This window comes from Brienomyrus brachyistius, chromosome 15 (assembly GCF_023856365.1).
Source record: "Brienomyrus brachyistius isolate T26 chromosome 15, BBRACH_0.4, whole genome shotgun sequence".
NCBI lineage: Eukaryota > Metazoa > Chordata > Actinopteri > Osteoglossiformes > Mormyridae > Brienomyrus > Brienomyrus brachyistius.
The window spans coordinates 14923635-15065330 of record NC_064547.1 but is presented as its reverse complement, the minus strand read 5'-3'; the positions used below and the strand labels follow the sequence as shown (position 1 = coordinate 15065330).

The 141696-nt window shown below is 41.7% G+C and overlaps 8 protein-coding genes and 1 long non-coding RNA gene across 40 annotated transcripts in view; 4 read left to right on the top strand and 5 right to left on the bottom strand.

The window, feature by feature from the left end:
* The window catches only part of LOC125709211 (uncharacterized), a 17035-nt gene extending 3940 nt beyond the window's left edge, over positions 1-13095 (bottom strand). The window contains exons 1-2 of one of the 3 annotated variants that reach the window (XR_007382652.1): positions 12910-13095; positions 10807-10996 (exon numbers count right to left, since the gene is read on the bottom strand). This is a non-coding gene — a long non-coding RNA (uncharacterized LOC125709211). Of the gene's footprint in view, positions 1-5753; positions 5944-6170; positions 6357-10806; positions 10997-12909 lie in introns of those variants that run through there. The other 2 variants (XR_007382650.1, XR_007382651.1) reach the window with 2 other exon arrangements.
* The window catches only part of LOC125709210 (E-selectin-like), a 23360-nt gene extending 4974 nt beyond the window's left edge, over positions 1-18386 (top strand). For 2 of the 17 annotated variants that reach the window (XM_048977436.1, XM_048977433.1), the window contains 19 exons: positions 3214-3603; positions 4275-4382; positions 5795-5980; positions 6287-6472; positions 7480-7665; positions 7972-8157; positions 9164-9349; positions 9656-9841; positions 10848-11033; positions 11340-11525; positions 12534-12719; positions 13026-13211; positions 14220-14405; positions 14712-14897; positions 15655-15840; positions 15966-16151; positions 16888-17010; positions 17361-17376; positions 17512-18386. In XM_048977436.1, coding sequence (XP_048833393.1) covers positions 3214-3603; positions 4275-4382; positions 5795-5980; positions 6287-6472; positions 7480-7665; positions 7972-8157; positions 9164-9349; positions 9656-9841; positions 10848-11033; positions 11340-11525; positions 12534-12719; positions 13026-13211; positions 14220-14405; positions 14712-14897; positions 15655-15840; positions 15966-16151; positions 16888-17010; positions 17361-17376; positions 17512-17563 — 3293 coding nt within the window. In that variant the 3' untranslated portion in view covers positions 17564-18386. Of the gene's footprint in view, positions 1-804; positions 1066-2596; positions 2667-3213; positions 3604-4274; positions 4383-5794; positions 5981-6286; positions 6473-7479; positions 7666-7971; positions 8158-9163; positions 9350-9655; positions 9842-10847; positions 11034-11339; positions 11526-12533; positions 12720-13025; positions 13212-14219; positions 14406-14711; positions 14898-15654; positions 15841-15965; positions 16152-16887; positions 17011-17360; positions 17377-17511 lie in introns of those variants that run through there. The other 15 variants (XM_048977437.1, XM_048977434.1, XM_048977448.1 and 12 more) reach the window with 15 other exon arrangements.
* Positions 18387-20433: 2047 nt separating this feature from the next.
* Positions 20434-33140, bottom strand: lmx1a (LIM homeobox transcription factor 1, alpha). The gene is made up of 9 exons (XM_048976843.1): positions 33048-33140; positions 32515-32566; positions 31736-31916; positions 26878-27092; positions 26461-26627; positions 25730-25807; positions 24672-24753; positions 22234-22398; positions 20434-21364 (listed from the first exon to the last, which is right to left on the bottom strand). The coding sequence occupies exons 1-9, from the start codon at positions 33138-33140 to the stop codon at positions 21234-21236; spliced, it is 1164 nt and encodes a 387-aa protein (XP_048832800.1). The 3' UTR covers positions 20434-21233.
* Positions 33141-35183: 2043 nt separating this feature from the next.
* rxrgb (retinoid X receptor, gamma b) lies at positions 35184-55746 on the bottom strand. 3 transcript variants are annotated; one of them, XM_048977467.1, is made up of 10 exons: positions 55592-55746; positions 42232-42476; positions 40328-40463; positions 39957-40136; positions 39042-39202; positions 38528-38657; positions 37848-37980; positions 36859-36950; positions 36417-36522; positions 35184-36031 (listed from the first exon to the last, which is right to left on the bottom strand). In XM_048977467.1, the coding sequence occupies exons 1-10, from the start codon at positions 55620-55622 to the stop codon at positions 35884-35886; spliced, it is 1362 nt and encodes a 453-aa protein (XP_048833424.1). In that variant the 5' UTR covers positions 55623-55746; the 3' UTR covers positions 35184-35883. The 3 variants fall into 3 exon arrangements, with proteins under 3 accessions (XP_048833424.1, XP_048833426.1, XP_048833425.1); XM_048977469.1 differs by having other exon boundaries at positions 38528-38627; XM_048977468.1 differs by having other exon boundaries at positions 39042-39199.
* A 6068-nt stretch (positions 55747-61814) lies between these two features.
* Positions 61815-97317, top strand: atf6 (activating transcription factor 6). Of its 2 annotated transcripts, none has more exons than XM_048976592.1 (16): positions 61815-62043; positions 62782-62855; positions 63278-63368; positions 64422-64519; positions 65029-65149; positions 65389-65586; positions 67988-68199; positions 74718-74894; positions 75159-75250; positions 76414-76539; positions 79060-79158; positions 79960-80065; positions 84297-84361; positions 84884-84995; positions 88773-88851; positions 96271-97317. In XM_048976592.1, the coding sequence occupies exons 1-16, from the start codon at positions 61938-61940 to the stop codon at positions 96477-96479; spliced, it is 1965 nt and encodes a 654-aa protein (XP_048832549.1). In that variant the 5' UTR covers positions 61815-61937; the 3' UTR covers positions 96480-97317. The 2 variants fall into 2 exon arrangements, with proteins under 2 accessions (XP_048832549.1, XP_048832548.1); XM_048976591.1 differs by having other exon boundaries at positions 67988-68214.
* An 849-nt stretch (positions 97318-98166) lies between these two features.
* olfml2ba (olfactomedin-like 2Ba) lies at positions 98167-104339 on the bottom strand. Its single transcript, XM_048976589.1, has 8 exons — positions 103867-104339; positions 103268-103531; positions 103026-103133; positions 102411-102566; positions 101591-101801; positions 100625-101200; positions 99805-99981; positions 98167-99685 (listed from the first exon to the last, which is right to left on the bottom strand). The coding sequence occupies exons 1-8, from the start codon at positions 104047-104049 to the stop codon at positions 99084-99086; spliced, it is 2277 nt and encodes a 758-aa protein (XP_048832546.1). The 5' UTR covers positions 104050-104339; the 3' UTR covers positions 98167-99083.
* Positions 104340-105737: 1398 nt separating this feature from the next.
* Positions 105738-112508, top strand: LOC125708794 (torsin-1A-interacting protein 2-like). 8 transcript variants are annotated; one of them, XM_048976601.1, is made up of 11 exons: positions 105738-106018; positions 106488-106708; positions 107228-107329; positions 107418-107489; positions 107812-107901; positions 108208-108294; positions 108395-108577; positions 109843-109929; positions 110030-110206; positions 111115-111210; positions 111345-112508. In XM_048976601.1, the coding sequence occupies exons 3-11, from the start codon at positions 107323-107325 to the stop codon at positions 112091-112093; spliced, it is 1548 nt and encodes a 515-aa protein (XP_048832558.1). In that variant the 5' UTR covers positions 105738-106018; positions 106488-106708; positions 107228-107322; the 3' UTR covers positions 112094-112508. The 8 variants fall into 8 exon arrangements, with proteins under 8 accessions (XP_048832558.1, XP_048832565.1, XP_048832564.1 ...); XM_048976603.1 differs by lacking the exon at positions 105738-106018 and having other exon boundaries at positions 106431-106708; positions 107812-107883; XM_048976602.1 differs by lacking the exons at positions 105738-106018; positions 106488-106708 and adding an exon at positions 106771-106789.
* Positions 112509-115127: 2619 nt separating this feature from the next.
* On the top strand, positions 115128-121819 carry LOC125708793 (torsin-1A-interacting protein 2-like). 3 transcript variants are annotated; one of them, XM_048976599.1, is made up of 8 exons: positions 115128-115480; positions 115640-115771; positions 116062-116169; positions 116329-116487; positions 118090-118209; positions 118322-118450; positions 118572-118682; positions 118831-121819. In XM_048976599.1, exons 1-8 carry the CDS (start codon positions 115432-115434, stop codon positions 119604-119606), a joined length of 1584 nt encoding a protein of 527 aa, XP_048832556.1. In that variant the 5' UTR covers positions 115128-115431; the 3' UTR covers positions 119607-121819. The 3 variants fall into 3 exon arrangements, with proteins under 3 accessions (XP_048832556.1, XP_048832557.1, XP_048832555.1); XM_048976600.1 differs by having other exon boundaries at positions 115637-115771; positions 118575-118682; XM_048976598.1 differs by having other exon boundaries at positions 115637-115771.
* Positions 121820-128268: 6449 nt separating this feature from the next.
* On the bottom strand, positions 128269-139659 carry LOC125708791 (putative ferric-chelate reductase 1). 2 transcript variants are annotated; one of them, XM_048976597.1, is made up of 16 exons: positions 139523-139659; positions 137861-138047; positions 137384-137517; positions 137027-137124; positions 136604-136712; positions 135648-135842; positions 134302-134400; positions 133802-133940; positions 133588-133695; positions 133361-133476; positions 132074-132160; positions 131659-131750; positions 130912-130970; positions 129783-129932; positions 129652-129674; positions 128269-129482 (listed from the first exon to the last, which is right to left on the bottom strand). In XM_048976597.1, the coding sequence occupies exons 2-16, from the start codon at positions 138045-138047 to the stop codon at positions 129393-129395; spliced, it is 1686 nt and encodes a 561-aa protein (XP_048832554.1). In that variant the 5' UTR covers positions 139523-139659; the 3' UTR covers positions 128269-129392. The 2 variants fall into 2 exon arrangements, with proteins under 2 accessions (XP_048832554.1, XP_048832553.1); XM_048976596.1 differs by having other exon boundaries at positions 137861-138083; positions 139523-139653.
* Positions 139660-141696: the final 2037 nt, after the last annotated feature.

Sequence of the window (141696 nt, the reverse complement as noted above, 5' to 3'; positions counted from 1 at the left end):
ACTGCACCTGAAGACACTGCAGGCCGAACACACGAGTTATTGTCCTGTTAATACTATTCAATCTGTATTATCTCTTTCAGTTGGCCTGCCTCCTGCCCTGCTAAAGACTGTATCCGTAGGACTCTAACTGTGTTGTATGAATATGTACAATTTCAGCCCGCTTCACAATAAGATTGTTATTTGCTGTGGTTGATATATATGCTTTATGGTGTAGATATGTTAATAATTATGTATTCTTCATATACCTATGAAATACGTTCATTTCTTATTCTTTCTTATTCAGAAAAAAAAATAATCAGTGTTCTCTGATTGGTTTGTTGTTGCCCTAGCCATTCATTGCCGTTTTGACCTTTCACAGTTTAGAATGTTGAGAAAGATTGTGGTTTTAAGGGCGTAGGGTGTCAAAATTCACAGCAGGTGTTACCACAGGAAGACCCGCTTACCATAGATGTAATTGTACGGTAAGATAACACACGTCTTCTCTGCCTTTGCAGAGCAACATTTGTTTTCTACAGATTATATTTTATAGTTTTGCTTGATTGCTCTGACACACATCATGAAACATAACATTCTGAAGACTATAAGAGCATCTGTCAAAAAGTTTCTGCATATAGCACAGAGCACTGCAATTTAGCTGCAAACGCCTGCAACTTACCCAAAACAATTAACTCGTGTCTCAAAATCAAATAATTCCGCCAATGAACCAAAACTTGAAATCAATTTTTCTATTTTTTCAATTCAATGGAAGAATAATCCTTATACAAACATTTTGTACTGTAAACCTACTTAATAAATATTTACAAGTAATGTATATAAAAAGTTTGCATCAATGGGAAATGGAAACAATTTTTTAGCCTGACTATAATAAAGCAGAATGTTCCGGCGAGTTGCAGTCAACCTGAAAGCAGTTGATCTGTAGGCATTTTCCACATTGCAAAACGTCACTTTGTCTCGAACTATTAAAGGAAGTTCATGCCAAGTGTAATACACTGATACGGCCCAAGAGCTTTGAATAGTCCATGTTACAAGGGACAAAACAAAATCGGCATCATTGATCACAAAAAGGTAAGGTGTTACCCCTTTCAAATAACATGATAGAACAATTGATTTAGCTTCTTTTTCATTATAAACATATTTGTTTCTTTATTTATTTATTCATATTTGTTAACATCTGATGATAAGAAGATGTCATTATTACACATTTTCCCAGTTGCATTGTAGCATTTCCCAAATGACATGATTAAAATGACGCTGATTGTACTATTTCATTGGTGGAAGTATTTGCTTTTGAGACATGAGTGACGTGCTGTTTTTCTCAGTCGCTTTGGTACATTTCTTGAATCATCCTTAAGATTTGCAAAAGTGCATTTCTTGAAACAATTTGTACAGACAGGACCACATAATGGATCACTTGCAAAAGGCTGTAACTTTTTCAAAATCGCTGGCAGACAGGAGGCATTCGGCCCTATTGACTGCCCCTCAAATGGAAAAAAATTTATGATTTTGGTTGCCCCTTTACGCAATAATTTATTAAGATGTGCAAGAGAATTTAATAATATTTCATAATGTGCGCCATTCAAGCAATGTTGAATGCAAGATGGGGAGAGAGCGAGCACTGGAGGGGAGCGGGGGGGCAAGCTGTCCTCTTTGTTAGCTGGGACAGGGCTTAGGTGAGCCTGAAGAAGATAAGATGAGATGCAATATCTTACAGTTTTTCTCAGCCACTTTCATGCATTTCTCAGATCAGAACTGAAATTCTCAAAACTACTTTCCCAGCCTCTATATCATCGAGTCACTTGTGCACATCATAAAATCAATGTCTCGTTTTTTAGTTTAAGTTGTGAATGCTTTGGCTCATTCATGCAAATGATTATGTACAATTGTTTGCTGCTTCCAACATTATCAATGGCTTACGTCATGTTGATCAGAATATATTATTTGAGTTCTCTGTTGAATAGTCTCACCCCTCAAAACATGTAGGCGTTAGTTCATTGCATAAGTCATTACATGCAAAATGGTAGGAACTGGTTGCTATAATCTGTCAAGTATATTCTCTATACAGCTCTATTACAGGCATGTCCTAAACTGATAAATTTCTCTCAGTTGAATCTTCACTTTTACCAATAGAAAGGAAAGTTTGAAGTGTTAGATCGACCAATGATCAACCAGTTCTCTAAAATAGCTCAGAGGTGCATCTCACGAGCTTTCATTTGGCAGCCTTTGCAGCTAAAGTACAATGTTGTGCAATATGCATTAACTGTTCCATATGCATGAACTGACTGTTCTTATAGTCTTGAGAATGTCATGAAATATGCCAAAGCAATCGAGAAAACCTGTAGCTGCTTTCGGTAAATTACAGACTTTTGCAGCTATTCCATAGTGTTGTGTTATATGCATCAATTCTTTTGAGAAATGCTCTTAGAGAATGTTTCATGAAATATGCCAAAGCAATCAAGGAAAACTGTAATCCTTATGCACAGTGCTTTTCATAAAATAAAATAAAATAAATTCTGCATACTCTTAGCACATAGCGGAGGTGTAATTCAGCTCACAGCACATGCTTATGTGTTTCTATCTCCATTTTCACGTTTGTCAGATGCTTGGTTTAAGAGAAAACCTTCGCCTGTTTGGATTGTTCATTGTTATCTTGGTTGCCCTCGACTACGGTAAGCTGCCAGACGATGCAATAAAACTGCATCTTTGTAATATTCATATTATGGTCATATTCTGACATTCATCTATGAACATTTTAGTTAAGAATGCTTTTTGGAGCTTTTGATGTGTTTAGGATGCTCATTTGTCTTGTCAGAGATCTTTATGGAGGAGTATTTCATTTCCCATTGAAAGCATCTGCTCACCATCTCAGTGGGTAACTGTTTGCTCGCACCTTGAGGGTGGAGATTCGAATCCCACTCTGGCTCTTTGTATGTGGAGTTTCTTCTCCCTGTATTGTGTCACCGTGTCACCTTGGGCTCCACACTAGCGCTGTGAGTCGGTAGGGGAGTAAAACTTGCAGAGATGAGGTATAATGTTCCTTGAGTACATACCTATAAAGTGCTGGGTCCTCTGAATCAGCCAAGGTAGTCATGTACCTCCACCGCCCCTGCGATCGGCTTCATGTGAGCCTGTGCTGAACAGGCTGCCGGCAGATGGATGGGTGAAAGTTCATTGACCAAACAAATTCTCTAATAACCTCTGTGTGGTGTGATGCAGATCTGGTGGCTAAAACCAAGGTGGAGGCTTGGACCTATCACTACAGCACCAGCCCCAGTAGGGACTGGAATTCAGCCAGGCAGTTCTGCCGACAGCATTACACAGACATGGTGGCCATCCAGAACCAGAAGGAAATCACATACCTTAACGAGATCCTTCCCCGGAACCCGAAATACTACTGGATCGGCATCCGGAAAGTGGGTGATGTCTGGACGTGGATCGGGACCAATAAGACTGTGACTAAGGAGAGTGAGAACTGGGCAGCTGGAGAGCCCAACAATGGAGGGAGCCAGGAGGACTGTGTGGAAATATACATCAAAAGACCAGCAGAAACTGCCAAGTGGAATGATGAGAAGTGCACTAAGGATAAAGGAACCATTTGTTACAACGGTAACCCATTCCAGACAGATTCATCAACAGCCAAACACATTACATTTATTATAACTAAATACAACAAGCTATTACTTATACCGGTGTTTCTCAAGCTGGTCCGCAGGGACCCCCAGCTCCCAGACTATCAAAGACACCAAATACCTGCTACAGGTGTGTTAGTCACGGGGAGGGAGGGAAAATGTGGACTGTCTGTGGGTCCCCAAGGACTGGATTGAGAAACACTGACTTTTACTGTTTGGTTGGTGGCACTATAACTTACATTGTCATGGAAGCATGATTAGGTCATAGATATGACAGTGGTGCAGTGGGTAGCACTGCTGCCTAACACATGCAGGGGATAGGAAGTTAACATCGCCCCCCACTTTCCGTGGGTGGAGTTCATTCTCTCCATACAGGCCTGGAATGGCCATCTACCATTCCAGGCACTTTCCCAGGGGGCCATGGGGTGGGGGAGGGGCATAATTTACCATGGGGGACCCTGAAATCACCCTGTGCTGGATACAGGTTGGGGTGGGAAATTCAGTAGATATAATTTATGCAGCCATTGATTTTAGTTTATTCTGACAGCATCGGTAAAGACTGACCAAGCAATGTGAGCATGAATATCCATGACCAAAGAGTGTCCTTCGGTGAGAATGAATCCGTGATCGTGTCCCCATTCCATTAAGCCTCCTGCAGCCCACATGCCTGTAGCAGCTACGGAGAGTGTGTGGAGACCATCGGAAACTATACCTGCTCGTGCCACCCAGGCTTCCAGGGGCCTCGCTGTGAGGAAGGTCAGGAGCTGCCGACTTCTCTCCCGAAGTGTGTATGTAGTGCCGAGTTTCAAGCAAAAGAAGCTCGAATGGGAATGGGGGAGGGTGATTGGCTGGGTGAGGCTGTGTGTGGGGGAGGGTGATTGGCTGGGTGAGGCTGTGTGTGGGGGAGGATGATTGGCTGGGTGAGGCTGTGTGTGGGGGAGGATGATTGGCTGGGTGAGGCTGTGTGTGGGGGAGGGTGATTGGCTGGGTGAGGCTGTGTGTGGGGGAGGGTGATTGGCTGGGTGAGGCTGTGTGTGGGGGAGGATGATTGGCTGGCTGAGGGTGTGTGTCTGTGGGGGGGGGAATTGGTGATCCACTTGGTAAATTTTCATGACTGTGTGTTTGTTGAAAAGCACTTCAAACCTCAAAAGGGCCCTTTCAATCATTTGGGCAAAAGGTCCAGTCATGTACTCCCCTACCTCCACACCAGAGAGGATATCCAAGTCAGTATTTAAATCATTAAAGTTTGAGGTCATATTAATGTGATAAACTCTGAAGACTAAATTAAGGCCAATAGTCAGAGGCAGTTGATAATAAATCTTAGATATTCATATTTTATATTAATTTATGTTGCTGTAGCATAGTTGTGAAGTGTCCCGATGTTCTCAGAATCACCCAGGAAGGCAAGTGTGAATCAGGAACTGTCTGTACTCCACCTTAAACCGACGCACCCACTGTGCTTCCTGTGAAACTGACTTAGCTTCTACCCATTTGTTGCTAAATCTCGGCATCTGTAATGACATTGAAGGATTGCAGTATCATCAAGTGATGCAATCGCCTGTCCGCAGAAGGGACGTGTAAGCGAGGACCACCATCCTATTTAATTGAGCTGGTTAAACAGTTGACAGTCAGCTGGGTTACTATTTTATGTAGTATCTAATCGTAACACTTTTACTTATGGAAGTGGTGAAATGTACTTTCTTGACTAATATTTATCCTTGATGACTGTGAGCTGTAATTTCATCACATTGACACTGTGGCAGTGGTGAGGTGTAAAGTCCTGACTCCGCCCAGTCACGGCTCCATGCACTGCAATCATCCCCTGCAGGAGTTCAGCTATAGCGCCACCTGCTGGCTGGGCTGTGAAGAAGGCTTCATCCTGAAGGGGGCAAACTCAACTTTTATTGACAATTTATCAAAGTTTCTCATTTTTATACTATTTGATTATTCAATGGTGATGAATCAATATATTGAACATTATATCATCCAGCCCTATTAGACAGTATGTTCTGATACAGCTTGACAGCAGAGAAACAGAATAGTTTGCATGAAATGCAGTGATTTTAACGCCAACAGAGTTTATATCGGTTTGATGCTGGTGGAGGATCACTGGTGTAGAAAATGCACCTGGTTGAGCATCTCGTCCTGACAGCACGTCTTTGTTCCAGCCCAGCGCTGTAGGATGCTAACAGCTCCCCCCCATGGGAACCTGAGCTGCTCCCACCCCCATGGAAATTTCAGCTTCAACTCCAGCTGTGATGTTCGCTGTGAGGAAGGGTACTTCCTGAACGGGACAGTGTCCACACGGTGCGCCTCCCTGGGGACGTGGACAGAGACCACTGGAATGTGTCAGGGTAAATCAGCCTATTACTGCTACCGACACAGATGGCCATAATGCATTGGGCTTTATGGATTGTACCATATACACATACATTTATTATGTAACATATTGACATGAAAACCAATGAATTTATACAATGCAGAAGGTCAGAGTATCTCTTCCTACTAGGCAGACTAGGAACATAAGTGAATTTTAGGAAATACCTCCCTCTGGTGGCAAAACTTCTCATATTTGGTTTGAAGCCTCCTGTCCCATGTTCTCTGTCCTTTTTATCTTCTATGACTGTGAGCTGTAATTTCATTACTTCTCACTGTGGCAGTGGTGAGGTGTAAAGTCCTGACTCCGCCCCGTCACGGCTCCATGCACTGCAATCATCCCCTGGAGGAGTTCAGCTATAGCTCCACCTGCTGGCTGGGCTGTGAAGAAGGCTTCATCCTGAAGGGGGCAAACTCAACTCAATGCACCTCGCGGGGGGTGTGGAGCAGCACCTCCGCAGTTTGTGAGGGTAATTACACAGACTTTGACAGTAGGGCTGGGTGATATGGCATAATAGTTTATTTCGGTAATTTTTTTCTTATGAGTTAAAATAGACAATTACTATGATATAATTTGTTATCTTGTTAAATCATGGCTCCAACATTGCTTAAAATTTCAGAATAATTGCCCTAAAACAGACTGAGGACATTAAAAAAGGCAAAAAATTGAATGGACTGCAGACAAATTTTTAAATAATACGGGACACAAATTGTCCCATGTTTCTTAAGGCGGAAAGTCGAAACCCTAATTGCTGGTCTTTCTGACTGTAAGCACTGGCATTCTGCATGTTCTACTGGATAGTAAAACTTCAAATGGTGAAATATGTTTGCAGCATTTACACTATTAGTTGGCACAACTGCCAGCCACGTTAATGTAAATACCAGTCAGTTGCGTGTCGGACATCAAACGGCAAATATTACAGACACACCACCAACGTTTTTACCTCGTTCACCCACGAAATGTCCTTTTCTAGAAGATGCTGTGAATTGTCACTTTCTTCACTGACATTTGAAGTTTGCGCTAAGAGAGCGCTCACCTCTTCCATGATATTACCAGTACAGTAACATGTGACATGCTCTGCTGACTCAGTTAAGCTCACTGCGTGTTCGTTGGGCGTCGGATGTCTGTTTTTAATAGATTACCATATGATTTGTATGCACAGCCTTTATTTCCATTATGTGATAAGCTGATGTCTCCTATCAAGCAATGCAGCTTATTGACAGTTTATCAAAGTTTCTCATTTTTTTATCATTTGAGTTTTCTATGCCGATAAGTCAATATATCGTTATATCATCCAGCCCTATTAGACAGTATGTTCTGATACAGCTTGACAGCAGAGAAACAGAATAGTTTGCATGAAATGCAGTGATTTTAACGCCAACTGAGTTTATATTGGTTTGATGCTGGTGGAGGGTCACTGGTGTAGAAAATGCACCTGGTTGAGCATCTCGTCCTGACAGCACGTCTTTGTTCCAGCCCAGCGCTGTAGGATGCTAACAGCTCCCCCCCATGGGAACCTGAGCTGCTCCCACCCCCATGGAAATTTCAGCTTCAACTCCAGCTGTGATGTTCGCTGTGAGGAAGGGTACTTCCTGAACGGGACAGTGTCCACACGGTGCGCCTCCCTGGGGACGTGGACAGAGACCACTGGAATGTGTCAGGGTAAATCAGCCTATTACTGCTACCGACACAGATGGCCATAATGCATTGGGCTTTATGGATTGTACCATATACACATACATTTATTATGTAACATATTGACATGAAAACCAATGAATTCATACAATGCAGAAGGTCAGAGTACCTCTTCCTACTAGGCAGACTAGGAACATAAGTGAATTTTAGAAAATACCTCCCACTGGTGGAAAAACTTCTCATATTTGGTTTGAAGCCTCCTGTCCCATGTTCTCTCTCCTTGTTATCTTCTATGACTGTGAGCTGTAATTTCATTACTTCTCACTGTGGCAGTGGTGAGATGTAAAGTCCTGACTCCGCCCCGTCACGGCTCCATGCACTGCAATCATCCCCTGGAGGAGTTCAGCTATAGCTCCACCTGCCGACTGGGCTGTGAAGAAGGCTTCATCCTGAAGGGGGCAAACTCAACTCAATGCACCTCGCGGGGGGTGTGGAGCAGCACCTCCGCAGTTTGTGAGGGTAATTACACAGACTTTGACAGTAGGGTTGGGTGATATGGCATAATAGTTTATTTCGGTAATTTTTTTCTTATCAGTTAAAATAGACAATTACCATGATATAATTTGTTATCTTGTTCACTCATGGCTCCAACATTGCTTAAAATTTCGGAATAATTGCCCTAAAACAGACTGAGGACATTAAAAAAGGCAAAAAATTGAATGGACTGCAGACAAATTTTTAAATAATACGGGACACAAATTGTCCCATGTTTCTTAAGGCGGAAAGTCGAAACCCTAATTGCTGGTCTTTCTGACTGTAAGCACTGGCATTCTGCATGTTCTACTGCATAGCAAAGCTCCAAATGGTGAAATATGTTTGCAGCATTTACACTATTAGTTGCCACAATTGCCAGCCACGTTAATGGTAAATACCAGTCAGTTGCGTGTCGGACATCAAACAGCAAATATTAGACACACCACCAACGTTTTTACCTCGTTCACCCACGAAATGTCCTTTTCTAGAAGATGCTGTGAATTGTCACTTTCTTCACTGACATTTGAAGTTTGCGCTAAGAGAGCGCTCACCTCTTCCATGATATTACCAGTACAGTAACATGTGACATGCTCTGCTGACTCAGTTAAGCTCACTGCGTGTTCGTTGGGCGTCGGATGTCTGTTTTTAATAGATTACCATATGATTTGTATGCACAGCCTTTATTTCCATTATGTGATAAGCTGATGTCTCCTATCAAGCAATGCAGCTTATTGACAGTTTATCAAAGTTTCTCATTTTTTTATCATTTGAGTTTTCTATGCCAATAAGTCAATATATCGTTATATCATCCAGCCCTATTAGACAGTATGTTCTGATACAGCTTGACAGCAGAGAAACAGAATAGTTTGCATGAAATGCAGTGATTTTAACGCCAACTGAGTTTATATTGGTTTGATGCTGGTGGAGGGTCACTGGTGTAGAAAATGCACCTGGTTGAGCATCTCGTCCTGACAGCACGTCTTTGTTCCAGCCCAGCGCTGTAGGATGCTAACAGCTCCCCCCCATGGGAACCTGAGCTGCTCCCACCCCCATGGAAATTTCAGCTTCAACTCCAGCTGTGATGTTCGCTGTGAGGAAGGGTACTTCCTGAACGGGACAGCGTCCACATGGTGCGCCTCCCTGGGGATGTGGACAGAGACCACTGGAATGTGTCAGGGTAAATCAGCCTATTACTGCTACCGACACAGATGGCCATAATGCATTGGGCTTTATGGATTGTACCATATACACATACATTTATTATGTAACATATTGACATGAAAACCAATGAATTTATACAATGCAGAAGGTCAGAGTACCTCTTCCTACTAGGCAGACTAGGAACATAAGTGAATTTTAGAAAATACCTCCCATTGGTGGAAAAACTTCTCATATTTGGTTTGAAGCCTCCTGTCCCATGTTCTCTGTCCTTTTTATCTTCTATGACTGTGAGCTGTAATTTCATTACTTCTCACTGTGGCAGTGGTGAGGTGTAAAGTCCTGACTCCGCCCCGTCACGGCTCCATGCACTGCAATCATCCCCTGGAGGAGTTCAGCTATAGCTCCACCTGCTGGCTGGGCTGTGAAGAAGGCTTCATCCTGAAGGGGGCAAACTCAACTCAATGCACCTCGCGGGGGGTGTGGAGCAGCACCTCCGCAGTTTGTGAGGGTAATTACACAGACTTTGACAGTAGGGTTGGGTGATATGGCATAATAGTTTATTTCGGTAATTTTTTTCTTATCAGTTAAAATAGACAATTACCATGATATAATTTGTTATCTTGTTCACTCATGGCTCCAACATTGCTTAAAATTTCGGAATAATTGCCCTAAAACAGACTGAGGACATTAAAAAAGGCAAAAAATTGAATGGACTGCAGACAAATTTTTAAATAATACGGGACACAAATTGTCCCATGTTTCTTAAGGCGGAAAGTCGAAACCCTAATTGCTGGTCTTTCTGACTGTAAGCACTGGCATTCTGCATGTTCTACTGCATAGCAAAGCTCCAAATGGTGAAATATGTTTGCAGCATTTACACTATTAGTTGCCACAATTGCCAGCCACGTTAATGGTAAATACCAGTCAGTTGCGTGTCGGACATCAAACAGCAAATATTAGACACACCACCAACGTTTTTACCTCGTTTACCCACAAAATGTCCTTTCCTAGAAGATGCTGTGAATTGTCACTTTCTTCACTGACATTTGAAGTTTGCGCTAAGAGAGCGCTCACCTCTTCCATGATATTACCAGTACAGTAACATGTCACATGCTCTGCTGACTCAGTCAACCTCACTGTGCGTTCGTTGGGCGTCGGATGTCTGTTCTTAATAGATTACCATATGATTTGTATGCACAGCCTTTATTTCCATTATGTGATAAGCTGATGTCTCCTATCAAGCAATGCACCTTATTGACAGTTTATCAAAGTGTCTCATTTTTTTATCATTTGAGTTTTCTATGCCGATAAGTCAATATATCGTTATATCATCCAGCCCTATTAGACAGTATGTTCTGATACAGCTTGACAGCAGAGAAACAGAATAGTTTGCATGAAATGCAGTGATTTTAACGCCAACAGAGTTTATATCGGTTTGATGCTGGTGGAGGATCACTGGTGAAGAAAATGCACCTGGTTGAGCATCTCGTCCTGACAGCACGTCTTTGTTCCAGCCCAGCGCTGTAGGATGCTAACAGCTCCCCCCCATGGGAACCTGAGCTGCTCCCACCCCCATGGAAATTTCAGCTTCAACTCCAGCTGTGATGTTCGCTGTGAGGAAGGGTACTTCCTGAACGGGACAGTGTCCACACGGTGCGCCTCCCTGGGGACGTGGACAGAGACCACTGGAATGTGTCAGGGTAAATCAGCCTATTACTGCTACCGACACAGATGGCCATAATGCATTGGGCTTTATGGATTGTACCATATACACATACATTTATTATGTAACATATTGACATGAAAACCAATGAATTTATACAATGCAGAAGGTCAGAGTACCTCTTCCTACTAGGCAGACTAGGAACATAAGTGAATTTTAGGAAATACCTCCCTCTGGTGGTAAAACGTCTCATACTTGGTTTGAAGCCTCCTGTCCCATGTTCTCTGTCCTTTTTATCTTCTATGACTGTGAGCTGTAATTTCATTACTTCTCACTGTGGCAGTGGTGAGATGTAAAGTCCTGACTCCGCCCCGTCACGGCTCCATGCACTGCAATCATCCCCTGAAGGAGTTCAGCTATAGCTCCACCTGCTGGCTGGGCTGTGAAGAAGGCTTCATCCTGAAGGGGGCAAACTCAACTCAATGCACCTCGCAGGGGGTGTGGAGCAGCACCTCCGCAGTTTGTGAGGGTAATTACACAGACTTTGACAGTAGGGCTGGGTGATATGGCATAATAGTTTATTTCGGTAAATTTTTTCTTATCAGTTAAAACAGACAATTACCATGATATAATTTGTTATCTTGTTACCTCATGGCTCCAACATTGCTTAAAATTTCAGAATAATTGCCCTAAAACAGACTGAGGACATTGAAAAAGGCAAAAAATTGAATGGACTGCAGGCAAATTTTTAAATAATACGGGACACAAATTGTCCCATGTTTCTTAAGGCGGAAAGTCGAAACCCTAATTGCTGGTCTTTCTGACTGTAAGCACTGGCATTCTGCATGTTCTACTGGATAGCAAAGCTTCAAATGGTGAAATATGTTTGCAGCATTTACACTATTAGTTGGCACAATTGCCAGCCACGTTAATGGTAAATACCAGTCAGTTGCGTGTCGGACATCAAACGGCAAATACTACAGACACACCACCAACGTTTTTACCTCGTTTACCCACGAAATGTCCTTTTCTAGAAGATGCTGTGAATTGTCACTTTCTTCACTGACATTTGAAGTTTGCGCTAAGAGAGCGCTCACCTCTTCCATGATATTACCAGTACAGTTACATGTGACATGCTCTGCTGATTCAGTCAACCTCACTGCGCGTTCGTTGGGCGTTGGATGTCTGTTCTTAATAGATTACCATATGATTTGTTTGCACAGCCTTTATTTCCATTATGTGATAAGCTGATGTCTCCTATCAAGCAATGCAGCTTATTGACAGTTTATCAAAATTTCTCATTTTTTTATCATTTGAGTTTTCTATGCCGATAAGTCAATATATCGTTATATCATCCAGCCCTATTAGACAGTATGTTCTGATACAGCTTGACAGCAGAGAAACAGAATAGTTTGCATGAAATGCAGTGATTTTAACGCCAACAGAGTTCATATCGGTTTGATGCTGGTGGAGGGTCACTGGTGTAGAAAATGCACCTGGTTGAGCATCTCGTCCTGACAGCACGTCTTTGTTCCAGCCCAGCGCTGTAGGATGCTAACAGCTCCCCCCCATGGGAACCTGAGCTGCTCCCACCCCCATGGAAATTTCAGCTTCAACTCCAGCTGTGATGTTCGCTGTGAGGAAGGGTACTTCCTGAACGGGACAGTGTCCACACGGTGCGCCTCCCTGGGGACGTGGAAAGAGACCACTGGAATGTGTCAGGGTAAATCAGCCTATTACTGCTACCGACACAGATGGCCATAATGCATTGGGCTTTATGGATTGTACCATATACACATACATTTATTATGTAACATATTGACATGAAAACCAATGAATTTATACAATGCAGAAGGTCAGAGTATCTCTTCCTACTAGGCAGACTAGGAACATAAGTGAATTTTAGGAAATACCTCCCTCTGGTGGCAAAACTTCTCATATTTGGTTTGAAGCCTCCTGTCCCATGTTCTCTGTCCTTTTTATCTTCTATGACTGTGAGCTGTAATTTCATTACTTCTCACTGTGGCAGTGGTGAGGTGTAAAGTCCTGACTCCGCCCCGTCACGGCTCCATGCACTGCAATCATCCCCTGGAGGAGTTCAGCTATAGCTCCACCTGCTGGCTGGGCTGTGAAGAAGGCTTCATCCTGAAGGGGGCAAACTCAACTCAATGCACCTCGCGGGGGGTGTGGAGCAGCACCTCCGCAGTTTGTGAGGGTAATTACACAGACTTTGACAGTAGGGCTGGGTGGTATGGCATAATAGTTTATTTCGGTAAATTTTTTCTTATCAGTTAAAACAGACAATTACCATGATATAATTTGTTATCTTGTTACCTCATGGCTCCAACATTGCTTAAAATTTCAGAATAATTGCCCTAAAACAGACTGAGGACATTGAAAAAGGCAAAAAATTGAATGGACTGCAGGCAAATTTTTAAATAATACGGGACACAAATTGTCCCATGTTTCTTAAGGCGGAAAGTCGAAACCCTAATTGCTGGTCTTTCTGACTGTAAGCACTGGCATTCTGCATGTTCTACTGGATAGCAAAGCTTCAAATGGTGAAATATGTTTGCAGCATTTACACTATTAGTTGGCACAATTGCCAGCCACGTTAATGGTAAATACCAGTCAGTTGCGTGTCGGACATCAAACGGCAAATACTACAGACACACCACCAACGTTTTTACCTTGTTTACCCACGAAATGTCCTTTTCTAGAAGATGCTGTCAGCTTTCACTTTCTTCACTGACATTTGAAGTTTGCGCTAAGAGAGCGCTCACCTCTTCCATGATATTACCAGTACAGTAACATGTGACATGCTCTGCTGATTCAGTCAACCTCACTCCGCGTTCGTTGGGTGTTGGATGTCTGTTTTTAATAGATTACCATATGATTTGTATGCACAGCCTATATTTCCATTATGTGATAAGCTGATGTCTCCTATCAAGCAATGCACCTTATTGACAGTTTATCAAAGTTTCTCATTTTTTTATCATTTGAATTTTCTATGGCGATAAGTCAATATATCGTTATATCATCCAGCCCTATTAGACAGTATGTTCTGATACAGCTTGACAGCGGAGAAACAGAATAGTTTGCATGAAATGCAGTGATTTTAACGCCAACAGAGTTCATATCGGTTTGATGCTGGTGGAGGGTCACTGGTGTAGAAAATGCACCTGGTTGAGCATCTCGTCCTGACAGCACGTCTTTGTTCCAGCCCAGCGCTGTAGGATGCTAACAGTTCCCCCCCATGGGAACCTGAGCTGCTCCCACCCCCATGGAAATTTCAGCTTCAACTCCAGCTGTGATGTTCGCTGTGAGGAAGGGTACTTCCTGAACGGGACAGCGTCCACATGGTGCGCCTCCCTGGGGACGTGGACAGAGACCACAGGAATGTGTCAGGGTACATCAGCCTATTACTGCTACCGACACAGATGGCCATAATACATTGGGCTTTATGGATTGTACCATATACACATACATTTATTATGTAACATATTGACATGAAAACCAATAAATTTATACAATGCAGAAGGTCAGAGTACCTCTTCCTACTAGGCAGACTAGGAACATAAGTGAATTTTAGGAAATACCTCCCTCTGGTGGTAAAACTTCTCATATTTGGTTTGAAGCCTCCTGTCCCATGTTCTCTGTCCTTTTTATCTTCTATGACTGTGAGCTGTAATTTCATTACTTCTCACTGTGGCAGTGGTGAGGTGTAAAGTCCTGACTCCGCCCCGTCACGGCTCCATGCACTGCAATCATCCCCTGGAGGAGTTCAGCTATAGCTCCACCTGCTGGCTGGGCTGTGAAGAAGGTTTCATCCTGAAGGGGGCAAACTCAACTCAATGCACCTCGCGGGGGGTGTGGAGCAGCACCTCCGCAGTTTGTGAGGGTAATTACACAGACTTTGACAGTAGGGCTGGGTAGTATGGCATAATAGTTTATTTCGGTAAATTTTTTCTTATCAGTTAAAATAGACAATTACCATGATATAATTTGTTATCTTGTTAACTCATGGCTCCAACATTGCTTAAAATTTCAGAATAATTGCCCTAAAACAGACTGAGGACATTAAAAAAGGCAAAAAATTGAATGGACTGCAGACAAATTTTTAAATAATACGGGACACAAATTGTCCCATGTTTCTTAAGGCGGAAAGTCGAAACCCTAATTGCTGGTCTTTCTGACTGTAAGCACTGGCATTCTGCATGTTCTACGGGATAGCAAAGCTTCAAGTGCTGAAAATTGTTTGCATTATTTCCAATTCTAGTTGGCACAATTTTCAGCAATGTTACCAGTACGTGCACATCACCAGTCGGTTGTGTGTCGGACTTCAAATATGAAAAAGTACCAGTGCACCACCAACGTTTTTTACCTCGTTTACCCACGAAATGTCCTTTTCTAGAAGATGCTGTGATTTGTCACTTTCTTCACTGACATTTGAAGTTTGCGCTAAGAGAGCGCTCACCTCTTCCATGATATTACCAGTACAGTAACATGTGACATGCTCTGCTGACTCAGTTAACCTCACTGCGCGTTCGTTGGGTGTTGGATGTCTGTTCTTAATAGATTACCATATCGTTCACAGGAATAGCACTTATTTCCATTATGTGATAAGCTGATGTATCAAGTGAGACCTGTGCTCTCAGCTCGACAGTGTCGCCCCCTGGAGGTTCCATCCCATGGTCACATGACGTGCACCCACCCTCATTCCCACTTCAGCTTTGGCTCCAGGTGCGAGCTGGGCTGTGAGGAGGGCTTCCTGCTCAGAGGACCTCACCTTCTGCAGTGCACCACATCTGGGCTTTGGAGTAACGTGACGCCCTCCTGTCAAGGTGATGCAGAGCATGATCTCCCTTAGCCTAGCTCTGTTTTATTAATACATCACTTAATAAATATAGGTTCCATTTTAATATGTCATTCATAGGCACCTAAAGCTGTTTTGATTGCCCCTCGTTAGCTGTGCAGTGTAGCCCTCAAGAAGTGTCACCACCGCTCTCCATGAACTGCTCTCATCCACTGGGCATCTCCAGCTTCCAGTCTCAGTGTCACTTCCACTGTGGGGAAGGCTTCATGCTGAATGGGACTGAGTACATGTCCTGCACCTCCCAGGGCCTCTGGACGAATCCTTCACCTTCATGCAGAGGTGACTGTTCCACCCATAGAGGTTCATTGATATCTGGAGCAGCTTGTGGACAGTGGCTGACCGTCAGGCTCAAATGAAGCCTGTTTTGAGAACATTGAGCGAGTGGGGGCTGGGGGGCCAGCTTGGGGAAGAGTAACCAGAGGTAAACCTAGGGGTGCCAGTTGGGGTTAATGCTAACCTTTCCAGTAGTACCTTACCTACCTACACTTGTGGCCAAAATTTGGTTGTTTATGAACACTGCCGCCAATATTTGTGTGGTAATTTTTAGAGCGTAATGCCCAAACTGCTGGGTGTTTCCACAATTTTGGACACTAATTTAGGGCTTGAACCAGGGAGTAGAGTGAAATCCCAAGACTTTCATTAATACAGGTGCTGCTTGGCTTATGAAGGGGTTATATTCCCCTCGTAAGGTGAAAATATCATTTGTCTGATATGATTATATGATAAATCGTATGGATAGGAACACATACGATATGTTGTTAAACACCATATGAGGTATTTACGCTTGTGATTGCTACAGAGACTGGAAGCCGCCATTGGCTGGCATCAGTATAATGTATCGTCTCCAAGCTCATCACAACTTTGAACTGGACTAGCAGTCAAGAAAGACAATCAGATGGACACTGTCATACCAAATTTTTCCTTTTCTTCCTACATCAGGGTTTTGTTCTTTAACACGTGAATGATGCTTACGGCACTAAAGGCTTTAACTGCGTCTGTGATCTTTATGTTTCAGTCAGAGAGATGTCGATGGGGGCTCGCATGCTAATGTATATGGGGCTGGGGTCTGCCACATCGATTGGCCTGCTTCTCATGGGTGCTCTGCTATTCTACACAGCTACACACCTTAAAGAAAAAGGTATGAAGAAATCAACACATACATAAACATTATACATATGTACTAGGAATGTACTGTAGTGGGGGAGGGGAGGGGGTGGCAGCAGGAACCTGAGCACCTGCCCCTTTTGCCTGGACAAATGAAAGTGCCCTCCACCAAATATACCAAACCCCCCCCTGCTTCCACCAGGATTTCACAAAACATACCCTAAACCACACACCCCCCAAGCACCTGCCCCTATAATAAAAGTCTATGCACAGATATGAGGTATGTACAGTAAGCACGATACTTAGACAAGTGGCGTGTATTTCTACGCTGTGCTATACTACATTGACGATAAACCATTACAATACTTCTCTCTCTTTCCGCAGGTGGCACAAAAGAATTGTAAGTCCATTTTTAATACGATAAAAATGCACTCTGAATAACAACCACTGGAATTATTAGTCAAAATACGCCTGAAATTACGCAGAAATTATTTTTATGTTCTGTTCTCATTTCTACCTAACGTTTTTCTTTCAGGGTTGAATCTCTTTGGTTAGATCAAGAAAACCCTGCTTTCGAGAACTCTTAGAAAAATCAGATCAAATTCCATGCTGTTCATCAAAATTTTGTATTCATTTGATTTAAACTGCTATTCTGACTCTCTCCACTCATTCATTACACACATTAATTATTTTTTTTGGTTATATAATACAGGTTAAGTCTTCTGTTCAATATACACGTTAACTTTTCTGTTAGGTGTTCAATATACACGTTAACTTTTAGGTTAGGGGTATAATACCGCATACGCAGGTCAATTACATTCATACAGTTTTCAATCTTGTTTATGTTAATAAGTAAATCGAGCACTTATGCTTTGCATCGTGTATCCAGAGACATTGTGCTTCATGATATAGTAATAGACGAGTGAACAGGAGTCAAGTCCGGGCCTCCCCAGCGGCAACCCACTGGCAGCCAGTCGGTCGCGGCTGCTGCTCCGGGAGAGCGAGTCCTCACCATACTGTCCCCAAGCATGAGTCCTGCTCCCTACCTGCGCCGGACCTCAAGGCGGCCCACGTCTTGGCAGCTGCCTCCGCCGTCTCCGGCCGCCAGGGGCCGGGTCAAGTGGTGACAGATGAGTGCGATGGAAAACCTGAGGGAGCGGGTGGCAAATGCCAGCCGTCTCGACGGGTCGCCCGTCACCTGTCACCTTCGCTAAGCTCCGCTGCTTCGCGGGCTGCCAAGAGGGGCGAGGCGCGCGGCGGACGGCGTTTCCAGGGGTGACGTCAGGGGGGAGGAATCAGCGGAATCCGGTGTAAAAACCTGCATCTTGCGTCTTTTTTAAATCGAAAATGTATTCCATAAATTTGCTCTTTTGTCATATGTTTATTAAAACAAGAAAATTCTTGCTGTAATTTAATTAAAAATTGAATTAAAGAACAACAATGTTTTACAGAGGTAGGACATACAAAAACGGACTTAGAAGCAGAATGTCGATCATATGTGAAAAACACTAATTTTGGGACGTATAATATACTAAAAACAACGCCGCTCGGTTTATGGTATGACGTTAGTAGCCTACCTTAAATTCTAAGTGCATAAACAGAAAGTGGACGCGCTGACATCCTGAAAGTATAAACGATTAAAAAAACGCAGAAATGAGGTACGACTGCAGCAGAATACATATTCATTGATCTAGCCTTGCTCACAACCATGAAACGTTCTTAAGTATTTAGCTACTAATGTTTAATTATGAAAATATCCTGTTGGGACGTTTTTAGAAAATGAGCTCATCTGTTTCTGCTCTGAAGCAGCATGATGCCAATTATAACAGTTAAAAGACAGAGGGTTTGTGGCCCAAGGTTGGCACAGAAAGCGCAATAAATTACCGATCAACAGACGGGGTGCTCTTTGGTTATTTTCAGAATAATAATGATGTTATTGCTGCCCGCTGTGCCGGCGCACTATTGGTTTATTGCGATCCAGACTCTTTCCCTGTTTCCGCGCTTTTTCCCTCGATGAAATCTCTAACGCCGGTCAGCTTTCCGGGCCAGGCAGCGTAAAACAGCGGCGAAATCAGCGGCTAAAACAGCGGCTGAAGGGCGGCAGCCGAAAGCACTTGAACGCGTGCCAGCCAGGGCCCGGCAGCCGCCCCTGCGTGTGTGATGGACGGAAACTCCGGGGAGAAAGATGTCCGTCTTCTACATTGACCTTGGATTATTTTTGTGTTGCATACATGCACATATGTACTAGTTTGACATTCGATTAATGGCACTAGCATTTCAGTGAATTTGTTAAATCCATTGTGCATTTGAGTGTTTCGGGTTCATCCGACCGCTCTGCGGCGACCTGGGCTTGCAACGCCCGCAGATGGCAGACGATCAGATTGCTCCTGACCGATGAATCGCGGACTTTACTTTTAAAGGTCCGATTGCATGCTGAGAAACGCGAGATGAAACGAAAAGTTCACAGCCAGGGCAGAGAGCGCCCGGTGGCTTATTGCAGACCTTCATATCTGCGTGTCATACCGGGCAGTTACTCTGCCATAGCTTCTAGTCCTGGTTTCTGAATCCCGGTATCACGAGTGCATTCCAGCGGAGAGATGCAGAGCCGAACCTGGGTGGTCTATGCAAAGGTAAAAAAAAAATGCAGGTATGTCCTTTGATAGCAAGCCGCAGAGTTTTACCTGTCATGATCACAGGAGGGATGTGATCATGAACCATCTCTTTTGACATCAAAGAAATGGTCAACTTTGACCCTTGAACCAAGGATGCCTCCCTGACTGCAGAAACTACTTTGATGATAGGAATTATGTTATATTATCCTAATTATACTTAAATATAATGTGAGTGTATTTGTGCTGAGATGGGCTGGCATCCCCAGTTTTGTGTTCTGTGACCCCCCCCCCCCCCCCCCATGACTCACACAAGCAGTTAGAAGGTAGATGAATGATGGATGGACATAATGCTTCAGTGTGTTTGTCCTGCGATTGTCTGGCCATTTCACTGGGGGTGCAGGCCACTGCTAGCCCTCTACTGGGTAAGCAGGTATCCAAGATGGGTGGAAAATTATGATGGTAACACATCTCTTGAGCCAGATTTCCATTAGATATATTTTATTGAAACGTGAGCTGAACATATGTAACAAATGTTTCGACATTCTACTAGTGATCATAAAAAAAAGGAATATTTTCAAAGACTCTGGAAGGCGGTAGTGTGAGTCTGTAAGAGTCGCCTGCTCTGGGCCAACGTGGGGGAGTCGCACGGGGAGCAAAATGCTCAGATTGGGCTCCTGACCTCGGTCCGAACCCGTGCTGGTATGTCCATTTCTGCACTCCGTCACGTGTGGCTAACCTGCACATTACCAGCTTGGTGTTGGATTACCTGCAGCGAGAGCCCCGCCTCCCCCCTACCCCCCCTCCTGGGCCGGCCGCTGCCACTCCAACTGTGACCAGCACCACGCTCTCCCTGCTCTCAGGTGACACTGTGGGATGCTACCTGACTCTCTACATGCCGGGGGAGGGGATTCCCGGCCGCAGGCAAAAGGGCACGCGGTCCAGCTCCCCAGCTCGAGGTTGACGCTCGAGATCGCGGCCCCCGATTCCACCAGCCTGCAGCATGCTGGGGGTTCGGGGGTAGGATTGGTTGATTTCCCAAAGTAAACATATTTTCAACCACAAGCCATTTTTACGACTCCTGACGTTCAAATATTCTGATGGCATCTGGAAAAAAATGAAAACAGCTACATTTATCTGGTCCGTTGCTGGACACCCGTCCTGAACCCGGTCGACAACCAGTAACCCCCATCCCTCCTTACCCATATTTACAAGTTTTACTGGTCCACGGTCATCAAAAGGCTGGGAGGCATTACCCTAAACTACCGGTACTACCTGTGATTTAATGTTCCAACTGCTACACATCTGCCTATAGCTAATGTCGTACAATGTTTGTAAATACAGAGGAGTTATTTACAGCATATGCCGGGTTTCCCTCCAGCGCTGAGTGAAACATTTCTAAATCGCATACTGCAGGCTTCGCAAAAAACGTCTGTCGTGGAAACAGTGCAAGATCCTTTCAGTCTGATTTCATGGGTTTTCACGTGGGTTGACCCGCCACGGTGGTCACCGTCCACAAGCCCCTGATGGGTCTTTTCTGGTCCGTACAACAGAGGAAAATGTTTTTCAGCCTGATAACTTCGAAGCTTGGCCCGAGGGAGGTGCACTCTGTTCCCCCATGGGGCACTGGCCATCTGCCCCGGGGCACTCAGGAGGCAAAGTAGGAGTCCTGCATGGAGCAGAGGCGGTCGATGGGGTTGAGAAGGGAGGGGTCGTGGGGGGACAGGCAGTCGCCAAGGTGGCAGAGGGAGTCAGCATCCAAGCAGTGGTATTCACTTCCTGCGGAGGGGGGAATTTGGTGAGGTTACTGAGCGTCCAATCAGAGGCCATAATACATTAAGCTGAGTGTAACTAGTACAATAAGACACTGTCAACTGTACAGAAACACCCTGCGTGATGTAGAGGGTTCTTAAAGAAAATGTCACCTACAAGCAGTGACAGGAAGTCATTAAAATAAGTGTCTGGGATGCAGGCTTAGCCTCCTTAGACTCCAGGTTACCAAAGAGAACCGTCTCCTGACGTGTTAAGTCAGATTTGTAGGTAAGTCAGATAAATAATAATACAGTAATTTTATGCAATAGGCTTTACTGCAGTCTGTTTGTATGTACGAGTTGTTCATAAGTTGGATGTCCTTTACCCGGGGCTGCCTGTACTCTAAATTAAAACCTATACTGAAACTCTCAAAAATAAAATCACCTTGTGGTAAATATTATAACTGGTTTGGGTTATAATAAAAATATTAGGTCTACTTTTTTAACTATTATAAATAAAATAGTTACTAATAATTTGATAATATGTAAGTAAATAAAAAGATTCCCTCATAATGAAATCCACCCTTTGATTTAGAAGCTGTTTTATAAATATGATAATATGATACGTTTTGAATGAATATTTCTATATATTAATACATTATCAAATGATTAATAAGAGTTCATGAATAGTTAAGGAGCAGACCTAAACTGAAGTGTTACCAAACACAGGCATAAAATGTTATATTTATTTATCAGAATTTAATACCTGCATTTTTATATTTATATGAAAAATGTAAAAAGTTACACGTTAAGCATGCATAAAAATAATAATTAAGACTGGTGATGAGAGATAAACGGAGTGAACGTGACGTAAGACGCGGTGACCGGGCTGATTACCGAAGGGGTGCATGTGGTCCCCTGGCATCTGGGGGGGGGTGAGGCCTTGTCGAAAGGGATCTGCCTTGTAGGCCTGCTGCTCCAGAGCAATGATCTGCTGCTGCTGCAGGCTGGAGTACGAGGTCAGGCTGTCCATGCTGGGGTTCAGGCTTCCACAGGGGGGCGCTAGAGAAGACGGCGCGACACACATGTCAGCCGGAATGCGGTTGCTATGCTGAAATGGGAATGATATTCAAAAAGGCCTGGGGGGGGGGGTTGGGTGTCCATCAACCCACAGAAGGACCATAACCATCTAAACAATATAAGACAAAACCCTGCCCTCTGACCCTAAATGTATAAAATTAAAAAACTGAGTAGCAAGAGGAATAGTGGATATTTTCTTTTTATTCATAAAATAGGCTGTTTGTAGGTCACGTAGTTGCAGCTGGAGACCAGTGCAGTGCCGGTTGTGTAGTCAGGCTAGCAGTCCACCTGTGTGACATGGCGATATTATTGGTAATTGACAATGACATTGACTAACCGGGGATTATCGCCTTTGTCAGGGAAGTAGGGTTCAGTTACACACAATGCATTCATGGTGGCATCTCCCCTACCCCGTTTGCACTCATGCAGCCCCCTACCAGAACAATGCCACCTCCATGTTTTACTGTCAGTGCGGTCCAGTCACTGTCGTAATCCTGGCCACATCCAAACACGCTGGACCCCGTCTGATCCAAATAAATTTATTATGGTTTCATCTGGTTGCATTAGACACAACCCATGTGAAAATTGAGACAGCTAAGGTGTTTGCAGGTTAATTTTATAACCCTGTTCATGGAAATATCCTTAACTGGAAATCACAGGTGTATTGACTTTTGTTGCAGTGCTCAAAGGTGTACTCAGTTTTGTTGCATTGGATTTGCATTTTGAAGTCCTTATTTTCAATGTAGGTTATCTCCCCTAGTTTATCTATACATGAAATGAAATATCCTGCACTTTAACTTAAAGAAAATGATGCAGTGATTGAAAGATGATAGTCTATCATCATTTAGCATTTTAGAGATATTGATCAGAAGTGCACTCAGTTTTGTTGTATAATGTATAATTTGGCTTCCAGTTCAGTCTCCCAGCCTACGTATTCAACACAGCTTAAAGAAAACAACAAATTATCTTTAATATATAATTATCTTTTTAACTCCCTGAATGGTATGCAAAGGTCGGTAAACATCGTTCATAAGGGTGGTACGCAGCTTACTGTGATATGGTACATGGTGTAAAATGTTTGTGAACCACTGCTTTAGAAAGCTCACGATTAAATTGGCCTGCTGATCGATTGTTTTCCAGACTTATAATAAATAAATAGTGAACACTGCTAATCAGCACCATCGTGAATAAGGTTTAACACTGGCTATTTAGCGGATTATCCACATATCGTTATCTTCATATTTTTCTCTCTGCTACAAAAAAATAAAATAGTGTTTGTTATTTTTTAGAGATCACCCAACCCTGTACGACTCCCCCAGTCACAGTGGAGGCAGCAGGCACCTGGAGGTAGCTACAGCAAACCCAATATTCAGCCTCTCAACTGCAAAGCTTCCCCAGTATTTCATTATGGAAAATATCTACAATGTATATGTGGGTGTGAGTGTGTGCGCACGCATGTTCGTGCGAGTTGTACACCACTAGATGGTGCTCTCTGTGCAAAGAAGGGCTGAAAGCATGAACCAAAGTAAACCAAGAGCGCCATCTAGTGGGGTCAGAAAATACAGCAAGTGGTTCATGAAGCGTCATTTTGGCCATCACTGTTCCGGGCTCTCAGCAATCGACAAGTTAGTGAATTCATTTAATGCGTCTACTAGACACTTCTCGTGAAACTCATAGGAGATGTTTATAATATAATTTATTAATGTATTATTTTTATTATTATCTATAATGCATATAATTACATTATTGGCCATTGGTATCATTATTTCTATTATTTAATTCATTTTGTCGGGCATAAAGTCTAATTTAAACTTCTGCATCGAATCAACGCCATAAGTATGGCATAACGCCATAGCAAGGATGACAGCACAAATTTCACTTACCACATTAAGTTCATTCGTACCTTACAAGACTAAAAACAATAAATAGTAATAAATAGTGTACTGACTAGAAGGGAAAATGCATGAAAAGTGACTCTGTAGCAGCTGAAGTCTATAAGCACTCCATGGTTCGAAGCATGTCGGGCTACCATAACCTTCAGCAAAATTAACTGGAAAATTATTAAAGTAATTTGGCATTTTTGCACCGTACAGTGCTATTGTATCTATCACTCAAACCCCGCACTTAAGTTGGTGGGAAAATTACACTTAAGTACGTGCTTTTTTGACTTAGGTGCATGGAAGAATCACCCTTAAGTTTACATATTCTTTCTGGAAGGGCCTTGTGTCTGGACAGTGGCCTTGTGCAGACGATACCTGACTGTCTTTGGGGGTCGTGCTGATCTTGAGGCTGTTGTTGCTGTTGTTGTTGCTGCTGCCTCCTTGCCAGCTTCTTCATCTGAAACAGCCAAACAAAAAGTATATAATAATATCTTTTCATTTATCTTGATATGCACTGAAAGCAATGCTATCAAAACTATGTTATTTATACATTTAAATAGGGCTGGGCGATAGACACGATATATAAACTTGTCATCATATGAAATTGAAGTGAAAAGGAAATCAGAAATAAACCCTCAAGAAGGAACATTGCTTGATAGCATGCATCAGCCAATTACATCACAGAAACAAATGGAATTCCAACCAATCATATGGCAGGCATAAGAACAAACAACCTATGCCTATCAAATACATAGAAAGGCCTTTTTCATGTTCTCAGTCTAAGAGGGATTTTAAGGAAATTCTAAGCAAAATTGAGCCTCGAAGTAAATAATGATTTAAATTAAATTTTGATAATCATCGATATTAATTGATATTTAAAAAAATCATCATGGTAAAATATTTTGCCATATCGCCCAACCTTCGTAATGCACTATAATAGTATAAGAATTAATAAAGCATTACAGCATCTTCTACTGACAGCCATAAGGCATTATACTGTTGATTATAATACTTCATAAGCTCCAATGAAGCTCTCTGCTATAATGCACTATAGATACCTTCATAATGCATTATAATGGTCAGTATAAAAATTAAGGATGCTTTCTACTGCATTATGAAGGTATCTGTAGTGTATTATTGATGAAAACTTCATGAAGCATTCATAATGCATAATAAACATGGCTATAATGCATGCCTTTTTATAAATATATATAGGTTTATAAATATATAATGCTTTATGAATGCATTATAATGTGTTGTGAACATGTTCATAGATTATTATTAGACATGGCATTCATAGGAAGTGTTACCAAAATCATAATTGTACTTTAATCTTTTAATGTGATAGAAAGCACTGGAAGTTCTCAGCAGCACCAATAAAATAGTCCCTGTGTTTTTTTTGAATGAATGACGGTAACGGGATAGGCTGGTACCTTAGCTCTTTGGTTCTGGAACCAGACCTGCACGACTCGCACACTGAGCCCCGTCTCTGCTGCCAAGGTCTCCCGCACCTTCGCGATCAGAGAGACACAGTGACCGTCGGCGCCTGTGTGCAGCCTGTGCGCCCAGCCATCTGCCTTCACATGATTCAACTTGGCAAATGGTCGCGTGCCATTGTGTGCCGTACCTGTAGGCCGGGAGCCCCGATCCAAGCACGTCTTTGCCAGCAGCCTTGTTGTGTTTGATTATTTAGCTATTTAAATGCTGGCTCCCAATAAAAATACTCAGCGGCAGCAAAAAAAAAAAATGAATAAAATCTGCGTGTAGGGAAAGTCTTCGCTACTTTGGCTTATCTGATTGTGAGATGGGTGGGGCTTGGGCCTCCTGGGCGGGGCCATGTCAGGAGCTGAGGAGCCTTTTCATTCTCCCCAACCATCCCTTACTGCAGAGAATATAAAGCTGGGCTCTGTTTCAGCCTGAACATCCTCTCAAATCTTGATACGTGGTGCAGCAGCCAACTGTTGCTCTTCCTCATCTCATCTTCTCATGTGTTTCCCTGGTGCCAAAGCTGAAGTCTTTTACTCTTGTTCCTTTTCCCGTTTTTGTAAACCCATCTCCAGCCCTCCACCCAAACTATGTCCCTGTTCCGCCCCCCCATCTCCCCCCCCCCCCCCCCCCCCGCCCAGACTGGGTCGTACAACTGAACTCTTTGGCTCTCACCCACCTTTCGGCAGGGTTTGGAAGAGACCTCAAAGGAGGCTTTGAAGGCTCGTCTTTGCTGGGTGGTCAGGATCGTCCTGGGGCGTTTGGGCCGTTTAGGGTCAGCGTCCTCAGCACCACTTCCTCCGCAGGTCGTCTTCAAAGGGCCGTCCTCTTCCTCCTCGCTTTTACCTGGGACATTTAGATTAGATTAGATTCAGAGGACAGGTACAGAACCAATGGAATGACATTAGGTTGATGGTGAGAAAAGGTGTTGCTAGTAACATGCCAACATGCTAGCCCATCGCTAAGCAGCACTAAAGGGAGTGGGATTATTTACACCTTTACTTTCCCCTTCAACAAAAATGAGCCAAGATTTTGGGGGGCGTGAAGGTGTCTGCTGCGCGGCAGTGGAGCTCGCGGTGAGAACACCGCCGCGTACCGGACTCGGAGGTGGCTGGGCTGGCGGGCGCCCCGCAGTCCCTGGCGCAGAGCAGCCGGCCGTCTCTCAGCACGCACCGGTCGCCCTTTCGCAGGCGGCGGGCGCACACACTGCAGCAGAAGCAGCACAGGTGGTAGACAGACTCGCGGGCCCGCATGACCAGCTCCGACGGCCCGATGGCCCCCGAGCAGCCTCCGCAGCGAGCTGCAAACAAGCTGGGAGAGAGGGACGGCGTCAGAGGGACGGGAAGAGAGAGGAGGCGGGAGTCAGCGGGGTGCTAGTCAGCCGGAGGCTGCCATTCAGGTCTGCTCCCGCTGTTTCCACTGGGCTTTCCTTCTAAATATGAGAGGTCCAGACAATAGGTTCACCGCAGAGATACCGGCTGAGCTCATGGCCCATGTCCGCGGGAGAGTAAACAAGCACAGATAGGTGAAAAAGTCAAATCTGGACAGCCGACCGCGCTAAGTCAGAGGGCCAAAGTGGTCCAACCCTGACTCTAGATAGGAACCTACTGTTATACCCTTAAACAAGATATCTAAAGTCCTTTTGGAAAAATAATGCTGTAGACCGTAAAAAAACTTTGAGGCAGGTAATTCACATTATATAAAAGCATGTTCATAGCAATTTAGCTAAATAATCCTTGCGGAAAATAACATCCAGTAGCAATTAATCTCTGTGTAACTCTAAGCTTTTTTTTACTCAAGTTCGAATTGTGTGCCAAGCACATCCACTGTGCTATAATGGTAATAAAGTAACGTGACGCATTTAAAGCACGTATTATATGTTCCTCTACTCTGGACCGCACAGAGAAAAAGGCACTTCTCACAAACACCTCTCTCTCTTACTCACAGACTGTGACACACTTTCAAACATCCAGCAACTTTGGATCGAGGACAAAGAGCATTTCCATGGGCTGGTAATCTCTGTAGCAACAGGCGTGATGAAAAGAGCGTAAATAAATAGCCTCTGACGAAGCCTAACCCATCACCGCCAAGCGAGGCTACCCACATTCCAGCAAAGCACTTCCCAAAACCACGAAATCCCACCCGTGCCCCCCACAGCCCCCCCACACTTCTCCACAGTTCCCATTCGGAAGCTCGTCTGTCCGGGGAAAACCGGAATGTTGCTGAGTCGTCCCTTTCTTTGGACTGTCTGGAGAGGGGGTCCTTGTTGACGACCTGCCCCCCCCCCCCCCAACCCCCCATCCCTCCCTTCCCCCTCCCGTCCCACCCGACTCAGCTACACACCCGTAGAGTGGCAAGAGTAGCGCCTGGCAACCAGAGTTGGGCTAAGTCCCCTAAACTATGAGTGATTTCTGGCTGCCGTGCATGGGGCTGCCGTCCTGGGGAGCGGAGAGAAAAGAACTCTACATGTCATGGCTCCAGTCGGGGGAGAATTAGGTTTCCCATGGGGTAGGCTGATCCACTGCATTATCTTAACTCTACTTAACTAAACAAAAACAAAAGGAGGGAACATACCCTCATGTTCATTGTCCTCTCCTCAATGGTTTCATATTTGTTTGTCTTCTTTTGTTTGTTTCGCTCGTCTTGTCCTCCTCCTCTGTTTTACAGTTCACAACCAGACTGGCACTAATACGTTTTCAGTGTATCTGCTCTGTTAAACAACTGTTAAACTATTAAGCTGTTTTATTGAGTGTTTGAGCTAGTAAAAATTAAACCTTGCATTTGTTCTACTTAAGCATTTGTCTGTAGGCATTTATTTTTAATTCAAGTCTAAATCCAATCTGTGGATCCAACAAATAGACCCTCCAGGTTTTTTTATTGCGTAATAAACTTCCACCTAAAGATGCCAATAACTGCTATGTGTAGGTTAAACATTCCGGAGGCACCACTGGAGACTCACAGGGGATCGCAAGGTGCATCTTCCCAAGGAGCGGCATTGTTGTGACTTATTAGTGTTGCTGTAGAGTCGCCAAGGAGACCAATTAGAACGCTGCGAACGGCTGATGTGAGCCAGACAGACGGACTGACCGGAGCTGTCTGCATGGGAGCGTCCGCGGCATGCGGGTTCCCAGGAGAGGCTGGCCGAGCCATGACCCACCCGCAGGAGCCTCACGTTCACGCCTCTGCCAGGTTTACACCCTCCGGTCCCCAATGATCAGCCTGAGGGAAGATCTGGGAGACATCTGAAACTGTCAGGAATAACCGTTTGACCCAGAAATGTTTATTATTTTATAAAACAAGCCAATGCGTTGTGACGTAATGGGTTGGGACAAATTTTCGTTGCCTAAAAACTAACGGACATGGCGAATCTAAATAAGACCCATTAGGGGCTTGATATTAAGGTGAATTCGGTGTGAATGGTTTCTCACTCGCGGCTGGACTTCCAGTGGCGCTGGATGTAAGTTAAACTTTAATGAGGCCATAACTCCAGCAGCTAAAATGTCTGGAGGTTGCTACTGGCCGTGTACATTTGGCCCACAGTGAGGGGAAATGGTAACGAAAGCTGTGCTGTTTATTATTGGACCCCCAGTAAAAAGCTAGGGGGCAGTGAGGAGGTAGGTTTAAGCAGTGGACAGGTTTTTGAAATGTATCCGAAGGTTACTGCTCTTGGACCCTTGAGTGGGACCTTCTTATCTTATACAAACATGGTGGAATTCCATCTCTTTCACACATGAGAAAAATGAAAGGAAAGTTGCGAAGGGAGACCGGCAGGCCAGTGGGCTTACCGTACGACGGTTCGGACTAAATTACCGGGAGGTGCATAATTGACCCATCTAGCAGGCAGGTACACTGGCTGTCACGGGTTGAGCAGTGCAGACATGGGTACACTGTATTGGCTGCTGTAAACACGCTGTACTCACAGTCGGATCTCTGCACTGGGGAGGCAGCTGGAGGCCAGGGGAGGAGTCCGGCTGCCCTCTTGGCCAGAGGTGCCAGGGAAGCAGGGCGAACCGTCGAACCCGTCGAAAAGAAAACGGGGCTGAGGCGAGAGGAAGACTGGTGATGTGGCACTGGCCAGGTGGCTTTGGCAGTGGGCACGCGACTAATTGGTTAGGTCAGATAACTCACGGTTGGACGGGCAGAGTCCCACCGCCGTCCGCCGGCCCGATCCAGATGCCACAGCTCTGCCCGCACACCGGAGCCTCGTCAAAAGCAGCGGTCCGCCAGCGCCCAGAACATATGGCGCGCTCTCGCTGCCCTGCCCCACTGAAAACGCCCAGGTCGCCAGCAGAAAATCCAGCCCCTTGCCGAGTCTGCCGACCATGTGGGCCGTCCTTCTACAGTTATTGACGAACCGGCGTATGGATCATCATGCAGCCAGCGGAGCCGACATGACTGTCCGATGAAAGGCAGACAGTACAGACAGTACAGACAGTACACCATCCCGGATTTACGAAAGGTGGGAGCCGCCTGCATCCCACGGCGGCCTCTCTCCAGGTGTACCGTTCGGCAGAGGCAGTCACCAAACCATACAGAAATAATGGGAGCCGGATCCGTGGGCCACGCATTGTCCCGGCTCTGCGTTGAACTCTCGGCGCAAGGGGAGCCGGCCGGGTGCCACGCTGACGCGGCCATATGCCGTCCCCAGCTTGCCGTTGCCACGCCCGGCGGACTCCGCTAATTTAACACATCTTGACAACGTGTCAGTTGAGCTCTCCGCCAGATCTCTCCCTGCCTGTGGCACAGTTCGCACATTCCTGGGACCACTGTGGCCCTCCTTCCCGCAGTCACCTTGTCTTCCCGGTTGCTCTGACTGCGGCGACTCTGCCAAGTCCCACACACACACGCACACACACCGCCCTCGACACACCACACACACACGCGCGCGTGCGTGCACCAGAACGCAGGCACACACATACGTCGCAGGCCTTGTCAAGGACACGCCGGAAAGAGCAGCTCGTGAATTGTTGACTGACAAGATGACGGAGTTGGGACAGGTCTCATGGCGGGAAAGTGGGAAAACTTTTTTCCCTCAGTTTTATGCGCCTGGGAAAAAGTGTTTGAATTAATCAAAATAGATTTTCTGTGTATGGGAATCTAACTGCACAATGGTATGTAAAGTGACTACAAAAGCAATATACGCTTTATGGAAAACCTATCAATCTCCGGTGCTGTGTGAAATTCACACTGACGGAGAGGTCAGTTGATGCAGGCACCATACTAAAGACAAGGCCCTTTCAGTATGTGCAGGAATATCAGTCATGACAAAATATGAAAACAGATATTTTTGTGCTCCTAGTGTCATATCAATACACCTGATTTCTTTGCATATAAAGATAAGGAAGGAAACTTTTAACATTTTCCTGAATGTTGTAAATACAACGCGAGTTATTTTAACTACCACACCATTGCTCTGTGTTACTCCAGGTTCTGAACCTCACAGACCGAGCATAGCTGATGGAATTTAGAAAGTCGATGCTTATGTCCCTTCCCAGGACTGCTCATGTGGTGCCACCTCTTTTAAAGAACAATGGGGATTAGTGACTTGTCAGTTTCGGGAGCCAGCCGTCCCGTCCGCAACCTTTGCTCTGTCTGGAGCTCGCAAAAGCAAGAAGGGAAACGCGCCCGATCCGTAACAGACAGGTCTCTGGCAAGAATATGAAGAAATATGTCAAACAGCTGAAATATATATGAGGGTGCATACGACATATGGACGTGTGTATATTGTGATCGTGCTTCGTTAATTACCTGCCGCACAGCTGAGCGTTTTGTAGTCTTAAACCTTAGGATTCGTGTCTTGAATTATATTTCTCTATGAACTGACATTGGAGACATTCCCTCATATAACGATAAACATTAAATAGGCCTATATGTAATATTTTAAATATGTTTTCTTTACGCAATAGGCCTATGTTGTATTTTCCACAATAAGAAGCGAACAGACGGACACTTACTTCTCGTAGTCGCGCTTGCAGTAAAGTTTGTTGTCCCGCAGAAAGCAGCTGTTTTTCAGGGGCTCCCTGCAAGCCGAGCACTTGACGCATTGTTCATGCCAGAAGCCGTCACTCACACGGAGCAGGTATTTATCACGGATCATCTGCTGACATCCTTCACACACCGACTTTTGGGGCAAATCTGGGGGAAAACATCGTGTCAACAACGAGAAGCATCGCACGGCGTTTGCGGATTTCCACCTGTTTGAAGTTGCACTAATTACATAGCGCTACTGCGATATTATTTTTTAACAACTTGCTAAATACATATCATATTCAAGTAAAAATGTAGGCTATACTGTACCGAACACGCAACATACAATACATTTAAATAATAATGCAAACCGTAAAAGCAGCGTAAATTCAGACCAGTGTAAAACACGGTTAGCAAAGCATTTAAAAAAATAATGGATAACAATTAGGCCTATTTTTCATTGTAAATCTATTTTAAACTAATGAATATATATATATATATATATATATATATATATATATATATATATATATATATATAAAGAAGAAACGCAAAATGGCTTAAATGTCCATTATCAAATTTAGCTAAGCAAACTGCATGATATTGAAATTATGTCTTAAATAGCACAGGCAACAAAAAATCTGACATCGTTTTCGATTTTGAAAGAACCCATATTTTAGTGTCGGAGTGAAAAAAGTGGCCGCGCTCATTTAAAGAATCCGATCGATTAAATACCAATTATAGCTGCTGATTTATTTTTACTCACCAAGCAGGGATGCTGGCATACTTTCTTCCATGCTATTACCCAACAGCATCTTCTGTGAGATTAAAAAATATATATACATATAAACATATATATAAATACAACAGACACATTTTACCTTATTCAATAATACTAATAATTATATCGACGCATTATATTAATAACATTTACTTATCCATATGAGCAAAAAATGTATGCATTCATGATCGCAATGAATGTTTTTATGATCATTTACTAGTTACATTCGTTGCATACTTTACATTAAAACGAAAAAGTAAAACCTGTCAGCTTGGTAGAATCACCTGCAAATAATCCAGCCTTCCAGATATTTCTCACTATCTTTCCTTCATTATCTACGGCAGACAGTTGGAAATGAGGAAACTGAAAAAAAAAGGTTTTGAAAAAGAAGGAAAAAGGAGAAAGTTTTCTTTCTCTGGCTGCGACGAGCGTTCCGCAGATCTTCTCTTCACTTATTGATCAGCGACCATTTATTTAACCCATTAGTCCACCAGAGCGGTGACTGAGCATCTCTCTACCTTGAAGCACTTTGAGGATCGTGTCTTCATTACGGCACCGTCTCGCCGCATCTTCATTCTCCTCCCATCTCTGCCACGGTCGCCGCTCTCCATGGCACTTCACACTGAAACTTCAACATCAGCGATGCTGTACAGACATGATATTATGACGTGCGCTCAGCTCACCTTTAAACACACAACCTAATGCAAGATCACAAAAAAACATACCTTCCTGTGTTTAATGGTCTGGAGGTTGAGCAATCTTCCAGGTAGTCATCACGAATCTACATCTGAGACATTAAAACAGTCTTAGACATCTCAAATGTACTCATCCCAAAATGTAGGCTATCGTGAAACAACAATTGCGTTACTTTACTTTAGTTTCAATAGAGTAAAATGTTTTTACTACAATAACTGCAGCAGCTGTAATAGCAATAACAAAAACAATAATAATGATTTCTTTGTGATTCTGCCTTCATCGTAGCAAAAACTGTTTCGGTAGGCCTTTTACGGGACATCTATAGGAATTTTCATACGTTTTAAAATGAAAATGTAGCCTAATAACTTACATTAAATTGAGAGTTTTACTTTGACAAAACCGTGTGATTTATTAAGTTGTAGCGGTCAAAATATACTTCCATGGGTTCAATTTTCTGAATCATTTATCTGTTTCTGTAAGCGTGTTGGCTACGTCTAGAAGTTTGATGGAGCCACCAATTAAACAATTGATTAAGGGACGTTCCTTTACATTTATAATCTAATTTGTAGTATTTTCCTAAACTAGAATATAGCCTGACGTTTCTCCTAAACGCAGACGTTTTAAGAATCTGTTTGATTACACAATGCACGTCTCCTTACATTGAACATTTTGCAATATAGTGTATACAAAAACTCCAGGCAAAATTATTATAAACACAGAGAAACAATTAAATGTTAAGTTCGATCAGACAATTAAATCTGTAATTATTATACGGCGTTCATTATGATAGGAAACATCTAACTTTCGTTGCATTAATTATTCCTTCCCAAAAAAGTTGCGCATTTGATTATTTCAAATTTCCCGGTCTCTCCAAAACACTGGTAGCAAAATGAATTCTGAAATAATAAATAATAGCCGAATTATATATTTAAATAAAGCAAAACGTTGAAGTTGCTGCTCTTTGAATTACTAGAGCCGCAAAAATCTCCGTTTGCCTCCTCAACACCCACATTCGCGCCGCAGAATCCAAAACATTAAAGCATTCAGTCACGTTTGGTGGAAATGAAAGCGTGCTCTTTATTTACCCCCAAACCAAAGCTGACACAGGTTACTGCTTTGCATAATTTCCAAAATGAAATTTACATTGCTGGTACGATTATTAACGCCTGCCGCCTTAATGTTTCCTCTTGATGACGAGCCAAGAATCTAAGACAATTGCGGTTCATTTTGCATTTTGGCACATTTGACTATTTATTTCTTGCTAGCAGAAAAAGGGTAAATAAAAGTGAAAACGATAGCAGTGCAAATACACAGGGGTGTACTCCGTCAGCGAATAACAGTGGCACGCTTTTGGAGTGATTTTCCCACTAGCGTGGGAGTGTGTGAAAGTGGGGTGCGCGTGATGCTTCTAAACTCACCCCGGGAGGCTCAGGGCTGCCTCATTGACAGATGCCATCCTCGGTGATGTAACCAGTGTCCCCATTGTTCTACCGCCAGGCTGGTGTCACTGGTAGTACGCTCGATGTCAGGGGAAAACAGGACCGCAGTTCTCCAATAATGAGCTTTGCGTGGCAACAGGCTCTTACTCGCTGTCAGTCTTCTGGATGAAGTGACCGCATGACCGTCGGTCTTCAATCTTCTTGACTCATTTTAGGTCTTGAAGCCACGGCGTGTCGTGCAAATGACCCCGCGGAGCAAAGTTTTGATTTCCCAAAGTCTTGATTGTGCAGCTAACAACCGCTGGGGGGTATTATAACCCCGTTCGTTTCTTTTAGACACAAGCGTGAGTGACAGACCTAAGGCGATATTATGCCCTCTGTCGGAGAGCGAAATGTAAAATTTACTTCACACACACTCAGAACATTATTTGGCATTAAAATCACGCCATCTACCGTCACATCACAATAAATGTCTTAACGTTAATATTTGTTTTCACAAAGGGAAGCAAGCACATCGAAAAAGTTTAAATAATTTTATTTTGACACAATCATATGACAAATTCCATAACAGTAAATATTGTCCAGTTTAATACTCCCGTCCATCTTCCATTTGCTTAACCAGAGCGGGGTCACGGGGGGGCTGGGATGGGACTCAGGCAGCACAGGGTACAAGGCAGGGGTACACACACCCTGGATGGGATACCAGTTCAACATAGAGCATGCAAGCATAGACTATGGAAAATTCGAGATGGCAGTAAAATCTAACAATCTGTCTTTGGACTGCAGGAGGAAACCCACATGACAAGGGGAGAAATGCTAACTCCACACACACACACACACACACACACACACACACACACACACACAAACAGCAGTGGTGGGATCTGACCCCCCAAACTTGGAGGTGAAAGGTAAGACTACTACACAGCAAACCACTGTGCTACCTCGAGTTTAAGAAAATTAATTTTAATACAGCGTTCATTTCATAACATTGGCTTCGACGTTGCATTGACCTGATGTTACGTTAACTATTTACAGGAAGAAAAGTTTTTACAATTCTATGAAATTCCTTTCAACGAAACTTTTTTGCCCTCCTAAATTTAATCTTGCATTATTAATTATGCCCCGTACAAAAAAATAGTTTACAGCTGAGGTGACTTTAACCTTTACATCAATTACAGCGAGTGCATAATATTTACAAAGAGCCCTGGGGCCTGTGTCACGTAGGCGGCTGCGGGGCCTCCAGCATCTCCATGAGGAAGGTGTCGATGGGGGTGTCGCCGATCAGTTTGAAGAAGAAAAGGTGCTCGAGACATTTCAGTCCGATGGAGCGCAGGGCAGGCAGACGGAGCAGGAGTTTGGCAAACCTGCAAAGGGGGGGAAGCTTTGACCGTAGTTTTAAGAAGCGATGCTATTCCAGTATGTTGAAATGTTGGGGAGAGCCGACCCCCTTCCCTTCCACCCTGCTCTTGACGGATTTTATGACCGAGATTTTAAAATAATGTGGTATATCCCACTACTTTAAATCTGTACATAGTACGAAACCACTGATTTCCCACTGCTATTAGTTGGGTGACTAGTTACACATAACAGCGTCACATAATTAAATTACAGGTATCCCTGATTTAACGTCTGAATTACGTTCTGCATAACAGACCGTTAAACAATTTAGACGGTGATCGCATATTACATTTGAAAAGTAACCTTCCCAACACTGCCCCTAGGAAGGAAAGGATGCCGTGGGACACGTACCGACCAGGTTGCTCCGGGTATTTCTGCTTGGTGTAGGACTCCAAGGATGCATACACCTTCTCTCTCAGACTCTCGACCTCAGCTGGGTTGGACAGCCCTTTCGCATCTGCAAGCCGAGCACATTCAGGTGACATTCCAACAGATTATTTAACTAGCAGCCATCGGTGGCTTGGGACGGCTGGACACGTGTAAGACCTCAGGAACCAAAGGAGTGTCGTGACCACGCACAGCACCTCTTAGGGATGACATGAACCAAAAGCTATGGGTTAGGGATTTGATGAAGTTATGTGGAACGTTTTTAATGCTCGTTTCAGCTTGGTTTAAACTTAAAACCAAAAACAAAATCAATATAAGAAACTACTAGTATTTGGTTTAAGAGTCTGTACTAATTGTCATTTTCTGACGTTCCTTCCCTAGAGAAACCTGTATACATGGTGCTAACCTGGGTTGAAGAGGATGACAGCTCGCAAGCATCCCAGCTCTGTCTTGTCCATCTGCATGTCTTTCATCTTGGACACCAGTTCTGTGAGAACTCTGCAGGAAATGTATGAAATCTGTTTATGTTCTGTTGTTTTGGGTGCTTGACAGTAATGATCAAAACACTGTTCATGTGCGAAGGAGGATGTGAATTTCCGCAGGCTGCCCTGACTGCGTTACACAAAAACAGGTTCATCACAATGGGCTTTCTAGGGTCTGCAGTCCAAAACTAAAACAATGTCTGGTTATTTCAAAAACAATGTTCTTGTTTACAATATAACAGAGACAAAAGGCCCATGTTTGAGGAGCAATGCATTTAAAAGATTCCCTGTTGATATGTATTCCATGTAGGGGCGGGATAATAATTTGAGTTCGTATCACCTACCACTAATTCCATCTTAGGAGCAGGAAACTGGTGGGGGGGGGGGGGGGGTTATAAAGGTGATAATCTGTCACTTTTGCTTTGAATGCAGGAACCAATTATAGTCAGTGTTACAATGCGTGACATCACACCATAAATCTGTTCTAAGGTGACTGACATATTACTATCTAAGTCCAATACAATGCAGGATCGCATTTGTATTTGCGTGATTTTCAGTCGGAGAGAACAGCACCACATGAACTACAAAGCCAGACGGTCTTAGCGAGAAACACGACTTGCATGCAAAAACCAGTGAGCGAGAAACGGCATTTCTGTTCCCATGTATGTCATATAATGTTCACTGAAAATAAAATATCTTTAACTTTTGGCTCTTTGACTGAATGGGAACAAACCCAGCAAACCCAGACCTTTCCATGTCCAGCCATGGGTTCCAGCTTCCCTTTGGGAAATTGCAAACCAGTCCAAGCCCAGGGCCTCCTCCCAGTGAGGGCTGGATGGGAACATCCTAATATTCTGTTTTTCTCATGACCTTTGCAATGAGCTTCTACACTGTGCGGAGGCCATACACACACCTGTCAAAGATGGAGCCCACCCCGGCGCTGTGGGCACTGTTACGGTGCACGTGCAAGCCAGTGGCCAGCAGGATGCCATCCTTCACACTGACGGAGCGGTGAGAGAAGGAGGCTATGAGCAGCTCATTCCAACCTAGAGGACAAATAAGCACAGCTGAGGTCAGTCCAAGCCAGCTGTGGCTAGTTTTGGGTCCTGCCCCTGGCATACGGAATTAACTGAGCTATGCCATGGCTAAAGCACCGCAGCAGCATAGGGCGCCCCCTGCAGGGCAGTGAAGGATATAAAAACTGGAAAGCTGACGCATACTAATAGAACAACTGCATGGGAAAATAACAAGGGCTAAGGGTAAACGTAAAACTTGAAATTAAAGTCTTCATGTTAATACTCAACCTGAAATGAATGGCTTCACTGTGCATGCAGAAAACTGAATGCTGTCCTAAGAATCAAGTACCAAAATGTGTACTAGCAAGAAAAGTCAGAGAAGCACATACTGAGTTATCCATCTCCACCAGCAGAGGGAGCTATATCCACACAAAAAACCCCAAGGCTAACCCTCACAATGTGACACCTGAATCAATGAATTGAAGAGCATATTTTGATGTTTTATATAGCAGGCATTTTTTGTGAAGTAGTCCATGGTTCTCTGACAAAGGAATGAAGGGCTCATTCGATTACCCACCTGCTCGGAGGAGAATGACTTGATCGTCCAGCTGTAGCTCAGAGAAGTGCGGAATTCGCTTCGCCCACTCCACCAGCGTGAAGAGCTGCTTGTCTGCTGCCTGGCAAATGTTGGTAACAGGGTCATTGGACTGCCCAAGACAAAGAGAGGCAAAATGAGGAAACCATCCATCTTCCTTAACTGCCGGTCCAGTACAGGGTCGTGGTGGGCTTGGAGCCTATCCCAGGAAGCACAGGGCACGATGCAGGGGACACCCTGGACTGGATGCCAGTCCATCACAGGGCACACACACACACACACACACACACACACACGCACACACACACACACACAGTGTCATAATATAAAAACAAGTGGTGTTTTGTAGCAAGCGCACAGTTTTCAGAACATCAATACTGGTTTTCTATTATGTTCCAGTTAACACTGCCTGTTAGGGTAGTTATATAGGTGATATTAATTAATAATCGAGATATTAATTAGGCGGTCAGTGGACACGGCGCCATGAGCAGTTTACCGAGTTGCCAGGACTACCGCCCACGCAGCTTTCCGTTTTCGCCTCCACAGCCAGCTCCGCATCCAGGATCTTGTCCACAGGCATGTCCTCGTTGAAGCCATAGGTGGACTCCACCTCACTGTCACTCCTATCTTTTCCTCTCTGTCTCTCCTCCTGTACTGCTGAAGACACAAAGCAGCGGCTCCAGTCACATTCCGGAATCCACATGAAAAGACAAACTCGCAACCTGAAACAAATGTCTTCCTGCAGCAGATCACATAGACATAGACGTGTGTGTCTTCACCAAAGCCTTTGTCAGTTAGTCCCCACAGTTTGAGCCCAGTATAGGAAACAAAAACAATGACTAAACTGGACAACAGAATTCAGAAAATGGGCATCAAAGAAGGACTGAAGATGCACTGAAGGTCTCCAGGAGAACATCCGCCTAGTTTAACATTAGCTCGTAAAATGAGATTCTAATGAAAACAAAAAACCTCGTGAAGTTTTGAATCCAACTAAGCCGTATCCTACCCCAAAACCTAACCCTAAATAAATGTCTACCAAGGATTAATAATTAATAAACAACCAAGCCAAGCAATATTATTAGTAATTAGTGGAATAAAAGTTGCTTTAATATCGGACAGTATACAGGTGCTAACATTAAACAATTTAAATTTTAAAGGAATTCCCAGAAAAAAACAGAACCTGGGCTGTTTAGTTTCTTTGTTAATTAAGGATAACTGGCCAACCTGAAGCGACATTGCGGCGGTATTCTTACTAGTACATTCTAAATGTGATTTATACTGTCACACTTACATGCCAAACAGCCCAGCCTCCCTATCTCCATTGCTTGGGGATCATCGTATCTCTGTTTCCTAGGTACTGCGGTCTCCTTGCCAACACTGCTGAATCCAGTGACGGCGGAGCGGATCTCACCTTCCCTCTTCATCCCCATGGCGAGGCACTTCTGGTAGCGGCAGTACTGGCAGCGGTTCCTCTGGCGCTTGTCGATCAGGCAGTCCTTGCAGTCCCGGCATGTATAGGTGAGGTCTTTCCTAATGGTCCTCTTGAAGAAGCCCTTGCAGCCCTCGCAGCTGTACACGCCGTAATGCTTCCCTGCTCACAGGGAAAGAGGCACTGAGATGCACACGGATCTGGAGCGGGGACACTGCCACACGGCATGCGTCCGGAAGTCGGACATCTTTGTGGGTATTTCCAGAAGCCGGATTGATCGGTGATGCCTGTTTTGGAATCTGGCACAGAGAAGAGGACTGACATGTTTGTGTGGTGAGAGTCACTGCCGTTACCTGAGGATCGGTCCCCACAGATGGCACAGATGTGCTTGGTCAGGGACCCAGGACTGGCACATTGATAGCTGTTCAGGTTCCCCAGGGTGAGAGGTGGTTTCACATCCGCCGTGTTGCAGACATTCATCGAACTGATCTTAGGGGGCAAAGAAGGCACATGAGACAAGTGGCCATCGTTTCGATCATGTGATCGCCCGGGAAGGGAGCACATATTTGCTCAGTGTGCTACAATCCAAAGTACGTTACATGGTACTGGGCGGCTTAAAACCACATACATGAAACCAGAAAGTTTTAAACCCAGGACATACTCTACCGTAGATAGAAAAATCTAAAAGATTCACTTAACCTGGTCCCTCAGAAAATTATCCAGCTGTATAAATGGGTAAAATACCTCAGTATACTGGATAAAATCATCAGATAAGAGCAAAAATACCAACATAAATAGACAGAAACAACATAACGTGCCAGCAATTGTGTCGCGTATGAAACGCTCCTTTTGCTCGAGAGCCGATCAATGTCACGTTCAAAAGCACTCGGGCAGTGGCCTCCATCTGTGCTGTCCCGCTGTCCCCAAGGAGCGGACTAAGTAGATATAATGAGAAAATAGCAGGCTGAGTGAGTAGAGTGGTGAACTCCAGCATGCCAGACGGGCATCATAAATACACAGGATTAAGAGCGCTAAGGGCTATTGTTTGCTACACATGGCTCCCATATTACCTTATGTTGCTGTAATACTGTACGTATGGTAAAGTAACATGTTTTTCTTTAGGATTCCCTTCATGTATGTAACCCTTCAATCTATCGTAACTACTTGTCTGATACAGGGTTGCATTTAGTCTGAGGCAAGGGACACACTGGAAGCCAGTCCATCGCAGGGCAAATGCACTCGAACAATCAAACCAGAGACACCAACTCACATACCTACAGGTCTTTGGACTACAGCGGGGGGTACACCCAGAAAAACACATGGAGAACATGCAACCTGCACAAACACTGAGCCAGCAGGGGAAATATAACCTGCAACACTAGAGGTGTGAGGCTACAGTGATGCCCTCAGAACCAGCCTGACAGTGGTCATCAAAAAGCACATGACGGCCAACCTCAGCTGTAGGCTGATATACGCCCACAATCCCAGCATTTCATAAGAACCCAGTGTGACAGTAGCAAAGGCCTGATCATGGCCTGAGGGCAAACAGAACCACGTGATGCGTGGACTTTATTCTGGTTTAACAGAATCAGCGCCAACGGTGACAGCGGAGGGGGAACATGCAAGGAAACATGACAGGCGCTGGGTCATGAAGGAAAGGGGGAGTGGGACTGGAGATCAGGGTCTGGCCACATTTTCTGGGACCAAGGGAAATGACACAACTCAGTCTTGTAGGACTGGTAGCAACATTCAAGGCAGTAAAAAGGTTATATCTACAAGGATTGGATTGAGGTTAGACAAATGGGGCCCTGTGCTAATTGATGTGTCAATCTGGATGCCAAATTGTCAGAGAAAAGCAATAAAGGCATGTTGACAAAAAAAAGGACATAAAGACAGCAGTAGATTCTCTGACCGGCTCTGAGTGTGATATTATATAACAGCCCATAGGATTATAAGGCAGGTAGTTCATGAAATTGAAACTTGACTTTTCTCCTGACTAGCAAGTTGACTCGCTTGAAAAAGAGAAGAGAATAAAGCATGAAACCGAGGAAGCAAGTGAAAAGGCATTCAGACAAGGCGCAGATCACGTCACTGCCGCATTTTCTAGATGACATTTACTAAAAAAGTAACAGTGTTGATTTACTTTGCAGTTATTTTCAGTCTTGTGGGACTCGTTAACAGATGGGAGCACAGGCGACTCATGCATTTAAAGAAAGCCAGCACCACAGCGCCCCCCGTCCAACCCACGAGGCCTTACCTGTGCACTGTTTAGGGTCCCAAAGCCGATTCCAGGAGCGGAAGGCAGACAGACGGATGGGGAACCAAGCGATGAGGTGATGACAGAGTAGGGGGAGGCTAACCCGTTCATGGGGGAACCGATAACGCCTGCGGGGGAGGAATGGTGCCGAGAAGGGGCTGTCGAAGTGCTGATAACGGAAGGATGTCCCAACATGGAGCTCATGGGCGGCTGGGTGGGGGGTGAGTTCATGGGCCCGGGGGAACCTGCAAATTAAACCACAGCACATGGCCCCAAAGTTCAACAGGAACCTTCACTCAACAGAAGAATGGGCGCCCATAACTCTAAGACTACGGACAAGAGGAAAGCTCCTCTACTTATGAACGAGATATGTTTTCCGAATGGCTGTTCATAATTTGAAATGTTCGTAAGTCGTTATTCAACATCATTTTAAGGGTATATGCAAATACAAAGCACTAGGATGCTGGGAGTACGCACGCTGCACTGCTGCGCGGCGGGAGTAGCGGCCAGAAATCGTACTACCCGGAATTGGTGCGCAGAAAAAAAATTGATGATGCGGACAGGAAAAGGGAGCCCAATGAACAGAATCTGGACTTACAGTCCTCGTCGTTTGTATGTCTGAAAGTTTGCAAGTTTAAAGTTCGTAAGCAGAGGAGCATCTGTATAGATCCAAACATAAAGTTTGCAAAACTTCCCATTCGTTATTATCTAAATACCAAGAAAAAACTTTTTTTTTTTTTTTTGTCATGGCCATCAAAAAGTTCAGTGTACAATTTTTGAAACTTGCCTCAAACCACTAGGTGTGGTACCAACAATCAGCATTTCAAATCATGTAGATTATGCATCTTAGATGGTAAAATGCTGAGCTGTACAGTAAATTAACCTCTTGACCTGGTCTGCATGTTGTGTGTATTCAGATCAGATGCAGCCACTAAGGGTGATCGTTCGTGAACGATTTGCGTGCGTTCGTGAATGATTTGTGTGCGTTCGTGAACGATTTGTGTGCATTCGTGAACGATTTGCGTGCGTTCGTGAACGATTTGCGTGCGTTCGTGAACGATTTGTTTGTGAGGAATGGGTCCCTTACAGGAACAATACACTCACATTCACTTCCCTGCACTTCCTTCTTTTCACTCTTCCGCTTATCCTCAGAAATATGACATGAATGCTGCTTCACTCCTCGACTATGGCCAATGAGAGCCAGTAAGGCATGCAAGTTTGGGCTGTAAGTGAGCATATGATTGGCTGGAAACTAAACCTGGGAATGTATACAGCCACAGTGAACGTACAACCACGAGTGAGTCAGTGAGCCAGATCATTTGGCTCAGAAATAAGAACTGATTTTGTGTGCACATATATAATTTATATTATGTATTTACGCATTTATAATGTATTTATACCATGCAGCCAAATGGATCCAACTGTGTAAGTTGCTAGTGGTAGCTTTTGGGAAACGCACACCAGGACCAGAACGAAAGACCCGAAGGAGTGAATGAGTTGATGAGTGAGTTGGTGAACAAGAGTCTCTCCATTCCTTTGGATCTCTCGTTCTGAATGAGCGACCAAAAGGAGTGAACAAGCTGGTGAGCGAGTCGGCGCATGAGAGAGCAATACCTCAGTCATGACTGAAATGCAGCATCTCCTGGTGCAGTGTACATGTGCAGTGACTTCCCATATTCGGCAAACTGGATTTCAGAAATGCAACATTTTCACGATGTAAAGTTTTTTAACCAAGGTTTGCTAGCGTTTGGACTCATTAGCTGATGATATGATGAGCTGTTGGGTTTTGTGTTTTTAACAAACATGAGTAGCTAAGGTACAATGCTGAAACAAACTATAATTCACTAACTAATATTATTTATATCAAATGACTTATTGGTGGTATTTAGCTTACTCCTAAGCACAATTTAGCCTAAATAAAAGGCAATTTTTTACATACTGGAACACAAGTGTTTCTGATCTGTTTTACGCAAACAGGAAGTGCCACTGAAGAAGTTGGTGAATGAATCAGAACAAATATTTTAGGTGAACTGAATCAATCTGTGACCCAGAAAAAAAATAAAATTCACCCATCGCTAGCAGCCACTACAGCGTTACAGCAGGTAACGGGTTGTTTCCATTCTGTATATATTCAGTATTGGGATGAGGCAGAGGGGGACCAACTCCCTACACATACGCACACAGCCTGTGATGTAGCCCCTCAATAGCACTATCTTCCATCAATAGTGAAATCCCAACTATCCAGCAGGATCTCCAGCCATCTTTCAACTGCTTATTCTAGTCAGGGCCACCTGGAGCCTATCCCATGCAGCACAGAAGGAGATCTCCGTTCCATCACAAAACAGATACACAATGGGCAATTTAAATACACCAGCTAACCTAACTGCATGTCTCAGGACTGCACAGTACAGGAAGAATATACAAAGTCCATGTACAAAGAGCTTATCTGAAATTCAAACCCCTAACCCTACAGTCGTGAGACATCAGCACTACCCGCCTTTATCCAACTATTAGAGAAACTGGGGAAGATTAAGTAATACACCCTCCATTTACGTCCCCTTTTAAACTTCTCACATAGCAGTATGTCCTTTAGGACATAATAAGCTGCCACAATCCAAATCTTTCTTGCGTATGAGATCGTTTGAGCGATGGCGCTGATCGGTAGCATACATCTGTTTATCTTACACGTCAAACTCAGACACGATGTTACACAGAAACGGTCCCCCTGATGGCTTTCTCGATGGCTGGCCTTAAATATTTTACGCCTATAAAATAAAATTCCACCCTACCAAATAGAGGGAAATAATGAGTCATTTTCTTCTGCCTACATTTTTGTAATAAGTATTAATATACTTAAACGATTGAGACGGAAATCAGCAGGTTGGGTCAAGTCAATCACTCTGGCATTTATATACTAAGAACCAAAAATTCCTCCCCCCCAGATGCCCTGAAAAGGTTTCACATTTCAGCGATGACAGACCGCGCGCGTATCCAGGCCTGGTGGATACATGGAGTCCCTATAGATAGTCGCACGGCGGTTCCGTTACTGAAAACCGGGCGGCAGGAACAAACGGAGCACTTGGGCTTCTAGCCAATGGCAGGCTAAGGTCAGCAGACCGGGACGCAACCCGGCCGCCCGCGGACCGGCGGCGCGTGGTTTACTGCGGACACGAGGCGAGTTTACCGGCGCGTTTCATGCCCACGCGCCAAAACGCGAGCTGCCCGTTGTCGCAAAATAAAACGCCATCTACGATAGTGTTTGCTAACTTTATTCGTAATTAATTACTGCGCAGACATCATACTCACTTTATTGCCAAGGAAAAACCCCGAAATGCTGTATCAAACAACCCAATATCGATAGAATTGGGAACGGAGTCAGGAGGCTCTCGTTTCGGCTTTTGGCGCAGCGCGCGGGATATAAATATTAGGATTAGTAATAATTATAAACAGCTTAGACACAAAATACCGTTCATACTAACGCTCTGTATCAGACTATTTTGTCAAACCTGACGGAATCCCGTATCAGCGCGAACCAAGCGACTTTTGACCGGAGAAGTCGAATCTGAAAGGTCAGCACAACCATAGTAATTATCAGGTTAAAACATACCGTATCTGGTCTCTGAACAGTCCCTGGAGTTTACCTTACAATAATCATCATTATGTCTCTGCTTTTATAAATGTAAATGTACTTCGCTGCAACATACTCCAGTGCAGATGCTGAATAAGAGGAATTCCTAATATGTCTGAGAATAAAAAAAAATAGGCCAAAACAGTGACCTTTTGAAAAATGATTTAAGCTGTTTCGCCCTAAAAACGGGAAAAAGTGACACTTTCAGCTGCTAGTTTTGCATTGCTTGCTTTACTTAATTACGATTGTCATCATCACAAACGCTACACCAAATGAAAAGAACCAAGCCCATGTTTCAGAAATCATTCCAAGGTCCTGAGCACGGTGAGATGAGCAGTCACATTCATTTATTCCCATATATACCCTGCAGATGCCCAAGTTACCTTCAGAATAATACAGGAAAAAAGAAAGAAGAATAACTTGAAATAAGAACTGAAATCGTAGTTGTGTACTGCTCTTCTGCAACTCATCCCCACACAGCATTAGTTGTATGGCAGCCCCTCCCCCCAACACATTCCCCCCCCCAAACTTTCTTAAATGTAATCATTTCTTTCCTAAATGAGGCTGATGTCTGATCTGCCGTGCTGCTAAATCCTCTTACACCCGGTAAGTATATCCAACCTGTTTATCTGAAGGCTGGCCAGCTGTCCTTAGTGGGGGGGCTGGGGACCTTGTCCATGTCAAGCTGAGAGGCCCCCCCCACAAGGCCCGGGACCCAAGACATTAAACCACACTCTAATCCTTTAAGTATGGGCAGTGCTACTGTACAACACAACCCTCTTTTTTGACTTAACGTTGCTTTATAGCGTACAGAGCAACCCCTCTCCCAACTGGTACAGTCGTATATATGTAATACATGTTTGACAAAAAACAGACACGAGAGAGAGATTCTGGATGAAAATACATACTTCATACTTCAACTCACTTCAACTTAGAATGAGAATAAATCTGCAGCAACTTCCACAAATATGCAGCAGTTAATACAGTTTTCACAATTCTGGACATGTAGGGTTAGGGTTAGTCGTCCTTTTTTTCTCCAAACAGTTGGAATGCAATGCTGTGGCCAGGCAGCAAATTATATGTGACAGTGATTTATGAGAGTTTAAAGATGTGAAAGGCTGACAAGAGAGTAAAACTAATTCTTTCTTGGCCATTTTACGAAGGTTTTTGCTCCAGCCTCATTGCTCTTGAACACTTTATCAGCTTAATTCAGGTTTTTCCCCTGTTTTTAAATGACAAAGCACATTTCCATCTATCTCCAAATTAACTTTGAACGCATCTATCTTAACTGTCATAATGTGGAGAAAGTGTTGTAGTTTAAACATTGCACATAATTATCTGAATGGGTTAATAATTATCTGATACACAGTATGCAGTTATAAATGTTTTTTTTCCAACCATCTATCTTCATTACTGCTTACTCATTGCAGTCACCGTGAGCTTGCAACATACCCCAGGAAGCAAAGGACAACGCTGGGGAACACCTCAAATGAGATGTCTGTCCATAGCAGGCTACGCATTCAGAAACATAGTCACACACTGTGGGCAATTTAGAGAGACAAACTTCAACCGCAAACCGCAAGTCTTTTGACAACAGGAATAAGCGTGTATAACTCCAAACAGAACTCCAGACACGCAAAACCAGAGGAGGAATCAAACCCCAATACTGGAGATGTGAGGTTGCAGTGCTACCTACTGAACCACGATAAATACTTAGCAAAATTGTTATAAGTGAGCATATATGTGGAAAGTGGCTAATATAGATACAGTTACAAGAAGCCTCTGTCACCCCTTTTTATAAAGATCTATTTTCTGGACCTTATGAGCTATATGCTGAAACACATGCTCTGGGAATGGGAGGAATAGCTAAGCTCAAAATAGCATCTTGCAGATGACCGGCGATGATCTGCAATCATGCTCATGTAGGAAGCAGTGTGTTGTGCACGATGGACACCACCATGTTTGCCAAAGACTAAGGGACTTATGTTTAAGTAGGTGACCACAATGGTTTAAATGCATCTGTGTGGTTAACCAATCCGCAATATGTACAAAAATGCGCATAATTTACTATGAAAAGCTTGGGAATTCTTTGAAAGCACAGTGAGCTTGATTCGTGTATTCAGGAGGTGAAGAGTTGGCAGATCGGAAGGCAGGACATGGAATGAATTACATAACAGAAAGGCAGTCCTGACGGTTTAAGTAGTCTGATTAATGTTTAACAAAGGAGGCTCAAGCTGAATAAAGGCAGATTTCTTCATATGAATGGGGCAGGCGAGCCACCCCTTTGAAGGGCTAATTTCAAAAGCTGAAAACTACAATCTAGCAGCAAATACAGAGCTTCTCTTTTAATGATGAGTGCGGTGGGCAGACCCAGTCCCAGGAGGGGTTAGGCAGGAATTACCATGCCTCACGTTACTAAACGGACCATTTTTCTGTACAGTTGAAGGGGTAGCTGAATGTTTTTGTGGAGCTGCTTTGAAGATGATGCACATCGTGTTATGATGTATGAATGCAAAATATAACTGTACAAATCAGAACCCTCTGAAGCCCCAAGATGATCAAAAGTATTTATCTGTAGATTGAAAAGCATGTTTTGGAAATGTAAATCTTGAATGATATATTGGTTAATATATCGGCATTGGCCTATATTTGATAAAAATCAAGACATCTGGATCGGTCTGATGTGTCAGTTTTGGCCAATATTTCCGTCTGATATTTAGAGGTTATCAATATTCAAATTTTGGAGCACCACAGCTAAAGATATTACTAAAATAATGCAGATGATTGCGTTGAACGATCACCCATTTTCCATAGTGGAGGATGGTGGATTTAGCTAGCTCATTCACCAGTTAGAAGAGTATGTCTCCCCCTTTCATAAAGACAGTTCTACACCGGATTACAGGCAACCCGTATGTCAAATGGATCACAAAAAGTGGGAAGGACTCAGGGGGGGCTGGATCCTGTCAGGTCCTTTTTGACAGATGCCTGCTATAATACCAAGTTCATTTGATATGACTGGGCAAAGAGGTGCTGTTAACCAGCAGCACATGGTCATCCAGAAGATATCTCATCAGTTTAAGCGTACCCAGGTGTTACATGACGCCAGGGTTCATGGAAGCCAGGGTTGCGAGCAAACCGGGAACACGAGCCCCCATAAGAATTTGCCGGCAGCATACCCGTCACACGGGCCTTGGCGCTGAAAGCCGACGGACAAGCACGGCGCGCGCCAACTGCAGGGCCAGGTGGTGAGTGGCGTCAAAGTTTCTACGGTGACAGAGGACGTTTGCACTCTGCCAGGTGGCAGGAGCCCCCAAGGGATGAAAACAGAACAGACCACCATAGCCTTGCAAAGTCACTTAGCGGTGAGTGATCAGGCCTCACATGCTGACCAGTCAAACTGAAAAAGACTTAGTACTGCGTCAGTCTAATATACAGACTGCAAAATAACAAAAACCTAATGATAAATGACAGCATCGTCTTATAAATTAGACTGAGCACAAAAATTAACTGGCCAACTTACATGACAAAAAAACATTTTTTTTTTGCAGTGTCTATGACTTTGTCACCAAGGAGACCAGACTCGATGGCCCGGCGTGGGCGAAGGTGAGTCTGGTGCAAAGCAGCCAGATGGATGAACGCTGTGGGACAAGCTGTCTGCACCAGTGGCATAAGATAGGCATCGGCGCTTGGTCTAGGGAAGACGGGACAGCTAGTGCCAGGGTAGGATGACCGGTGGAAGGGTGTGCTTCAAAGATCCTCATCTCAAAAGGGTCACACTGCAGCCTGTGTGGTACTTAGAACCTGAAACATGGTAACCGGCACATCCGCCAAACTAGTGCCACACGAGCAGCACTTCTGGGGAATTCTCAGGGCCGCACGGTGAGAAAACTAGCAGGGCAGCTCAGGCATGAGAATCATTCCCTAGAATCGGAGGGCAGATCCAGCCGTTTTTCAGCCATGAATGGATTATTCAGCGATAGTTAGTCATTAGGCAGTACTTTTCTGGTAGTTATCTCCAATAGTCATACACAGTGACTAACATAAAAAGGTACACGATCCTTCTTTAGACACAACGACTCACTGACCATTGAAAAAGGAAGAAACCAATAAACAGGTCTTTCCCTGTGATGAACTAGCATCCCATTTATCGTGTCCCCTACCTCGTGCACTGTGAATCCTTAGAGTGACTCCAGACTGTCCACAACTTTGTAGTGGAACACATTACATACATTGAATACTGGAAGAAATTATATATATTGAATATATTTATACATAAGTCACACTGTGCAAAAGTCTTAGGCAGTCAAAGAAAATGATGTTTAAATGATCTTTTTGTTTTATTTGCAATATTTAAAACTATTGGTGCTCTTCCACTGTCACCAGTAACCGAGCTGTACCAGAGCTGTACTGCGCACTGATGGTTTTCCATTGTAAATAATCTAAACCGTACCTGAGCCGTGCCTGCACTGACCTGGCCCTGCTTAACCTGCATGGCCAAAAGCATGTCTGAACCGAGGTGGTTGCATCACCATCACCTGATTGGCCGAAATGCAGGGAGATACCGGTGTTCTATACATGGATTATCTGAAGGGAAAAAAAGGTATATTCAGTATGTTCTTTATTAGTCATAGCACACATCGTGATATATCGATGCATTACCCATAACTTGGAACTTGAAAATTTCAAACCATCTACTTTATAAATTACTATAGAATAGCTGGTGTTTGACGCTAATGTAAGATGGTGGTTCTCACATATTTGCAAGCAGCAACTGGTAAATCATGAAGTACACAGAAAAGTACCACATATTTTTCAAAGTGTGTCAGCTTAGTCATTTCAAAACCCCTCCTAAAATCACTACAGTATTTGCAGTATAATATACCCATGTATTTTTTGACCCAACCACTACCCTGCCTTGTTTGGCTAATCAATACCTCAGTGAGTTATTTAACTAATTAAGTTAATTCATTGATTGAGTTTGTAGTAAAATGTAATGAAGACATGGAATGGCTGGGGTACCCCTGAGGAGAGGTTTGGAAACCAAAGCCTTGTTCATGTAGCCTTTCAGATCCAGACATCAGTAACTCTTTGGAGACCAGAAGAAATTCTTGTTCATTTGTATTGTGCTACTAATAATTTGCAAATATACTCTTACTAAATATCCTTAAATATTTTCTTTGACTGCCTAAGACTAGGTACTGTATATAAAATGTGGTCATAAAGATAACATAATGATAGGATTTGTAGATTCACTTTGCACTGTATTTACTGTCAACACCAGTAAATCAATATACATTCACGAGCCACATAATTACGTTTTGGTCAATGACACACCGCATATACAGTGGGGATCTCATAAGCTTATACTGTAATGGAACTGAAAATTTCCTATCACCTACTGATGTGTCTAATGTGTTTGTGGTGATGCTGGTGTAACCAAACTACTGCGCTGCCAGTATAAAGTACAGCACATACCATTATGTACATAATGTTTGATAATGATAATAACTGCGTAACTGCTTTATGTATTTACTGTACTTTTATCATATATTTAGTGTATTCTATACTTAAAAAAAGTGTACTGTAGTCTAGGTGTATAGCAGGGTAAACCATATAGGTTTGTGTAAGTACACTCAATGATGTATATAATGACAAAATTGCCTAATGAAGCATTTCTCAAAACGCCTCCCCATCGTTATGCGACACACGTCTGTAATTTACTTTTTGTGTCTGTGATTTTTGTGTCTGCTGGTAATATAATTTAAGCACTTTTCAAAAGTGACCAGATGCATCCTGAGTACATTGTTATTTGCACTGGTTGTGAGCCACTAAACTCACTACAGCCCGTATCAGCCAACCGGCTGTCAATAGTCAGGGAAGCGTCCGTGTGCCTCCGGCCAATCAGGCTCCACGGCCTTCAGCACTGGGCATCGCAGTGGGGAGGGGCGTTTGACAGTGGGGCTGCAGGATGCCGGGGTGGAGTCTGTGCCACTTACTGCATTACTGAGATTATCCTCAGATTAGTCTAGGGGGAGCAGTTTATTGCAAGCAGAGCAGCTTAATATCCCACAGGCCACAGGTGTCAGTAAAATGAGTCAGAAGCACCTGTTGCTGTTTTAGTTTTTATTCTTAAATAGCAGATTTCTCTATAATCTTCCAGTCTTTTTTAGCTTCAGTGATTTTCAGGTTCAGTCACCCTCATCATTACCCTGGAGATTTGTCTACCTGGAGTGTTTTTTATGAGTTACTATTTTTGGGAGAGGATTAGGTGAGCAGCGATGAAATGGGGCCCTTCTTATTTTTCTAGTTTAGGTCTTCCCAGTGTTTGCCTGATATAAGGACAGATGAATCACCAGCTGGGACATAGAGTCAAAGTTCAGCCTGTGCTGAGCACAATGGCTTCAAACTTGAACAAGCGCTGTCCCTTGAATATCATCTGATGGGCTGTTCACTTGCATCCTCATCTTTCTGTATAATAAGCAAGATGACCACAGAAATGTCAGCGATTATGTCATTTGAGAGAGAGGCATTCACTGAGGTACAAATGGATTAACAGGCAGTTCAAGAGTGCAATCTTTTTTGAAAAAATATAACAGAACGGACTGCTTTATATATATATATAGACCGGCTGCAGAGAACCAAGAGCCAACAACTGAACAGCAGTGCTCATTTAAAGGAGCACATTAATGACCACTGACAGTGCAAAAACATCTCCGCTCTGTGAAATTGTAAAGCATTCACAGAAAACACAAACACTGACAACAAACAGAGGGTCATGAAAATACTGGCCTTTAAGAAACAGCAAGACCCAGACCACCACGCTAAGAGTAAAGAGTAAAAACATCATTAGATAACTGTTAACAAACCATGACCTCCCACATCAAGCTTCAGCATTATCTAAGGAGAAGCTGATTGTAGAGTGGACCCCAAAATGAGCAGGGTTTTTAGATGCATACCTAATTCTGCTGTATTTTTCCCCAAACACAGTTTTATTAAATACATAGATATCAGAAGAAAAACATTATAACTCGTAAATGCAGATGAAATGAAAAATTCAACTGCAACTTTATTAATGGACGGGCTTATATAAGGACGTAACAATGTCCTATAACGATTGCTATTTTGCGTTCCGAAATGTGACACGTATTCTTTCAGCTTTATCTTGCACTCTGTCTTGCAATGAATAAAAAGAAAATTGCCCAGAAGGAGAGAATACCAAGCTTACATAAAAGCACTGTGTGAGCAATAGAATTAAATACACTACAGCTCCTTTCCAACAAGCCCAAAGCAAAAGTGTAGGTTTGGTTTCAGCATTTGTAGGGACCAAATCAGTCCCGAGCCCCCCGCCCTGCTAGACACACATATAGTACGCCTACAATATTGGGAAGGACATGTCCCTACCGTCCATAACCAAATCTATGCCCTTGGCCCAAAGACAACTCATAAAACAGGCTGCACTGTGGAGCAGGCATGTTAAATCGCACCCTTAGGCCTTAAAATAGACTCAGATTCAGAAAGAATTTGCTCTGAAATGTTATGCTTGGTAATGTCACTGAACACAAGCTATTGAAATATCACCTGTCGCCCAGTTTTTAAGGTGAAGACGCAACACGAATGGACACATCTCAGCATGTTCTAGCAGAATGTGTAGCCCTTACCTTCAGCTGAATCCATGTCTGAAATTAAACATTTGCCATATTGACTGACCAAACCACTTATCTTGCCGCATTTGACTGTCAGAATCAGAACATCGGATCAAAGACCTGAGAACCAACAATATGTAGACAAAATGTAATTCGATGCAGATCTTTAACGTTTTGGGCAGTGGTGGCTTGATGGTTAGGGAAGTGCACTTGTAATTGAAAGATTGCATGTTTGAATCCCTGACCAGCAAGGCACCACTGAGATACTCTGAGCAAGGTGCCGCCCCCAAGCACTGCTCCCCAGGCGCTGAATTAGCTGCCCCCTGCTATGTCACATTGTCACATATGGGATACAGAGAATGCATTTTGTTGTAGTGCACTGTGTGCTGTGGTGTGTCAACAATGACAATTAATGACTAAGTTTACACAAATATAGCATAAGATACTCCTCATACACTGCATAAACCCAGTGGATTTACTATGTAACAGCAAACACATCAGATACATTGTAATGGATTTATTACATATTAAGTCCGGGGCTTTAATGTCCTGTTAAAATGCTCAGCTATATATATCCTTTATTTTTACATATTCTTTTAAATTAATATTCTATGGGATGGTGCATCAGCTCAACAGGCAGCATTGGGACTGGGGCTGTGGGAGTGACCAGCGCCATGTGCGGAGTGCCTGTGTGGAGTGCCTGTGCAGAGTGCCTGTGTGGAGTGCCTGTGCAGAGTGCCTGTGCGGAGTGCCTGTGCGGAGTGCCTGTGCGGAGTGCCTGTGCAGAGTGCCTGTGCGGAGTGCCTGTGTGGAGTGCCTGTGCAGAGTGCCTGTGCAGAGTGCCTGTGCGGAGTGCCTGTGTGGAGTGCCTGTGCGGAGTGCCTGTGCAGAGTGCCTGTGTGGAGTGCCTGTGCGGAGTGCCTGTGTAGAGTGCCTGTGCGGAGTGCCTGTGTGGAGTGCCTGTGCAGAGTGCCTGTGCGGAGTGCCTGTGTGGAGTGCCTGTCATCTGTGTGTAGGTACTGCAGGCTTCCTCAAGCTCCACCTGTTTTTTCACCCAGTCAGGTGAACAGGTTACTGTAGTTTCATGTATGACCAAGTGCATGACTCGCTGAAAATTCTTGCGTTTAATTTACTCAGGATTCTCACCGACAAATAATGTGAAAGCTTACACTGCTACTTCATAGAGAAGCCTATGATTATAAAAACAGCTCTGACTCACTGGTGATTGGCAGAATAACCAGGGGAACCTCACACTGCACCTCTTAAATTCTCATATAGTTAAGACAATTGTCAATAGTTGATGCCACAGTCAATCGTATTGCTGTCAAACACAAATTAAACTAACCTAACCCAGAAAGCTAATTATAAATGACACGGCTGACAGTATTTTGGAATTATCAAGCTGAATTTAAAATAACATCTGGCTATATCTAGCTCGATCTGAGCGGCATAATGGATATGTCATGAGTAACATCAGAGTCTATATCAAAATGCAAAGCTGCCCCACAAAAATGTACTACAACTGGACACAATGTCAATTTTCTATTTGCATTCATCTTCCTTTATTGTTCCTGAACATAATATACCATATACTCCACTAGTTATGTGTATTACATACATGAATGTTGTTATAACTAATGCAAATTATACATGGAGTCCAGTTGAAGTACGGCCACTACTCGAAAGACCTTTCACGGTTCTGAGGTGCTTGCCCCATGGCATCCCCCAAAATTTCATTTCCTCCACGGCGCGGAACACAATGCAGGTTAACGTAGCGGTTGGCTGTGGACAGTTTGGAGACGCGTGAGAATGGCCATAAATAACAAAGCCGCAGTTAAAGCGCCAACCTCTGACCCAGTCGGAAAAGGCAGAGCAGCGAGCGGCTGACTTTTCCACGGGCACATCCTCCTTGTCAAGAAACTGCTGCGGGACGAGGACTCGCTAAACAGATAAGAAGACGGCGGGATTGACATCTCGTCTAAAGTCCACTGGCGCAGTGCCGCGAGTCTGCAACTCAACAGGGAAAATGCGACTTAAAACGCACTGGAAACAGACGATCAAAGACGCAACGAAACATCAGTACACTTACTTAGGTGCCGATATCTGTCGTTATTATCCATCCTGTGTGAACTATTGCCTTGATAGTTGCGAGTGCGCCGTCACAGAGAGCAGCATCTCTCCGGGATCTTCCCTTCGGCCCCACTGAACTCTCCCAGCTACTGAACTCTCCCAGTTAACAGGCTGGCATACACGTGGGGCCCTGCAAAGGGGGTGGCGAAAGAGGGGATTCTCCCAATGACGGCAGAATAGCGTTCGCTGTCGTACACTTAGCTACGACAAAGCAGATGCAGTACGCCGGTGAGCTGTCGAACCAAAAAAGAAGAAAAGAAAAATGAATACAAGAAGAATATACGATTCCACATTGTACGTGATCATTTTCCTATAAAATGTTAATAATTAAAATAAACATGAATAATTTCCTTTAGACTATTTAATGTACAACATATTATATTTTACAGTGCGTTTCTGAGATTTTTATAGATGCAATTGGTATAATAGGCCTAATAATAATAATAACAACAACAATCAAAGTTGCTTGAAAAACACGCGTCAGAATTCAGAAATGATTTCCAGTGTTTTCAATGTAAATTCTGCCTGGGGTTGGTCTGGAGACCCCTTTGAAGTGCCCCAGATCTTTCCTCAGAAAAAGGGGTCATTTAAGGGTGAGCTCTCAGTACCTCAGAAGGTTACGCAGGAGTCACCGGTATTCACAGTCTTGAACTCTGTTTTGTCGGAGCCTCCGTGTGGGATGAGCACTCAGCACAGTCCCCCTGCCAGTCTTTCAAATGGGAAATCAGCCTCAGCTAGCCTCCTAGTAAAACAGCCCATAAAGGAACACAGGAGGATGCTAACAAAGATGAATAGGTTTTTTTCCAACTCATTCCACACTAATCAGCCCTTTTCATTTGCCCATCCCATTAGTTAATGTAAATTCATTAAAGTCAAAGAAACAGACTAAAATGGCAATTTATCAATTTCTCCTTTGTATCACTAATGGAAGCAAATGGTTTGGGGCATTTGCTCATATTGTTATAGGCCTATTTTTTTCTAGCTATAGATTTTCAAAATCTATATGGACCCCAAAAGACATTGTTTAAATAAAAGGACAATAAATACCGCAGTTAAAAAGAATAGGCCTCTTACAATCTTATACCTTTATTTAATTTATATACAGATATTTATAGAACTGGTAGCGAAACAGATAGTAGTTAACGGTATGATCGACATCAATGATCACGTTCCTGAACAAACTGGAAGGTCATTCTTTCTTTGAACGGACTGAATTACGTATCTCTCTTAAGACAACAAAATCTCACCCAATGCGCGAAATGGAAGTTAACTCAAGAAAATCAGTGCAGTGACCATTATAATATCGTTTACTTAAACGAAAGCCTAATTTCCATTGCAGCCGCTAGAGTCGCCACCAGCTCAAACCCAAAAGGACTCCGCCAGCCCCACAACGAGGAAGCCCCCCGCCCTCTCCCCCGCCGGCACTAATCTTTTGTATTCATAACACTATCGCAACCCCAATATCTCAACTAGCATAGCAAACTGAACCGCCTCCCAATCGCACCCATGCTGTGTAAAACAGCAAAAAAAAAACTGCAAAAAATACGCGTTCTGCAAACGTGATCATATAATTGGTCTCAAAGATCAGAAAAGGGATGCCTAGCTGTTATTTTCAGCATTTTATGTATATTTAACGGCAATCTTTCGCTCAGATTCTGTTGTCTTTGTATATTTATTTTTCAAGATATGAAACGTCTTGCAGCACGCAAGACGCATAATTCTCGCTCGGCTTCATTACGATAAAGTGGAAGTGAACAAGGGTGACCCCCTGGAACTCCCTTACTCCGTTTGTTACGCGTTTATTACTTAAATCGCAAAAGGCAGGACAATAAGCGCGTCTCCCGTTTCTGCTCACTATTCATTCTCTCCGTCAGTGTTAAACAGTAAGATGTACCGTGATGTGTTATGCTGTCTAATACTGGCTTCTGATTTGCCCGATTTTTGACAATCTGTGGTCAAATACTGGTCCGTGTGTTTTAAGGGAGCTACAGCAGAGAACAAGTGATGCCTGCAGTGACTATGGATTCCAACAGCATCTTCTCTGACGGAGAAAACCACACTACATTCCTGTATGTGCCTGAAGATGTAAAGTACTCATAATTTTGTTTTTGTTCCTGGTAAGTAGGTGGGGGGAGGGGGGGTTGATTTGCTACAGAGGGGAAAGGGCAAAAATAAAAAAAACTACAGTTACCCAAGTATGTCAAAATTACATACACATTTGTGTCAACACCACAGTTAGTTGTGCTTCTGAGCTGATTCATCCTAAAATACATTATTCCTCTTAAAGTCAGGCCTAGATGTTGATCACTGGTAATGATTGTTTCACTGGCGATTTCATTGCAGTGTAAATTTATTGATGCTGAACATAAAATGATTCATAACTTTACTTTAAATCTGTTAATGAGCATGTGCTGTATATCTGTTCCCCATGAAGAAAGGCCAGTTGCTGTTTGTGTAAGATTTGTTCACATGCTGGGGATGTGCGGACATTAGTCGGAACATCCACTTCACTGGCGTGGGGTACAGCTGTTAATCATTCACCATGGAACTGAAGGTCCAGCTCCGTGGATTTGACCTCCACACACCGTCCAGAAGATCAGCAACCCAAACCTCTGGTCCAGCCAATAGAGGCCACAGAGAGCAGAGTGACATTGTATCTTTCTATGTAATGTGGAGATAAATTTGCCCATGGTCCTGCATGCAATATTCACATAAAAAATATGTCGGCATTATGATCAAAGGTACTAAAATAATATAATTAAATCTAGTGACACGAATACAAAGTCATTCAATAAACTACAATGGTGATGTAAAGTAACTTAAAACTGGTACTATGTTGGTCATAATGGGACCAAGGAGAAACAGTTTTTAAAAAAAAATTTCACAAGTATGCAAATTAAAAAGTACAAGAATAAAAAGAAGCATGACTCATGTGACTGACTTTGGTCATGAAAATACTGAATGAACTGAGTGAATGACTGAACTCAGTCACTGCAGCCTGATTTGATTGATCTCAATTTTCCCACATAAGAAATAAGGCTTGCAGTATAAAACATCGCATTTTACTATTACTGTTTCTGATGAAAGCAGGGAAACTACTCTAACACATTTACTGCACCAACACATTAACTTTGTGTTTGGAAATATTCAACAAGACGCATTTCACATACTAGGAGATTGTTTATCCAAGTCAAAATACAGCCCACAGCATAATATAAAATAAATAATATATACATCAAATAACATTTTCATACATTATGCTGACTATTGTATTTTATGGGTTACAACATATCCAGTGTGAAATGTCTGTTCCTAGACAGCATGAGATTTTCTCTCTGGAGAAAGAGGGAAAAAAAGGAGAATATGAAGTATTAACCCAAACACATGACTAATCCTATCAACAGACAGACTCCAGCAGAATTACTTAATGGGTCACTTCTGGGAGATCCCATGAAAGACCACCTCAGGTTAAGCTAATTCTGTACTTAAGACCCCCAGGCTTCAGTGTGACCGGCATGACCATTTAAGAAGCAGGCTAAAATTGAGCTTAAGGATATATCACAGGACAGACGCTGTGGTAATTACCCCAGGGAATTCTTGTTGCTATGGTGCATATACATTTACATAAGCTGGTTTCTTTAACCAGTTTAAATCTGTCAGTATTACAAGGGGTACGCGCGCTAGAGTTTAGCTTCTCCATATGTAGGCCTACTTCTTAATGGCATGTTTCATTTCGAATTTTGACTGACAATCAAATCAATAATTGTTTTTATGTCCTTCTTTTGAAAAAAAGGCCTACTTGTGTTATTTCGGGACTTCGTGAATTATTTGTACTTTGTGTTATTTGAACATGGTCAACGCAGATTAATTATGTTGGTAAATTTTACTTATAGTTTGTAAATTACATTGCCGAAAGATTAACATTTTAATTGCAATGAGAATTTCGTTCAAATACCTAGAATATACTTCTAAAGGGTGTACTTAGTAAATCTATAAATATTTATCATTTAAACGTGCTTGATATTATACATTATGGAATTAAGCACAAATCATTAAGGAACAAGTCAGCCAGAACATTAGTGAAAAGAATAGTTTGCTACCACCTAGTGGGTGGCTTGAAACAAACACGGAATTATGTACAATACTCCAGTAATTATTTTTTTAAAGTCTTCAGCAGTTTTATATCATTTTATAAATGACGTTACCATTGATGTGTTCTTCGACAAACCAGATTCCTAATTATATAAACATACAGTAAAACGTTCCGCGTTATAATTTAATACTTTTACATCTAGAATATAGAATAATAAAATAGCACGTAACAATGTATCCATAAAAAGTTTTCTTGCTAAGATGTTATTACAACGATACAAAAGAGCCTGCTACTTCAAAAAACCTTTTTCAGCTGCGCCCATCCAGTTAGGTAATAATAGGACAGTGTAGTTTTGATTAAAACATCGGAGCGGCAATACTGCCTGGATACATGTAGGGGTACGTTTCACCTTCAGCCACCCGCGCCGCTAAAACGGCGCAGATAATGTAACACTTCCCTACCCGGTCAGCTGAACCCAGCGGGTGCTTCTCAAAGCCAAGTTAGCGCCATCTGTCCGGAATGAGAGCTTTCGTGTGCGGCTGGCCCTGTCCGTGCCCCAAGCTTTATTAACCGGCCGTAACATTTTCACTGCATGCGTCCTTATCGGAGACGACGGCTCCTCTGCCCTGCCGGAGCGCAGTTAAGACCTGTGAAGTCTCGATGACAAAGATGTTCCGTTTTGTGCGCATATAGTTCAGGTAAATTCATAATGCATCTCTCCTGTTAAATTTTATTTTAGTCGTTTTCCCTCATATTACAATCTACGTCTGAACGACAATAAATTCACGTGTATGTCACGTGTCTCAGAGCTGTTCTGTGCCCAGCAATTAAATAGGCTTACTTGACAACTGAACTGGTGGACATACCCAAACTTTTTATTGATGTTCCCCAGTAACGGAGAATAAAAATCTCTTATAAGATCCTCTATGACCATAATGTGTAGACACTGCATATTTTGCTATAGCCAAAATATAAAAAAGAAAGCCAAAATCCACTGTGAAGTTGTAGGCTATGAGAGATATTGATTATTTTCTATCCACTCTTAAAAAGTAAAACTCAGAACAAATATTTCTTTTATTAAATCAAGCTCAGAATCTGCCAGAGGTAACAGTCTATGTCAGGTTCTGTTGATGACAGGACAGATCCAATCTACGTACAGGAGCGCCACAAAAAATTTTGGAACCCCATGAAAGGACATCATTTTGGGCGCCACATTTTGAATCATCCTACCCCCCCCCCCCCCAACTTTACTGAACCCTTGCCCATTTAAGCAACATCCATCCATCCATCCATCCATCCATCAATTTTCTGAAACGACTGGGTTTTGGGGAGACTGGAGTCTATCCCAGATGCTACTGGCGCAAGGCAGGGAACAACTGAGGATGAGGCACCAACCCAATGCAGGGTATATAAACAACAGAGCAACAGAAATTGCATTTCCATAAGAATTTTGCTTTGGGAAATAATAATAAGTTAATCTTTGGTCTATGACACCTTAAGTAAAAAGTTTTAATAATTTATATTTTCCATATAAATTTACATTGTGATATATATATTTTTTTTTATCGTATTGAAGTCCCATCTTTCCATCTAATGTTACTAATAACTCTGCATACATGCTGTTTTTGCTCATGTTAATTTTTTTATTAGAGCTTGATGGAACCAAATTAAATCAGTAGCAATATAACTCATTATAGTTCCAATGAGGTGCAAGTTATAAAAACATGAATTAATTTTATTGGAACTGAATGAACTACAGACATGTATTTTTCAATAAAAATAAATCCTCGACTTGATGTGATCGCGATATTAAATCAAGAACTCATTTCAAGAAATTAAATTACAAGCTCAGTCCTCTTTTTTAAAAAAACAATACCGGTTGGAATAACTGCATATTGAGAGTATTTATGGATATTGATTTGTACGCGAATGTTCATACCTTATTACTGAAGGCATAAGTAGATATAATATCGTCTTCTCGTTTGTGAATATAAGTCACACGTTTCGTACAGTTCCGTCTCGGGCTCCCCCAGTAAAGTTGGTTCTTTGTGCATTTTGTCCTCGCGCCAGACCCGTAATCTCTGTAAACCAGACGTATGTGTGGACGTTTCATCAGGCACCGAGGGTCCAGTCTAACCAGAAGGAATCGCGCAAAAGCCAAGACGCATAAACAGCCCTGAAAATAGCTTCTGTAGCCGATGATTTGGGGGAAATGGCGGCAGATTCACTGTTACATTTCCATGATCAGTTAAATCAACCTGATGGGATAGGACCTTGTTCTGGGGAGAATATTTGCATCGATCAAGATGAAGAGCTTGGTATGCCGGCGTCATTTAAAAGTGTAATAGTTTTGTCACCTAGCTAGTCATCTAATTATATATCCAGGAACAACATAAACATAAGCATACGAAAATAAATCTTCATGTCTGTACTAGTTTCTTTGGTAATTCTGTCTTTGTTAATTTGCTAAATATGTCAACGGGAAGGTAAATTATCGGTGTCTTAAATATCGAGTGTTGTCGATTTTGGGTTAACAACAAGAACCATGTGAAGACTGCCTAGATTTATCACTACTTTAATTTTTTAACTGAATGTTAAATTAAAGAATTGGAATCTATACATTTCTGATCTGACAGCTTGTCGATATCAAAGCGTCTGAGATGCGTTGCTAGGAGATTCCTAAGCGCCTATCAGCGAGCCCCACGCGTTTGCAGTCGATTGGTCAGTCCCTCACAGTGGGCTGATTTTGGAACACGCAATCCTTCTGTGTGTTTCCTCATTACAGAATGGAGCCTGTGGCATTGAGAGTAAAAAGCAATACATGAACCTTTCAAAATATCTATAGCAGAAATATTATTGTTTGTTTATCCACCCCAAAGGCAAATATGTTTTCAAAGTTATGAAATACTTTATTTTTACGTTATGCAAGTTTAAATGTTATGGTGACTAGGGCAGCGTCCATAAAGTCCAGCGAACACAATTTCTTGTTGAGTATTTTTGAGACCCTCCATTGCTCTGCTTGTCCTCATGGCCTTATTACATGTATATTTGTGTAGATAACCTCTTCCATGAGCTGGACGATATATTGGATGCCGATGACCTGCTTCATTCCCTGGAGACTTTTAACTATGTGAGTGTCATTGTGTAAATTTTGGGTTTTACCTCAGAATGTAAAACACTCATGATGGATTGACCAGTAAAATGGATGGAGTCGAATGGCCCAGGTTACTGATGAAAATTTAGCATAGAGGAAAAATCTGTGTGAAAAACAGTGCTTTTCTTTATTATTTATATTTTTGCATCTAATTGCTCATTGGATAAATAAATCAAAGTAAAACTATTATTACTTTTTATTACTATTTGAGTGCTTTAATAATTCAGCCAGACCAAATACCCTTTTCCTGGTTATTAAACTTACGATTACCTTCTGAAGAAACCGGTTGACTTAACTAATGTATGTTAATGTCCATCCAGCATGATCAAATTGCAGATCGGCTGTCTGAAAATGCTGTTGAGGATATATTGATAACTGGGGCCAGTTTGCTCCTTTAGGATGGCGACATTGAGGAACTGGACTTTGATACTGATTTTCGTTTCTGGGGCTGTAACCCTCTTTATATGAAGAGCAACAGCTGTAGCACAGGTAGGTTGATCCCATGGATGGTAACCCTGAAGCTGAAAGGGTCTGCCTGCTTCCAGGCAGCCGCAGTGCTGTCGTACGTTGGTCCTTTTTAGTACGCAGGACCACGCTGATGTTTCCATCGCAATATTCCAGCTTCTGCACATTGTCAACTGACTTTGGCACTTTCACACATGCAGTGGCTTCATACATCCTTAAACTTTTCCAGTCATTGTAATTGTTACGATCGCTGGTAAAAGCGGGTGAGCGTACAGGCAGGCGTGCGAGCAGGAAGCAGACGAAATAGGGGAAAACTGGGGCTTTAATAAAGATCGGGACGGAACACCAGCACTGACATTAACAAACATCAATGACGGACCAAGAACTAAGGCAAGACATGGACTCAAATAGACGAGACTGGGCGAAAATAAGTGGACACAGCTAGGCTAGATCGGGGAAGCACACGTGGATAATCAGGGGACGTGGCACACACAAGGAACTTACGAGCCGGGCATGACAGTAATTCTCGGACATGCGCAGGAAAACACAGCAACCGACTCTCATTTTCCCTTCTTTCTTTGTAAATCTATACCAAAGTATTTATGCAAATTTGAGAAATGAGACACATGTGAAAATGATAAACACCGCCTCTGTTATCTAAATGAGAGGTTTTATTCTGGGCCTCTGAGTAATTCTTATAGTCTCAGTCTTGATAAAGCATGACTTAACATTACCCTCCTTAATACAGCAACACATCAGGCAGCCAATAACCTACTGATGATATATACGTGAGTCCTGGAAGACAGATTTTTTGCTGTACCAGGCTAATACCAGTGTCTGTGAAGAATATATTTAAATTTAGTTCAATCAAGGTCAATGAAGGTCAGTCGTTATGAGCTGTGTGTTATTATTAGATAGAATGAATTCTTTATACCCAAAATAATATTTAAGACATGGAACTTATTACACTTTAAGAGATTATTGGTACCCAATTTCCCAGCTCTCCTGACCTAGATGTTGGTAGAATGGAGGGTTTGATCAGCAGCCATATTTAACATCTTGGCCTCGTTCTTCCAGATGCAGGAATGGCCATGGGCTCCCTAGCCTCATGTGCCTGGCCAAGCCCCGTCTCTACCCCCAGCCCAGCGGGGTCTCCGTCTCCCCACAGCCTGCATGTAAGTAGAACCCCCCTCCCCACCCCAGCACGTCCCAGATGGAGCCGTTGTGAACAACCGCAGCCCATACCAGCTGCTGCTCAGCTGCGGGGGGGTGGGGGCAGTAGGGCGGGGAACAGTCTCCATGCCCGTGGGGCCCAAGCGAGTAATTAAAAATTCTGCATGTTGATTAACAGCTTAATCACCCTGCAACACATCATCAAACTAATTACCCACAAACCATTTGAGATGTGCATCATTATTAAAAGGGTGTGGGTAAATCAGTTGGTATTAACATAATTTTGGAGCCAGTGTATTTACGCCCCATCACAGGAAGTTAAAATTGCAATCTGCCCGATGACACTCTTTGCACACTTTTTTTTTTCCTCCATGAAAATGATCATGCTGAGTTTATAATTGCAATGAACGGCACATGTGTAGAACTGAGTTAATTGGCGAAGCATGCTTCAGGCCTGGTGGCCTCCAGTCATATTAAAGTCACATGATCTGAGGCTGGTGACCCTCTGCAGGGCGAGAGCCAGGTCCCTCCGTCCCAGATGCTCCCTGTGTCCATTCCTTCGGAGTCGAGTAGCTGCTCCGGCGTCATTCAGGAGGAGATGCAGCAGAGGCAAACCGAGCGGCCTACCAGAGGTGAGGATGCTGCTGATTGGCAGATGTGATGTGCACACTTCTTTCCTGCAATCTTTTTCTAGAATTGGCTTTTCGTTAACAATGTCAGTATCATTTGGCAGCTAACTTTTCATCCTAATGTTAGTTTTCTGATTGAAGAAGGTAACTTATACTTGTATGTGACATCTGCATCATCTTTAATGCATTTTCCCCAGGAAAAGGCAGTATATTTAATTTTGCATTTATTTTTGACTCGAAAGTCAGATCGGCACAACTTTCAAAGCCTCCTGTGCCATTGGCCCCGAAGGTGGCCCTGCCACTTGAGACTGTCATCAGCGATATCCCAGTTCCCCAAACCACTGCTCCTCTCCAGCCCAAGATCGTTATGATTCATACACTGCAGGCGACGCCCGTGACCACACTGCCACCAGTGGCAACACAGCCGGCACACCTTACTGGTAAGGTCTCCTGCCACCTCATGGAGCTACTGCGTGAGTGTGTGGTGTGTGAGTGTGTGGTGTGTGTGTGTGTGGTGTATGAGTGTGTGGTGTATGAGTGTGTGGTGTGTGTGTGTGTGATGTGTGAGTGTGTGGTCTGTGAGTGTGTGGTGTATGAGTGTGTGGTGTGTGCGTGGATGGTGTGTGGTGTGTGTGTGTGTGTGGTGTGTGAGTGTGTGGTGTGTGAGTGTGTGGTGTGTGCGTGGATGGTGTGTGAGTGTGTGGTGTGTGAGTGTGTGGTGTGTGTGCGTGGATGGTGTGTGAGTGTGTGGTGTGTGCGTGTGTGGTCTGTGCCCTGCGATGGACTGGCAGCCCAACTGGACCCCCCACGACCCGGAACAGAATAAGCAGTTACAGAAAATGGATGTATGGGTGAATATATATGAAGTGATAGAACAAAGAGTCAGTCTGTGTGATGGGTGCGGACATGAGCAAGAAACATCCAGCTGTTATAGATCCATCTTTTACTCTCTGTGATGTTAGTCATGAGTAGTGGGTTCTTCATAAATATATTATTCGTTACTATTGTTAGTGCCTTCTGAATATTATTGTTATTATTGTTAATTCCTTCTGAATATTATTGTTACTATTATTAGTGCCTTCTGAATATTATTGTTACTATTATTAGTGCCTTCTGAATATTATTGTTATTATTGTTAGCGCCTTCTGAATATGTATTATGGTAAGTCCTTATTGTTCTACAGCTTTCTAAAATCAAAAGAGGTCATTACATTCTGCAAGGATGCATGTTCACTTATATTTTCCAATTTTTACCTGGTTCTGCTATAAAATGTAGTTTAAAAAAGTAGCTGTACTTCAGAACCAAGCCAGCAGATGTCGCTTGTCTTCTGTTCTTTTCAGTTGGACCTCAATTGGACCAGCTATGCCAGTGCAATTACAAAAATATGACTAATTTTGTAATTTATGGAAAATCCAAAACATTGTTTCCTTTAAGCACTGGCAGTAATCGCGGTTTCCTTTAAGTATGTTTTTAGGTATCTCAAAAATCAGTATTTTTGCTGGCCATTCGCTTAGCAGAGCTTGTTGGAGTTTACTTGCATGTAGATGTTAGATTAGTGGTTTACAGAACAGCTCACTGTAACATTTCAGGTTAAACGATATAATATAAAATAAAAGTAATGATATAATGATATAATAAAAGTGTGAGGAAAAACCATAATTTTAATTTGGCAGCCAGTGCGGCAAACCAGACTACGTCTGTATAATTATTCTTAAATTGTTTTACGGGTTTTAGGGCATTAAGGTCTTACTGTTCTCTGTAATGTATTTAATAAGTATGTTACACTTTTGGTTTTCATGTTGTGCTTACTGTGTTATGACACACACTGTATGTGTCGTTTGATTAATGCTTTGTTTATGCCTTTCTGTAAATGCAATTTTAATTTTCCTTTTAATCATAACTAGTGCTTGGCTAGTTTCCATCAACTGCCTGGGTCACTTGTATCCCCGGGCAAACAGCAATTGTAGGAGAAACTGGCGAAAACAAACAGCACATATTCATCCGTCATCAGACCCTTTCAGCACCTTTTGATTTATGTTGAAGTCTCGTATATGAATGACCTAATGGCCAATTTGTGTGGCTTTGCTGGTCAAATCAAACAATTTCTGGCAAAACAAAGGCAGCCTCTCCCTGTCCGGTCAGGCAGAAACCCGCGCTGTCCTTATCGTCAGCGTGATCCTCCCTCCGGTCCGGATAGGAATCTCCTCTTTCCATCCAAATAGACTTACTCAGTGCTTTCTCTCACAACACAAAGCTGACCCCTCCCAAGTCGCCTGGGGTATGACATACCTTCCGTCACCATGGGCACAGCCGGGTCCTTTTTCTACAATCGCTATTATCTTTTTTGTTTTGTTTTCGGCCCAGACTGGGCCTTCATGCTGAGCGAGGATCCTTTCTCAGCTCGGTCAAGCTGCTCTTGACCAAAACTTGGCTCTGTTTATGAAGCACACAATAAATAAAACAGAAATCCTTTTGTTTTGTCTCCCTCCCCCTCTCTCCCACTCCTGTAGTGTTAACGAAGTGATCATGGGTGCATTTCACAGAATGTTCTTCCTTACCGTTAATTCTCCTACGCTCCCTATTGTCTTGACCCAAACCTAGTTACCTCGGGTTCAAGAACAGCATCACTGGCTTCCACAGGGATGTAAAACAGTCCCTCTAGCCTTGTGTCTTGAAGCTCGGGGATGCCATCTTGCCATCTTGTTTGCTTTTTGAGGTCAGGGTAATGACATAAATGTGGCCTGTGGCCAAAATGTATATCTGGTTATGCATAGTTGATCTTGAGCTTAAACCTGTTGTCCCTCAGGACACTTATACTCAAGTCATGTCGTCTGTTCCCAGGACATGCGGTGATGCTATCGCAGCCGGCCCAGGTGGTCCAGATGTGTCCTCAGGTGATGTCAGCCCCGCCCATGGATCACATGCCGGCCCACGTGGTGACTGCACTGGCGACAATCTGTGACCCAGTGGGCCTCCCGGGGGGGCGGGCCTTCCAGACAGAGACTCCGCCCCTTATGACATCATCCTTGCGGAATCCGGGAACCAGAGAGGATGCAAGTCATGTTTCTGTAAATTCTCGTAAATGTTACATAGCTAATCATGTTAATGATTGCCAAATGTGAGTAAGTGTGTGAGTAAATGTGTGAGTAAGTGTGTGAGTAAGTGTGTGAGTAAATGTGTGAGTAAGTGTGTGAGTAAGTGTGTGAGTAAGTGCGTGAGTAAGTGTGTGAGAAAGTGTGTTACAACAGAAGCACGAAGGAAATCTTCCGGGTGGTTCCGGGTGAAATGCAACATCTTCAAAAAAAGCAACATCCTCACATCTGAATTCACTTTAACCTTAAAATTAAAAAATCCAAAGGCTGTGTTAATGCTGTTCTAGGAACTAAGCTGAACCAAAACCATGTGGCCTGTTTTTTTTTTTTAAGTTTTTTTAACTTTTATATATCTACCACACAGCTTAAAATCTATACCTTAAAAACTTAAAAGGCCTGTGCAATATAACACAGTTATAAATAAGGGAGGTTTAATAATGACATGCTATGTCAACACAGCAGTAAATCATTTGCCATGTGTTTTGTGAGTGAATTCGTAGATATTGCTGATTATATTTCCCTCTATAACTGTCAGGCTATTGGGAAAAATATACTGCTTTTCATTTAAAATCCCCTGCAGTGATTTTTTTAATGTGTAGCCAGGGATTCTTCCAAAGGAAATGATTTTGTATTCATTATTACAGTTGAAAGAATCATTATCTACTTATAATGCCTTGAGTCTGCTTGTTTAGAGGGTTAATAGGGCTGGCATACAAGAGCGTGAATATTCCATGGATACACGCCTGAGTGACAGTTTCTGCAGAAAACACGGTCGTTAGGGACAGATGACTTTGTAACATCAGGCAGGGCCAGCAAATGTAATGAGGAGTCAGACCTGAGTGCCTTCTCTTCTGCGCGGAAAGGAAGCGAACTAACTACCCACGTAATCAATTTTCCTAATGTTCAGCCACAAACAATATGGTGTGAGTCAATGGGTGGATTCCCATGCCTTGGTCCATCCGAATTCAATTGTAGCAGACAGCCAGATGGTATTGGAAACAATCATTTTGTTTTTCTTTTAAAGAGGGTAGTGTGCTTGTGTCGAGTTTGTCATGGTTTTGGTAGGTAATGCAATAAGTGAAACTCAGGTGAGAAACCAAAAAGAGGCAGTAATCTACTGAAACCGAATCAATTTTACAATTTGGATTTAGCTATGCGTATATGTTAATTTTATCAAACAGTAGATTGTGTTCCAATTCACCTTTGCTGCCGTTATTCAATGGCAGAGCAAGTGCAACACAAGGGCAAACTATGTAAAATGTTTCAACCAGGAATTAAGATATTTGTCCGTCCATCCGTCCGTCCGTCTGTCCGCCCGTCCATCCGTCCGCCCATCCGTCCATCCATCCATCCATCTTTCGATCCATTGACCCTGCAACCCCTCATTCAGTATAGGTCACAATATTTATAATGCCATATTATTTAATTTAGAAATGACTGTTCCTCAATATATTGAATGCATATTTGCCCTCAAATGTATCAGCGGTTCATGGTATTTATACCATAGGAATTATAATTATAAGTGCTAAGATAAATATAACAATAATCATAGATGGATGGATGGATGGATGATGGATGATGGATGGATGGATGGATGGATGGATGGATGGAACCCCCTCCTCGTGCTGCAGGAGCAGATTTGTACCCTTGGGTATTTCTCATGTTTGTTGGACTGTACATTTCATGGCGACAGAGAGATTGTTCCTGGCGGCTGCATGATGTGCTTATTTGTCTTGTGGAGCAGAAGTCACAGCCTACTTCGGTTTGCTGCTAAGCAGTCATTTGTTTGGTGGCCATGGACACCATGACCTGCATGCTTTGCCTGGAGTCGTCTAGTACAACTTTCCGCAGGAGGTTTTTGTTTTCAGAGTGATAATTAAGTGGCTTCTGGTGAGGTTCTTCCTTTTATTCCTTTAAACCCGCTGCGAGCTGGAGGACGTCCTTGCAGATAAACCCGACAGCGCTCCCGCACTCCTGCCGTCCTCCTGCCGTCCTCCTGCCCTTGGCAGTCCGGCAGCCCGCTAAGTGAATTCCTGATGTCGTTTCCATTTGTTTTAATGCATTTTGTCTCTTAACATTCCAAAGCGAAACGCCTCAGCGGGAAAAGAGCTGCAGTCTCTGCGGGTGTGTGAGGCGACGTGGAGGCCTGCCCTCGAGGAGCTGGAATAGGCCTCGAGTTCATGGCCAAGCCGGCGGATGCACAGTTTGGCTTTATGGAGTCTGCATGAGAGCAGTGGGGTGTCAGTTTGTAGTTAAGGCTCCCTGTAAATGCTGGCAGTTTCCCCTTTAAGTCGTTTAAAGTCCTCGTAGATTTTCTTATATCTGAATTACAGCATCGCGTTTGTGGATGTTGTTCTTGCCTCTTGCAGAGTGAGGAACTAAGAATAACATTTTTTTTTTTTTTTGATGGGTTTCTCTTTATTATCGCTTGTTTTTTCCCTCCTTGCATAACATAATGATTGAGGACTAATGGCATGTGGTACCTGTCCAATCCAAAAGCTGTAAAAAGGAACCACAACAAATCATGGATGCCGTTTGGTATTGAATGAGCTGGATGTGATGCTGACTGGTTAATTAATAATAATGGACACCTTATTAGTCCCTGTGGGGAAATTCCCATTATACCTCCCCCGACAGCCAGCCACAGCGGCACCCTGGGAGCTGGGGGTTAAGGACCTTGCTGATGGAGCAGCAGATGTACTGGGGCTGGGTTTGAACCAGCAACCTTCTGATCACTGGTACAGAGGCTCAGCCCACCGAATCTCACCACGCCCCCATCAGTGGCTTTTCTTTCCAAATAATGTTTTTAAGCTGCTGTTAAAAATGCATGTAACAGCTTCTCTTAATTATAAGAATTAAATATTTAGTGACTAATTACTTGTAAAATTTCTTTTCAAACTAATGGGCCCGACCACTAGCAAAATTTCAGAATTGTCATGGTTGCACATTTGTGCATGCTTTATAAAAAACAAAAATGAACAGAAATGAATGCCAGTATCAACAAATGTACCCCATCCGTTTATTTACCCTAAAATAAAAAGCACAGATTTAGTTTAGGGGGCAATGAAATTTGGATATTTGTGGCTTAAAACAGATAAAACAAGCTTTGAATTTTTGTGAGCGCTTGTATTCTCCAGTGACAGAGAGATAGTATCTCTAGAACCACGCATTTAATCGAGTTGTCACACTGAATTTACACAATTAGTCCTGCAGCTCAGAGCGAAATACTCAGTTAACCTGAATAATTTCTGTTTATTTGTGAATACATTTTTAAAACAATTTCCCATTAATACAGTCAGTGTTTTTCAATACTGACCCGAAGAATGTGTATGTAAATAAATATTTTTGTTTTATGTCATGGGAATGACTGTTGTGTGCGAATAGACTCCCATTTTACAGAATCTGACTTCCTTTATTTAGACGGTCTTCAGGGAGGGTGGGATGTTTCTGTTATTGCGTAAGGTGCCACATGTCCATTGTGAGCTTTAAAGACTCTTGAGTCTGGTAACTAAACAGTTGTCTTTTTCCCAGGACCTCAAAATGGCAGGTCTCCCAGACACAAAAAGGTTTCTTAGGAGACTGAATAAAACATTGTGGGTCGAACCCAAATAACTTAATTGGCGAAGCGATTAGACGTTATGGACTGTTGTTAGATTGCCTGCCCCAGTAAATGAGGTGAAGCTGGGCTCTGAAAGCTTTTGGCTGCGTGAAATGCAGGCCGCAGGTTTCTCACTTGTTTAATGTCCCATGCCGGTTCCTGTAGAAATTGTTAGCTGTTTTTAGGTTGAATTAAATTCTAAACATTTCCTCAGATTAAAACATTATTGACATTTAGTGAATATATGTCCTTCTGTTGTTTTTAAAGCAGCCGCATTGTGTAGAAAGTATTTGTATTTTCATTTGCAATTTATCCACTCATTTCAGACGAAATGATTATTATTATTATTATTTTATTCCCTTTCTTGTTTTCTTCATGAAACACAGTGTTTGACATCACCCTGAAATACACTTTAATAAACCAAACTTTAATGGAAAACTCTGAATGCCATCCGTAACTACTAACAGAAAACGCAGTTATATTAATACTAGTAGCCACTCTGTTATGATGGTGATTCAGGTTACGAAGTACAATCCAAATCTAAGTGTACCTGAAACAGTAAAAAAATCGTTGAATCCATGTACACTACAGGCACCTGACTTTGTAAAATTAATTGACATTAATTGCTTAATTGAATGTTTTTAAAGTCAAATCTTTTTTGAACCTGGTTAATGCAACAGATGTAACAGTTGTACAAAAATACGACTGTAAAAATCATTCAGCACAAGCTGTTTATGCTCAGCCAGCTAAGGAACTGCTGGAAACAGAATACTTCTGCAGGATTATTACTACACGACTCAGTAGGGAGCCGTCCTTTCCGTAAGGGATGTCCCTAAAACACAGCTGGTCAGACCTTCACACCTGTCAGTCATTATCCGGAGTAGCATTATGACGTTACTGCCTGCTTGGTTAAGTAGCTAAAAAAAAACCTGAAGTAGGGGTTTGCTTGAACCTTAGACATCAAGTGACAAAATCCAACTATGATAGAAAGAAAATTCAATCATTTTTTGTTATTACATTTCCCTTTTTTTTTATCAAATAATGATTAATTCTTCCAGAAACTACAATTCTTAGGCAACAATTCTGAACTTCCATTCTTAGACAATATTTGTGGTCCTTGGTCAGTCATAATATTGTACTTGAGTCACTATTTTACAGTTTCTAAACCCAATACTCGGCTCAATGGCTTAGGAGAGAGTTTAGTATGGAGGGAGACAACTTAATAATTTAAGTACAAAGGTTTCTTTATTATGGGAAATTAATGAACCTAAATATTGGGAGGTCGATGTTCCCCCTTGGTCCGATGCCCCAGTCTCAGCTCTCCCCACAGCTAGTCCATGTTCCAGTCCACCACCTACAGGCTAGAGCCAAGCAATATATACTTGGCACTCATAATTAGAATTAGAATTAAACATGTAGCTGGTGGAATAGAACAAAGATGTGGGCTGGCTGGGAGAGCAGGGCTGCATTCGTCAAAAGATAAGCTGAGTGTTTTATGGCTCACATTGCTGAATGTTGTTCGCTGGGGATGTGAGCTAGATCTCAAGTTCGCTTAATTGTCTCTGGCTCGTTCACAGCAGTGTGGAATGTTTTTGGCCTTTAGCAAGATCATTTGTTCAATCATCGATTTTGTCAACAAGAATATTTTTTATTTCATTGCGGAATTGATTGACCTATTAGCATCCCGCATTGACTTGGTCCCGTTTGAGTGATCTTCTCAAACATTGCTTACTATAGCACATTTTTTAAAATAGATTCCCGAAGACTAGGTCCTAGCACAGGAATGTCCATTCTGGATTCACGGATAAAGTGAGCTGGGGAATGGAGCAGTGGATTGGGCGGCTTGACAGGAAGTGCCGAGACACATGCTGTAGTGATTATGACATCATATCTGCTCATGGCACGTTGGTTATGATTCCCCCATCACTCTTTCCACTTTGGCTGATGCACCTGTTGTGCAGACTGTGAGGGCTATGGCTGTGGCGTGTGGTAAATGACTGTACGGCTGCGCCACCCCCCCAGCCCCCCACCCCCAATGGGCCATTCCTCAGCACTTCCTGTCATGCAGCCGAATGTTACAGAGCGTTGGAATCTTCTCAGGATGCCTGCCACTCCTGTGTCATTGTTGTGGCAGCCTGTGCCAACCCATATCTTCCAAGTTTCTGTGTTTTGTAAAATACTCTGCAGTCCAGAAATATGCAGTTATGCAAATTGGCACCTTGAAAGACTTCATAGTGTGTGATTTTGTGTGTGTGTGTGTGGTCCAGGTGTACCTTACCTAATGGGGACCAAATGTCCCCACAACGTGATGAATACCTGTTTTTTTTTACCTTATGGGGACCAGTTTCCTCTATTATATATATATATATATATATATATATATATATATATATATATATATATATATATATATATATATATAAACTAAAAATGTAAAAACTCTTGTATTTTGTTTGGTTATGGCTGGGTAGCGGTTAGGGTTCTCATAGTTATCATTGGCATTTTCCCATAGAAATGAATGAGCAGTGATTATACGACTGTGTGTGTGTGTGTGTGATGGATAGGAGGAGTTCATGTTCATTCTGGGAACTGCTCATTGCACCATGCTCATTCTGCTTAATAACCTTTAATTTTATTGATGGCGTTATAATAATGAACTAAATCTAAACGAAATGTTTATAATCTAACTAAATCAACAGTCGTAACAAAATTATTTTATTATGGTGACAAGACAAGAGCTCTCACTAGTTTTTAAATCATTAAGGTTTTTCAAGCTTTCATTTTTATTTTTATTCATTTTCATTTTTATATATAAAAAATTCTGTATTATTCTTGTCTTATGCATTTGAACAACGTAGTTGTGTATGTTTATTTTTGCCAGGCAACAAGGCAGCAGCGATTGATACGAAACCGCGAATCTGCATCTCTGTCTCGAAAGAAGAAGAAGGAGTATCTGGTGGGGCTGGAGGCCAGGCTCCAGGTGGCGCTGTTTGAGAACGAGAAGCTGAAAACCGTGAATGGGACCCTGAGGAAGCAGCTCGAGGGTCTTTTGAATGAGGTGAGGGTGTGGACCACGGACTCGGTCTTCAGCAGAAACCGGACATGACCGTAGCAGGACATTGAGTGTAGTTTCCCCTTTGTCTTTCCAAGGACCCAGAGCTCAATGTTACCATTTATTTATGACGAATAAACAGTTCAGACAACTGAAAATTAGTCAGATTCTGTATAATGGCAAAAATTCATTGTGCCAGATTTTCAATCAAATGGGGTCATTTCCAAAAAGCAAAACAAATGGAGCATCACATGTCATTTTATGCCCCAGAATACCAGTCTGAAGTCAAGTTCCCCCAAACACCGAAATCTTTGTCTCTTGGTGGTCCTGCTGTTTCTTGCGCTGAGCGTCGGTCCAGTGAGGTAAGCATGTGGGGAATGCAACACTGATCACTGGGCAACATTATAATTCTAGATTTATTTTGTTTATCATGGTAGATGGAAAAAGAATGTGGACAGTATTTATTTCTCTGGATGTGGACGGGCCCTTAGAAACTACTTAAATATTAGGTTTAATCACTGTGTAATTAACATGCCATGTCCGTTTTAAGGAAGCACAGAATGGTTGTTTATTCCCCGATGTCTTACAGTGAAACAGCCCCACTGCTCATTAGCCCCCCAGTTTGCGTTGTAGTGCTATTGCAATGGTATGTATTATGTCTTATTTGTTATTATACTGGGCGGCAGGCTGCATTGACAGCTTACATGTATCAAAGTGCTGAAACATACATGCCTTAAACAGTCTTTGACATGAAGTTATTGTGTAACTACTGCAGTGATACTTCCAGTATTTGGTGCCAAAAAGTAAAGCTCTGATTGACTAAATGTTTCACAGTATCTGCAGAGGTATTTGCTCCTTTCAGTAAGAATTAAATTTTCTGTGTTTTCAAAAAGGAAGGACTTTCTGTCCTCTTTTAATGCTTTGCTTGAGGCTGCTGGCTATCGGCATTCTCTGTCAAAGTTCCCAGATTGTTACTTATTTTCACTCGGTATCACTGTTCTTAAAGCAACTATCCTCTACCTACTTCACCATTGTAGCTGTTTGTTTAATCATGCTTGCATCCCATAATTTCTGAATACAAACCCTAACCCTGCTGTGTAGTGAGTTTATATATTTCCTCATCTTCTTCACCTTCCTTACTGTGGCTTTGGTTATTCAATTAAATAAAATATCTATTTGCCCATGTTTATAGGCTATTATACATTGCTTGCTTATTCTTTATTGACCCAAAAACCGCTGTGTAACTAATATGTATAATAAGATTTTTGTCTCTCGCTATATAAACATTTATAAAAGTGCCTGTGATTTATTGAGAGGTTTAAAAAAGGCAGGCAGCTGAAGCCTGTTCTGTTTATTCAGTTTAAATGACCATTACAGGTGTTTTGAGGTAAATAGACCTTACTGGGTCCTCTTACGTAATGCTGCCTCAGCTCTTTGCTGTTTTGGTTGCAGTCTGAGGTTCTGAGCTGCTGTATATAAACTTCTGTTTGCACCTGAGCCATTTTAATATACTTTGCCCCCCCAGCCTGCGTCAGGGTGAACATATCTCCGAGCTCTCAGCTTCGGCCACTCCCACTCATACTGGTCGGCATCTGTTGGGCTTCTCCGTCCCTGAAACATCTGACCCCCTGAGGGACCATCGCCCTGACAGGTAAGCTTGTTGTACACTTTGAAGGATCCTGCAGTAGTTCTGCTCTTATTTGCTTTTAAGTAGAGTAATTGAATATTTCATAAATACCCCCATAACCCTATAATTCCTCCTCTGAAACCTTTAAAGACAAATTCCTTCCAGGTGTGAACTTCCATGGCGAATAAACCTTTTCTGATACTGATTGAATTTGCAATATGTTGTAAGGATGAATTAGGACAGGATCATTTCCTTAGATACTTATCATTGTGCTTTATCAGCCCTTAAATATGAACATTTATTGTGTAATTTTTGCCTCTGAAAGTATATTGAAAATGAGACTTTATACAGATTTGAAGGGAAGCCGTATGTTGTGTTATTGGCTGGACCAGATGGGAGATTATGTAACAGTTTACTTGCGTGTCATTTCCAAATATTTCCACATTTTGGCTACTTTTACCTCCCAGAACATTTTGTACACATTCAGAACTAAATACATGTAATCAGTGTATAAAAACTCAGATTGGGCATGATTTTGGGATCATAGTTGTTTTTTGAAGGGGTTGAGTGGGTCTGACCAAACGTTAACTTGGGCTGCTCACTTTTGTTAGCATTTTTAGTCTGAAGAAATACCGGTCCCTGGTAGGTTTTCCTGGTGGAGGGGCTGAGTCTGTCAGAGTATCCCTGCCTCTCCCTTTCCCCCGCTCCATGGGCAGTACTGTGGCCTCACACCCCCGAATGTCAGCGTAAATCCCACCCCTGGCTGTGTGTGCGGCCTTTGCTCGTTTGCCGCTGTTGTGAGGCTTTGGCCCCAGTGGCAGGATGCCTCTGAGTCACTCGCGGCGTGTGACTGTGTGTGTGAGTGTCTGTTCTGCAACGGCCTGCTGTCCTGACTGCTGTGCTCTCGGCCTCATACTTCCCAGAACTCTATAAGCTTTGTGGATGAATGGTGATTAGTCTTAAAAAGCTATTTCAAGAATATAGTATTGTGTAATTAATTTGGGGGGTAATATGGGTCTTTCAGTGTTATTTTAAAAGCCCGGGTGCTCAGAGGGCATTCGGCTATATTGGCATTTAAACACACTGAACCTTGCAAGCCAGAAAAGGCCTTAAAACAACATGTCAGTTAATGAGACCTTTGGTGGATTTGGTGACATAACAAAATCAATCACTTTGAAATCTCCCAGGATGCGTCGCCTCTTTTCTTACTGTCTTCTTCATGTCACAGAGCATCTGCCTCCCTGTCTTACGGGACTTTTCCTTTTAAGTCATGAGTCTGATCCCCATCCTCCATCACCCTTCCTTACTTTTCACTTACACAAAATTCTGCCATTTTACTAAGTGATTGCTACGTTCCTCACAAGCGTCCAAGCGGTAACACATCTAGACACAATTTGTAGTTTTGTGCATTTTTTTTTAACTTAAAAAAGCATATATTGAAAAATTAACACCCCCCCCCCTGCAATCTTGCTTAATCTCCATGTGTATTTCTTGCTATTGATCTTTTTGGCATGATATAAATTGGAATGCATCTAATTGCCTCCATATTGAAAGTTGGCCATTCTAAAATAAATCGGGTCTGATTCTATTTACAGTATCGCTCGGCCTTTTGCACGTCCATCTTCCAAGGTTTGCAGATGTCAGCTGAACTCTAATCAGGCCTGCTCATTGGAAAAATCGTCTCAGAAGAGTCGTGACATTTCTTCTGAACACAAACGGCCCTCAGAGGATAAGCCCTCTTCTGCTGGATGGAGTTTGGGTTGGCCCTGTCCCCTCCCCAGAGAAGGACTCTTAAGTCAGGGTCTATTGAGTTCCTTAGTTGCATTGCATGCTGGGGGCAGGGGGGGGGGGGGGGGGCAGCGGTGCTCTTTTGAGGGATCATTACGGGATTTTGTACACATTAACACAATAGTCTAGCATGTGAGAAGCTAAACATATGGAGGCTTCGTGTTATTTGATACATGGAAGTTTTGGAAGTAACATGAGGCTCTTTCCCGACAAAGTTCAGTAACTTCCTTCCTGGTTCTGAGTTTTTATATGATTCATTATTAAATCTGACCAACAGATCTTTCGTCATCCGCAGAATAAAAACGATTTAACGTTATTCCACTAATAAGCGCTGGTAGGTTTCGCACACTGGCATTGGCGATATTAGACAAAAGTATATCAGATATCAATCGAATTTTCTATGCAGAATATGGAGATGCATTAAATGTACTTCAGTGTAACTGAGATACAAAAACGATTCCATCTGCTCAGGTTTTGTTCCACTGCTTCTCCCTGAACTAACATGTAACTCCCCAGGTTGTGGTCAACCAATCATAAGTTATCTCACTACAAGGCCCACTCCAGTAGTTCATGGTCAAATGAAAACTACCTTCCAGGACTTACTAAAAGGTTGCAGAACTACTTCTGGGGAACTAAAATCAGTGTTCCTGCGGTGGTGAAGTGACAGAAGTTCCTGGTTCCTGAAAAAAAGTGCTGCTTCCAGAAAAAGCACCTATGCTGTGTGAGAACCAATAGCCTTTTTCTTTCTTCCTCCAGCTCTGCATACTCCATGTCAGATGAAAAAGCACTGATGATGGTAAAGAGGTATCCCACAATGCCTTGCCAGCCAGCTGTCAACAGAACCAAGTTTCTACAGTTAGTATGAAGTCATGCTTCTGCACTGCACTGGCTTCACCTCTGCACCGCCCACCTCTATCCTGTTCTCATACCAGCTTCAACCTAAGTGCAAAAATCTACAGACCTCCAGTGTGGAGTGTAAAGAAAAAAAGCCATGAAGTTCAGCTGTAGTTTCGTCCTCCATCCATTTCTTTTCCATTTTATTCTGACAATGAACAAAGGGTTTTGGCCCTCAGGTCATCCTTGATAGATCCTGTTTATCCACTGGTTTGTGGTCCTTTTGATCTAAAAGCAGTAACTGCTCAAAGATGCAGATAGTTCACGTAAGAATGAAAAACGATTATTTTCAACAGTGTTAACTCAAAGTAGACCTAAAGCATGGAGTAAATCTATGAAGGTTCATCCTGTTCATCTGAACTCATGACGTCACTATAGGTACCCCTAAGTAGTACCAGGGAGGTCCGTGTTTTGTCTGCAAAGCTGTGCATTTCACGACATCTTTCTGCACCCTGCTGTTGTGCTGAGCTGTTATTTTTGCGCTTGTCGCCGTCCTGTTAGCTGTAACGAGTCTGACCATTAGCCCCTGACCTCTCTCATTAAGAGAAAAGTGTACCAGGCTTCTTTTTGTTTATTGCACTATGCTCCGTAAACTCTGGCCCCAGTGTCTCACTCTGTCATTCTGGAGCCACTGTGTATGACAGCACTGATCACACCGCGTTTAGAAGCATTTAGGCATCTTGGACGTTCTGATACTTTTCTGACTAATCATTCTGTAGATGTTCAGTTGGTCACTGTGTGTGTAATCGCTCCCTTTTGAAGGATATCTCATGAGCTTCGAGGGTGGGTCAGTCGACACGAAGAGGAGAGAATAAGATGGATGGAAAGAAAGATTGATGGAAGGCAATTCAGCATGAAATCGGCTGAGGTAATCTGGACATTCTCTAGACCTTGGACTAATTTATTTATATGAAAAAAGATTTATTCGTTATGCTTATAGGCCTGCCCCAATGTGTACAGAATGTTGGGTCCTTCATACAATAGAGATGTGTAAATAATTCAGCTGGTAACTCTCTGGAGCTCGGAGCACAGTCCCGCTGCGCATGAAACACTGAAATGGAGACGTTCTGAATTTCAGAGCCTCTGCTTTCCATTTCTTTTCTCCTTTTGACTGAAAGTTGTACACATGTGGCTGCATCTGGGTGTGTTTGGTGTACAGATTTGGCTGTCCTGTCCTCTGCTGTGCTGTGCTGTCCTCTGCTGTGCTGTCCTGTCCTGTGCTGTCCTGTCCTCTGCTGTGCTGTCTTGTCCTGTCCTCTGCTGTGCTGTGCTGTCCTGTGCTGTGCTGTCATCTGCTGTCCTCTGCTGTGCTGTGCTGTCCTCTGCTGTGCTGTCCTGTCCTCTGCTGTGCTGTCCTCTGCTATGCTGTCCTGTCCTGTCTTGTGCTGTCCTGTCCTGTACTGTGCTGTCCTGTCCTGTGCTGTCTTGTGCTGTGCTGTACTGTGCTGTCCTGTCTTGTGCTGTCCTGTCTTGTGCTGTCCTGTACTGTCTTGTGCTATGCTGTGCTGTGCTGTACTGTGCTGTCTTGTGCTGTCCTGTCTTGTGCTGTGCTGTACTGTGCTGTCCTGTGCTGTCTTGTGCTGTCCTGTCTTGTGCTGTACTGTGCTGTCCTGTGCTGTCTTGTGCTGTGCTGTGCTATGCTATGCTGTGCTGTGCAATGCTGTGCTGTGCTGTGCTGTGCTGTACTGTCCTGTCTTGTGCTTCTGGCACTTTTCGGTTTCAGACATGGTTTGGGAAAAAAACAAATGAAAAGAAAATCATGTCAAGTAGAAGTATTTAAATGAAATAGAAAAAAATGTTTGTATGTGACTTTCTATGAGCAGCTTCATCTTCTGTGCTCATTTCATAAAGTTTGTCATTTTGATAACTTCTAATTGTTTTCAAATAAGGTAACATTTTCCTACTTTCCATGTGCTTTTATGAATCCTATGGTATAGTTTATACCAAGATGAAAACGGGGCAGCCAGACTAACCAGTTGCTCAGGAAGATGGATTCCCAAATACATCCTGAACAGATCCAGATGCAGGTTAAAGGGCCATTTTACTCTAGAAGTCGGGCCACTTCTGTGTGAACAGCGCTTGTCATCATTGCTTTCAGAGCGAACTCCTTGCACAACTGCTGCTCATGAAAGGGAATAGACTAGGAAGACCGCTTGTGCTCCAAAGGGTCTCTGAGCTTTGATCTTCTGCCTACTGTGAGCCCTGGGCCACTGGCCTTCCTGTCGCGGTGGCATCAAGGCAAATGGGATGTAATTTACTCTGGAGTGTCTAAGTCTATGTGTTCCAGCACTGCAGTGTGTTCCAGTGAGACTGCAGTGTGTTCCAGTGAGACTGCAAAAACCAAAGTCGTTTACACAGCAGGAATAATGTACAGAACAAAATTAAAATTCCTTTTAGGTATGAGATCCCTCCACATTTTTAGATTGTTCTGGTGTAATAATTGGGTTTCAGCAGAACCAGCGCTGTTCATTTCTTCACATTTGTCTGACAGTCAGGGTGTCGATGTTTAGACTTGTTGCTGCCTTTCCATGGGAAGACTTTTAAATGGTCTTGCTGTTCCTGAAATGACTCATCTCCGCTCCTTGCACCCAGTCACGCATTTTCCAGCAACTGCGAAAAAAGAAAAATCACTAAAAGCCGTCTAGGTGGTCAGATTCTAAGCTTAATTGATTTATGCTGTGGGACGTTACTGATTCAGCCTGGATCTGTTTCCTCTCACTGTTCTTTTGCTCCCTGATTGCTTCCAATTTTCTATGTCTATCCCCTGTGGCAATCGTGCCGTCCCTCTCTGCCTGAAGCGCCTACCCTCGCCCAGGCTCTCTTCTTCTTAGTGTAAGGGACCAAAGCACCGAAATGGAGTGTCCCCTGCCCCCCAGGGCTGCATTTTCTGCACGTCTCGCTGTGGAGGTCTCTCAGTAGAAGTGTGATTCCCAAAATGAGTCACATGAAATAGAGAAATGAGAACTGAAATAATGCTGTTTGGAACCACACAGATCCAAGATTTGGATGCCTGTGATCCCAGGCAAAGAACAGTTTAACCACTGAGGAGGGGCGACGGAGTACCCCCCAGTGTTTGATTTAGCTTTGGTCACACCCTCCCCCCAAAAAATAGACTTTTGCATTTAAATTATTGTGCCCCCTCTAATATCAAACTTCATGCTACGCCCCTGCCACTGACTGTGTAGCTACATACCTCAATGGCAGTGAAACCGTAACACAGATTGCCATTGATAGTCACTGGCATTATTAGTGCTGCCATTATTAGCACTGCCTTTAGCTTTGAGGAAAAGCTATTCATGGATGGAGGCCCATGTGCTTGCAGTTCCTTTTATGTACAGTTGGAGCTCAGTGTAAAAGCGCGACAGAAATGTGCTATAAGATCTTCTTATACTCACTGCTACTTCCATTCACATTTGCAAACATTTTTTTCCCAAAACACATTTTTTCCAAAGCAACATATTCCCCATGTACCTGTTATATATTTGTATGTTTGATTCATTTCAGGATTATTATGGTGTAATGTACAGAAATACAGACACCGACCTAAAGCCAATGTCCAATCAGGCAGCTTGCCTCTCATCCCCGGGGTCCTTAGTGACCCCCACTTCTCCATCGCTTGCCGGTCCTAATTACGCCTAACAATGTAATTCATCCAATCATAGCCAGCTGGGCAACATTAACTGAGGCTTCTGTTGGCATAGGGCTTTGTAATCAATTGCTATGGTAACACAATGGCTGTTCCTGTGCCAATTGCTCGGCCTTCTGCCAGTTCACACAAAGATAAATATAAACAAAAATGAAAAATAGACTCTCCAGTAGAATTAACGTCCATGTTGCACTGATCTGTGGTCATGTTCTGGTTCAAGACATTTTTGTAAACTAATGTATATAATGTATATAAATGTATTTCATGCCTTGACATTTTCTTCATAAAACATTAAATTAATTCTTTGTCACAAGCTGGGGGCCAGTTACATGCCATGCAGGGTGTCCACTGCTTTGTGTTCTGCACTTCCTGAAAGAGGCTTTAGGTTCACTGGAAAAACAGTATGATGGATGGATGGAGTGCAAATTTTTCTGTTAATCCATGAGGGCACCGCAGAGCAAAACTATACACAAAATTTAATTTGGATTAAAATGTCTCCACGATCTGCCTTCACAGAAAGATGGTTAGTATCGGCTACAGTGCACATTTGATCAGTTGCATTTCTCTGGCTCATAAATGCATCTAAAGTTATTTTGTCAGCCAAATTCATTTCGACACATCAGTAATCCGCTAATAGCAAACAGTAGATGGTGCCTTGGATTTCCTCCTCTCTCCCTTTCGCAGCCTCGATCCAACATGCGATGAGAAACATGCGACACCTTCCCTGTTTGGCAACGTGGCAACAAGGACGACATGGAGAAGTCCATCCCTATAAAGAATTCCATGTCACTGATATGGAACTTGTTTGGATTTCCCAAAACTATTTAGTAACTTGAAAAATGGTCTTAAAAACCAACATGAAAAAGAATCCTGCTAAGATTGTGGATCATGATTCTGTGTGGAAAAAAAATATTAATATGATATTTTTGCCATATTGCCACCCCTAAATTGGGTATTAAAATACTCAGTGTTCAAGTTATGCAGTAATTGTTTCTTAACCATAAACAATGCAGATAAATCTGTTACGTTTGGCATTAAAGTACTCTAGAATTCAGCGGTAAAGCCTTTATTCCAATATACCTGATTGAAAGATGGCTTTAATTTAATTATGGCTTTAATTGGTTCTCTTTAGTCTGTACAAAAGTATAAATACTGAAGATAAAAACAGCAGTGAGTAGAAATTAATAGAATTTTGTCTGAAGAAGGAATCCAGTTTATTTTACCATTTTATAAATAATTTGTAAACATTTTTACCACAACAAATGTGATTTCTGTGAAATAATAACGGTACGGTCAGCTTATGTGGTACGTAGCGGGTGCTTGCTAATGCTGACCCTGTGGTTGTGCTGCTCTGGATGCATGAGGGCTGCAGCACCATGCAGTAAGTACTTGATGTGTTTGTAAACCCTGCTGGTTTGTGACTCATTTTCTCCCCCCGATTGCCTTTTGATAGAAAACATCCGATAAGACCAGCGGGGATGCGATTCTCTCCATAAGCTCCCCAGATTTGTCTGAAAAGTAAGTTCTCTTAGTTGTCTTTTGTTTGGAAATATTGACATTGCGATTTACCTGAAAGTCTTTTTTAATTCGTGAGTAAAGGTTTTAGATGCGTAATCTCTTAAAAAAGTATTATAATATTACTGTAATTGCATATATTGAAAAAAGGTATTTTGAATATCTGCATCACATGCTATTTCCAAAAAATATATCTTTCTATATGCCAGAGTAAAGCTCAGCAGAATGATTGATCAGAATATGTATGAATAGATGTATTGAAATGCTCCTGTATTCTTTTCAATGTGCTCACAGTAATATAGCAAATCCTCTACACTGTAGTCCAAAGGTTTTCAACAATTATTATTATTTTATAACCTTTCCAGTTGTTTGGTAAAGCTCTGAAACGGCTGCCATTGTCTAACCAGATGAGAACAATGCATTTTAATGTAACTTCTTCTCCATTCATTTTCACAGGATGTATCCTGATGATTCAATGGCAACTTAACATGCCTTTAATTATAAATGTGTTTCCTGTTACCCTAGGAACTCCAGTAAAGAGCTCCAGGTAAACTATGGCCCCTATGAAAGGTACAGGGATCTATTTGAGAAGACCCGTCGGCACAACGACACCTTCTACGTTATCTCTTTCCACAGGGTGAGGATATTCAGAGAAAGCAGACATATAACATTTCTGTGTTTCTGCTTAATGATCACACTGGTACGCATTCAAAAAATCTAACTAAAAAGGTCAATTATCCCGTAAGAAAACAGCCAAATTTGCTCCAATATGTTTTTTTTATTGATGTAATGGCAAGTAGCTCTTGTTTAATAAATGTCTTTCCATTTAGTGCACCAAGTGCATTGATTATTCCAGGGCTCTAAGGTTTCACAGATGTACTATGCAGAACAATGACATCAAGAACCGAAAAGTTGATGAAGCATTGATGAAATGCTCAACTTATAAACTTTTAACTTATGAAAAGTTATAAAAAATTTACAAATTCAAAACCACATTCAATATAAAATTCCAGTAAAATCCAACTACCCAGCCCTTAAAGGAGAATTCGATAACTTCACATATCATTCTTTCTGTGTAGCGTATTAGACAACTACAGTGAAGAGTTTCCATTTTCGTGCTTCACTTCTCGGTGTTTGGATCATGTCTGATACTTGGCTGATCCAGGCGATTCTCAGTGACTTCTTGACATCATCTAAACTGCTGTAATGTATCATATTTAAAGACAGATGTGAGTCATATTCAAAGGGAGATCTAATACAGGTACTGTGCCAAATTCACAAATGTAAATTGCAGGGTATTTATAAATAGTTAAAAGGAAGCTTTAAGAGTTGTAATTTAGGAGTGACATGAAAAAACATCCTTTTTTTTCTCAAGGGAAGTTTAGGAGCGAAACACATTGTCACAAATCATTCATGCCATGTATACATTGTGGCCAGTGATGCCTGCTTGTTGTTGCGCTTTGTTCTATGAGGTGTTGTGGTGTTTCAGTATCACTCACCTCTCCTAGATATGATCCTTTTGTAAACGATGCCTGTGATCATATGCTGGGTAAGGAAATCATTGCTTAATTCTTTCCAAACCAAACTCTTGTCCCAGAATATCTTTCAGGATCGTTAAAGTTTGTCATATGTTATCTCTTTAATTAGCCAAGAGCTGATTACAGCATGTTTCTCATTTCTATCAGGTCCCTTTGTTTGTTGATCATTTGCTGACTCAGGCAAAGCCTTTGGAAGACCGGTGTTTGATGGCTAATGCTAAACACACTTGCTCTTTGGATCTGATGAGCTGCTCCTGACTTCCTGGCCGATCCCATTCATTCCCTTTTTTGAACCCATTTTGCAAGCTGGTCTGCTTACAGACGTCTGTCAGTTCGGCAGTTTATCCTCCAGCTTCCCCAGAGCGATTCCTTCTCACTGCTGTCATGTCAGGGGCCCAAATCCAGCACTTCATCCTAAGTAGAGTCCCTTCACTAGGGCCTGTGAAGTGGAAAACTATTTTTACATCTAGAATGTTCACTATTCATGTACTGTCGGCTGTTCCGTGCAATCTTAATGTTTGTTATAAACGAAAAGTTTCAGATGCTTATGATGCAAATGTAATTAAATGCAGCTTCATTTGCATTTGTACGAGTACTTTGAAATGTATTTTAAATGTTTTTCACACATATCTCATGTTGCTCTGGTTTTTAAAGACAAAGACATATAGAGGTGAGAATGTAACTTGGTGTCTGAGTACAGACATAACTTGGTGTCAATCCAGTGACCCTGGAGCATTTTGGGGGTTAGGGGTTAGGGGTTAGGGGTCTTGCTCAAGAGCCTCACAGATATGAAGCAGCCCTTCCGCTCACAGGCACTGAAGCGTGATTCTCCGAGCCACACACCACCCTCCACCCTCCACCGCTTTGTCCTCTTGCTCATTATGGCATGTGAATTGTTTATTTTTACGGTTTACTTCAGTATTTTGTTTCCTAGGTTTCAGAGTGTATTTTCTGGCTGTTTTACTATAGTGTTTTCATAGGCTTTCCAAGGTCCTCTTGTGTTCTGGATTTAATTTGTCATTTTAAAAGTATTGTAGCCTGGTCATGGCATTGGATGATGCAATAATAAGGCAGGAGACAGTATAAATCAGCCACAAGGTGGCGCTATTGCACCCGTACCATTTACTGTGACAGCTCACACGTACTGCCCACCATGCTGGCCACCGCAGCTTTCCACACCACTATTTACAACACTTCGTATTAAATGCTATATGTGACATTACTTTATAACACAATGACAGCACAATCGATGACGGCTACACAAAGCTATTCAAGCTGGCATCGGTCCAGCGCTGCATCACGTTCCGTTGTACTCTTATGTTCAGAAATCTAGCGCTGTCAGGATTTCCCCGCCCTTTGTTCAGACGCATCGCCATAACTGGCTTGGTTGGGGGGATATTGTCTTTGGTCTGGTGCCTGTTCTCAGTACAGTAGTTGTAGCTATCGGTCATCGGGTTATCTGTGAATGTAAGTTGAAATGGTCAGGCTCCGTTGGGGTGGATGGGAAATTCCTCAGAGAGCGGAAGGTGCAAAGCGTCCGCTCTGTAGACTGGGCTTTATGTGGCCTTTGCGGTTGGTGGGACACGCAGACCCATGTTGGGATCTCATAGCGTCCTACGCCCTTTGCACGGGTGTGTGGTGGAAGGAGCAGACCGGATGTGACCTGCACTCTTTGGTGTTCTGGGATTGAAAAGCAGAAGATAAAGTCATGGTTTGTAGCCACGAGATTTAAACCACTGTCTGCTCAGACGGCTTTTCCTCTAATTAGCTGCTCAAATTCACTCAAGAGAACAACTTCTGTATGTGAGAAGAACATTTCCGTTAAAATTTTGTCTTGATGTTCAAGGATTCAAGGGTTTTATTCGTTACATGTGATGCATACAATCCAACTATATCCTGCAGTGAAATACAAGGTGATCAACTCCCCCACAATAATGTAAATGCAGACTTTTGTAAATGTAAATGGTTTAGGAGAATAAAACGTTCGCTGTCATTCACATGGCTGTGGACAACCTTCCTTTAGTTTTTTTTTTTAATTATTAACAGAACCTTATGTATACAGGCTTGATATACTGACAGCCCTTCGGTGATGTGACTGAGCAGTCTTACTTAATTAGGCTGCACTGAAACCAATGTGTCTTGGGCTGTGTTCCGTTAGAAGGAACTTGGCTTCTAAACGTCCACCCACTGTGGGACTTCTGAACACCAGCTTCTTTATCTCCAGCCATGCTTTAAGAACTGAGTTGGAATGTGTGCTCCCTGGATTTCACCTTCCTCTGGTGGTTAAGCTCTGTTTTACTGTAGGCTAGAGGCAGATGTTTTTGTCTAAATCTATGCTAGGAGAGATTTGCGCTTGTCACGCTACTCTACAAGTAGGCAAGAAATGCCATCTGCGAGGTACTTGGTTATTTAGTGGTATATCAAATGTTTACGCCTCTGAGCCCCTTCAGTAAGACTTGGAGACTGGTTTTTGTCAGTGATTTAAAATTCCAGAGGGAGATCTCTGGAAGCCAAAGAAGGACTAACCTTCGCGAATCTCCGTCCCCTGGACCTACTCCAGATCTCTTTAGCGGAGTTAGTATTTCTCGCTTGTTTCCCTTCATATTCTAAACCAGCTTCTTTAATAATCTGAGGAGCAGTGACTGCAGTACAAGTCAGCAATGTTTTCATTAATTTTTTAGGAAGTACGAGCTATTGTACTCAGAGCTGCTTATAAATTTGTTTGTGTGGTGTAAAAATATCTGGGAAGATGATCAGACATGATACGTGGCATTTATAAAGCCCTGTTTGAGAACTTTGGTGGTAACCATTTGTTAATGTTTGGTGTTTATTTACAACCTCATGAGTGATCTTTACTATTTAAACTTGTATTTTAGGAGTACCTGCTTCTCCCAGCTACCCACCACAACAAAGGAACCAGACCAAAGATGTCAGTGGTGCTGCCAGCAATGAATGGCAAGTAAAATGCTTTTTATGCTTGTTTTATTTCAGTCGGAAGAAGCTGAGTAGGAAATATTTCAGTTTAAAAGGCTACTCAGTCAGAAAAACTTGAAGTAATTGTCAGGAGTTTTGAAACTCACAAAAGATTACCAATTAAACCTAACTAACCGAATCCCACAGAACCACACATATACAATAGTACTTCCCACATTGTTAAACTCCTTACTTTATAACAGTAAACAAAGCTTATAAAATACCATGTCCTCACCAGCAAAAAACAGAGTGAAAGGTCAACTCTTCACTTCATACAACAGAAAAAAACGATCTTCCAAAGGAAGAATACCTTTTACATTCACACTGCCTGGCCAAAAGAAGAAATGTCACCGTTTGAGTTTAAATCAGCATGAGGAATCATTTTCACACACGAATCGGCCCCCAGAGGGTCTCAGCCTTAACCCCATTGAACATCGTTGAGATGTTTGCTGAAGGGGACTTTATGGAGTAGTTCAACTTACATAACATCCATACAAGATCTCGAGGACAAATGAATGCAAACCTGGATGAATACCAATGTTGAGATGTTGCATTAAGATGCGGAAATGCAAATGTGGCGCGTAATCACACTAAGGGTGTAATATTAAAGGGTGTGACTTTTTTTTTATTCAGACTTAATGTTTTAAGATTAGTTATGTGCAAAATAAGTCGATCCTTTCATTTTGATTGTATGCTGTTAAACAAGTCACCAGGAAATACTATTTGTAAGTTTTGCATTAATAGTTTTCTGAAGAAATCCAGATGTATGAAAACAAGCCCTAAAAAGTTGCAGTTCCCTGTTAGACACATTGGCAGTTCCGACGCCAGCCTGCACTTGGGCTTTCTGTGATTCTTAGATTGAATATTGATGCTGTAATGGGAAGCAGACGCATTTCAGTCCGATTCTGCTAAGCAGTGATGTACTCGCGGTCATACTATCTGCATTATGGACTCATGCAGTTACCGGATGTTTTTTAACCATTATACCCTCGGTTCTTGTATTTCTGTAGGTTTTAAAGTTCAGCTCTGTTAATCTTATTCCCATCTGATAGCTTCATCGCATTCAACATGTTCTGCTTTTTAAATATCTGCTAGCAAAATAAAAGAAATTTAAACCAGCTTTTGATTTCTAGAAGAGAAGGCGTGCCTAAATGCAAAAAAAAAACTGTTGGGGAGTGTTTAAAAGCATTGAAGGGGGGTTGTGTTCAAGTATGGAAGGAATATCGATATGGTAACTCCTGAGTTAATGAGATATTTGGTACCAGGAAAAATATGATGGTATACAAAGCATCTGTGGACTGTTCTGACCTTGTTTCTTGTATATTTTATTGCCATATAAATCTTGTTGAAAATAACTTAAGAATGTGTTGGAATTTTTAAATGTGAAAGCATTATCAACATGCTTGTAATTATTAAAATTTATTATACTTTATAAAATCCCTCTTCAATACATGTTCAGTAGATCTTCCTACTCTAACGTATGCAAGTGATTTACTGTGGCTAAACCATCCGTTCACCCATCTGCCATCTGCTTATCCGAGGCAGGGTTGTGAGGGAGTTCTGGATCTCGTCCCGGGCAGCATAGTGCAAAAGGCAGAGGTACATCCCTGGCAGTTCATCACAAAAGGCAGCACACAGTAGCCAGTGCACACAGCTATGAACACTGCTGCATAACATTTTACTTCGGGCACAAATAATTTAGCAGTACACTCTTACTTAATGTATTAATTAACCACAAACTAAGTGTCAGTTACATACTGATCCCATGTTCCTACATCATTAATCAATCATGACGGTTCATGTACTCCATATATTTACTATATTTGTTTATGATTTGTACTTGAGTTGTAACCAAGTTACTAAGTTACTTGTGCCCCCTAAAGTAAAGTGTTACTCATTATTGCCTACATCAGTATTGAGGGTAATCAGAAGCCTGGCTGCTGCATGTCTGGTCAGAAACACAGGGTTACGGACAAAGGAAATTGTACCTTTTAGTGAACTGGGCCACGCATCTCACCGCAGAGCAAGAAAAGGCCAGATTTTTGAGCAAAGAAAGTGGAAAAGCTGAATTCTCCCCAAACGAGCTTGATGAGCCGAATGGCCTCCTCTCGATTGTAAATTCCTCATGCTCTTAGGACAGTGTTGCTAGACAGCCACCTAATATGAGATTATTACTGCAGCTAGCGCCATAGTTTCAGTTGCCCAGCATCCGTCATATTCTCCACATCTAGGAATCATCTGTGTGTCCTGACTGACAGTCATCTGTTGCTGTGGCCATAAAACGTCATTATATTACAGTATATTCCTGACATCATAGAATCTCTTTTATTTCTTTTTGCTACCTATCTGCCCAACTGTAATGCAAAAGATATTCTAATAAAGACTGATTCGTTGTTTATTTTCAGTGTGCAAACACTTTTTAAAGTGCTGCTGTAGCCCGGTTGCATTTCAGCTTTTGACGAAACGTTATAGTGGTGGGTTTGTGAATTTTGGTGCAAAATTGTGTTTTAGGGGCCTGTTTAAAGCAGGTCTTTTATTTTTACACCACAAGGGTCTGCTTATGTCTTTGGTTAGCCAGGGAAAATTCACTGTTGAATATGGTTCCACTATACGGCAGGAAGAATAGGCCGTTTAGAGTAGTCTGCTAAATATTTTAAGTATTTACGGGCATGGTTTTTAAAACAAAAGGTCATGTTTGTATGGGCAGTGTGTAGTGTTAAATTAGTATCAGCTTGTGTCAGACCATTTCATCCTGGAAATTGATTTTGTTCAAGAAATAATAACACGATATTAGAATTCAAAACATCTGCACCACAGTACAATAGCACTAAAATGCTGTTTTCCAGATATATTGTGCCCAAATGTCCCCCACAATGTAATAAAAACCAGTTTTCTTTTTTTACATTATGGGGACCATTTTTCAGATCCCCACAAAGATCTGAGAATGCAACCAAACACTAAAAATACCGAAAGTATTTTGTTTGGTTACTTATGATTAAGGTTAGGGCTGGGTAGGGGTTAAGGTTGCCATGATGGGATTAGAGTTTTCCCCGTAGAAGCGAATGTACAGTCCCCACAAATATATCATTACTAACCCTTATGTGTGTGTGCGTGTCTGCATAATTTGCTTCAGTGATTATTCATTTATTAAATTTAGGCCAAATCTGATGTCTCTCATTTTCTATATAATACGTCTTTATCATTTTAGTCTAAACCTTGTGTGATGGGTGGTGACACACATGAAATAGCTTGTTGTGACGTTCTCATAGGATTCCCTGTGAAATGTGACGCTTTGAGTGGACACATTGAGCCCTAATACAGAGCTGATCAGTGAGGGCAGGTCTGGCCAGCTCAGTCCGCTCAGACCGACTCCTGGCCAAAGTAAGCATTTCCTCTTTACTCGTTTCATACAGACTCTGGCCTCAGGCTGAGCCCACTTTACCCCAACTTTGATTCCTCCTTGAGGAAACATATTTAAACAGGTTGTGTATATACAGTACACAGTAGGATTACAGTAGATTATATTGCTCAATTACATAGAAGGCATGTAACCTTTGCAGTTTTCTAAATTTCCCTAATTGCTTTTTTGGTGTGACTAATTAAGGTAAAAGACCTTAACCATGCCCAATTTTTGAACCTGCCACCACCTGAAATGCAGTCTGGCTTAAATGTGCATGCTTAACTTTGCTATTTAACCCATTTACACTGTTCTAATTACTCCTTTTTGATGGGCAGTTTGCCATAGAATGCCAGAATTGGCAGGTCTGCCACTGGCACCCTGTACGTTTCACAGATGAGAGCAGGTTCACCCTGAGCACATGTGACAGACGTGAAAGGGTCTGGAGAAGCCATGGAGAACGTTATGCTGCCTTGCAGCATTGTTCAGCATGACCGGTTTGGATGTGGGTCAGTGATGGTCTGGGGAGGCATATCCATGGAGGGACACACAGACCTCTACAGGCTAGACAACAGCACCTTGACTGCCATTAAGTATCGGGATGAAATCCTTGAACCCATCGTCAGACCCTGTGCTGGTGCAGTGGGTCCTGGGTTCTCATGTGGCCAGAGGCTTTATGCTAATAACAGCTCCATTTCTGACTCTAGCTCCACCCCTAATGTCATTCCTAATGCTAATGTTGTATCTAGCCCTTCCTTCTAATGCTAACGTGAAGTGTAATTCTCCGTAACTCTATCTTTAACCCTAATGTTCAGTCCCTTCAGCTCAATGATGGATTCACAACTGGAAGCCTCTTCTGTACTTCCCAGCTGAGGTCTGATTCTTGATGCAGGGTGCTTTGTTGTGCAGGAAGTTAGACATCCCTGTAAATGTGTCCATAGTCTGCAGTTCCTAGCGGCAGGGATGTCCCTTGAGCAGACTCTGGATTTATGTCCATATGGAAAGTTAACATCCCTCTGTAATGGCTTTTCAGTATAGCTGAAGGGCAGGACCACAGATCTTATTTTTCCAATGAAAAAACGGAAAAGTAGGAAAAATGATTTTCCTGCAATATCAGATGTCTAGCTGCTTGGTTTTCCAAATCGCAATTTCGTATTCTCTTCCAGATACATTGCAAGTTGGCTGTCTGGTTTTATGTTATTTTTCTTTATAATATTTAAGAATCACCCATCATGCATTTCCTATGGGGAGAGTGGTTTCAAGCAATATCTAAATGAGAAAAGTGTGAAGGGATCGATTAAGCCTTAAAATTAAAACTGAGATTCACGCTATTTGGCATCTCAAAGTCGACTGTAGTGGATGATGTTGTATGGGAGTTTAGGTGTGTATGTGCCTGGCGATGATCGAAATCCTACCTAGTATGTCTCTGCTCTGCACCACACGCTGCATAGGACAGGCTCCAGACCCACAGATATGCTGGTCAGGACTGGCAGCTGAAAGATGGTTGGCTGGATGGATTAATTAATACAAATAATGGAAAGAAACATGCAAATGCAGATGCATACCATGAGTTATTAAAGCGCTTAGAGGATGTACAGCCGGAGTCAGACATTATGATACCAGAGCACAGTTTGCTGTTCTATTTATTTTTTGTTCTATGTTATTTCTCAATTTATGGGCATGTGTCTGATTTTTATTTTTTTTTTGCAAGCTTCAGCCTGGTTCTTCCCTGTTTCTCATTACTGAAGGGCTTCTTCCTTGTTTTATGGGGCTTCAGTCCTGCTTCTAGGAGCCTGATACACACTGTCCTAGCAGTGCACCTCACACCTACACTTAATGTTTCCCATTCCTTCTGAAGGTCACTTGATGTCATTCATGAGAAACTGTCAGATAAGTTAACGGTCATCTCTGGCAGTATAAAGTTGCTTCCTCCCTTAACCTGGCTGGTTTCTGGTCGTTCCCAGTGTCTCCTGCTTCACCTTATTCTTGTGTGCTGCTGTCTTAGAAATTGTGAACCTGGAAGCAACCTGCTGCTCAGCGTAGCATTAAGCCAGCAGAACCACGATTAAACCATGATGTGGAAATGCAAATTTGCATTAAAATATAGAGTGGTCTCTTAATTTTTTCCCTGGCTGTATGTCATGGTGCGTAGTGAATGCTGGTCAGATCAGATATGTATGGAAGTATTCAGTTAAATTATTCATGAATGATTTAGTTTATCCCTATGACCCTGCACTGGATGGATGGATGGATGGATGGATGGATGACGATACCATTCAAAAAATTTATTTAACCAGCTGGAAAATTTTTCAAAATGTATGTCTGTAAGTACATGAAAATTAAGAAAAAAAACAAGCATTATCTCTAAGTGCTGGATTCTGCCGCAGTTTGTTTTGATAGTTTAGCTGATTCGTCTCATTGCCTCCTTCATTCATATACAAATACATTGGAACCAAATATTGGTTCGTTAGTCCATAAAACTTCCACTCATACTAATTGACAAGTGCACAGAATCTAAAGTATATATGATTATGACTTCAAGCAGGTGTACTTAAATGTTTGACTGGTACTGAAGTTCATACGTAAATCTGCTTCCTGAATGACCTGCAGGTGTATTATGGGTATGTGTTAATCAAATCACCTTGTATGTTTTTGTAATCTAGCAAAGTTATCAATTTATAGTGAATCCATAAGGACATGATGTGTGATGTCAGTGGCTCCATATTGACCATCTTCAGATCCTCTATGTGAAACATAATTGTTTAAGAAACTGGATACAACGACAGACTCATGGTCATTGACGTATTTGGTGAGCCAGTGTGCTGATGGTTTTCTGTGGGGTTGCAACATGGGAGCACTACGCAAATCCAGAAAAGGTTAAAGAAAAATTTAATGAAAACCAGGCTTTTTTTGCCTGGGAAACTGCATGTCTGGAGAATTTGCTGTGGTGAATTGGTTCACAGAAAATGCAGTTTTGTCAAATATTAATTGGCCTAAATTTAATATTAAGACCATGCACTATATTAACTTAAAGCAGAGGTGGCCAGTTTTATCCGCAAAGGGTCAGTGTGTTTGCAGGTTTTTGGGAATCCTGTAGGTCAGCTGTTCAAACTCAGGTGTGGGGACACTTCAGCCAATCAGTCCTCTAATTAGGAAACTAATTAGGGAGTTGCAGAGAAAACAAAATGGCCCTTTCTGTATAAAATTGGTCGCCCCTTACTTAAGGGCACAATGCAAAGAACCAGGCTACACAATTTACTGTGTACTGTGCACAACACCATACAATTCACAATACTGGATACACTATATACAAAGTACTGCATAATGCAGTAAGTATCGTACATATGGCACTGAAGGTGCTGTATGGCTAAGGAACAGTTATTGTGATTTTAAGATACCGTGTATTGTGTGTTTAAAATGTCGAGCTGGCGCCATTGACCCGGTCTCTTACTACATGGTTTTTTGTTTGTTTCTGAAATCTAATTTCTCCTTGTGCTTGCATCTGGTTTGTGTCTGAATGGAGCAATGCCAGTTTGTGACTCAGCTCCCCTCACCATTCACTTTGGCCCTGTTTTCCTGGTGTAACTCCTAACGGGGACTAAATCGCGATGGATCTGTCGATCATGGCAGAACTGTGGTATTCCTTTTCCAACGCAGCTGTTTCTTGCAAGGAAAACATTCTGATCCTTTTATGTTTTAATTTTTTTTCAGCGTAAACTACCTTTACTGTTTCAACATGCATTAAGATGCTGTGAAAGAGGGAGGTCTTTAAATTTAAATTGTGCTGGATTTTATAAAGAATATCTATGATGAAAATCAAGCTGAAATGGGTAGAAATAAGATTAGCTTGCAGCTGGTTTTAAAACTGTTGTTGTTTATATAAGGCTAGTTTAAGAGTGATGTCAGAAACCATGTAGAATCTGTCAAGATTTGAGAATGCGTCAGATAACTAGATAACTTACGAGAACAAGAAATTTATCTTCCATTTTCCCTTGGTGTTACAGATAGCATGATAAAGGACAATGGACATGAGGTGATGATGCAAATTGACTGTGAAGTGACAGACACCAGGATCCTTCACATGAAGACCTCCAGTGTCCCATTGTTCCTGCGTGTCAATCAGACTGGTTCCACCTACCGTTCTGATCCAGCTAATGGTCAGGTTGCCCCCGCTGTGGGGGTCCTTATGCCTTCTACTTCACCAACATTATAGAGATAAAAACAAATGTTCTTTGCTAAAAATAAAAATTTCAGTATATTATTTTTTACTTTGTGTCTTTGTGTCTTTTTGAGTCTGTAAACATTTTGTTAATATTTATCAGTCATTACTGTCATTTTTGTTTCTCGATCTCCTGATTTACTTTATTTTGACAGCCTTTTTGCAATTATATAAACCCAAAGAATGTTCCCTTAGTAAACTGGAAACGTTTTCATGTATCTGAATAGACTTCTTTTTTACAGACAATAAGTTCTTTGTAAATTATTTCCCAGAATCCTCATGAACACAGGTCGCTTTGTGCTTAATGCTAGTTCTTCTCAATGGGCTTTAAATGAATTCTTGATACTGTGACCATTTCAGGTTTGCCGGAGTATAATTTGCCCTTTAAGGCATTTACGAAATCCTAAAATGATTATAACTGTATCAAACAGGGCAACTATTTATAATGTGGTACAGACCCTCTTGTGAGGAAAGGCACAAGCCAATGCTACAGTTGCACTTAGTGTAAATACAGGTATAACGGCACTAAACCTGCATCTACACAGTGTACGCAGAGCCAGCATGCCGTTCTTTAAATGAATTCTGCCAGCTCACTTTGAAATTTCTTATGTCAGTGATATATTCCTCGGAATGCACTTCCTGTTTTTGTGCCACGTAAATTATTCCATAACTAATGCCTTTTGCACTGTGAAGTCTGTCCTGTCATGAATGTTGCATTGTGGGATCAGGATGAACATTATTTCGTTTTACCCACAAAGCATTTTATTGTATATGGCTGAGATGGCAATAAAGCTTTGCTTTTTTGAATAAACACTGAGACATTCTAGATCCACATAGACTAGTTTCTTTTAATGAATGAAATGATAAGGCCATAGTAATCGAGCAAAGATGAATTGAAAGTGAGGAGGAAACAGTTGGAATATAAAGATGGAGCATGAAGGCAACTCGTTTGCCTTTTCTCTTCGGAACAGGTTGCTATTTCGAGTAATTTTAGCCTTCAGTAAATGGGATCATTCGCACTCCATGACATCAAACGATGTTTATAAGGGAGCTGGACACCTGAATGTGTCTAACAGTGTGTGAATCATAGGGCTTGTGTTGACTTACAGGTTCATTTGTGTTTTTTCAACTTCCAGTGTCACACCCTATTGCACACATCAAGCAGTGGGCTTACACTGTAATTCCTACCAGAGGTAAACTGAGACAGTGGATTTGAGAAATTCCCTGCAGTGCACAGATGTTGAACTTGTAAATCCATGGTTCCACTGACTTCCAGTCTTATGAGACTTATGTAATCCTTAAATTCTATTCAGTGAACAATTTGCTTTATCCAAGCATTACCACAGAAAGCTTGAAATCTTTTATGCACAGATGTAGCAGTTTTATTTTACCTTATATATTCAAAGTTGGATTTATTTGTAGCTATGAATTTGCAACCTGCAATGTCCAATTTGAAACTGTTGTAGAGATCTGCTCAGGATCGCTTGCTCAGGATTAAGTAGGAGAAGTATTAATAAAACTTAGTGAAGGTCAAAATGACAACCATTCGCCTTACCTCACCATTTATTTCTTTCATTTCCTGCACGGCCCGGACCATCCTGCTGGAATTTACAGTCCCTTTCTTTTATCATTTTTTCCCAGCAATAAACAGAGAAAAAAGTCTAACACAACAACAGAAACATATGCAATAAATTGATTTTTTATTTCAGTAATTAAGTGCTTTTGTAAACGGTATTATTTTTAAAGTAATGAGATTTTCAATAGAAATATGGTAACACTTTACTTGATGGGGCATAAATGTAGTATCACTTATAAACTAAGTTACGTAGTTACATACTGATCTGATGTTAATTCATCATTAATGAATTATGATAGATGTTTTATCTCGAGTAGTTTGTATTTATTATCTGTTAATTTTGTAAACTGCTTTGTAAATTTTGTGAAACACTGAAGGAACAAGTAATGAATAACACAAGTGAAATAAATACTGATTTCACATTTGTTCATCATTAATGAATTACGATCATTTATCTCAAGTGGCGTCTATATTTGCTTGAAATTTGTACTTCAGTAGTAACTGAGTTATTACTAAGTATCTGTGCCCCATCGAGTACAGTGTCACCATGAATCTCTCTGTTGAATATGCTGTAGCTTAATCAGGTTCAATACTGCTTCTTGGCACACACATAGAAATAAGCTGTAGAAGAAAACTAAAATGTGTTTATTTGTTAATGTTTTGAAGTTTTCCTACCTTATGTCGCCCTCAGATAAACTATTTGGTATTTCTACATAATGTTAATACATCTATATTATTTCATATTATAGTACAATATATACAGTATATACTATATTTGCATCGCAGGCATAAAAATGCAAAACCTTGTCATGCTTCTACAGCTGATTAAATTTGCCAGTCACCCCTTCAGAAAGCAAGGGTTAGCAAGTACTTAAGAGTTCACTGAAAACCAGAAATAAATATATAGAACACTGTTAAAATCTGTAAAATGCCAATGCAGACTGATCTACAATCCACATAAACATATTTTTTCTCTTTTTTTGTACAGAAAAAAAAAACATCCCTGTTTTCAGCATGACCTCTTAGTAGGCAAACACGACATTGTATGTAACTTGATGCCCATTGTCCCATGCGTAAAGAGCTTGCTCTTTGGGATTGTAGTCAATCTGTGTGGTGTAGCTGTAGCTGTTTATGAAGGGAAGCCTGGGAATCATCTGAGTATTTGTGTGGGTGTCAAAAGCATACGAGATATTTGCATTCATCTGGTTGTATTTATCAACGGCATAAAGAACACCACACACAATGAAGCAGTTCCCATAGAAATCCTTCCTTAGACCAGTCCTCCAGGACATCTCCTTTTGTATACTCAGGTCAACTGGATTCAGTTTGCTCAGCATGATCACTTCCTGGTGGAAGCTGTCCTCATCAATCGCCGGGTAGACCACCCACAGTCCGCTCTCGTCCACTGCAAAATCGATGTCAGAGTGGCCCCTCCACTTCCAGGGTGCAGACGACTCAAAAACAGCATTGTGAAGTATAGTCCATGTGGCCACGTACCTTCGTCGCAGGTCAAACTTGATTATGTCTCGGGAAAAGGCCCGGTTATAGAAAAACGCTCCATTGAACACTGCGTGACCAGTGCCAATCCAGTGGTAGGGCAGTTTGTAAGAATTGGTGATGCGTCCTGCAAAGGAAGTAACGAAAGCATGTCTACAGATACACTGGTTTCAAAGGCGTAACATCAGATCGTTTTATATGCAGATATGCCACAGAAATTCATGTATATATGTAAATATAAAGCACCTTTTTTAAAGATCTCCATGTTCCGAAACTCCAGAAGGATGTTTCCATAGTAATAGTTTGTGACATAGATCTTGTCGTCTTCAGCCTTGGGATCCTTCATCCAGGCCCCTTCGTTGCGGCCGTATGTGTTGTGAGTAACCGGATCAGCAACAGTAGCCAAAGTGTCTTTGCATTCCTCTGCAAAGAGCAGGGCCAGTTTGCCATTTAGATTATTCCCTCAAATGGGTCCAGCACTGATTTCATGGGAGTTAAACAATGCAAGGGTAGTTTTTGTAGTTTCTACAATCCTTCAATCTCTCCTACATAGAACACATACAGTACATATAAAATAGATTATCTTTATTGACAGCGTGTTGCCACGCCCACCACAGGACAAACCACCTCAGGGATGAGAACCTGAGTGCAGCTATGTGGCCGGTGATACCTCAGCACCACACTAGTCCAAAGGGACCAAGCTTTCTTCCAGTGGCTGAAGTGTCAATCCTGTCACCAACTCCTAAATGTTCCTTGTAAACTGGAGGACCTCCTTGCAGGGCTGGATGTAGATTAACATCATACCCAGGATGAAGCAATTGCAGGTTAAGGGCCTTGCTCAAGGTCCCAGTGGAGTAGGATCACTCCAGGCATTCATGGGATTCAAACCAGCAACCTTCCAATTGCAAACACAGTTCCCTAGCCTCAGAGCCACCACTCCACCCCAGTGGATGCTCCTTACCTCTCTCCTTATTGAGGAAATGATGAACCATAATGAAAAGGTGTGTACATCTAAATCACTGTTGCGTTAAACCTTGCTGTATGAAGGTGAGGGTGCCTGACTTACCTGAAGTTTGCTTGAGTTTCTGCTTTGAGTCGCCCTCAGTCCAGCTGATGCTGTTCCTGTGTTTGTTTGGCACCGGCCCCGAGGTTCTTCTGGCCTGCGCAGACTCAGAAGCAGTGCTTGGCTTCTGCGTCATTCTCGCCAAAGTGGCCAACGCGCTGGCCTCCGTTGTACTCGCTGTCGTCGGCACGGTGGTTGCCGGCGTGCTGGTGGTGGGAGCTGCCTTGGTGGGGGTGGTTATACCAGCAATGGCTGAGGGAACCGTAGTGGGTCTGAGAGCCTCTGTGGTCGAGGATGGACCATCGGTGGCGTCTGCCCTAGGAGTAGCGTTTGTAGCAAGCACAGGTGGAGACCTGGTCTCCTTTGGGATTGCAGGGATCACGGTCGGGCTCACAGAAGAATGAGACGCCCAAGTCTTTCCAACATCCGCGGTAGTAGTTGAGATTGTAGCTGCACGTATGTTGGTTACTGGTCTTACCCAGGAACGGGCATGCGAGGTTGGTGGCTTGTGCTCGAGGAGATGATCTTCAATAAACAGGTCGACGGAGCCATCTCCGCTCTCAGCTTCAGAGTCCACTACTGCGTGGAGGAGAGACAGCCAGCATGGTGTTGGCAGTGCGGAGACACTGTGATGTTTTTTCTCAGATTCACCTTTGTTCTACACAACAGTGCCTCCTAGAATAAGGTACTAAGCTCTATCATTAGCTAATGTACTTAAAAGTTTTAAATATTTTCAGAATGAAATACCTGCCCTTTTCTGGTCTCTGTGAAGAAAATATGTGAAACTGTAGTGTGATGCCCTAATAATAATAATAATAATAATAATAATAATAATAATAATAATAATGCACTTTGGAAGAATGCTTGGATTCTTCAGGGCCAGGGATTCTTGCTGTAGAGAATATCATCTGATACTGAAATGGTTTTGCAGATTAAATTAATTTTGGTGAAGGTTGCTACCATACTTACAATTCTCCTTGGTATCACCCTCCTCTACAGCATTGGATTTATAGAAGGTTATTCCTCGAATGGCTGTCCCACTAGAAGCTGCTTTTTTCTGAAAGGATGACTGGGGTTCCTTCCTGTCCTTTGCGTGTCCCTTCGGTGATTCTGGCTGATTCTTCTTCAGCTGGTGAAGACTGAGCCCTTGGTTCCCAACAAACTTTTCTTCGTACTTTTTCTATCCATGAAGATAACAACAATACTAAACAAGTGACAGACATAAACTCTTGCCGTAGCCCTATAGTCTGTAACTTAGCCTAACCCTAACTTAGCCTAACCCTAACTTAGCCTATGCCTTACTCTACCCCTTTCTCTGCCTATGCCTTACTGTACCCCTTACTCTGCCTATGCCTTACTGTACCCCTTACTCTGCCTATGCCTTACTCTACCCCTTACTCTGCCTATGACTTACTCTACCCCTTACTCTGCCTATGCCTTACTCTGGGCCTATGGCCTACTCCTTAAGGCCAAAAGTAGTGGAATTATTGTAATATTTACCAACACTGGTTTTGTATCTTTGCATAATTCTTCTTTTGTTGGGCTACTTCATGTTAGTTTGCTTGGCAGTGAAACCGGCAGCTTATCACTAGAGTCCAATGTGAAAAGAGCTCTAACCCTAACCCTAACCCTAACCCTAGTTTTCGGACACCCTGGGCGTCTGCCTACCCCTGCCATATGGTTAGCCCGCCCCCCTCCTATACTCATTTTATACTGGTTAAAAAAGAATTCTGCAACATGACAAAATGACCCGTTCCATGAACCCAGTGGTCAGAAGCCGGCGCCCTACCCCGGTGTGTGCAAAGGCCGCCGCTGTGTCTCCCAGATTGCTAACACGCATTCTCTTCTCCACCTGCGGACGCGACGAGTCATCTTTAACACGCGCCTGCTCGTAAAAGCTGGTCTTCGGGGCTTCTGTGCCTTTCGCGTGGTTTTGAGAAACTGCCTGTTTAAGGAATTAGAAAAGTGACACGGCTTAGCTGGGACTTGTGAGTGGTTTCCCTCTAATCATGATGTTTGTGGGGGTTACTTGCACTGTGAACTCTGCAATGCCAGCAGGACTGTGGGAGAACTGCCAATGGTTAATAACTCCAGTAGGCGACATCCACAGTTACGACTGAAAAATATGAAAGATGTAGCGTGACCGCCTTGCGGACTACACTTCGCTGCAGTTTCCAGTAGAGTTTTATTTCTTTTTGTATTACAATAGGCTACAATTGCGTGTATTTCCCCCTACTGTGGAAATAGGTGTTATTCTTTCTTCCTCTTCATACCTACAGTCTCGGAAGTTAAAAGGGTAGAACGTTTAATTAGGGTCGTTAATGCTTTAACTACGTTAATTTCTAGTTAATCTCAAACAAAAAAAAAACTTTTCCTCAATAAATAAATAAAAGTTACAACTTACCTTTTCTACATTTTCCACACGTTTAAGGAGCTTTGCTGTGACAGAATGTAGTTTCAATAGATCCATTCCATAAAATGCACCCTCAAGTAACTCCAGAACTGTTGAAAACTTGAAAAGGAAACCACAAGTCGCATTCAGACATTCTTCGACACTTTGTCTTTTAAAGTATGTGAGGTTTCATACATCAGAAGAACAAAAATGAGTCTGTAACGTCATTTTCTATCATTATGCCATTATTTTACCTTGATGCCATTTTCCCCCGCATCTCGGAGCTTCTTCAGCCTAAAATCCCCCTCGCAGGGATTCAGCGCCGACGGGGGCGCGATACAGGCGCACTTGCAGTCCTTTCCTAATGTCACGGTTTCCACTGTATAAAAATGCTGCGCCTGGTCGCCGCCTTCCTCTGTGTGCCGGCAGGCGCTGCGGCTCAGGGGTCTGACAATACATTTACAGCTACAGTCAGAGCCTTCAGACAGCGCTTTCACTTTGTCATAGTCACCCAGCAGCTGGAACAAAAAGACAACGGGTAGATGATATGCCACTTAAAGAGACAGTTTTATTCGTGACGAGTCTTTTACATTTATTGAAATAAACCGACAATACATATTATGTTGATGAAATAGAGACTGAAATTAATATACAGGTTGCTTTTCGCTTTTTATAAACCACCGGGAGGACAGATATGGTACAGATCCTGCCATGTACTGAAATCATCATTATTATATTTAGAGTGTTTAATTGAGTGAATTTCATCCATTCAAACAATGCCTTTTGAAAGATCACGCTTCCCCCTCCCAGCATTTACACATCGGGCACTGCCTCTAATTATAAGTGCAAATACCTTCGATAAGATGTTTTCTTGATTGTCCGTTTCTTCTTCGAGTGTCATACTTTGCTCAACCAAGTTTGCTTTATTTCCAGGCTTTCCATCTTTCATCAAACATTCCGAGGTCTCGTTAGGTGAGGCTATACTGCCCGTAACAGGCGCGCACAAGAGGAGACACAGAAACTGCAATTCAAACATCGTAACCTCTCGAGGAGAACGATCGGAGAGCCTGCATTTAAACCCACGCCGCTTTTATAAAGTGTTTACTTTAAAGTGCCATTCCAGGAAAGTAGGCATTTTATAGCTTCATTTAGTACACTAACTTGTTTAAGTCATAGTTAAATTCACAGGGCTTCTTGGTTTTAAGAGAATAGAGTTGCTATGTCGGCATCGCAGTCTGTCATGCCTTTTGTCATGTACTTAGGCAGGGTGAGCAGAGCGATTTCCAAGTGTGGACCGTGCTCAGTACAGTAGGTGGGAAGAACCTGTTGGGATGAATCTGAAACAGGGAGGAGGAGTTATGCACACCAGAGTAAACCATGCATTCTGTTAAAAATAATAATTCACAAGTCCTATCTACTACAGTTTATGTTTCCCCCATCATTTTTACTGTTAAAACATATGCTATAATAAAGAACAAGTCGACATGTGGTTAGAATATCAATGTGTGCATTATATTTTCATTTAATTGTTACAACGCGCAGTAGATTGAAATTAAATAACATTTATAAAAATTATTAATATGTCAAAAGTTATTTGAATTCAGATTAACCCTCCATTGTTGTTCTGCTTGAATTTCAAGTATACGCTTCTGAGTAAAATAACTAGCCCATTTTTAAATCCTATTGCTTACGGGGTCACGATGGTTTGGGATCTAAATGGTGTTGGAATCCTCCTTCATGTTTTTGTGCACCTGAATTTACTCTCTTATTCCCAGTAGACCTACAGTCGAAAATTCATTACCGGAAACTACTTTGGTATGCTAAAACGTTTACTACAAGCAGACCAGAATTATACATTTTGAGTAGGTCAGTGATCATATTATTTTCTTAAGTATATAATGTGTCATATATTTCGGTTATATGTTTTAATCGTATGAAATTTATTTTTCTCCAAAACCAAGAAATGTGTCACAGGCAAGAACTGTTATTACTCTATACACTACCGCCATCTGTTGGCGTTGTATGCTCACACCATTGAGAAATGGAGGACCATTGTTGTTGTCATTGCTGTTTGGTGCTCCCCATGTTCCAGTTCGCCCCTCTCCAATGTCGTTATTCCTCCCTGTCCTCCGTTTTAGACACCTAATGCTGCCTCAGGGTTGTCCCCCCCGCGTCATGTCAGAGTGACCGAGTTCCACCAGCTTCCCAGAGCAGAGCAGGTGTTCTGACGAGTTGAGCTACCTATCTGAACGTGCTATCGAGCCTTTCTGCGCATGTGCAGTTCCACCGTTTTGGGATTAGGGTTAGGTTTTAGGGGTTTGGGTTAGGGTTTACGGGTTAGGGCTAGGGTAAGGGTTAAGGTTTTATTGGTCTTTTTGTGGTTAGGGTCAGGGCTATCGATTAGCACTATGGTAGCCTAACTCGACAAAGTAGCTCAACTCGATAGACTGGTCGCTCCGCTGCAGTCCCAGACTATCGGCCCAGAGAGCACGATTTCCAGTAAAAAAAAAAAAAGGTTCAACTTCTACATTTTAGTCACATCAACAATGTACCCTAATATTCGCAATGTAGAATGAAAAATCTACGAACGGAATGGACACCTCTATTTATATATTTTTTACTGATTCTGTGATATTGTTACCGGTCGCAGTCGCCGCCTTTTCTGCCGGTAGACTGCCCCTGGTGGCGCGTGCTCTGTACTACAATATACTGCCTCCATGCAAATATCCGTCTCAGTTTATTAGAAAGAACGGCGCCTGTACTTTTTGACAGTATTAAAAAACTTTGACTTCGGAATTTTTCAATATCATCATACCGCCCATGCACGGTGTGTTGAGACCACTTTAGATCCTCGGCGAGGGAGACCCGGAGGAACTTGAAGCTGGCAGGTGCAGCCCTGCTCCACACCGCCCTATTCAAATGTGGATGCGGCTGTGGACTTTCAGCTGCCTGCGTAAGACCAGGATCAGAATTATCTTAATTTCTACGTTAAGATTCCATTAAAGGTAATTTAATTCTACAAACTGGATAAGTGGGGCATGGACAGTGAATGAAAGGGAGTAATACGAATTTGATACGATTTCAATTTCGGGCGGCACGTGTCGCACGTGTAGTGTCCAACCACTGGACATCCCATAACTCCAGGAAGACAGGATTGTAACCAAGTAAAACTGGGTATCCACACAATTCATACAGTCGGAAATATGAAAACACCATTGGTTTTGATCAGATTTAGGGTATTGCAAATGTTACTGGGGTTTAAGCACTGCTCATATACCCATAACTGCACTGTATTGAACCTGGCCATGTGACACTTTGACATTACACAACTCCAGGATTGTAGAGACAGGATTGTAACCAAGTAAAACTGAATATCCACACAATAATTACTGACTTATTAAATAGATGCCGAAAATTGAAAAGAAACTCTCTTTCGCCTGAATTCATTCCTGAGCTTTGAGTATTTCATTCCAGGATAGACGCTGCCCCTGAATTAGAAGGCTGCGGTGTAACTCTAAGAATCATCCGTGGGAAACAGGTGGAATTTCCTCAGTTCCGCAGATGACATTGTGATGTGGAACTGGAAACGAGTGAAAATACGAAGGGCAAACTCCAGCTTGAATTTAAAAAGCTACTTTGGCATTTTAATATTGGGCAACAAATCACCTCAGGCAGTTCAGAAATGCAGATGAAACGTAAGTGGAAAACAGCTGTCGGTCACATGTGGTTCTGTTGGCGAATGTTCTTTTGTTGTGTCTGAATAAACATTTTGAGATGTAAGGAAGTGCTAAAAATAGCGAGTCAGTAGCTATCAATATTAAACATTTAACATCGTACTTAGTTGGACTTAAAAGTATTACAAGTAAAGTATCTTTATATTCGTGGTGACTAATTCTCCACAACAGTCGGAATCATTTAATTTAAAAATAACTAACCAGGATCTGGTGCAATTACAAGACGCGAGGACATAGTAGACAACTATTAGGAATACTTTGAAATTCGGTACTAACAAGCGATCAGATTAACTAAACGAAGTGTAAACATTTGCGTTATTTTTTTCGAGTCCACGAAGTACTGCTTGCTGTGTATCATGGCTGGCAGCATTCCGGGTAGCATTTTTCCTCTGTGATGTCGATGTTTAGGTGTGTATACAGTGTTTTGTTTTCATTCGGTAACACTAGACATGGACTGACTGAGTGGTGCTTTGGTTGCAGGTGATCGGCACCAAAAACGTCGTCATTTTAACCCGCATATGTTGTAGCTGGCAGTAAGGATAATTTATCAGACTGCTGTCAACAGCACAACAACTATGAACGGTATTTAAATTCATTTATTTATGAATATGACAACTTCACTATGGTACTAAAAACTTTTGTGCTGACGCGTACGTTTTCACGCAAACAGGGAATAGCGTCCAGAAGCAGTTGACTGAACCCGGATCAGCCACGGGAGATGTGGCTGAGTCCATGGTGGACGGTAACGTCACTGCCGCCTTCTTCATTTCTGTACTTCAAAAATCCAGATATCTATTACTTTTACATTAAGTAAATATCTTTCTTTATATACCTGGGTTTTCCCCCCAGGATATTTCAGGCCTGGATCTAAATTCTGTAAACATGATTTATTATTATTATTTTTGGTAAAACCTGTTTTTATTCAATTATAAAATTTGGCTTATAGCGAGTAGTGCAACTGGCCTATAGAACAGAATTGTGACCAGCACATATCAGGCTCATGTACTTGGAGTCCAAATATTGCACCCAGGAAATGAAGCTTAGTTTTGTTTCCTAACGTACAGATATGAGGCCAAATCCAGTTGACCCAGCGGTCCACAGAAAGTCTGCAGCAGCTGGAGACAGTTCATTGAAGAGTAATGACAGTTTACAAGGTTCTCTCAGTTGTACTGCTCTGTATATCTGTATATGACTGTTGTTATAAAATAACAAAGGATAACCATGAATTACATTAATTCTGTTTTGTCTTTGTATAGAAAATATAGAGGGTGGGGGTCCCACATGCTGAAACTCTATACAAATCCAGCTGATGTTATGCCCCTTTATTTTTGCCCATCTGCCCAAGGAAATATTTGAAAGAACTTACTTTACCCAAAATGAAATCCTTCAGCATTGCCAAAAAAGCCTAACATGACTGAGAGAGATTTCAAATCAGAAATGATGAATATCCTAATTTACAGGTCAGGACCTAGAACTTCAACCTGACTCAAAAGACGGCAAAGCATCTCAGCGTAACTGTGGAAGTGGAGACAGTTCATCAGAAATCAGTAAGAAGAATATCATGACCTTCTAAGTGTTACTACAAGTTATCAGGTTAAATACAAATGAATAAGTCAATGCTTTGGTCTTTGGCATCTTCATAAACAGAGACTAGCAAGACCGAGACGCCTGAAGGTTCCTGTCTTGGGAGCCCGGAACCAAATGACTCTGGTGCCCGGAATCAGCCAGGAGAGCGACAGGAGGCCGAAGCTGATGCTGGTCAGAGTAAGACGGCAGCAGAGGACATATCGCAAGATCCTGAAGATAAAGGCGATGGAGCTGGGAAAAAAGGTTGATATTTCCCGCCTTTCCTGTTGTGCTGCAGCAATGACAATGGATAGATATTTAGACCTTTTTGTACAGAGAGTAAAAGTAACAACTTCTGCTATGAGTCTGGGCACCAACAGTAGAATTACATGGTGTACATGGTCCCCCACAATTCAGTGTTTAATGGTCATGTTACAGGAAATGTCTGTATTATTTAGGCTTTTCCATATCGTCACGTTGCAGCTAGTGGGCAAGTGTATATTGGGGTCACGAGACTATTATGATTGAACATAAAACTATTTAAAAGGATATTTTCCCACCCAGACCTCCTAGGTGCTCCGTAGCAGTACGAACCGGACAAAATTCCATAAATAAATAAGAGGGAAGTAACAAATGTAAATAGACAGGAAGTGATCCACAAATGCGCAAAATATGTTTCACGTGTACAAATCGCTCTGTATTTTTGTGGATATGATTTTATACAGCACAAAATTAAAAATACATATTTATGGATAGTTAAATGTTTATGGATCATGGTACATATTTGTGGATTGTCTTCTGTGGCTTACAAATACTAAAGTCCAATAAAAACTTCTACACAAGTGCCACATCCCATGAGGCGTGTAACCTTGCAAACTGTCATCCAAATGATGGAAAAAATGTTGCCGTAAAGAGAGTATTTGGCGATACAGCGAAGTAAATGATAGGGCATAATAAGAAATGATAGATGCTTTTATTTCAACGCGTATGGTCGTATCGCACAGCCCTACGCTCGTACTTGCATGTACATCCTTACTGCTGTGAGGTGTGTGCTGGCCGTACTCTGTGCAGACTTCAGTGTCCTCCGCCGTGATCTGTGCTCCTGGGCAGATGCTGCCATATCGGCGTGTTATGTAGTCCATGTAATAGTGCATCTGGAGACAGGTTTGCATTGCCAGTTACGTTTGAGCATGTGATGGTGATGGGGACTAACTTTGGTTAATTGTATTGCTTTCTTGTTGACAAAACAGTCACTTTGAATTTCTGTTGGTTTTTATTATTTTTTTAAATTTACTAACCTGTCCTTCCTTTATCCTCTGGAAACGTAATAATGAAATTGCAAGCTGATTTTCTGTTTTTTTTTTTTTTTTGTAAAATTTAATTATTTTATATTCAGGTACTTAATGTTTATTTTTCAGGTTTGTCTTGATATAGAAAAAGGAAAAGGGTGTTTTTCTTCAGTGATTGCCAACAAAACATTAAAATGCTTTTCTTTGAATTGAGATAAATTTAAAATCTGAAATTTACAGGTCAGGACCTAGAACTTCAACCTGACTCAAAAGACGGCAAAGAATCTCAGCGTAACTCTGGAAGTGGAGACAGTTCATCAGAAATCAGTAAGAAGAATATCATGACCTTCTAATTGTTACTACAAGTTATCAGGTTAAATACAAATGAATAAGTCAATGCTTTGGTCTTTGGCATCTTCATAAACAGAGACTAGCAAGACCGAGACGCCTGAAGGTTCCTGTCTTGGGAGCCCGGAACCAAATGACTCTGGTGCCCGGAATCAGCCAGGAGAGCGACAGGAGGCCGAAGCTGATCAGAGTAAGACGGCAGCAGAGGACATATCGCAAGATCCTGAAGATAAAGGCGATGGAGCTGGGAAAAAAGGTTGATATTTGCCGCCTTTCCTGTTGTGCTGCAGCAATGACAATGGATAGATATTTAGACCTTTTTGTACAGAGAGAAAAAGTAACAACTTCTGCTATGAGTCTGGGCAGCAACAGTAGAATTATCACAATCCAGATATGATTACTATAGTGGTGCTGTGAATTATACTAGATTCAAGATTTTTTTTTTGCCATGTGTATGTAATACTGTAAAATTCTTAATTGTGTGCTTCCTGCAGGCCATCATGCCCGATAAATACAAGACAGTTAGTAGGCACACAATAGTGTTTGTGATATTTTTCTCTCTTGCCTTCCAGCCTCTCATTCTTTAATACTCGCTGTATCGTATAGAAACACATAGACCCTTGGCAAAAGGTGACTGTACTGCCCCCAAGATTTTTGGTGGTACTGCATCTCTCACATACGTGTAGCATTAACTCCTCATTCAGGTGCAAAAAAGGCATGGAGTTAGCACGGGAAGCGCGTGGTGGTCATGATGTGGACGTGGTGCGAGCGTGGTCCTAAAAGACGCACCGGAGGTAGAACATGGGAGATTCAGTATCAGAGCATCAATTGTGGCAGCACTTGCTATGTGTTTCGCCTAATTGATGAGTGTAATTGTCTACAACTGTCCCGGAATCATGTGTTTAATTAAGTATTTAATGTATGATAGCCTCTGCCGTGTAAGAGTAGGGAAAATTATCATGCTACCCGTCTTTCCAAGCCACTGTATTACATGTACATCCTATTCTGTCGTGAGATTATAATTATTAAGGAAGCAGATCAATGAAGATGATGCACGGATCCTTTTATATCCCCTGGAAATATACATAAAATTTGAAAAAGAACAGAAAATTGTTACCTTGCGTCATTAAAATGTTTTATAAAAACAAGAAGTTTCCTTTTCAGCCGCAGGCCTGAGAGAGCAGGAGGATGCGGTTGCCCGTAGCGATGAAGCCCCAGCCAAGGACAGCAGCTGCACTGTGGTTTCTGGAATGCTATATTGTAAGTTACACTGAAAATAATGTAAAACATTAAATCGTACAAATATTTGTGAGTTGTTAGGGACTATTTAAATGATATATAATAATAAAACATCTCGTACTAACCTAACTGTCTTTATCAATCTTTGCTCGTAGTGTCAGCTTTGGTGGCTGTTCTTGCTGTCATTTACATCCAGCTTGGCTTTCGGTCCAGCCCACCCCCTGTACCAAGCAAGGGAAGAGCTGAGATTTTTCATGAACAAATTGGGAGCGTAAAGCTCAACTTTCCCAGCCAGAGGGCAGCATTGTGGCAGAGGAGTGAAATCCATCTTACGCGGCACCTAGACTCAAAGAGGCCCACGGAACCGGTCAGCATGATCCTGACGTCGGGCCGCGGGGCCGAGAAGACTCTACGTTGCCTGGCCGTCCACATAGCCAAAGCCTTGTCTGCTGCTCTCAACGCTTCTGTACTCGAAATAGACGGAACCAGCAAGGCCTTGTTAGACAGTGACCAAGTTAAGCTGGACATTGATGAGATGCTGAAAACAGCCTTTGGCATGAACAAGGGGCCAGCGGTCATCCATCGCTTTGAGGAGTTCCCCCCAGGGTCCACACTTATATTTTACAGATACTGCGACCATGAGAATGCAGCTTTTAAGGAGGCTTCTCTGATCTTCACCGTGCTGCTTGAGGAGGTCGAGCAGCTGGAGCCGCAGATGAGTCTGAGCGATGTTGAGGAGATGGTTCAGGATCACGTCAAGGACAAATTCCTCTCCTCCACCGAGCCGGCCGCTTTTGATAAAATGGATGTTGATAAATTAGGTGGGCTGTGGAGTCGGATCTCGCATCTGGTCCTGCCTGTGGCTGCAGAGAAGGACATTGAGCTGGAGGGCTGCAGAAGCTGAGAACATCCAACAGTAGAAATGCATTTAACAATCGAGTGCATTTCAGATTTCAAAATGACTATGAACTGTAAAAAGAAGGCTTCCTGAAGTCCCATTTTCTCTTACACTTCCTTTCAGAAAACAATTTGACTTTAAATAATTAAGGGAAACTTTCAATCAGCTATAATTTACATCGGGGTTGTGTTATAGGCAAAGGAAACATGGCTTATAAACTTAAAGGTTCATGTACCTCTTTTAGCACAACGTTGAGATATAAAGATTGGAAGTTGTCTGTTTTTACAGTAGATTTGATCATTTAAGGACTGAGATTTATTGGTAAGGTTTACCATGCGAATCATGGCCTGGTTGATTCACTAATATTTTATTGAAACGTGCCTTAAATACTATACTATAAATAAAAGATGATTATTCTGTTCTCACTGATTGCATGTCAATGCTTTTCAGCATTCAGTGTATATGTGTGTGTGTGTATGATTATATATAGGAGTGAGGGAAAGCACTGTAAATTCACATATCCATTGATTTATGGGCTGCTAAGCCAGATATTTTATGTATTAGCTGGAGTGCTGATAATTTGTATATCCTACCTTCTATCAGGTCTCGATTATAATATGATTATAACATACAATTTATATGCTGTTTTTAAAGTTACGGTAGACAAAAAGTATACCGGATGTTTCAGAATGGGTCATTTAAAAATGTGGTAGACACTTATAAATGTGTAGAAAATTAGTTACCTAAATTTTAACAGTGTGATTGGTTCTGACATTAATTTACAGGCAGTTTAACCCTGGGTTAAAATACATTGAGCTACGCGTTAGTTTTTGGGTTAATCCTGACTGCTCTATCAAAATAAGAAAGAATTTAGCTAAAACAGTTTTAATATCAAATTACTGAAATTTTCAGCAACACAAAATATACAGTAAAGCTGAAGTAAAGGTGATCAGGTTATCAGACACACTTTTTAAGAGAAAAAAATAAGATAAATGTTTAACCCTAAATTAATTTAAAATTTAAATCATGTGGCTTAACATTTTAAACGTCGTCCATGTAATTACAGATGATGGACTGATACCATCCTCTGCCTGATATGTGGTTTGTCTTGTCTTCCAAATTTGTGGAACTTGCTTGAAGTGCTTCTCAGCAAAAGTCCGTCCCCTGGATTAGGTTTGGTGCTACTGTGAGGGTCAGCAGGCTGCCTGTGATTTAGAAACTGCTGCTCTGAATCTCATGCTTGGTTTAATGGTCAGATTGCTGTTGAGCTTTTGAGCAAGACCCTGTATTCTGACCCACAAGCCTTGTATATGTGTGTCTATCTAAAGAGGAGAGCTAGACAGGATGGGGAGTGAAGCATTGTCCAGCGGGGCTGTGTACATACTGCAACAGGCTACTGGCTGAAATATCTCAAAGTATTAAAAAAGTGGGGATGTTGTTAAAATATGACCATCTTTTAATAGCTTCCCCCTTGGAATCAGTAAAGTTTATCTTAATCTTTCCATGAGCTGTACCTACCATGTGCAGATCAGGTTGGGATTTAGCTGTTTTGGATGCAGACGCAGTGATTGGATTTAGTTGAAAACGCAGATGTGGTTTCAACAGATATTCATTGGATATTCAGTGTGGCGTAAGGAGTCATCTGGGGTAACCCTGAACTAAGTGGAGAACACGAGCAGGATTTCTCGCTTAGCCGGATAACTTGTCGGATAATTGTACCCCAGTTTAAATGGATTTTATAAATTTGAATTGAAATTATCTGGCTAAGTAAGAATACAAACTTAGGCTGGATTTGATCAAAAAATATTACGTGAACAGTATTCCTCTTATGCAAATGAAGGCTGTCAGATACCTCAAATCAAGTTTGCGAAAAAGTTAGCTGACTTTTAATTAGATTGCTCCAAGAGTGGACATAGACCCTGGTTTTACATAAGTGAAAATGTATAAGCATAAAAATAGATGACTGTCCCATCTTCAAGCATGTTTAATTAGATGCTGAACAACTGACAACTCAAGCATCAGCAAAAAGTCTGTTAGAAATTAAACTTGCTGCCTCAAGGTGAAATTAGCCCATGATATTTAGCATAGGTCAGATGTACTTGCATAAACACAAAAAATGGATTGTGTCAGCTTAAAACTCACACAAAACCCTTCAAGAAACGGCACTCGATTAAAAAACATGTGCCGGATGTATCAAATAAGCATCAGCAAAAAGATTGCTGGGATTTTAACATACTGCCCCTAAGGCGAATTTATGTCCGATTTCACGTAGGTCAAATGCATATACATAACACAAATGTAAAGGATTGTGCCCGATATATGAAATAAGTGTCAGCAAAAGGTCTGCTTTGTATTGAACGTAAAATATGCTATAAAATATAATGTATTTGGATAAGTATGAAACTGACACAATCCATTTTTTATGTTTATGCAAGACATAAAACCACCCCGCGGGATAATTTCCTCTTAGGGAAAACCCAGTTAGAAACCCAGTAAATTTTGCGGATGCTTATTTGATATGTCTAGCACTTCAAGGAGTGTCGTTATAATCTATGTGAGTCTGACACTTTTTCTGTTCAAGCAAAGGAATTTTTAAGTAGATTTGAAGCCAGCACAATCTTTTATATTTGTATTATGCATGTATGTTTGATCTACTTGAGAAATTGTGTTTGTGGGTTTGCCCTCTGCAACCAGAGTTATTTCAGAAATAATTTTTCATATAATTTATCATTAAATACGTCGATGTCAGTGTAATATATCACAGGGATTTTGATCATTCCTGCATATAATTTACAATTAAATGCATCAATCGCGTATGAAAACCGAACTTTTATTTAGACACAACAAACAAAAATACCAACCCGAATTCTCCCCCTTTCTTGCCTGCCATGCTTGTCCTCTCGGGGGGGGGGCTCTGATGGCCCGCTTCACGCTGCTGGGTGATGTCACGTCCTCTCTATGCGGGCCGGGTCATGTGATCCGTATGCGGGCCGGAGTCACGTGATCTCCCATCGCCGCCGTTAGACCGTGTACAGTGTACAGAAGAGGCGGGGCGACGACTTGAGTGACTGCTGCAGATGCTCTCATTTATGCGTGCAGTTACACCCGGAAGATGGTGCAAAGTTTACAATTTTCACAATATTTAATGTTAACTGTATTTGGAAGCAGTTTTTATATTAGAAGGATATGCCATTTTAGCAGGTCGGCTAGTTCCGAGTTCTGTAGAATGAAAAGCGTGTGAATCTTGAAACCGAAACTTTTTAAAGTCAGTCCCCAGTTTCCGGGAGTAAAAAGTTTAGTTTTTAAATAATTCATTGTAAAGATTTTACAAATCAGGTCCGAATATGGCCCCTGAAACAAGAAGAAGAAAACGTATGTTATCGTCAGATGACGGTTAGTAATGATTCATTTTACTTTTAACAGGTTTTACCACGTGTATATGTTATATGTGCATGTATATATATATATATATATATATATATATATATATATATATATATATATATATATATATATATATATATATATATATATTTTTTTTTTCCCCAGCAGTTTCTACTGAAAACCCAAATACAGCAATAATAAAGAAAAGGGGACGCGCTACAAATAAGACCCCAAACAAGACGATTGCAAAAGACTCTGATCAGGAAGATGAAGTAATGGATGACAGTGAAATTGGCCAAGGTACTGTACTGCATTTTATGTGATAATTGTCAGAAACGTTTTGACCAGCATTTATTTGACGTGGGGGAGGCATGGTGGCTCATTGGATTGCGTTGGGTGACGCTACCAAGCCTGTCCCTGCGCAACATGAGGAGTTCCTCTCTGTGTTATGAAAGATTCAGTAACACTTTACTTAAGGCCATGTTTGTAGTGATTTATAAACAGATTCATAATACATTATAATGCATTCATAAAGCATTTGCTTACCCCCCCCTCCCATTCCCCCCCCCCCTTTTCCCAACCCCCATCAGATTTTGGTTCTAGCAAAGAGCATAAGAGGAGTGGCACTAAAAGAAGGATGCCAGATGTGGAGATGAATGGCTCAGAGGATCAAACGTACCTCTCGCGGGCTGTTAAAGGTACAGTGCCGTAACAACAGAGCGTCAGCGAAGTTACACGTTAAGGTTTTTTTAAAGTGATGGTGATCCATACTGTCATTATTCTGATCAAGCAGTAACCATGCAAATGGTTGCACATGAGTCTGGACGTAAAGATTATGGGCATTTCTGTTTTCTTAGAGCCCCTTAAGAAGGTAAGGAAGCTGCCTGTATCCGAGGACGGCGGGTGTTCGGATGACAGTGACGCGATGGATGTCCACGAAGAAGAGGAAATCCGCGATGAAGATGTGGTACCAGAGAGAAGGTCACTTTTCAGAGCAGGTGATGAAAAGGAAAGAGGCAAGTAAATTTATTTTTGCATTATTTCAGGTGGTTTTTTATATAGTATTTATATGGTACTTTATTTGGGATATTGCTTTGTATTGTTAATTGAGGTATTATTCAAATTTTATTATGCTTGTTTTTTCAGTTATTACGGTTCTGGATAGAGATTCCTTGATTGTATATACTGGAAATTTGTCATAGAATTTACAGTCCCTGTAGATGGGTTTTTAAAAATATGTTTTTTAAAGTGGTTTCTAGTAGTGGTTAAACTATGGAGGACAATGCACACCATGTAACTGTCATATATGTGTGTTTTTGTACGTGTTTATTAATATTTCATTTAATTTAGTTTATTTATAGAGCACTTTAAAACAATGAAGTGGTGAATAAACAATATACCGGGTAACAATAGACAATACAGCCAGTAACACCAACAGTCAACATCTCAAGCAGATTTAAAAGCCAAAGAAAGTAAATAAGTTTTAAGATTAGCAATAGATTCGGACTGCCTGATGTTCATTCCATAGTTTCGGGGCAATGGCCGATAAAGCATGGTCACCCCTGAGCTTCCTCCTTGTCTTAGGGACAACTAACAAGGAGAGATCTGCTGATCTGAGAGCACGTAGAGGAACATATGGCGGACGCAAATCGGACAGATACTGTGGTGCAGGGCTAAAACGAATTTGAACGGCTAAAATGAATTTGAAAACGAATCAGAAGACAGTGGATGATGCCTGCGCTGGGGTAATGTGCTTGTGTTTCTGTGTACCTGTCAGAACCCCAGCCAGCAGTGTTCTGGGCCAGCTGTAATCGGTCTCATGACTTCTGATTGAGCCCAACATGAAGTGCATTGCAGTCGTCTAAACGAGTCGTAATGGATCAAAATCTCAAAATGATTTTGCGAGAAAAATTGTTTCACTCTGGATAGTTGTCTTAATTTAAATAATGTCACTGTGTCCATTCACCGCCAGTGACTGTAAGCTGGGCTGTTGAACCTGAAGTACTCACACAAACATTCGACAAATTAATTAAAATTCACCCATAAGGGAATTTGGAAAACCAAGGGATGTTGCCTGCTTTTGCTGAAAGATATTACAACCAGAAAACTGAATATAAAGCTAACTATACCCCGATATCATAAACCCAAACTCAGGTGTACCTCTCTGGTATTCTCTCTTTATGATGTGTGTGGGGATATGCAGATCTATACTGAAATATTCCAGAAAGCAGGTTTGAGTTTAAACCTTAACTCCAGCTTTATATGCAGTTTTCCAGCTGTAATGTCTTTCAGTGTTTGTAATGTATTTCAGTGTTTGTTTGTGCTTTTTAGGGTCTCCGTAGACGGCAAACGACAAAAGTACAACAAAAAATTCTAACACTTATAGGTTACAGTGACGCTTTAAAATTCGAATTGATTTATTATAGGTAGATTGTTAGAATATCGGTTAAACAGTGACAGCCTGGATATATTTTCATAAAGCAAGAGTAAATGATACTTGATACTACCAGCAGATTATTATTTTTTGTGGCCCGTACATGTGGGTGTTTGTGTTATTAATGATTTTCAGCTGAATGATCACAGATATGACGTTATCACATTCTTACCCTGTGCTTTAGATCCCTGTGTAAAACACCCACCTGCTAAAATCCCCGAATCCCGGATCCCTATTAAAATGCCCACTGATGAGCCAGAAATAAATCTGCACAACAGATGTAATTATACAAAAGCCAGAACAGGTATGTTGTGTTTCTTACTGTTGCTTGTGGATAATGAAAGGGAGCTCTGTATCAAAACATATGTCACATCTTATTCCATATTCTGTGACGTATTCCGCATTCTGCCTCCCAGATTACATTCAAAGACCAGTGGCTTGTTCTCCTGGAACTGGTGTCCAGTCACAGGAAAAGTACAGTCCTGCAGTTGTGGTGAATCCATGTCAGAAGCCTCACAGGGATGTGACCCTAGGCAACACAAAAGGTAACTCGTAAAGACAGCGATCCTGTTTCCTTCCATTTGGATTTTTATTTGCGTCGTTAGGATGTGAGTGTGGGTGTTTGTTTCTTCTAGTTATATAAATACTTGTGTTTTTTTTCATAAGTAGGCCAGTGGAATGCAAATTCGCTTCCTCATTTAGCAGTGTCCTATTCACCAAGAAACCAGGGAAACAGGATTACCTTCAAAAATCCAAATATCGATGAAAGAACAGAAGGTACCAGTTTTACCTGAATAAACACGTTTGTTTGTTTGCTCTATTCTGTGACCAGCATTGCTTTCTGGGCAGAGTTGTCATCTTTTGAAGTTGCATGTTTTTTAACTTCACTTTCCAATAGTCCCAATTAATTTTTCTCTCTGAACAGGATGGTGGAAGACGCTCTTGTCCACATCGATACTGGTCTTGCTGTGCTTCCTAGTGGTTTGCCTGCTCCTGGTGGGCGATAACACAGACATAGCGGTTCCTCATGACAAGAACATGACAAATGGCTTTGAAGCCCAGTTCATGCGTTTAGAATCTCAATTCCCCAGCCAGAGGGCAGAACTGTGGAAGAAGAGTAAAATACTTCTGATTAGGAATCTCAAGACAAACCAACGCAAAGAGCCGCTCAGCATAATCTTGACGTCAGGACTCAGGGCCAAGAAGACGCTCCACTGTCTGGCTGTCCTCATAGCCACGGCCTTGTCTTCTACCCTCAACGTGACTGTCGTGCGGATCGACGGGGCCGGCCTGGCCTCGCTAGACAGTAACCAAGTAAAACTGGATATTGACAAGAAGCTCATGGACACTTTTACAGACGACAAGGGCGTGGCCGTCATCCAGCAGTTCGAGGAGCTCCCTCCGGGATCCACGCTCATCTTCTACAAGTACTGTGACCATGAAAATGCGGTTTTTAAGAACACATTCTTCATCTTCACCATCCTCCTGCCTGTGGAGGAGCTCGACCCGGAACTCAGTCTTAAAGAAGTGGAGGAGGCGGTTCAGGACCACATCGAGGGCAGGTTCCTCTCTCGTGGCCAGCCGGCCTCTTTCGATACTATTGATGCCGATAAATTTGGTGGCCTTTGGAGTCGGATCTCACATTTAATTCTGCCTGTGGTGCCAGAGGCGGATACTGAGCAGAATGGGTGTCGCATTTAAAAATCGCACTGCGCCGTTTTCACTGTTATATGCTGATATACACCAGTGAAGATTAATTACCTGAAATGTTGTTTTGTTTATTTATGTCTTTCTTATGTTCATCTAAAGGGCTAAATTGAAAGAAAACAAAAACTCTCAGGGAGCTGGTGGTACGTGTCCTATAACAGGCATGTGAGCCTGCAGTGTGTCTAGACAGATGTTCTCTCAAGGTTAATAAAGGGTTTGTTTTTGTCGAAAGGCAGCAGAACGCAGGCTGCAGGGACGAGGAGCGTGAAACCCCGGTTAAGATGGAAATAAGTTGCTGGGATTTGTGGGAACGTCCACGTGTTACGCTGCAGTGATGGATTCTTCGAGAGCTTAGCTGGACGCAACACAAAAAGCCTGAATTTAGCATACATTTCCAAAACCAGCAATGTAATGAATTAATATGAAATATGAATTAATATGAAGTTAACAGCACTTGGGCGCTGCGGTTTATGCCCAGGCTTAGTGCTCGTGCAGCAGAGGTTCAGGCAGGATGAGCTGGAGGCAGCTGCCTCACCAGCAAAATTGCCCTTTTTACAAAAAATATTCATAAGTTTGTGCTTTTGTGTGCTACAGTGTCCGGCAAACAAAGCTCGCGGTCCAGCAGTTTGCTTACAGCTTCTCTCATCATTCATGCTTTACCAAATTTTACAAGCTTTTAAATGAAATTGTAATCAACTCACAACGAGTACTTGGCCAAAGCTGATTTCACTGCTGAACACTTTTGACGGACATCTGCTTAAGGTCCCGTCACAGTGACAGCAGGTCGGAATGTAATGACCTTTAAAGATGATGTATGCTACTGTGAGATGTGTAATTTGATGGGTAATATCAGGACAAATTCATGGAATATTTTTATGATTTTTGCATTAATACAAGTGTTGCTTAAAGACAAGATTCAGCTCTTAATACAAAATCTGGGGGGAAATGTTAGATTTTAATGAAGCTGGTAGGAAATTATGATTGCATTGTTACATTATAGAAGTGATTTTCAGCTAGGGGTGGGTGATCTTCCCTGAACATCATGATTTTTATAACAGACAATCGCGATCCACAATTGTGCTTTTGGCTTAGCGGAGGGGGAAGTCTGATACGGATTGGGCTGTGACTCACATTAAACTTAAACTGTCTAAGTTCTTTGTGAAGTTTGGAAGTATTTGTAGGAGGACACAAGATCTCTACGATTTGCATAAAAAGTACATCGTGGACATCTTCAAGATCCATCGCCATATAGAATTTGATGGCCCACCCCTATTTTCAACCTTAGATTGCACTGATTATTATAATATGTTCAAATATTGTATAATCCATCTGTTGTATAATGTTGTGTAATTGAACTGCATTGATTTGTGCCCAGCAAAAATATTGTTCTTGAATTTTGTTTTTAATTGTTGATGTAGCTTATGAAGGTCACATTCTTCCATTCTTTGTGATTCTATATTCTTAGTTGGACTGATTTAATCAGAGCAAAGAACAGTGATTGTCAGCTTTAGGTAAACAGTTATTTAACCAGGGAATATGAGACAGTATCGGAATATTTAACCACTGTTTAATGACACCAACATATGGAATCGCTTTCCTTCATGTTAAAAAAGGTGGAAACATTAAAAAGGTAGAGGGGACGATTAAACATAAAATTGTTTTGAAATGTACCGATTGTAAAAACAAAAATGTGAATGTTGAGTTGAATTGCAACCACAGATTTTCTTTTGGAAAAAAAAATCTGTTTTAGTGAAGAACATATTTTATAGATGCACTGATGTGACTGTATGTGCCAGATTTTTAAATTGTGACTGCAACTAGTTTTAAAATACCAAACATCTCTTTATACTTTACTGTTTGTTTTGTAAGAAGAAGTATTTGTGTTGTATCTAGCTGTGTGTCTTCCGGTGCTGTTTTTGTATACAGTTAAACTTTTCCGTGAATATTAACTACGTTGAATTTCAGAAAAAGGCTTCATGTTTAAAAATGTGTTGAACCATGTGAATGTGATTCTAAGTGTGTCAAAAACATGCTTCTGGTAAGACTGTTATATTCAAACTGTTTTTTTTTTTCTTTTTTTGTTTTTTGCTTTTAAATGAATTTTTAAATGCAATACTCAGTTGTCTCTGAAAAATAATGCTGTGATTGATTGCTGTTTTAAACTTTTACATCTCAGTTTGCTTGAATAAAGAGGGCATTTCGTATTTTTTATGTCTCCTGTCCAGGCTGTTGCCCTATGTTGTGTTGCCTTGGTATGTTTGATACCCCAACTTTATCAAGCATTTTGTTCATATTCAATACAACAACAACAACAACCATATAGCAGAGCCTAGTAGTACATTTAAAGCAGGGTTCCCCCATTATGGTCCTGGTGGGTAAGTTTACAACAGAGTTTGCAGATTTCCCTGCTTAGACACAGGTACTTAACCTGGTAACTAGCTGACTAAGATGTGTTTCAGCAGGGACATCTGCAAACTCTGCTGGATTCTGGCCCTTCAGGACTGGAAACAGGGAAACCTGATTGTAAACCTTCAGTAATCGGGTAAGTTTTGAGATGTTGGGGCTTTGTAGTAGTTTTATAGAAGGTTACTTCCCCCATTATATTTGCTCTCATATTAGTAAATAGGTCTCACTCTATTATTTCAAGTTGGATGACAACTTTAATACAAGCTTGGCTTCTGATTCACCAGCTTCTTATTTGGTAGATCCATGCCACTTAAGTAAGGGATGCTGTTTTGAAGAAATCCTCAACTGATGACAAATCTCATCAATGTCAATATGTCTGTTATACAGCTTAGTATCATGTGATACTGCAACTGTTACCTGACCTTGCAGACATTTTACTGTATAATTCCTTAAATAATGCCCTCTGAAATTGGTACTTCTTCATTAAGACTATTTAGAAAACTGCATGTTCTGGCATTTTGACAGCAATTTATTTTGCTAATGTCAATACATTTGTTAAAAAGCTCAATAATGTGATACTCCAATGTTTACACTTACTGTATCTTGATTTTGAAAGTATTTTACTGTATAGTTTTTTAAATATTGCCTTCTGAACTGGGAGTTGTTATGCTATACGGTACTAAACACACAGGTCATGTTATTTGTCTTCAGTTGAGGAATGTATTGAAACACGCGTTAATAAAGGTGGCATCGATCCTGCCAATAAGTAGCTAGCGAATAAGTAGCCAACTTCATCCCTGTAACTTTAGCATTTCAGTGTATAGTTAATTTATGTTAAAAGTGTTCTTTTGTAATTGCAGCAATAGTAAAATATCTTTCATGTGCGGGAATTAAGCATAGTCATACATTAAACTTCATTTTAAACCTGGATTTATTGAAGTGGCTTTGGATTAATATAGACTCAGACTTGCACTAGTTTTGATTTATATGATTGGGTTTGCAGAGATAAGATTAGAGCAAATTTAGATCTAAATGAAGTTTTAAATTAAATCTGGTCAGAGATTAAAGGCTGCTTTACTCAAGGCTCACTATCACAATAGAATAAAACAGATTATCGTGACTACTTCAATGATGACCAGAGACCAACTCCAGGACCAAGAAGGTTGCTTTCAGACAGGAGTAGCCAACTGAATGATTTTTATTTTCTGTATGTTGAAATAAAATACAACAGAAATAATTGGTTTTCTTCAGCCAAAGCTTTCAGGTGACGTAGTAAGGGGTACCCCATTTCCTCCTTCCTTACAAGCATTAATTATCTTGAGGTTTTTGGCTTGTGGAACCTTCCGTTGTGAAACAGGAGATTTGTGTGGACAACAGTGTGCAAAATAGTACACAAAGTCCGCAACGATATATGAGAACTGAAAGAAGATTTAATCAAGTTCCCCAGTTCCACATATAAAAGATAGATTCCTATGAATATGGGAGCTTCCCTGGGGTAACTGGCTGTACTGATGGATGACGTGTCCCTCTACAGCAGATACTGAGGACAAGGAGTGTGCACGCCCACTACGCAGATGGCCAACATTGTTGCACGGTGGAAAGATTCAACTCATGACTTGTGACAACACACTGGAATCCTACTTGTTGACAGTGGGTATGCACAGACAAATATCTTGTTCACTCCCTATGTCCATCCAGTCAGACCAGAGCAACAGTGTTAGATGGACGTTTTGCTTCCAGTGCCTCCGAAACACATTGCAGTTTGAACCCAGGAGATGCTGCATTGTTATTATTGCAACTGCAGTACTTCATAATTTTCTCCAACAGTGTGGCCGGCCAGACCCTGATACTGAAGATGATAATGAGCCACACATTCCCATGGCAGAGCTAACCAATGACAGAAATGGACTTGCTTATAGAGATGCTTTTGCTTTGCAGCACTTCTCCCAACAAGTGTCTCTTGAGTGATACATAAATGATTGGCATGGTTTGGTAAGAAAACGTCATAATTTTTGGTTCCAAAGAAAATGGCAGTACTGTCCCTTCATGTCTTATACCATCTCTTTCATGGTAACAACATAAGATAAATGATTTGCATTATATGTTCTTTTTAAATATTGTAATTTATGCTCATGGAATTCTATGGCATGTTTCTCATGGTCGGTCAGCCTTTTTCCTCGTGGCCTGCTGCCTGGATAAGGGACTGCTGGCTACTGTTGATGCTGGATACCGCTGGCTGACGCATGCAGGTGCTGTTGGATTTGTTGTTGTTGACTGAACTTCCTGACTGTGCCCTGCCCCCCCACACACTATCTGGGTGAAGATCAGGTCATTGTTGTATAGAAAAACATCTTGGATTACATTTGAGTTCAAGAGCTGAGGTCATTACACCAGGTTTATTACGAGACCAAGACGTGACTTACGTTAAAGTATATTGGGTGGGGTAGCACATGGTGAATGAGATGATGCTACTATAGAGTCTTGGAATGTTCCCTCACCTGAACTTATCCAAATGCTCATCTGGAATACCTTCCAAAGGTTGCTGGCTTTCAATAATCCCAGTCAACAAGTCCCCCAACTTCTCTGTCTTTGGTGTAACTGGGGGTCCCCCACCTGTCTTGAAACGCTCTACAAAGAACAGCAGCCCCCCCCCCAAGTATATTTTAATGTTTTTCCACGGCACCATTGAAAGAAAATATAGACATTGAATTAGCAGTTGTATGTAATATCGTTTATGTTAAATTTCGGTGCACATTTTTGTTGGCCCCGCCTTCTTATGTTACGTAAAACATTTACAACTGACTGATTTGTGAGATTGGGGCAACAATAAATAATCTTACCATAAGAGGTTGGAGTGTCTGTTTTGTTACTTTTTACATTTGAGTTGAATTCTTTCAGAATGCAGTCCATGCCTTCTGCTCCTGAATCGTGCTGAATCACTGAAGTTCGTTGAATGTTTTCTTCTGACTTTGCTCATGTTTGGTTGGGTTTTCTTATCTAAATCCTGTTACACACACTACATCATGCTTATACAGACGCTCCTCTACTTGCAAACGAGATACATTCCGAGCGGCCGTTCGTAACTTGACATGTTCATAAGTCATCGTTCAACGTCATTTTAAGGGTATACGCAAGTTCAAAGAAGTAGGATGCTGGGAGTATGCACGCTACCGCGTACTACCGCGCGGTGGGAACAGTGGCCAGAAGTCGTACTACCCGGAATCGCCACACAGGAAAATAAATTCATGTTGTGGACAGGGAACAGGAGCCCAATGAACACAATTTGGACTTACAGTCCACTTCATTCGTATCTGAAAGTTGGTAAGTTGAAAGTTTGTAAGTAGTTCGTCTGTATATTGCAAATACTCCACAACAGGTTTTTGCGTCAACCTCACCCTTGCACCATGTACACGCCTTTAGTCCTTGATTACCTTAGTCTGCAGTCTAGAACTAATTAATCTGGAGTTAAGCAACATGAATTTGAATAGAATTTAAGTATAACTAGCCTAGTCTTGATTTAATTTAAGCCCTGAACCAGAAACTGGGCTGAAGTGATTTAACTAAAATTTTGTAGCACTTACAGAATAAACTTTATTAAGCTGGCTGTAATTAATCACTTCCAGCCGCCTCTTGTTTGTTCCCTCATTAGTCATATATTTAAATGCTTCCCAGTCTTGTATATCCCAGTTCTGTCATTGAAATCATAACCTTGTGTAGGCTGTGCTTAGCCTTCCTGATCCACCCATTTAAATCTCCCGAGATTCTGTTTGTTTTTCTTTCTGTCCTTTTGAGTTTAATAAAACCCCCTTTAGTTATTTACCAAGCTTGCTCCCGCGTCCTTCATCCCTCTGGACATGACAACAATATTTAAATTGTCAGTATAATATTATTGAATTATATTTACAGTAGGTAGTATTACTAGCTTTAAAATAAAATATTTGTAATATTCTCCAATATCCCTGGATAAAGTTAAAGTTTGTCTCAGCCTGACCATAAAGGTGTTTTTTGTCCAATATCAACAACCACGGTGACAGTTTGATCTGTGCCATCCATCTGCTTTGACCTTTCCTAAGTGGGTATGCTTAACATCAGCGTTTTGATCTTCATCTTCCCTATCATTTCCTTTCTCAGCTGGTTCTCATATGGGTCCAGACATGGACGTTGCACCTGCAGCTGTATTCCAGTACACAATAGGCTAATGTTACATGTCTTTTTTTTGCCTTGTTATGTCTGCAACAGAAACGAAAAAGAGCATCACAGCTGCAGGATTCTGGGTAAAATAATTCATTCAATAGTTCATCCCCTCAGATATGAGATCACGATTTTCTCGTATGATTCTTGAGCAATATTTCTCATTCATTTTGCATTACATCTTGTCTTGATGAAGATGGGACAAACAATATATAGCAGATAATTTACACCTGGAGGCGAGTGGGGCAAGGCCAAGACATCAGGACGCCAGGTAAAGCCAAACATGCTGAGCAACCCAGCACAGTGTTCTGACCGGATGTGCAATCTTATCTAAAACGGGGTCAGATGACATGGCTGCTCTGGGGCAGGTTTGAGCGGAGTGAGCTTCTGGGGTCCAGGAACTTGAAGCGTGTGGAGCGGCCCCTCCTTGCCTAGGCTATGAAGGCTTCCTCATTCTCCTTCACCTGCGACTGCCTATGGTAGGAGGAGCTGCGGGTTCAGCAAGTTCACCTGCATCAAGCTGTGGGAAGCCTGCGGGATCATCCGCACTGGGCTGCGGGAGGCCAGCGGGCAAATCTGTGGTGAGCTGTGCTGCTACCTCCTGAGGACCCGTGTTAAGAGTGAGCCTTGCCAAAATCTTTCCTACCCGCAAGAAGGGTGCGGAAGCTTCTGGCACTTTCCACAGTGTGAGGTTGTACCTCCATTTGGTCCAGAAGGGTGAAGATATCCTCTGCTTGCAGGCCAGGCAGGTGTGGTGGATGCTACAGATCGGGAGACCTTGCCAGTCTTCAGAACCAGAGAACATGTGGGATCCAGTCTACGAGATGGAGCGAAACCCGAAAGCCCAGTCTGATAGTAATGCGGTTTGGTTTCCTTGCGAGTTCCATCATAATGACTCTATTGAAATATTACTGTGGTGTCTGGAGGAATGAAGGCTGCGGGAGAAAGCTTGGTAAATAACCAAAAGTGATATTATTAAACTCCAAAGGACACAAACAAAAACAAACTGGATCTCATGAGATTTAATTGGGTGCAAAGGAGAAAGGCACCGCAAAGGCTACACAAGGTTATAGCTTCAATGACGGAATGGAGAAAGACAAGACTTAATACATGACTAATGAGGGAGCAAACAAGAGGCAGCTGGGAGTGATTAACAGGAGGGACGTGACTGAGAGGTAAGACAAAGGAGCACCAGGCGTGGCTTATTAGGGCCACTCCAGGGAGGAGACAGGAGGGTCAGGCAGACGTGGCGGGCAGGATGTGACAGTTACACTGTAAGAAATGAATATGTATAAAGAATGCTGAAATAGCATAATTTATCTTATATATTTACAAAATGTACTTATTCTATTTTAAGACATATTACATCATCTACGCAAAACACTGATCTGCAGTGCACAAAATTATGTCTTTTTTTAAGCTGTTCTTACAAAAATGTGGTGAAATTTGCGCAGCTTTATTTAAGTTCTAGCTGCCATGACCTGCTCGTACGATCCTTCCGAGTGCCACGCCCCCTCATTACCTCATGTGGGTTCCTGATTGGATACAGCTGTCCCATGATATTTCTGAGTGATCCTGTGCATAAGTCCACATCCCCAGGTCTGTCATTGATGTTGTAATGTTCCCTGTTTAGAGTCTGTTTTCCGTCAATAAACCCTGCTTGCGCGCATTTACAGTACGGCTCCCATTGCCTGCTTGCCTGTCCCGACGTAACACTAGCATCCTTCTAAAGCTATATAGTCTGCTATACACAACTGCAGAAACCACTTAATCACTGTAGATGGCAGTGTGTCTCAGTATATCTGGGCCATCCACCTCCCAGTGAAACGTACTGTAAACTACCACAGCAGTATTATTTCAGATACATATCCATAATTGTGTAATGCCTTAATGTAATTTTAATTATTTAAAAAATAATTTTAAATGAATTATTTCTAAACAAGGGTTGCCTGAAAAACAACCTTAGTGAAAATTGGTGAGATGCATCTTGATAATTTGATGAGCATTAGTTACAAGAAACTTTATTTATGTGTTAATAAAACTCAAGAATCAAAGTAAAAAATCTTAAAATTGTAACAAAATTTTATTGAATAAGGTTACATGATTCAGTTGCATCATATAGTTATAATAAAAATTTTACAATGATTTATACTTTGAATGTAATTTATACTTTCAATAAATCCAAAACATACAATGAGCTGAAAATTAGATTTCTGTATGTTAAACCTGAACATGTGATACATGAAGCTGCCACCATTATGAATGCATTTATCAGAGTTTGTTATAATTATTTGAACAAATGGGTTACAGTTGAGGCTATGCCTGAAATAGCCTCATAATTGAACATCATCTACTATCTTTAAGAAAAAAGATAACTTAATAAAAAGCTTCACAAATAGCCAGATTATGTAGCCTTACTTCCAGAATCTCTTCCAACGCAGGAAATATGATCCCAAATAAAATACACAGTTGGATATAAATCCACACACAGACACCCCCCCCCCACAAGCATAGGTTTGTATTGTAGTTATATCTTTGTAGCGAAAACTCTAATCACAATATGATGACCCTAACCCCTACCCAACCCTAACCTTAACCATAAATAACCAAACAAAATTTGTACTTTTTTCATTACATTCACAGATCATTCTCGGGACCTGAAAAATGGTCCCCACAACATCAAAAAACATGTTGTTATTACATTGTGGGGGACATTTGGTTCCCACAATGTTATATGAACCTAATCCACACACACACCTCTGGAGAAAATTAAGAGATCACAGCTAAATTTCCAGTTTCACTTGGGCCTAGAAGCAGCCTGCTGCTCAGCGCTCCCTTCTGCCAGCACAAGCGGAATTAAACCAGGATTTCAAATTTCAGATTTTTTATAAAATATGATGTGGTCTCTTAATTTTTTCCCTGAGCTGTGTATTTCAGCGGAAGTGTTGTGTATATTTTGTCTGTATTTAGCTGTATTTTAAAAACAAAATAGAATTAGAATGTGATGCTGTGTGACATGCTCAAATACATATTGAAGATGGATGGATGGTTGGATGGATGGATGGTGAAATTCCCTAAGCAATTCTCTCACACATAACCAGTCCTTCTGTTGGGTAGTACCAAAAAAAAGTATTACTTCTCTTTTCCCTTTATTCATAGATGTAATCCTTGTTTCTGGAGATTTCATGACAGACCAATTCCACACAGAAGGGCAATCAAAAATATTATGTTTCCGAAGAAGAAAACAATCAGAAATATCACTTCTAAAGGTACCTGTGTGAAAGAAATTACAAAGGAAAAATGTTAGACTTCTCTGGCCTGGTGGTTTATTGCAGGCGCATTTATGTAAAAAGAAAAGCAGGTTTAGTAGCACGTAAAATGAAGAATGTCCAGGCGCTTGTGCAAAATGAAAAGATGGATAAATGGATAGATGTCAGCTTACCAAACTTGAAATGTCTTCAAATACTGTGAGACGAGAAAATCACCGAAACACAATGTTACAGAATGTACATCACCTCAAAATGTCATTGTTATCTTACATTAAACTTTTGTGCTTTTGATTTTTCATGTTACCTTCTGGCCCAATGTTCTTGCTCCACTGAGCATGCAAGTCAAAGAGCAGGAAGAACAGAGCCTCCCAGCCAACAAACCCTCCCATCACTTTGGGGAGCCAATGGTTTGCCGATGTGTCCACCAGTTTTAGGCCAGTAAATATGGCAGCCACTGAAAACAAGAGACCATGATTCAGCACTAGACCTATTTTTCTCATCACAATTCAGTCCAATTCAATTTTATTTGTATAGCGCATTTTCACAACATTACATTGTCTGAAAGCGCTTTACAAGGGCCCCAGTGAGAAAAATTCCCTACAAGGAAGAAATCTTGGGAGGAACCAGACTCAAAGGGGGAGCCAATCCTTCAAGAGCCGGCATAGGAAGTCAGATGAGCAAAAAAAAAAAAAAAACGTAATTTACACAGTGCAAATGTTAAGATTTGAGTCTCAAAGGGGGAGTGATTGCAGGTGATGGCACACAGGTGCTGGTGCTGCTTCTAATGGCAGGATGAACAGTGAGGTTCAGCAGCAGGGCGGGCAGGAGTGACGTCACAGGGCCAAGGGCAGGGCAGGAGTGACGTCACAGGGCCAAGGGCGGGGCAGGAGTGATGTCACAGGGCCAAGGGCAGGGCAGGAGTGACGTCACAGGGCCAAGGGTGGGGCATGAATGTCACAGGGTCAAGGGCGGGGCAGGAGTGATGTCACAGGGCCAAGGGCGGGGCAGGAGTGATGTCACAAGGCCAAGGGCGGGACAGGAGTGATGTCACAGGGCCAAGGGTGGGGCATGAATGTCACAGGGTCAAGGGCGGGGCAGGAGTGATGTCACAGGGCCAAGGGCGGGGCAGGAGTGATGTCACAAGGCCAAGGGCGGGACAGGGCCAGTTTACCAGTAGCATTTCAGATGTTAGGAAAATCACATTTCAAAATCACAAACTTTAACCCATATGTTGGTCCATTGTGAAATGTTCATGAACCCATCCCTGTACCAGCCTTTCCAAAAGCTTTTTGTAATGGACCTTCAACGGCAGCAGTAATATTGTGCAATCATTGTAATGTTGCAGTGAAACGTTTTACCTACGTCATGCTTATCGTCTGTTGAATAGCTGACATGCATTAAATAGTCAGGAGCATTATTTTATTTTTCTTTACCTGCCAAGCATTTAATCGTCAGACCGTTCAAAGCATGTATCCAGTTGAAAAGGTACCTCCTGCAATAAAGATCAAAGGGACGACGTTGGGAAATAACAGGCTGGAATTTGGTAACACTTTACTTAAGGCCATATTTTTGTAACTTATAAGTACATTCATAACAAATAATACTGCCTTCATAAACCATTATAAACATGGTTATAAACATTTATCATGTTGGTGCAAAACTATGATATTATGTCTGTCAAAGTGTGTTGGCTTCGCCATTTCAAAGCCTCTCCTGACGTCACCCCAGTATTTGCCACAATCTTCCAATACCTCCCAATACACCCCATGTTGTTTTCGACTCGATGACTAACCCTAACCCTAACCCCACCTCGTATGGCTAATCAGTACCTCACTGACTTTTTAAAGATAATTAAATTAAGTAAGTAAGTAAGCCGGTCTTGAAATTCAATACAAATACATAGAATGGTTCATCTAGCCATCCAACAAGATGTCAGTCCATTTTTGAAGAACGGGGGAAATTCTTGTTAGTTTTTGTTATGTTACTATGTTACATAATTTTCATAGGTTCTAATGTTAAATTGTGTATTTTGTTCTTAGCAGATTTACCCTTACTACTCAGATAAATAGCTTTAAACGTTGCCTTTGGCTGCCTTAAACACAGTGCTGTACTTGAAAAGTACTGTGTAATAATATATAACAATTATATAAAAATTTAAATTAATATTAACACCCACTCACCACTTGTGACTGGGCTGGCATCGGAAAATTGCCACAATTGGTTGGAAGAAGGTCAGGATCATAACTAAACAGCCCAGAACTGAGTGTGGGTTCTGGAAATAGAAAACACAAAGAACACAAGACAATGATCAGTAGGTAATGTGTTCCCTACTATGCACAGTAGTAATAATTTCTATTATTACAATATAGCAATGAAAGAGTATAAAAACAATACATACATTTTATTTTTAATATTAACAAGATTTATTATCACATGTGGTGGCCTCATTGGTAAATTGTCTCCAAATAAAAAAAAAACAAACATCTATCTTATCTTATCTTATCTACTGTACACACAATGCACAATTGCCAACTCAAAGAAAATAAAGGCTTTTCTCAGCATACGTGGCTAGCAAAAGTGACAAGTCATACTCACGTCAAACCAGTCCCCTGCGTTTGCAAAGATCAAGATAAAGGCAATGATGGTAAGAGTGTAAGACAAGGACAAAAGGCCCACATGTGCCTGGGGAGGGTGAAAGACAGAGCAGTGTCACATGCTGTTTGACGTTGACACTAAATGGACCGCGACTTGAATGAGAGTAAAGAAGACTTCTCTGAGGTGTGAATATATACATGTCAAAGACACTGGTTTTCATTGTCACTTACTGCCCTACACACGTGGACAAAATTGTTGGTACCCTTCAGTCAATGAAAGAAAAACTCACAATGGTCACAGAAATAACTTTAATCTGACAAAAGTAATAATAAATAAAAATTCTATGAAATTTAACTAATAAAAGTCAGACATTGATTTTCAACCATGCTTCAACAGAATTAATAAAAAAAAAAAAACTCATGAAACAGGCCTGGACAAAAATGATGGTACCCCTAACTTAATATTTTGTTGCACAACCTTTTGAGGCAATCACTGCAATTTTGTCCACGTGTGTATAAGTGAAGTTTGTAATCCAGTGTGCAAAAAGTTCAAAAGACTGGAGGGGAAGTGTCTTTGCACGCTGGATATCCACAGCTATATTTCTATGTTAAAAATCCAGCTTTTGTGGTTTGTTACCACCATAACCCTATCCAGAGCGTGTTACACAAACAAACACATGAGTGAATGGATGGATGAATAGATGGATGAATATATTATATTATCACAGAGGTGGAAAGTTCAGGTCCAGAAAGTACAAATCCAAACCAAGGTTTTGTTCAAACCAACTAGTTTAGCATAAAGAGTCACACTCACCCTGTACTCAACTGGTTGGTCTGGATTTCTACTTTCTGGACCTGAACTTTCCACCTCTGCATAATCAAATCCACCCATCTCCCTTATCCAGTTCAAGGCCAATGTGAGCTTGATGGTCCATCCTGTGGGCCTCCCTGGAGGAGATGTACATTGACCAGGGCACACAGACATGTCCACACACAATATGGGTTAAAGACACCAATTTTCCTAAACTGTACAGTATGTCACTGGATTGTGGCGCGACCCTGAAGAAACCCTTGTAATACACAGGTGCGTTGCTAAGATCTTAAGACATCCCACAAACTGAGAGCATGCTTGTTATATCGCGTGAGCTGAACAATTCATTTGGGGTTCAGCCACTTATGCCCCAGCTTAGTAACGCCTCTGGCCCTGTGTAAGCTGTACACCCAGAGAGCTGGAGGCAGGGTCTGAATCCCCAACCCTGGAGGTGTTAAAGCACAGAAAGTAACTTACCAAAAACCAAAAGTCTCTGTTCCAGTAGCTTCTCCCTTCCGTAGCTGTTTTAAGGTATCTTGCAATGATCATGCCCAGACTCCCAGTGGTCATCCAAGCTATTAGCATTAATGAACCTATAAGGGAAAAATTCAGATCATTATTGAATATTTACAGGGGCGTTGGAGGGACGTGGATACCTTGGGAGACTCGCGGAGGGGGGGGGGGGGGGGGGGGAATTTAATTACCGTGTGCTTTGGCAGGACGACTATCATTCACTGCCTTCGTAACAGATGGCGTGAGCTGAACTCTGTCTTTACTCGTGAACTTATCTATATGTTGCTGGATTAAGCCTCCTGAGATCAATGGACCAAAATGAGAAATGAGAGGAAACACAAGGACACAAGAATTCACAAGTAAAACAATCACTGGAGTAAATATGCTGCTCAAGTTGATGTCTACCGCTAACGGGTCCATAGGCGTAGAAGAGATAGGAGGAGGTGGTCGGTGTGGAGCTTCTATAAAAGGAGATGAGGTCATGGGAAGTGAAGGAGCAGCTGATGACTCCATTGGCATAAGACACACTTATGCCAGAAATGTTCTGTGCAGAGATAAAACAAGCATTTCCTTTCCATTTGTACTACAAAGAAAATCTATTTTTATAGATCGTAGGTGAATGAATGAATGCAGAGCTTCATTCATGTATTTTATACATAGCAAGTGGTGCTATAAAAATAGTATTGAATAAATTTTTAAAAAGAATGAATGGTTTGATTGAAAAGGTGCACAATGCATTAATGCGTATTATTAGCCGAAGGATTATATATTTGATATTTATATTATTAGCAAACCAACACATCCAATGCAACCATTTAAGAAATCACACTGTGTTCCGATTATATAGCTGTTGTACATCAGACTCTGAAAAAGCATAATAAGTAGGAATAATATCAGTACAGTACCTGCGATATGATATCTGGGGTTGTCATTCCTGTGGAATGGGCACGTTGCACTTGAACTTGTCCTTGATTGTAAATGCAAATATAAATATCATCATTTCCCTGGAAAAAAGACAAAAAGTGATATAAAGTGAAACAATTTCTCTGAACATGTAAGTCAGGTCAACATCAAAGTATAATATGTGCATACAGTATGTCAGGTTGGCTTTATTGTCATACTATTCATATACAGGTATACAGCGGGATGAAGTCCCCTAGGTGTGAAGTACAAACAGCAAATGACAAAAGGAGGGATTCACAGTAGTTTCAGAAACAGAATAACACAGGGCTAAACCAGACAAGGGCGTTGGGATTAAGTCTTTATATACGCAAGGTCTGAGTGTGTATCAATGATAATGAATAATGTAGCAGCAGAGGACTGTAAAATAAATATTAAATGCTTATATACATATACAGTAGCATTTAAAATTTTGGGTATAACTGCTTGTATCAATTCATGCCTTACGTTTGTGCTAAGTGAGAGAGTGCAGTGGTTTGCGTTGTTGCCTCACACTTCTGGGACTTGGGTTCACGGCTCTATGTGTATGGAATTTGCAAGGTCCCCCCTGTGTCATCGTAGGGTTTCCACTGGATATATGCTGCTTTCTCTCCATAGTCCAAAATCATGTTGAGCTCAATTGGAGTTTTCTAATTACCTATAAGTTGAAATGGTGTGTGACTGTGCCCGGTTGTTCCCTGCATTGTGGGTTGTTCCCTGTCTTGTGCCCTGGGTTTACATTTACATTTACATTTACAGGATTTGGCAGACGCCCTTAGCCAGAGCGACTTACATAAGTGCTTTGAGACTCTGCAATGAATTTCCGATGCTAGCTCAATAAGGACCCAAGCTATGAATACTATCTCTGAGAACTCCGTTGAGTAGTGCAGAATTTTTTATTTTTTTTTAATACACACACCAGAAAAAGAAAAAGAGTACTGTTGTTCCCTGTCTTGTGCCCTGGGTTGTTCCCTGGCTTGTGCCCATAGGCTTTGGACCCCCCACTACACTGAATAGGACAAGCGGTTACAGAAAATGGATGGGATAGATTGTACAAAGTTTATCATATGGACTCATGAATGAATATTTGGGTCAAACTCTGTTGTGTTTGTAAGCAAAACTACAGCTATAATCTTACTGGAAACACAATTTGCACAATAAACATAAATGCAAACACAGATACCTGCATCTAGAATTGCAACTGGAAATAAATCCACCCTGTACAGATTTTATCGTAGGCAGATGAGTACTTGTGAAAAACCAGATATATTTAGCAAAATAAGATGCCACATATTTGATTTGAGAACATTACCATCAAGAGATCATAATAAAATCCAATGGCGATGTAACCGTCTGATGGGCCAGATATTTCCATATGAAGGTCTGAACTGTTGGATGACATCACTACAGACATGAAGTAGCAGCTGGAACTGTTGGCAGGGTTACAGTTACCTGGCTGACTCATGCAGACCTTGCTGATTCCACAGCCATTGCTAGATATGGTTAGCTTTAAGAAAAAGAAGCAATAATAGGCAATTAAAATATAAAATATATGCACAGGACAAGTGGTATGGAAAATGGATGAATTTATGAATGAATGAATATTTATGAATGAAGGTTCATAATATATGAAATAAAGTGCAATGAAAATGTTTTTAGCTGTTTATCAGCGTAGGAAGTGTATTTCTCACAAATAACACAGAATTTAATATTTGAATATTACAATATTCAGCACCATGAGCTTTACAAAGCTGCTATCCCTGACGCATTGCCTTTCCTTGGATAAAACTGTTCTAAAGGTCTGTAGAGGCTCTAAGGACTGCATGGGGGGCTATGGACACTCCTAGCAAATACTCCTGTTGCCACCGTACATCAAAAAAAAAAAAATCAAATATAGATCACTTTATTTTATAATCCTTGGTGTGACCACCCCCATAAATATAATTGTCCCCTGGTGACACCATCAATCTGTGGGTGTGACTGGCAAATGTATAATCAATAATGAGACAGACATCTCACTGACCAATCCCAGGCTTAATGACTAGTTAGCTAGTGCTTCATTGCACACACGAAAGACAGTTGATGCTGGTATATGGAAGTGAACGTTTAACACGACCATGATATTTAACAATAATGATGTAATTGGTTTGCTTGCTTTCTGTAAAGCTGATGCTTTACACTGTTGTTAAATATGGAAAATAACCAATGAATAACATTACTATAGTCCCCTATAGTGTTGGTTTACCTATAGAATTCTAGTGTACTTACCAGAGATGGAGTTGTTGCGTTTGTATTTTGAAGAGGTTCAGCATTATAAATAACCACAGAACTTTTCACTTGAGTCCAATAGACGTTTCCAGCTTGAACAAAGGTAGCACTGTGACAAAAGCAGAAAGTCAAGTGAATATTTCCTCAAAATTCCATGAAACATCATTAGAAATTGTTAGGTAATGTTTAAGTGTACCTTCATAATGCATTCATAATGGAATTAGGGAACATTCATAAGCAGCATGTATGTTTACCTTAACATCCTAACAGACCTTAACAGCTTTAACATGCATTAATGACAAACAATATATGATTACTTGTGTGTTATGTTGAATTACAGACATTTTCCGTATTCTACACTAAGAATCCTGCATACAGTAGCAGTTGACTTGCACATGTGCTTCTTGTCACCTAAATAAATACCTGAATGTAATGTTTCCTGGGTTTCCTGTTACTGGAGCCGTCCACAGAGCTTTCACTGATGTTTTGGGTGAGGCAGACGTATGGGAAACTGCAGAGTTCTGAGCAGAACAGACCGCAGGTGGGGAAATAATCACAACAGAGCAAAGATGACCTTAGACGCGGCTTCTCAAAAAAAATCCATGCAATTTAATATAGTTTGAACAGGCTGTGAAGCTGAAGTGTGGGGATCTAGCTTTGCAGCCCAGAATGCAATGGTGCATATTAGAGCTCTTTTTGTGAGATGCAGTTTCATTCTAGAATTTCCACCATAAAAAAGATTGGAGAAGAAATGAACTTAGATATATGTATATTACTCACAGCAAACCCTCTGCAGTTAAGAAGTTGAGCATCACTTCCTGTCACTGTGAAAGTGCCCAGAGGCTGGGTCTGGCCGACTCCACGGGCTTGTAAGAGGAAGCCCTTGAACGGATTGGGTCCTGCTTGGAGTGTCACTTTAACAAATAAAATCACCGCTATTGTTACCATTACAACTTTTTTCCTGTCCACATCAAATACACTGACTTCTTAATTTTATGTGACATAGTTATGCAATTTTTCAATTAAATCGTCATGAAATTATTCAAATACTGCTTTCAGATCCCTTTTTCATGAATGCTTGTTGGTCGGATTGGGATTCATTTGTGTCTCTGTTCCATGCAAAGTAGTTTTATGAAATAGGAAACACAAAGGTTTGTGAAGGGGACTATTCACCATACGTCTAAATTAGGCATCAGATATAAACACACTTGCGTTTACCTATTCTGTACTTGAATTAAGCACAGCAGTGGTGATTACCTGCAATGACATCACCTTTCTGGAAAGTGGTGTGATTCATGGAGATAGAGAATGGGGCTTGAGATGTCTGACTGGTGGTATGATGCTGCGGTTCCATAGTATCACAGCTTTGGTCAACTTTGCCTGAGCTGAAGCCCCCAACAGCCCGCAAGGTCCAGACAACGATGAGCGATGCGTACACATGCATCTGGAAAGAAGGTTCTCGGTGAACTAGTCTGAACTTCTGTAAATGAGACCAATTCCAAGGTGAAACAGCATATAACAGGAAAAGCCTCCCCATGTGTACAAATAAGACGTTACTCAGAAGGGGATGGTGATTGCCTGGGCACACAGGAGTGAGCTTGCTGTGTGAAGGGTGTAGATCTTATACAGTGATGTATTCAGTGAATGGTGAAATGGTGCTGAATATTAACATTACAAAGGCTGGAGTATTGGGTTTTATTGGGAACAATAAAAATGACAAAATAGCCGCAAAAAATGCTGATAACAGGCCTTCTGACTCATTATGTTAATGTCATGCGCTCGCTGACACGCACACAGACTAAACGGAAAATGTGGTATGCTCAAAACGGAGTGTGTTAAGTCAGCATTGCTAATGGATAAGAACATAAGCAATTTACCAACGAGAGGAGGCCATTCGGCCCATCAAGCTCGTTTGGGGAGAACTTAACTAATAGCTCAGAGTTGTTAAAATCTTATCTAGCTCTGATTTAAAGGAACCCAGGGCTTTAGCTTGCGCTACGCTAACAGGAACACTACTCCATTTTCATTTTTCAGGAACTATCAAACTAATATTGATGCTTGATCTTGATAAGAATGTTCGCTTAGCAGCGATCTTTAGAGTTGAGATTTCTTTTCCTTAGCTACAAAAAATTAAGTGAGTACAAAAAATGCACTTATCTTATATGCATGTGAACTTATTCAGATTTTTTATATTTTAAAGGTTAATTCTGTGAAAGTTTTGCATGATTTTTTATCTTCAAATTGTCTGTGTGAGTATGTATATATATGTGTCCTTGGATAGGCTGCAGGCCCCACTGCAACTCCGACTAGGACACGTGGTCAGGATGGATGAATGGATGGATGGATGGATGGATGGATTACTCATTTCCAGTCTGTTTTTGTGACTTTCGTTTCACTACATCGTTTAAACAGCAAGACCAGACTGCAAATAAGACATGTAAGGACCAATTATAGCTTTTATGAACAAACACTCCAAAGCCACCGGAATGAAAAATAACATTCACTCAAAAAGTGTATTTGAAGAGAATTTTGTAAATATATTAAATTACATACACAGAATGGTCTTCAAAACACATTCTAAGCATAAGGCAGTTGCATAATTTTATGCTCACGAGAAAACCTTACGCAAATGACCTTGCGTAAATGACATTTAATAAACCTGGATTTATTTTTGAAGATTTACAGAGTAATCCATTTATTCTGAAATTAAAGGTATATATCATAAAGCTATAGCAACTGACGATTAAAAATGTAATATATATTAATTTTCTTAACTTTTCTTAAATTGAATTTTCTTAAACTATTAATTTAAAATCCCAAAATAGTTAAGGAAACATACTTCTTTCCTTTGACCCCACTATCCAAAATGACATCTTTGTTTATTTCCTCCTCATAGTAAATGTAAGAGCATTAGCTTACCTCTGATTCACAAACACACAGAAGGTACGGTACTGGCACAAGGACAATCTTTGTGTGTTTGGAGTATTCTTATGTGTGGGAATCATAGGAGAAGCTGTGAGTCTCCACCCCCCACTTGATGACGGGAAGGTGGGAGGTGACACAGGAATTGTATTTCCATCAGGTGAGTCGTGGAACCCTGCCCTTAGCCACTAATCCTCTGGGACACTATATCAAGTAACAACAACAAAAATCAACAATTTCTTGTTGGTTCCTCAACAGTTTTCTGGGAAAATGATTCATGTGAGGGAAGGAAAAAATCAAAAGCCACCAGTACAAGTACGTCACGTCCTGTCTACCACATCCACCTGACCGTTCTGTCTCCCCTGACCCTCCTGAGCCATGTCTGTTATGTGTTGGTCTTACTTCTTGTTCCGGACCCGTGTTAATCACTCCCAGCTGCCTCTTGTTTGCAGTCTGATTTGTTTCTTTGCTCCAGTTTATTTTAAATGAAGCCCTTCTTGTTCTCTCAATACCTACCCTCGACTGTAGTTTAGAACTAATTAATAAGCAGCATCTTGGAAAGCTTGCTCAGCATGGATAAGTTTATGCAGAATTAGTCTAGTCCTGATTTAATTTAATCCCTGAACCAGAGACTGGGCCTGAGTGATTTAGTTGCAAATTTTGTAGCACTTACAGAATAAACTTTATTAAGCTGGCTGTAATTAATCACTTCTAGCCGCCTCTTTTTGTTCCCTCATTAGTCATATATTTAAATGCTTCCCAGTCTTGTATATCCCAGTTCTGTCATTGAAATCATAACCTTGTGTAGGCTGTGCTTAGCCTTCCTGATCCACCCATTTACCGTATTCTTCGGACCATAAGACGCATCTAGTTTTAGAGGAGGGAAATGAAGAAAAAAAAGATTCTGAACTAAATAGTATCCTAAAATATTTTATGTCAACCATGTAAAGTGAACAGTAGTCAACAGCAGCATTAAGGACCATTATCACTGTCATTAACAAATAAAGTCAATAAAAACCAATAAAAGTATAAAAGTACAACAAAAAAAAAAAACAAGGTGACACTTCAGTAACAAAATATGATAGACCTTCATGTGTATGAATGAGCCATTGACACCTGGCCACATCCCCCCCCCCCCCCACCACCTTTTATGGCGCTGATGGGGATGGATCAGGATCGCGTTTCACCGCTGCGTTGTTCAGCAAATTACAACGCGAATGCGATTTGAATACTCGCTAATGCGGCTATTTAGAATGCGAATGGCGATCTTCGGGTAACAGCGGTACTACTGCAGGTAAAACAAAGTAAGGTGACATGGTTTAATATTTTGCCGATTTAACCTAATTTAAAAAAAAATTAGGTAAATTCCGACAAATGACGTTTTGAAAAGGAGACAGATTACGGATTTAGCCAGCGTTTTTTTTATGATTATACATTAAGATTTCAGCGAGATATAAACTGAAATAGACCCGAAAAGTACCATAAGACCAGTAACCATAAGGCGCAGTGGCTTTTCTCCCCACTTTTGAGGTCCGAAAAATACGGGTAAATCCCCCGAGATCCTGTTTGTTTTTGTTTGTGTCCTTTTGAGTTTAATAAAACCCCCTTTAGTTATTTACCATGCTTGCTCCCGCGTCCTTCATCCCTCTGGACCAAAAAATAATTTAAAAATTAAGTCAGTGTAATAATATATATATAAATTAAGTCAGTGTAATAATATTGATTTATAGTTATAGCAGGCAGTATTACTAGGTTTAAAATATTTGTAATATTCTCAAATATCCCTGGATAATGTTAAAATTTGCCTCAGCCTGACCATAAAGGTGTTTTTTTTTCAGTTCAGTCTTCGTTTGTCCAATATCAACAACCACGGTGACAGTTTGCTCTGTGCCATCCATCTGCTTTGACCTTTCCTAAGTGGGTATGCTTAACATCAGCGTTTTGATCTTCATCTTCCGTGTAATTTCCTTTCTCAGCTGCTTCTCATATGGGTCCAGACATGGATGATGCACCTATAGCTGTTTATTCTCCCTCAGATTTGAGATCACGATTTTCTCGTATGCTTGTGGAGCAATATAGGCCTATTTCTCTTATCTTTGCATTACGTAATGTCTTGATGAAGATGGAACAAACACATACTGATGCGTATTATCTGATAACTTTGAATATTG

Bases quoted from the DNA above. Each gene is read 5' to 3' on its own strand.
- lmx1a (XM_048976843.1), bottom strand. From the start codon at position 33,140: ATGGAGAGCGGCGACCGTGGCAGAGATGGGAGGAGAATGAAGATGCGG. The intron at 27,093-31,735 runs GTAAGTGTCCGT...CCTCTCTCCCAG, and splicing joins TGCAAGCGCGACTACGAGAA to CTTGTTTGCAGCTCGCTGCG. The intron at 22,399-24,671 runs GTATCGTCTGCA...CGTCTTCTCTAG, and splicing joins CGACCCCCAAAGACAGTCAG to CGCCCCCCTGTGGAAGCCTG.
- atf6 (XM_048976591.1), top strand. From the start codon at position 61,938: ATGGCGGCAGATTCACTGTTACATTTCCATGATCAGTTAAATCAACCT. The intron at 64,520-65,028 runs GTAAGTAGAACC...GACCCTCTGCAG, and splicing joins CGTCTCCCCACAGCCTGCAT to GGCGAGAGCCAGGTCCCTCC. The intron at 80,066-84,296 runs GTAATCTGGACA...GCCTTTTGATAG, and splicing joins TCAGCATGAAATCGGCTGAG to AAAACATCCGATAAGACCAG.
- olfml2ba (XM_048976589.1), bottom strand. From the start codon at position 104,049: ATGTTTGAATTGCAGTTTCTGTGTCTCCTCTTGTGCGCGCCTGTTACG. The intron at 103,134-103,267 runs GTAAAATAATGG...TTCCTTTTCAAG, and splicing joins CGGGGGAAAATGGCATCAAG to TTTTCAACAGTTCTGGAGTT. The intron at 102,567-103,025 runs GTAAGTTGTAAC...TTCCTTAAACAG, and splicing joins GTGTGGAAAATGTAGAAAAG to GCAGTTTCTCAAAACCACGC.
- LOC125708791 (XM_048976597.1), bottom strand. From the start codon at position 138,047: ATGCATGTGTACGCATCGCTCATCGTTGTCTGGACCTTGCGGGCTGTT. The intron at 133,941-134,301 runs GTACTGTACTGA...ATCTCTGCACAG, and splicing joins CCCCAGATATCATATCGCAG to AACATTTCTGGCATAAGTGT. The intron at 133,477-133,587 runs GTAATTAAATTC...TTTCCCTTATAG, and splicing joins TCGTCCTGCCAAAGCACACG to GTTCATTAATGCTAATAGCT.
- LOC125708793 (XM_048976598.1), top strand. From the start codon at position 115,432: ATGGCCCCTGAAACAAGAAGAAGAAAACGTATGTTATCGTCAGATGAC. The intron at 115,772-116,061 runs GTACTGTACTGC...AACCCCCATCAG, and splicing joins TGACAGTGAAATTGGCCAAG to ATTTTGGTTCTAGCAAAGAG. The intron at 118,451-118,571 runs GTAACTCGTAAA...TTTTTTCATAAG, and splicing joins GACCCTAGGCAACACAAAAG to TAGGCCAGTGGAATGCAAAT.
- LOC125708794 (XM_048976601.1), top strand. The intron at 108,295-108,394 runs GTAAGAAGAATA...CTTCATAAACAG, and splicing joins AGACAGTTCATCAGAAATCA to AGACTAGCAAGACCGAGACG. The intron at 109,930-110,029 runs GTAAGAAGAATA...CTTCATAAACAG, and splicing joins AGACAGTTCATCAGAAATCA to AGACTAGCAAGACCGAGACG.
- rxrgb (XM_048977467.1), bottom strand. From the start codon at position 55,622: ATGGATAATAACGACAGATATCGGCACCTAA. The intron at 38,658-39,041 runs GTAAACTGCTCA...TGTCTTGGGCAG, and splicing joins GCGGTAGTCCTGGCAACTCG to TCCAATGACCCTGTTACCAA. The intron at 36,523-36,858 runs GTTAGCACCATG...CTCGGCTTGCAG, and splicing joins TGTCATCCTCTTCAACCCAG to ATGCGAAAGGGCTGTCCAAC.